Consider the following 143,205-nt stretch of genomic DNA (forward strand, 5'->3'; position numbering starts at 1 on the left):
TGGATAAATGGATGGGTAAATGGATGGATAAATGAATGGATGGATGGGTGGATGGATGGATGGATAGGTAGATGGATGGATGGGTAGATAGATGGATGAGTGGATGGATGGGTAGGTGGATGGATGGGTGGCTGGCTGGGTGGATGGTGGATGAATGGAAGGGTAGATGGATGGCTGGGTGAATGGGTGGATGGGTGGTTTGATAGATGGATGGGTGGATGGATGGGTAGATGGATGGATGGGTGGATAGATGTATGGGTGGATTGATGGTTAGGTGGATGCATGGGTGGATGGATGGATGGATGGATGGATGGATGGATGGATGGATGGATGGATGGATGGATGGATGGATAGATGGGTGGATGGGTGGTTGGATAGATTGATGAGTGGATGGATGTGTGGATGGGTAGATGGGTAGGTGGATGGATGGATGGATGGGTGGATGGGTAGATGTATGGATGGGTGGATGGATGGGTGTGTGGGTGGATGGGTGGATGGGTGGATGACGCGCATGGATGAGTGGACGATGTGCAGATGGATGGATGGATGGATGGATGGATGAATGGATGGATGGGTGGATGGGTAGATGTATGGATGGGTGGATGGATGGGTGGGTGGGTGGGTGGATGGGTGGATGGGTGCACAATGGGCATGGATGAGTGGATGATGTGCAGATGGGTGAATAGATGGATGGATGATGAGTGTATGCTGGAGAGAAGAGTGGTAGATGGGTGGAGGGTGGATGGCAGGTGGTAGTTGGGTGGACAAACAGCTGAGTGGCTAGGTAGGAAAAGTCGAGACCATCTACTTGCTTTGACCTCACAGTGTCTGAGAGGGAATTGCATTGTTACCATCCCGTCTACTCCTGACCCCTGTCTACTCCTGACCCCTGTCTACTCCTGACCCCTGTCTACTCCTGACCCCTGCTCAGTGTCCACTTCTGCTTCAGCGGCCTCCAGGCTCCCAGCCTGTTGTCCTCCGGTAGGTGGCCTGGAATCAAGTTGGCCTCTATCCCTGGAGCTCCCACGCCCAGGAGGGAGCCAGCCAGCCCGCCCACCACGACCCTCCCCTGCCCTGCACGCAGGACTCTCTCCTTCCCCAGGGGCCAAGCTGAGTGGGGTGGGTGCGCGTCTCCCCTGGCCGCTCGGAGCTGGCCTGGATGCTGGCAGCTCTCCCAGACGCGGGAAGTCACCCCGCACCCGCATGGAGGAGCGAGGAACACGCAGTGGATGGGGCAGGGGTGGAATTAAGTGCCGCTGAACCCGAGGTGACCGTTGGAGGGCGGGAGGCAGGGTCTGTCCGGCAGCCATTAATTATCTTCCTCCTCATTAAGCCACTGGCCTCACACTTCGTCAAAGACATCAAGAAACCCATTTTCCATTTTCTAATTTGATTCCAGGAGCCCGGATCTCTGTGCATTTAAACTTCTCCTGGGAGGAAGTTAAGCGCCATTATCATCAACACGGCCCCCATTAGCATCAAAGGGCGCTTATTAAGCACTTAATTGTGCGTCTCTGGGCTGGCGGAGAATAGAGAATTAGGTAAACTGGATTCCCTCCTTCCCGCACGTCCTGGGTAAGCGCAAGGGTGGCAGCCATGCAGATGGGGTAAGAGTGTGATGGGGACGGACGGGGATAGTGCTGGGTGTGACAGGGACAGGAGAGAGACAGTGACGAGGGTGTGGTGGGGACGGGACGGGGTGTGATGCGGAGGGGACAGGGCAGGAAGTGTGGAGGGAGGGAGGGGACAGCCGAGGTGACCGAGTCCTCTGTCCCAGGCAGGGGATCATAGACTCCCTTCTGGAGACTTCTGGGGCAGAACACTGGGGTGCTGAAGGGTGGGTAGGAGGGCGGGGGGCGGGCGGGGGTCTCTCACTTCCCAAACTGGGCTCCCAGGAGGAGCCTGGCGGTGTGTGCTGGGAGGGGGCCTGCCCAGGGCCTTTGGCAAGGACATCTGAAGGACGTGTCGAGGAGAGCGGCCACTCTGGGGTGGCCTGCGTTCTGTCCGAGAGCAGAAGGGATCAGCCCGACCTGGCGGGGAGCCCAGAGCCCCACCCCTCGTCTGGGCACTGTGGTCTGCAATGCAGGCACTGAAAGGTCATCACATGCCCCCTCTGCCCGCCTCCAGCACAGCTCCTGCCCAGGGTGCCCATTCCCAACTCCCCAGCTCCCACTGGAGCCAGCGACGCCCCTTCTGGGAACCCACACTGGGGCCCGGCGGCCCCCACAGAAACACCGGGGCCCCAGGGGGCTTCTGCGGACCCTCCTACCGGCCCCCTCTCCTCCCGGGCCTCCTCTCAGCTCCTGTAGGGGAGAGGGCCCCAGGGCCCTGGGGTCACCCCGAGCCTCCTGAGCTGAGCCTGGCTCCCTGCCCTGCCCGTGCGGTGTTGTGCTGACGTGTGAGGGGCTCCGGGCTCCTGCTCGGGGGCGAGTTGGCCGGGAGCTGCCGCAGGGCTTCCGCCAAGTGTGAGCACAGCAGACGCGGCAGAGAGTCATTATGCTCCTGAGCCCTCACGCCCAAAGCCGCCTCCCGCTCCTGCGAGGACCCAGGGACGAGGCCGGGAGCCTGTGTCCGGCTCCTCACACAGCCTGTCTGCGTGGCCACGCGAGGCCAGCAGCTGGGCCTGGACGTCTCCTGACCACGGGTGCGGGGCAGGCAGAGGGGCCCGGCTGAGAGCCGCTCACGGAGCCTGCAGTGATCCCACGCCCAAGGTCCCCGAGGAGGCCTTGCAGGGCATCGGGAGGCCTTTGGAGGGGCTGCACCCCGGGCACTCGGGGGTTCCTACCACTGGGCCCCTGTCCTGCCACCCTGGAGGGTGGCCTCGTGCCCCTCCTACCCCCTTGCCCTCTCTCGGAACCCGGGGGACCCTGGCCAGGGAGGCCCTGCCCTAGAGTTGGGGAAAATCCCAGACGGGCACACCCAGGTCTGAACCAAAGGACGGGGGTCTCTGGGACCCCACAGTCCCTCCTGCGTCCGACTGCATCCCACCCACCGCTTCCCATGAGCCACGCTGGGCACACAGCACACCCCAGCCCCGGAGACAGATGGGGGGCAGGGCCACGTCCTCACGGGCGTCCTGACCCACCTTGGGGCACCTCAGAACCATCAAACCTGTGGGTGCATCAGCTCCCGAGGAGCACATGGGACACCCCAGGCACTGTGCCCCCGTCCCAGGGCAGGGCCCAGGCTCTCGGGACAGCTGTCCCCCACTCTGGTCTAGTGGGGAAGTGTAGATGCCTCACACCAGGTGGCGACTGTTACTGGGAAGGGTCACGGCAAGCAGATGACAGAAAACTGGCAGCAGGTGGGAGTGTGCATGGACGGGTGACCACAGAGACAGAAGGGGGTGGACGCACTCATGGAAGGAAGCTAGAGGATGGACAGACACATGGGGAGAGGGTGAGTAGGTGGGAGGAATGAGAGCTAGTTGGGTGGATGGAAGGAAGGATGGGTAACTGGACTGGCAAGTGGGCAGGTGATGGATCCAAGAATGGACAGATGAGGCGAAAGAGGAACAGAGGCTGGCTGTTCTGATGGCGACTGAGGGGGGGATGGATGGACATGTGGGTAGGAGAATGGGCAGACAGATGGGTGGGCAGACGGGTGGATGGATGGATGGACAGATGGGTGGTGGATAGATGGATGGATGGAGACAGACGGATGGTGGATAGATGGATGGATGGATGGATAGACAGACGGATGGTGGACAGATGGATAGATGAATGGATAGACAGACGGATGGTGGACAGATGGATGGATGGATGGACAGAGGGATGGTGGTGGACAGATGGATGGATGGATAGACAGACGGGTGGTGGATAGATGGATGGATGATAGACAGACGGATGGTGGATAGATGGATGGATGGATGGATAGACAGACAGATGGTGGATAGATGGATGGATGGATGGATAGACAGACGGATGGTGGATAGATGGATGGATAGACAGATGGATGGTGGATAGATGGATGGTGGATAGATGGATGGATGGATAGACAGACGGGTGGTGGATAGATGGATGGATGGATAGACAGACGGATGGTGGACAGATGGATAGATGAATGGATAGACAGACGGATGGTGGACAGATGGATGGATGGATAGACAGAGGGATGGTGGTGGACAGATGGATGGATGGATAGACAGACGGATGGTGGACAGATGGATGGATGGATAGACAGACGGGTGGTGGATAGATGGATGGATGGATAGACAGATGGATGGTGGATAGATGGATGGATGGATGGATGGATAGACAGATGGATGGTGGACAGATGGATGGATGGATAGACAGACGGGTGGTGGATAGATGGATGGATGGATAGACAGATGGATGGTGGATAGATGGATGGATGGATGGATGGATGGATGGATAGACAGACGGATGGTGGATAGATGGATGGATGGATAGACAGACGGGTGGTGGATAGATGGATGGATGGATGGATAGACAGACGGATGGTGGATAGATGGATGGATAGACAGACGGGTGGTGGATAGATGGATGGATGGATGGATGGATAGACAGATGGATGGTGGATAGATGGATGGATGGATAGACAGATGGGTGGTGGATAGATGGATGGATGGATAGACAGACGGATGGTGGGTAGATGGATGGATGGATGGATAGACAGACGGATGGTGGGTAGATGGATGGATAGACAGACGGGTGGTGGATAGATGGATGGATGGATAGACAGAGGGATGGTGGTGGATAGATGGATGGATGGATAGACAGATGGATGGTGGATAGATGGATGGATGGACAGACGGATGGTGGATAGATGGATGGATGGACAGACAGATGGATGGTGGATAGATGGATGGATGGCTGATAGATACATGGATGGGTGGATGAACGAATATGCTGGAACAGATTACAGGTGAATGGGGGAGTAGGTGGGTGAGGGAAGAGTGGGTCATTGGCTAGGTGGGCGGAGGGCAGCGAGACAGGATGACCGGACAGGTGGGTGGACACGGGTGTGGCTGTAGAGAGACAACAGCGAGATGGACGGGGGTGATGGGCAGCTGAAGAGCAGGGGAGCAGGACACTGGACATGTCAGAGAGTGCGTGGCTGCTGGGCATGTGGCATGAGGTCAGGCTGGTGACACGTGTGAGTGGGCAGAACCAACACAGGCCCTGAGTGAGACCTGGGGTGGGCAGGGGTGCAGGTGGGCGGGCGTGGAGGGGGGGTGGGTTGCACGGGGGCGGGCTGAGCTTTCCTCCATCCCTTCTTTGCCTCCTCTTCGTTCCCGTGTCAGCCTTCGTGGCCGTTACCTGTTTGGCTCTTCTCTCCTGCTGCCCTGCGCCCGCTGGATCTCACCTCTCCTCCAGACTCTTTGATGCCGGCTCTCCTCTGAGAGAAACCCTGGTGGCCTTCCTGTAGGCGGCGGACAGGGTCACCTGTCAGTGGTCCCTGGGTTGGAGGGAGGCGCAGACAGAGTGCTCTGTGCTGGACTGTGCCCCCTGTCTGCCATGCTGCAGTGGGGCCGTGGCCATCAGGGGCCCCAGAACTTCTGCAGCTGGCTTTGGGGGAGGTTTCTGCAGGTGTGGGGGCCAACGAGGCAGCTGGGTCCCTGCCGCCTCTCTGCAGGGAGCACAGTCTCCCGAGCACCTCATCCAAGGGCGCCCAGCACAGGCCCCTGCCCGCGGCTGTCCCCTGAGTGGCCCCAGGCGGCCCTGCGCGTGTGCAGAGGGGTACGCACGGCTCAGGGCTGAAGTGCGTCCTGAGCAGGACGGGGGCAGGGGACACTCCAGGGGGCGGCGGGGACGGGCCAGGAGCTCTGTGACGGGACGCGCTGCCATATGCTGCAGGAAATGGGCCCTGGCAGGAGAGGCTCCTGAATTATTGATCAATGATTAGCAAATGCAATCGAAATCGAAGACTGGGTGCTGTGCGGGGTTCCATAATTGATGAGTGGACAAAATAGGAGGCGTTCGCAGGAGCACGGGGTGACTCCAGTGCTATTGATTCCTCGGGACCGAGGGCGTGCCGGTGGCAGATGGCGCGGGCAGCACTGTGGGGCAGGGTGGGGCGGGCGCGGGGGCTGCAGCGGGGCCGGGGCTGCTTTTGTTTATAATTGATGGATCCTCCCCATCAAAGATTGATGGGCTCTCAGACACTGTGTACCTGCAGCAGCCGCTGGCACCCTGGGGATGCCAGGGGGGCCCCAGGGGGGCCCCAGGCCCTGCAGCGGCCTCGCCGGCCCCCCAGCCAGGAGCCCTAAGCCCCTCGCAGTGCCAAGGCCCCTGCCTCGGGAGAGGACGTCAGGGGCGCCGTGGAGACTCCGCAAGGCAGCAGAGGGGCAGGACGTCTGTCCCCGGGGAGGAGGGTCCGGCAGCCACAGGCAGGGCCAGCCGCCCAGCAGCTCGGGCCACTGGCACACCGGCATCTCCGTCTCCGCCCCCGCCCCCTGCCCTGCGCCTGGGCTGCTGACCCGCCAGACACACCCAGGCCGCCCTCAGCTGGGCCGCAGCCTGCCCGTCTCCACGGAGCTCCCCTGCGCCCGGCCCACCCACCGGGCATGGCCCTCTCCCCCTCCCCGTCCCCCCTGCTGCCCCCAGCGGCCCTCCAAGCTCTGCCCCTGCCCGCCCCACTCTGTCGCATCTCCACGTCTTCTCTCTGCCTGCGGCCGGGCGCCCACAGTGCCCCTTCACCTCTGCACCCTCTCCCCGCCAACCCGCTGCTGTTCCCTGGCTCTGGGCTGGAGAGGAGGCGTGGGGACGACGGCAGGACGGCGCTGGGTGCTGGCTGGGTGCTGGCTGGGTGCTGGTGGGAGTCTTTCCGGACCGGGGCGCGCGGAGGCTCTGCGATCTGCTTGGAACTCCTGCCCTCTATTGTTTCAAAGCTGTAAGGCAGAGCGAGGCGGCGTTTGCTGGGGCCTCATGCGTCCACGGGGGCAGACTGTGCTCGCGTCCAGGGGGGCAGGCCGCGGGGGCAGGCTGAGGGCTGGGTCTGGGAGCCAGGCAGCTGAGGGACCCCCTTCCCCACCGCCACGGCCCAGGCGACCCCGCGGCTTTGAAAAGGCAAACAAGCCCACTCGGGGGCACTGAGCTGCAGCCCCTCGTGGCCGGGCAGGGCCGGGGACCCCAGGGTGCCGGCTGGGCTGGCCCCAGGACACAGCGCTGCTCCAGGCCGCACTGACAGACTCGCTGCCCCCGGCTGCGGTGCCCGGGGACAGGCTCCGAGAGGCCGCCCAGTGCTGGACAGGGCGGGCTGCAGGGCCCACGGGAGCCCGGGAGTGAGGCTCCGCCTGCAGTGCCCGTCCACAGAGCTGAGGCCCAGCAGGGCCCGGCTGGAGGCCCAGCCCCACCCTGAGCTGTTCCGGGACCACCTGCCCGCCTGCCGGGGCCACCTGCCCGCCTGCCGGGACCACCACAAGCGCAGAGCCGGGGGCCGCCCACCAGAGAACTGCCGTGTGGCTGTGTCCCCTGCTGCTCCCTGCACACATGTCCACGAGTCTGTGGGGGCCAGTCTGGGCATCTGGGCATCAGGGTGCATATGTGTGTGTGTACACATACGTGTCTGGGTAAGTGCACATGTCTGTGTTTCCGTCTAGGAAGTAACCCGTGTGCACCTGAGTGTGCGCATATGCATATCTGTGTGCGTGTGACCAGGAGTCTGTGTGTGTATGTGTGACCAAGAGTCCATGTGTGTGTGTGAGACCAGGAGTCCATGTGTATATGTGTGTGTGACCAGGAGTTCATGTGTATGTGTGTGTGTATGTGTGTGTGAGTGAGAGAGAGAAAGACCAGGAGTCCGTGTGTATATGTGTGTGTGTGTGAGACCAGGAGTCCATGTGTATATGTGTGTGTGTGTGTGTGTGTGTGTGTGAGAGAGAGAGAGAGAGAGAGAGAGAGAGAGAGAGAGAAAGACCAGGAGTCCGTGTGTATATGTGTGTGTGTGTGAGACCAGGAGTCCGTGTGTATATGTGTGTGTGTGTGAGACCAGGAGTCCATGTGTATATGTGTGTGTGACCAGGAGTTTGTGTGTATGTGTGTGTGTGTGAGACCAGGAGTCCATGTGTATATGTGTGTGTGTGTGAGACCAGGAGTCCATGTGTATATGTGTGTGTGACCAGGAGTTTGTGTGTATGTGTGTGTGTGTGAGACCAGGAGTCCATGTGTATATGTGTGTGTGTGTGAGTGAGAGAGAGAAAGACCAGGAGTCCGTGTATATGTGTGTGTGTGTGTGTGTGAGACCAGGAGTCCATGTGTGTGTGTGATCAGGAGTCCGTGTGTGTGTGACCAGGAGTCTGTGTGTGTGTGTGTGATCAGGAGTCCGTGTGTATGTGAGAGACCAGGAGTCCGTGCATGTGTGTGTGTGTGTGTGTGTGTGTGTGTGCTGTGCATGGTGCTCGGATCACACATTTCCACCAGCATCTGAGGCAAGTTCAGGCTCAGGTTCCCACCTGCCCGTCTGAAGTACGGGGGCTGTGTCCAAGGTGTGGGGGCAGGGAGGGCTCAGCCCTGCTTCACGCAGGACCCAGAGGGGCCCCAGCTCAGGGCCTCCCGTGCTCCCCGCCTTCTCTGCACCCAAGGGTCTGCTGGCACCTGCGGAGGGTGCTGGTGCGGGCGGGGCGGTATCCTCAGAGGGGCCCGGAACCCACGGGGTCCTGCAGGAGCTGCCAGGCGTCACCCACCTACGGGGGCCAAGGAGGGTCCCCCGGGCTTAGGGTGCCCTGGGTCCCAGCACTCACACGAGAAGGCTCACAGACACACACAGAACTCACTGTAGCCAATCACAGACACACGCACACACACACAAGAGTGCACACTCTTCCCACACACAGTCAAGCACAAGTATCCAGCTCACACACTCACAAGTAGTGACACACAAGTAAGTAAGCACAACACTCACACATTTACTCAAACACAAGTACGGACACTCACACATAGTCAACACACACAGTCACACACAGCTATGCACATTCTCACACACACTCACATGTCATGCACAAGTACGGACTCACCACCACACACTAACACATACTCACACAAATACACTCTCCCATGCTCATTTGAACAAGTACACATACTCAGACACACATAGTCACACATACATACACACACCCACAAACACACAAACACACATACACACAGTACACACATTCTCCCACACACATGTAGTCACACACAAATGCATACTCTCCCACACACACATACATGTTTGCACACTCTTCCCACACACATGTAGTCATGCACAAGTACACATACTCTCACACACATAATCATTCACAAGTACAGACACTCTCACATGCACATACGCATAAATATGCACTCTCACACTCTCTCCCACACACTCACACATGTACAAGAACATACACTCTTCCAAATACACACATATTTAGGCACAAATATGCACACCTCACACACAGTGATACTCAGTGCACACACGCATAGTCATGTACAAATATGCACACACTTCCACATATACTCACACCAAGTACAAACATTCTACTTCACATGCTCACACATAGTCAAGCACAAGTGATGCACGAGTTTCACTCTCTCCCACACACACATGTACTCTAGCAAGCACACGCTCTCATACATGGTCATGAGCAAGTATGCACACTTCACACACTCACATGTAGGCATGCACAAGTATGCAATTCTCCCCACACACAAATATACACATAATCACACATGCACACGCACAAGTACACACACACTCTCACGTAGTCATGCACAAGTACACACAATCTCCAAACACACCCTCATGCCCCCACAACCAAACCCACCCACGCACACCCAGACCATGCGTTCACACAGCAGCATGCTATCACATGCATGTGGGTCTCCTGCGTGCACTCGCACATGCGTACACACGCGAGCACACAGTGATGGAGACAGGCTCCTCTCCTGCTGAGCACGTGCTTCCCGCACTGGATGGGAGCCCCCCCGCCCCCCGGCATCTGTGTGGCTGGACGCGGCACCACACGCCACCACGTGGCACCGTCTCCTGTGAAGCCTGTGGCCCCGCCCCAGAGCCCTGATGTCCGTCCTCGCCTCTCTGCAGTGAACACGTGTGCTCTCACCCCTCCTCTGTGGCGCCAGCCGGCACGTGGGCACGTGGAGGCCCCAGGATGTGGCCGCTTGCACGGGCGCCTGGGCTCGGTCAAGGCAGCCCAAGGAAGTGCCGGGCTTTTCTCGCACCCCGCGCCCCTGCTCGCCTCGTGCTCCTTCCCCTCTCCAGGGCCACCACGGGGGCGGAGTGCCCTCCACGTGCCGGGTCCCAGGCTGGGGCTCGCCGCCTGACGAGGGGTCTGGAGCTGATGACCGGTGCCCGGGGTCTGCCTGACCGGGTCCCTGAGGACGGACGGACAGGGAGCAGGAGGGGAGGCGCCAGGCGCCGGCCCTCACAGAGCACAGGTGTTCCTCGCCAGCTCTGCGGACAGGAGCCGCTGCGCCCACACGCGCTGTCTCTGATGGCTTCGAGAAACCCATGGGACCCACGGCCCCTAGGGGCCAGCACTCAAGGCCTCGGTGGGCGCCCAGGGGGTGTAGGTGTGTGAGTCTGACGGACACCCAGGGACCAGAGAGCAGGCAGGGGGCCCCGGGGCCGAGGGCACCCGGTACCACAGGTGGGCAGGTCAGACACACCCCAAGGACCAACGGCCGCTAGTTAGCGCGGCTGTGTGGGCGTGCGAGATAGGGCAGGTGCCCAGACAAGCAGGCACCCGGGGTCACACACGGAGGGTCCCAGCCCCCCAGCTGCCGAGGGTGCACAGCCACGGTGTTGAAGGCCCCACAGACAAGCACGTGCTACAGACACACGGCCCCTGCACCTGGACACTGCAGGGGACACGCACACAGGGCCACGCACCCTGCAGGCATGACCACGAGCACAGGAGACACAGGAGTCCGGGGGCCCAGGCCGTGCCCGCCCCGTCCCGGGGGCCCAGCCCTGCCCGTAGGACCCTGTCTTCCATAGACAGCTCCTCTGCGCTGGTCTGTTCCGCCTCTTTGGGGCCCCCTGCAGCCCCGAGCACTGCATGGAGATGAGCCTGTCGGTGCCCGGTGCACAGCCTGCTCAGCGGCTGGGTGCCCTCCCCGGTGCCATCTCACCGGCCTGGCATCTGTCTCTCTGTCTGTCTTCACCATCTGCACTTTGAAAGCGTCTCCCCGGCCCTCCGCTGCCTCTGGGCCAGCAGCCGGCCCCAGGCTGGGGACGTGCCCACGTGCTGTGGAACCAGCTGGGGGCAGGGACCTCCCTGCAGGGGGCTAGGCCCGCCTCCGCCCTGTCAGACCCGCGTGGAAGGGGCAGCCACGCCACCCTCTGGGCAGGCCGCGCTGCCACCACGACCCGGCGCCCACTCTGGGCTGGGACAGAGGAGCCCGCCTGGGCACGCGTGTGGGGACGGGGGCTGGAACGGCAGCAGGAACGTGTTTGCCCAGAGGCGCCTTCCGCCTGCCCTTGGCGCTACGGGGATCCGACTAAACCACACGGGTGCTGGGGGCAGCGCTCGGCCCCCGCCCTCCGCCCGGCTGGAGGGAGAGGCCCCGTCTCCTCCTCCGTCTCCCAATTCTGGAGGGACGAGTCACGTGCGGGGCCTTTTGGAAGATCTATTGGACTTTAATAAAATTTGATCAATGCATTTAAGTCAAATTGAATTATATGTAAGTGGATAGGGCTGACATATGTTTCAATATCTGTGCGTGATACATTATTCTCCAGTGAGCATAAAATTTAATGAAATATAAATACCCATTAATCCTCGTGTTTCAGCCCATCCGTCACTGTTGCTCCAGCCTGCTGTGACCAGGAGCGGGCCCAGAAAGTCATCTGTCTCCTCCACGCAGGGCTCCAGCCCGGAACAGCATCAGAAGGCGGCCGGGCGGGGGGCGGGCAGGCAGCCAGCCCAGCGCCGGGCTCGCGGCCGGCCCACGGGCCTCAGTGGACGCTGGGCCCGTCTCTGCTCATTCTCCCCCTCACGCGGCCCCGCGGCCTCCTGCGAGTGTGCGGGGTGGACGCTGGACGCTTGTGTGTGAGTCGCAGCTCTGTTCCGTCCGGTGCAGTGACTCCCGGCTGGACTAGGGCCACGCCGGTGGGTCCTCCTGCTTCTGGCTCCGGGAGGAGGCCCAGGAGCACGGAGGGCGTGCACGGCCCGAGCACTCTCAGGTGCTCAGCAGGCCAGGGGAGAGCAGCGGCCCCCAGGAGCAAACATGGTTGTCGGGGTCTCGCCTGGCCTGGTGAGTCAGGACCACAGGCTCGGCACTGGCGTGTGGTACGGGTCACGGTGCCACGTGCACGGGCCGCTGTGGGGATGGTCCCAGCTGACCCTCTGGCCTCGGGGCAGGTCCAGTGGTGTCGCCCTGGACACCCAAGGGGGGCCGGACCTCCTCATCCTTCAGGCTCTCGCTCCCTCGGCTGGTTGGAGCAGGGCTGGGGGCGGCTTCCGGGGGCAGGAGCTGTGCCCGCTGTGCTCGTGACCCCAGGCCCAGAGAGGGCATTCTGGAATTCAGGGTTCCCCCCGCCCCCTGGCAGGCCCACCTGCTCCTGTGGCCGGAAGCTGAGGGGAGCTTGGGGCGGGGTCACTGCATCTCCCTCAACGCAGCTGTGGACGATGCTCAGAACAGCCTGCACAGGACCTGGGCGCACCTGTGGCCGACCCGGCCCAGCACCGGGAAGCTGTGGGGACTCTCAGCCACCACACCTTGACCCAATGCTCCACAGAGGCTCCAGGCCGGAGCCTGTGGGGACTCTCACCCACTCCCAGCTTGACCCAGTGCTCCACAGAGGCTCCAGGAGGACAAACACAGGAGGTGACCGCTGGCCGGCAAGGCCAACACTGTGTTCTGGACAGCGATTCCCATTGCACCTGCCTCGCGGGGCTGCGCCCAGCCCTCCCCGCCCAAGGGACTCCAGACCCCAACATACTAGCAACGGCTCTCCTGTCTCAAGCACCCAGTCCTACTCTATCCACCGAACCCTAACTCTCCATACCCCACCGTCCTGTCTCCATCCCCATCCTACTCTCTGCATTCCCAATCCTGCTCTCTCCAACCCCATCCTACTATATCCATCCCCCAACCTGCCCTCTCCATTTCCAATCCTCCCTCCATCCCCATCCTACTCCCTCCATCCCCATCCTATTCTCCCCATCCCCATCTACTCTCCCCATCCCCATTCTACTCTACATCCCCATCCTACTCTCCATCCCCATCCTACTCACTCTCTCCATCCTACTCTCCCCATACCCATCCTACTCTCTCCATCCCATCCTACTCCCTCCATCCCCATCCTACTCCCTCCATCCCCATCCGACTCCCTCAATCCCCATCCTACACCCTCCATCCCCATCCTACTCTCCATCCCCATCCTACTCCCTCCATCCCTATCCTACTCTCTCCATCCCCGTGCTACTATCTCCATCCCCATCCTACTCTCTCCATCCCCATCCTACTCTCTCCATCCCCATCCTACTCTCTCCATCCCCTTCCTAATCTCCATCCCCATCCTACTCCCTCCATCCCCATCCTACTCTCCATTCCCATCCTACTCCCTCCATCCCCATCCTACTCTCCATCCCCATATTACTCTCTCCATCCCCATCCTACTCCCTCCATCCCCATCCTACTCTCCCCATCCCCATCCTACTATCTCCATCCCCATCCTACTCTCTCCATCCCCATCCTACTCTCCATCCCCATCCTACTCCCTCCATCCCTATCCTACTCTCCATCCCCATCCTACTCACTCTCTCCATCCCATCCTACTCCCTCCATCCCCATCCTACTCCCTCCATTCCCATCCGACTCCCTCAATCCCCATCCTACACCCTCCATCCCCATCCTACTCTCCATCCCCATCCTACTCCCTCCATCCCTATCCTACTCTCTCCATCCCCGTCCTACTATCTCCATCCCCATCCTACTCTCTCCATCCCCATCCTACTCTCTCCATCCCCATCCTACTCCCTCCATCCCCATCCTACTCTCCATTCCCATCCTACTCCCTCCATCCCCATCCTACTCTCCATCCCCATATTACTCTCTCCATCCCCATCCTACTCCCTCCATCCCCATCCTACTCTCCCCATCCCCATCCTACTATCTCCATCCCCATCCTACTCTCCATCCCCATATTACTCTCTCCATCCCCATCCTACTCCCTCCATCCCCATCCTACTCTCTCCATCCCCATCCTACTCTCCATCCCCATCCTACTCTCTCCATCCCCATCCTACTCTCCATCCCCATATTACTCTCTCCATCCCCATCCTACTCCCTCCATCCCCATTCTACTCCCTCCATCCCCATCCTTCTCCCTCCATCCCCATCCTACTCTCCCCATCCCCATCCTACTCCCTCCATCCCCATCCTACTCTCCATCCCCATCCTACTCCATCCATCCCCATCCTACTCCATCCATCCCCATCCTACTCCCTCCATCCCCATCCTACTCTCCATCCCCATCCTACTCCCTCCATCCCCATCCTACTCTCCCCATCCCCATCCTACTCTCCCCATCCCCATCCTACTCTCCCCATCCCCATCCTACTCCCTCCATCCCCATCCTACTCCCTCCATCCCCATCCTACTCTCCATCCCCATCCTACTCCCTCCATCCCCATCCTACTCTCCATCCCCATCCTACTCTCTCCATCCCCATCCTACTCTCCCCATCCCCATCCTACTCCCTCCATCCCCATCCTACTCTCTCCATCCCCATCCTACTCTCCATCCCCATCCTACTCCCTCCATCCCCATCCTACTCTCCATTCCCATCCTACTCCCTCCATCCCCATCCTACTCTCCATCCCCATATTACTCTCTCCATCCCCATCCTACTCCCTCCATCCCCATATTACTCCCTCCATCCCCATCCTACTCCCTCCATCCCCATCCTACTCTCCCCATCCCCATCCTACTCTCTCCATCCCCATCCTACTCTCTCCATCCCCATCCTACTTTCCCCATCCCCATCCTACTCCCTCCATCCCCATCCTACTCTCCATCCCCATCCTACTCCCTCCATCCCCATCCTACTCCCTCCATCCCCATCCTACTCCCTCCATCCCCATCCTACTCTCCATTCCCATCCTACTCCCTCCATCCCCATCCTACTCTCCATCCCCATCCTACTCCCTCCATCCCCATCCTTCTCCCTCCATCCCCATCCTACTCTCCCCATCCCCATCCTACTCCCTCCATCCCCATCCTACTCTCCATCCCCATCCTACTCCCTCCATCCCCATCCTACTCTCCATTCCCATCCTACTCCCTCCATCCCCATCCTACTCCCTCCATCCCCATCCTACTCTCCATCCCCATCCTACTCCCTCCATCCCCATCCTACTCTCCATTCCTATCCTACTCCCTCCATCCCCATCCTACTCTCCATCCCCATATTACTCTCTCCATCCCCATCCTACTCCCTCCATCCCCATCCTTCTCCCTCCATCCCCATCCTACTCTCCCCATCCCCATCCTACTCCCTCCATCCCCATCCTACTCTCCATCCCCATCCTACTCCATCCATCCCCATCCTACTCCCTCCATCCCCATCCTACTCTCCATCCCCATCCTACTCCCTCCATCCCCATCCTTCTCCCTCCATCCCCATCCTACTCTCCCCATCCCCATCCTACTCCCTCCATCCCCATCCTACTCTCCATCCCCATCCTACTCCCTCCATCCCCATCCTACTCTCCATTCCCATCCTACTCCCTCCATCCCCATCCTACTCCCTCCATCCCCATCCTACTCTCCATCCCCATCCTACTCCCTCCATCCCCATCCTACTCTCCATCCCCATATTACTCTCTCCATCCCCATCCTACTCCCTCCATCCCCATCCTTCTCCCTCCATCCCCATCCTACTCTCCCCATCCCCATCCTACTCCCTCCATCCCCATCCTACTCTCCATCCCCATCCTACTCCATCCATCCCCATCCTACTCCCTCCATCCCCATCCTACTCTCCATCCCCATCCTACTCCCTCCATCCCCATCCTACTCTCCCCATCCCCATCCTACTCTCCCCATCCCCATCCTACTCCCTCCATCCCCATCCTACTCCCTCCATCCCCATCCTACTCTCCATCCCCATCCTACTCCCTCCATCCCCATCCTACTCTCCATCCCCATCCTACTCTCTCCATCCCCATCCTACTCTCCCCATCCCCATCCTACTCCCTCCATCCCCATCCTACTCCCTCCATCCCCATCCTACTCTCCATCCCCATCCTACTCCCTCCATCCCCATCCTACTCTCCATTCCCATCCTACTCCCTCCATCCCCATCCTACTCTCCATCCCCATATTACTCTCTCCATCCCCATCCTACTCCCTCCATCCCCATCCTACTCCCTCCATCCCCATCCTACTCCCTCCATCCCCATCCTACTCCCTCCATCCCCATCCTTCTCCCTCCATCCCCATCCTACTCTCCCCATCCCCATCCTACTCCCTCCATCCCCATCCTACTCTCCATCCCCATCCTACTCCATCCATCCCCATCCTACTCCCTCCATCCCCATCCTACTCTCCATCCCCATCCTACTCCCTCCATCCCCATCCTACTCTCTCCATCCCCATCCTATGTCTCCATCCCTATATCCCCATTCCGCTAGATGTCTTGGTCCTCTCACCTCATCTACTCAGCTTCTTCTCAGCTCTAGGTTGAGCTCGGGGTGGAATTTGTCACGAGTGTCATCATGAGTCCATTTCCCGTGATGGTGACACCTCTTGGCACTCCCAGTTGCTTCTTGCCCTCCAGACTGTGGTGGTCGGGGGATCTTTCTCTCCTCCAGGACAGCGAGGGTCATGGTGTCCCACTGAATTCTTCCCATTCTCTGACCAGTCACAGGATCTGGACTCTCCATGGGGTGGGAGTGGCCCTGCCCCCCATGCCCACATGCCATCTCACTGACGAGAAGGGAAGGGGCAGCCTGCAAGTCCCCCGAGTGATCGTCCTGGGCTCAGCAGAATCCATCTGACTCTTGATGCCTGCCACGGCCCGCACCGCTGACCAGCCCTGAGGACTGGGCTATGCACCGGGGCTCAGCACTGGCAGGTGTCCTCCCCCTGGGGGCCGGGTGCAGGGGCTGAAGACAGAGTGCACGTGGGTGTGAGCTCAATCAGCTGGCCGCTGGGCCAGATGACCCTGTCCCCAGTCTGTGCTACGGGCCCCTGGGAGCTGGTCTGAGGGTTCCTGGGGGGTGTGGGCTGTCTGAGGGTCCCTGGGGGGTGTGGGCTGTCTGAGGGTCCCTGGGAGCTGGTCTGAGGGTCCCTGGAGGTTGTGGGCTGTCTGAGGGTCCCTGGGAGCTGGTCTGAGGGTCCCTGGGGGTGTGGGCTGTCTCAGGGTCCCTGGGAGCTGGTCTGAGGGTACCTGGAGGGTGTGGGCTGTCTGAGGGTCCCTGGGAGCTGGTCTGAGGGTCCCTGGGGGGTGTGGGCTATCTCAGGGTCCCTGGGGGGGTGTGGGCTGTCTGAGGGTCCCTGGGAGCTGGTCTGAGGGTCCCTGGAGGGTGTGGGCTGTCTGAGGGTCCCTGGGAGCTGGTCTGAGGGTCCCTGGGGGGTGTGGGCTGTCTGAGGGTCCCTGGGAGCTGGTCTGAGGGTCCCTGGGGGGTGTGGGCTGTCTGAGGGTCCCTGGGAGCTGGTCTGAGGGTCCCTGGGGGTGTGGGCTATCTGAGGGTCCCTGGGAGCTGATCTGAGTGAGGGTCCCTGGAGGGTGTGGGCTGTCTGAGGGTCCCTGGGGGAGGCTGTCTGAGGGTCCCTGGGGGAGGCTGTCTGAGGGTCCCTGGGGGGTGTGGGCTGTCTGAGGGTCCCTGGGGGGTTTGGGCTGTCTGAGGGTCCCTGGGGGTGTGGGTTAGTCTGAGGGTCCCTGGGGGTGTGGACTGTCTGAGGGCCCCTGGGGTTATGGGTTAGTCTGAGGGTCCCTGGGGGGTGTGGGTTAGTCTGAGGGTCCCTGGGGGGGTGGGTTAGTCTGAGGGTCCCTGGGAGCTGGTCTGAGGGTCCCTGGGGTTGTGGGCTGTCTGAGGGTCCCTGGGGGAGGCTGTCTGAGGGTCCCTGGGGGATGTGGGCTGTCTGAGGGTCCCTGGGGGTGTGGGTTAGTCTGAGGGTCCCTGGGGGTGTGGACTGTCTGAGGGCCCCTGGGGTTGTGGGTTAGTCTGAGGGTCCCTGGGGGGGTGGGTTAGTCTGAGGGTCCCTGGGGGGTGTGGGCTGGTCTGAGGGTCCCTGGGAGGGCTGTCTGAGGGTCCCTGGGGGCTGTGGGTTAGTCTGAGGGTCCCTGGGGGGGTGGGTTAGTCTGAGGGTCCCTGGGAGCTGGTCTGAGGGTCCCTGGGGTTGTGGGCTGTCTGAGGGTCCCTGGGGGAGGCTGTCTGAGGGTCCCTGGGGGGTGTGGGCTGTCTGAGGGTCCCTGGGGGTGTGGGTTAGTCTGAGGGCCCCTGGGGTTGTGGGTTAGTCTGAGGGTCCCTGGGGGGGTGGGTTAGTCTGAGGGTCCCTGGGAGGGCTGTCTGAGGGTCCCTGGGGGGTGTGGGTTAGTCTGAGGGTCCCTGGGCGGTGTGGGTTAGTCTGAGGGTCCCTGGGGGGGTGGGTTAGTCTGAGGGTCCCTGGGAGCTGGTCTGAGGGTCCCTGGGGTTGTGGGCTGTCTGAGGGTCCCTGGGGGGTGTGGGCTGTCTGAGGGTCCCTGGGGGTGTGGGTTAGTCTGAGGGTCCCTGGGGGTGTGGACTGTCTGAGGGCCCCTGGGGTTGTGGGTTAGTCTGAGGGTCCCTGGGGGTGTGGGTTAGTCTGAGGGTCCCTTGGGGGTGTGGGCTGGTCTGAGGGTACCTGGGGGGTGTGGGCTGTCTGAGGGTCCCTGGGGGGTGTGGGTTAGTCTGAGGGTCCCTGGGCGGTGTGGGTTAGTCTGAGGATCCCTGGGGGAGGCTCTCTGAGGGTCCCTGGGGGGTGTGGGCTGTCTGAGGGTCCCTGGGGGTGTGGGTGTTTGAAGGTCCCTGGGGGTGTGGGCTGTCTGAGGGTCCCTGGGGGGGCTGTCTGAGGGTCCCTGGGGGGTGTGGGCTGTCTGAGGGTCCCTGGGGGTGTGGGTGTCTGAGGGTCCCTGGGGGTGTGGGCTCTCTGAGGGTCCCTGGGGGGACTGTCTGAGGGTCCCTGGGGGGTGTGGGCTGTCTGAGGGTCCCTGGGGGGGGGTGTCTGGGGTCCCTGTGGGGGGGCTGTCTGAGGGCCCCAGCAAAGGTTCCCCGGGGCCAGGCCTGAAGTCTCTGTGCCCAGACCACAACTGGACGCCAAGAACGGTTTCCCTCGTGGAGCCTGTGTACCGGAGGACTGTGCACTGGTCAGTTTTGAAAGGAAAATAGTTTTCGAGGATTTTTTTTTTTTTTGCCTTTTTGGGTCACACCCGGCAATGCTCCGGGGTCACTTCTGGCTCTGCACTCAGGAATTACTCCTGGCAGTGCTTGGGCTACCTTATGGGATGCTGGGAATCGAACCCGGGTGCAAGGCGAATGCCCTCCCTGCTGTGCTATCGCCCAGCCCCGAAAGGAAAACAGGCTTGTGTCCGACTTTCCCTTGTAGGCCCGTTTTACAGGGTGGTGCCCATTTAACAGACCAGATTCAAATGGAAAATGCTTTGTGAGTTGTGCTGAGGCGCTGTGGTCTACAAAGGTTTCCTCCTGAGTCTTAGACGCACAACACTAGCGCTGACCCCACCCCTGCGGCCACGGTGTCCCCCTGCCCACTCCAGCCGCCTCTCCCCGGGCTCCCTTCTGAGTTGGGTGGGAAGCGTCCATGTTGCTGAGGGTGGTTTCTCGCCACCTTCGTGCCTGCCCCCGGCCCCTGCTGCCTCTCACCCGTCTCCTCTCTCCCTCCCTCCGCTCTCTCTCCTCCGTCCCTCGGGGGTCAAGGTTGAGCTGTGCCCCCCCCCTTTAAAACGTTGCATTTCCTCATCCAGTTACCCGAAACACCACACGCAGACGGTGTCAGCCTGTGTTTATCCTTCTCCGGCTGACTTCCTTTAAGGAGACGTCCAGCCCCACCGTCTCGCTGCAACCCCATTCTTCCTCGTCCCTTGCAGCCGTGCAGTGCTCCTCTGTGTCTACACCGCCTCCTCAGGACCCACAGATGTGTTGTCGGACCTCGACCTTGGCTCCAAATCTCAGCCCCTGTAGAGAGAGCTGCAACGGGTCGCAGTATGCATACGTCCTTCTGAGTGAAGGCTTTCCGAGGGGCCGGTGCCCGAAAGTGGGTTGTTGGGGACCAAGAAGCCCCCTCCACTGCTGGCGGGAACCGCCCTGGTCCACCCCCACAGAAAACAGGTCGGAAGGTTCTCAGTGAACTCAGAATCGTGCTCCTATGGGCCCAGAAATTTAAAATAAATTCAGGAAAGGCCCCTCGAGCCTGCCTGCCTGCCCCTGGACGTGGGCACGCCCGGCCCTCCCCCGGGGCAGAACCGGGCCCGCGCTGATCGCCTGCGGGACGGAAAAGCAGGTTTCCCGTGGGGACAAACCCGTCTCCCGCCCGGAGCACTAGGTGACAGATGAGCACTCGGCGGCCGCAGAGGCGCCCTGAGCCGGATCACTTGTCCACGGCGACTCCCGCGGCGTATTAGGGGGAATTCAACCAACGTGTGGGGACCCCCGGGAGGGGCTCTGCCCGCCCATTTCCATCCATCACTGTCTCTGCTCCGCGTCCTGTGGGGCCGGGTGCGAGAGGCGCAAGCTGGGCACAGCCGCCCCCGGCCTCCACTCTGCCCACCGGGCTGTTCCCACGTGTAAGGGGGCTGGGCTCAGGGCTGGCACGAACGGGGGGAGGGGGGGTGAGCCCCCGGGGAGCAGGGACGCACGTGGTGCCGTCCCGTCACCGCACAGCAGAGGCGCCGCGCAGACCTTCAGAGCTGGGCAGGGTCAGCGTCCTCCTGGGCCGGCAGAGCTGCTGGGAAGCAGGACCGCGCATGCATCCCGCGGCGGGAGTGGGGCAGGGGCCGTGGGAAGGCCGCGAGCCCCGAGACTCGGCCCCTGGGGCCTGGCGAGCAGCCCGGCCCCGACCCCCGGCGGGCACAGCTGAGCCTTCCCGAGCCGGTCACCCGGGAAGGGACAGCTGTGCGAGGCCCACGTGCGTGGGTCGGGAGTGTCCTGGCTGCGCCCCCGAGGGAGGGCCACTGAGGCAGACATTCACAGGCACGACCAGCCGGGGCCACCTCAGCCCCCGGGACATCCCCCACGGCCGCTGCCCGGGTCAAGGTGGACCTGACGACACGCCAGGATTCAGCACACGTAGACTCACCTTCCCTTCGCACCCTGAGTTCTTAAGGAAGAAACGGTGTTAAGAAACGGTTGCACTATGCCCTCGCGGGGCCCAACCTGGGGGCATTGGCGGTGGGAAGTGAGCACTGGTGGAGGGACGGGTGTTGGAGCACGTCTGACTGAAACCCAGTCCTGCGCAGCTTTGAAACTGTATCTCATGGTGATCCAAGTTTTAAAGGGGACACGTATTAATTCAAGGGGATGTTCATGTGGGCCGGAGCAGAGTGGCCGTGCCCAGCAGGACCTGCCCCGAGGGGACCCCGCGCACATCCCCAAGGACCCACCAGCACCTGCCCGTCCTCCTGCCCCCTGCAGCCGGCCAGCCTGAGGGTCTTCCCGTGCCAGCAGCTGCCTCTGCCCCTCGGTGCCCCTCGTCCTGGCCAGGACCTGCAGGCTCAGGCTGGCCACCCCGGGAGGGGTGCGGGGCGTGCTGGCCAGGGCCCGGACACAGGTTTCTCTGTGCTGAGGCCAGGTGCAGGCCTGGGGGGTCCCCGTCAGCGACCTTCCTTGTGCTCTGCTGGAGGAGAGGTCGGGGCCTCTCCTGAGGGACCCCCAGTTCCATTGCCTTGGGAGACGCAGCCTCAGGGCTTGGGACGCACACAGTCAGGGGCTCCCGAGATAAACCATGCAGACGACGAGAGTAACAGCAACTGTGGCATCAAGTAGGGCCTGGGCCAGGGAAGGGACAGCAGCTCTGGGGGTCCCCCCCGGGCAGAACACAGTGACCCCAGGGCAGGACACAGTGACCCCAGACAGAATACAGTGACCCCTGGGCAGGACACAGTGACCCCTGGGCAGGACACAGTGACTCCCCAGCAGGACACAGTGACCCCCAGGAATGACACAGTGACCTCCAGGAATGACACAGTGACCCCCAGGCAGGACACAGTGACCCCAGGCAGGATATGTGACCCCCCCACATGCAGCACGACCCTCAGACCCCCAGGCTCCAGGCCAGGCTGACCCTGGGATTCCCGGAGTCAGGGTGGCAGCAGGGGCATCTTGGGGGCACTCAGCTCCCCTCTCTGTGCCTCTCAGCACCTCCACGTGGCATGGAGGGTGTCTCAGGGCATGCAGCCGTCTCCGCAGTGGCCAGCAGGAAGGAAGCAACACTAAATCAAGAAGGAATCTGCCAGAGGCGGCCGGCCAGCGCCTCTCAGGCCCTGGCCGGGGTCAATGCCCACCTGCAGCCCCGGGAGTCCGGCCGCTGGTGCTCCTGTGCCGCCTGGGGTGGGCCTGCCCCCAGCAGGAGAAGGAGGCCGGACGGCCCGTCCTCCAGCACTTGGACCTCGTTTCCAAACATAAGCGTCAGCGGGAGCCGTGCGCTCCCGCAGTACCTGGCGGGGGGGCCCAGCGCACACCTGTCAGGTGCGGCCGCCCCGCCCCGCCTCATCCTTCATGTCTGTGTCAGGGCTCCCTGCGCCTCGAGCTGGAGCCCAACGGCTCCCGGGGGCCGGGACAAGCGCAGTAATTCCTGCGTGTCTGCGGAGCGCAGCTGTGGGGCAGCTTGTCTACAGTGTCTACGGCGGCGGGGACACGCCTGCAGCTCCCCCGCGACTCCGGGAACCCACCCGAGGGGCCGCGCAGGGGCGGGGACAGTGTGCGCAGGGGGGCGGGGACAGTGCGCGCAGGGGGCGGGGACGCTGCGGGCAGGGGGCGGGGACAGTTCGGGCAGGGGCGGGGACAGTTCGGGCAGGGGCGGGGACAGTGCGGGCAGGGGGCGGGGACAGTGCGGGCAGGGGCGGGGACGCCGAGCAGCCCCACCTGCCTGGTGCGAGAGGCCCCCGGACAGGCTTGTCCCCCCTGACTTCCCCTCCCCCCGGCCGCCCGGCCCTGCTGTGTGTGGTGCCTCCTTCCCGGGTGGACGCTGGGGGGGGGGGAACACAGCCGCGCTCCCCCCACGCTGCCCGGGCCCGCGGGCAGAGCTGTGGGCTGCGCCCTCGGGGCTGTCCAGGCGGGTCCGGCCTGGCCACTGCAGGGTCCGGCAGGGCAGCGGCCAGCACGTCCCCCGGCAGGAGGGCACAGCCGTGGCTGCGGCAGAGCTGGGGGCAGGCCGTGCGGCCCTGGACTCGTGCCCTGCTGGTCGCCGTGGACGGGCCAGACCCCCTCACTGTGACGGGGGCCCAGGGCGGGCTCTGGCCTCAGCCCCCAGGGCGGCTCCTCTCTGCAGGCGTCGGGGGTGGGGCCCGGGCTCGGGGCATGCGGGTCCGGCCCTGAGCCCACCGGGCAGCCGGGGCAGAGACCCCACACCTCTGGCTGCGCGTGGGGGGCTGAGCGGGCAGTAGCGTCTGGGCAGGCTCGGGGGGACCCTCCCTCCCTGAGGGCCGACAAGCACGGAACTGCCCGGCGTGGGGGGGCCCAGGGTGGCTGTGGCTTTCCCGGACAGCCCCCCCAGACTCATTCCCGGCCCTGGGTGCTGGTCCTGCAGGCCCGGACAGGCTCACGCAGGCGAGGCGGGCCCCGTCCGGGGTGGCAGCTGCCTGGTTGATTGGCCCCGGCTGCCAGGGCCCTGCATGGGCATCTGAGAGAGTGGGCGGCACGCCCGTGGCACACAGCATATACACAACACAGGTGCACAGCCAACAGATATACACACACAGCACAGAACCAAACAACGCAGATGCACATACAACAGACACACACAACACAGACGCACACAACAGAGACACACAACAGATACACAGGACAGATGCACACAACTCAGATACACACAACTCAGATATACATGCAATAGATACGAAACACAGATGCACAAACAACACAGATACATACAATATGGATGCACATACAACAGCTACACAACAGAGATGCACACAATAAATACACACAGCACAGATGCATATACACATGCACACAGCACAGACGTGCATGTGCACAGACACACACCCATGCACACACAACACAGTCATATACATGCTCCTGCACACACAACACAGTGCAACACATACAGACACACATGTTGCTCATGCATGCACACAAAACACACATGCATACACACATCCATGGACACACAATACAGAACACCAAACATAGAGAGACATACACACAAATATGCACATGCACACACCGGTGTACACACAAGACTGGCAGGCCTGCGTGCACACACACGCACATACAACACCACACGGAAAGGCATGTGCCCGCAGCCTGACCTGACAGTGAAGAGGCTTCTGGAAAGTGCAGGTGCGGGGGCGCGGGAGTGGCGGGGCCCAGCCTCCGGGGGGCCTCCCTGACACCTCCGACCCCAGGGAAGGCCCCAGCAGGTGCTTATTCCAGGAAGGGGCAGGGCTGGGAGGGTCCCCGCGCCTTGGGCTCAGGCAAGGACGGCCCGGGCTCTGTCCTGCTCCCCTGGGACTCACCGGACTGGCCTGGCGCCTGGTGGCTGCACTCAGGGACTGGGCGGGAAGCTGCGGTGGGGCCGGCCAACCCCGCCCCCGCCTGTCCCGCCCCCAGCAGGCCCCGCCAGGCCCTGGACACAGCTCTGCTCCCTCCTGGCCCCGCAGGGTCCAGCCCCTGCTCCCTGCCTTGTCCGCTGCCAACTGGCCTCATGGCGTCACCCACCAGTCTAAGTCAGGTTGTGGTGAGGTTGTGGTGAAGTTGAGATCCCCCCACGCAGAGCAACAGTGCTCCCTCAGAGATAGTGCTCCCTCAGAGAGATGGTGCTCCCTCAGAGACATTGCTTCCTCAGAGAGACAGTGCTCCCTCAGAGTTACGGTGCTCCCTCAGAGATGGTGCTCCCTCAGAGCAACGGTGCTCCCTCAGAGACAATGCTCCCTCAGAGAAGTGCTCCCTCAGAGACAGTGCTCCTTCAGAATGATGGTGCTCCCTCAGAGAGACGATGCTCCCTCAGAGAGACAGTGCTCCCTCAGAGACAATGCTCCCTCAGAGAGATGGTGCTCGCTCACAGACAGGTTGCTCCCTCAGAGAGACGTTGCTCCCTCAGAGCGGGCAGTGTCCACACTGAGTGCCAGGGCGGGTAGTGTCTGTCCACACTGAGAGTCAGAGCGGGCAGTGTCCACACTGAGTCAGAGCGGGCAGTGTCCACACTAGGGGAAAGCCATTCGTGTGAGGCTAACAGTGACCTCGTGGGCCGGCACACTAAACTCAGCCGTGTTGAAACCGTCTAACCTAAACTATAATGTAAAGAACCGCAGTGCTCGAGGAGGCGTAAACACTTGTTACCATTTTAAAACAATATTATTTAGCATCACCTTAAGATACACTAATAATCCTAAACCAAGGACCCACAGCATTCCAAAGCATAAAGTAACACTACAAACTAATAAAGTTTAAAAATAATCAAAGGAAAAGGACGAGGAGGCAGCATGGGGGGCCGTGGGGGCTGGCGGGGCCCGGGGGTCTCCCTGCAGGGCACAGAGGCCCTGGGGGCGTCCTGCCCCCTGCCCAGGACAGCCGGCCCAGGCCAGCTCTGTGTGACTGTTGGGGCTCAGGCCCGCCTCCCGAGGCCTCTCCCAGCAGGGACCCCCTCAGGCTCCCTCCGAGCCCCCAGCCCCACCCCCGGGCCAGACCTGCAGAGGTGGGCACCCCGTCAGGGCTGGGCCCTCAGGGCAGCGGGGCGGTAGGGCCCGGGGTCACCGGGAGGGTGTGGGACCCGGCTGGGGAGAGGCCTCAGGCGCACCCAGTGTCCACAGAGACCCCCGTGACCCCTGCCGGCCCGACTAGCTGTGGGGTGGGGGCGTCCAAGGCAGGGCCCCTTCCTCCCCGCCCCCACCCTGCCCGATCCTGGCCAGCCCCAGAGCCAGGCAGGACCGTCCACGCCCTGACAAGCCACGCCCAGGGCGTGTCCTGGCTGACCCCAGCGGATACACACTCAACGTGCCCACAACTGTGCTCACACATCCCCACGCGTGCACAAGCTCACAGACACACGCTAACTCCCCCATCTGTTCCCACACACACTCACATGCTCACACAGTCCTGACCTCCAGGGCACACACACACACACACACACACACACACACACTCGCCTCTCCTACCTCATGTTTCCACACACTCCCACGCACACACATGCAATCCCACGGCACGCTTAGCACATGTGCACAGATCCTCCCCTCACAGTTACACAGGGCACACGCGTCTGTACACACCAACACAGGCAGGCACGTCGCACGAGCACACGTCTGCACCATCACACGTCTTCATGTACACACGCTTGCACACACTCGCACCCCCACCTCGCGGTCTCTGGGCACGCACACCCCACACCCCTCCGCTCCCGCGGCCCCGGGGCCCGACCCGGCCTTCCTGCCCTGCACCGAGGACACACCTGACTGAACAGCCGGGCCCCGGGAGCCCAGGTGAGGGCGGCCCCACTGACGCCCCAGCACCTCTGGGAGGCGCCGTCCGTGCCTCTGGGACGCTCCGTGGGTGTGTTTCAAGGCAGCAGAGCAGACGCGGGGCCGGCTCTGCCTCTGAGTGTGGCGGGGCCGGGCCCGGCCCCTCCCGAGCTGGTGCTGTAGCGGAGCAGAAGCTGCTCCCGGGCACCCGGGAGGCTCGGCTGCCGCTGCTTTATCCCCTCCAGGGGCAGGGCCGCTCCGTCCCGAGGAGGGAGGGACGGTCCACGCCCAGGGAGGGCAGGGAGAGGGAGCCTGGCTCCTGCAGCCCGGGCCAGACACACACCGGAACCTTCCGGAAATGCTCTTGCTGTAAATGGGCCCGGAGGGGGACCTGGCCAGCAGGCCACACCGCCCGAGGCTCGTCCCTCCTCCCCCCACGCCAAGCAAGTCCGGGGCTGCCTCAGGGGGGCGGGGAGCCCTGCCGTCCCTCCAGGGGCCCACCTCTAGGCTCGTCAGGTCGCCGTGGGCGAGCCCCCCCTGCAGCCGGTCCTGCAGGTCCAGCCCAGTGCGCGGGGTGGGCTGCAAGGGCGGGGACACGGGGCAGGCCTGGGGGGTCAGCTAACCCCACGGCAGGCCTTGTCCTCACAATCCCTGGCCCCACTGTCCCCGTCCTGGCTGTCCCCGTCCCGACTGTCCCCATCCCCAACCGTCCCCGTCCCTGACTGTCTCCACCCCGACTCTCCGTGTGGGCTGTGTGGCTTCACGTGTGGCCCTCTCTGTGGCCCTCGTGACCGTCTCTGGGCTTCCTCTGGGCGGGGCCCACAGCAGGCTCCCACCAGCTGTGTTGAGTGGAGGTGACGGGACGCCCCGCCCACAGCCCCTGCTGCGTGTGACACTCCCCATCCCGGGTCACGGCCTGATGCAGCACGTGGCTCCAGAGAGCCTCGGGGGCAATTACCCCTGGGGTGTGGCAGAGGGAGGAGGACCGAGGAGGGCACGTGCCCTCTCGGCCACACTTGCACTGCCCGCTCCGGGCCGGGCACAGCCACCGGGGCCGCGGCCCTGCCCCACCCCCGGCAGAGGTGGCCCCGTCAGCCGCGACGCCCATGCTGGCCTGGGGCTCTGGCCACGCTCAGTGTCCGCAGCTGCTCGGGGCGCTGCAGTGACAGGTGGACACACACACACACACACATACACACACACACACACACTCACGGCCCAGGACTCTGCATCTGCGTCTTTTCCCAAGGCCGAAGTTTCTGAGGCTGCGGCGGAGAAAACACTCGCGAGGCTGTGCTGAGGGGACAGCGGCCAGGCGTGCGGGGGCCGGAGCCGTGAGCCTCGCCACAGCCGGACTGCGAGAGGAGCACTGCGGCAGGGGCACTGGCCGGCCCCCCTGCTGGGTGCAGGTGCCGGCAGGGATGGGGGCTCAGCCGCCCACGGGCGTAGAGGTGGGGGGAGGGGAGCCCACGGGGCTGAGGTCTGTCGGCTGACCACTGGCCGCGCGGCTTGGCCTGGGGCCCCACGACCCTCTGCTGGGCCCTGCCTGCCGGGCGGGGACCTCGTGGCCGCCCCTGCAGGGTCACCGCACCCCAGCCGGGAGCCGGGGGCCCGGGGCCAGCAGAGCCGAGCGGGCCCGGCACTCTGCTCCCTCCTGGACCGTTTATTAGGGCTTGATTTCGCTTTATTGCGTGTCGTTGGGAGCCGTGGCGGGAAGTAATCTTGGTTATTAGAGCAGCTGGGTGCAGTTCATTTCTTCCTTCCTTCAGGGGCCCCACAATTCAATCGGAATCGGATTGTGCGGCCAGGCGGGCGGGCTCTGCAGCTCCCGCTCAGCACGTGTGTCCACGGGGAGGTGGGCTGGAGAGCCCGGCCCCCCGACCCCGCAGTGCCCGCCCGGAGCTCTGCTCCTGGGAGGCCGTGGGGCCGGCAGGGCCCGCTCTGAGCAGGCAGCTGGACTGTGGAGCTCAGACACACGCCGGCTGCACCGTGCCCGCCCCCCCGCTGTGCAGCGCCAGCTCCTGTGAGCGCCCGCGTCCACGGCGGCACCTTCCGGCACCTTCCACAAGCACAGGGGTCTTGGCGTCAGCAGCCAGGCTGCAGGCCCCAACGCAGCCCCTGGGAGCCAACGAGGCAAGTGGCTCAGAGGCGGAAGCATGTTCCGGAAGGCCGAGGGCCCGTTCTCAGCCCCTCGGGGAGGCCCGGAGCCCTGAGCAGCACCGTGGATGAGGCCCCAAGAGACGGCCCCTGGGTCCCCCCCCTGAGCACGGTGCTGTCCCCCGCCCACGGCCCCGAGCGTCAGCCAGGCACGCTGCTCACAGCTGGCGGAGAGTGGGGGCTGGGGGCACACACACTGAGCTCGCCCAGCCACATGCTGGGCTGTGCCCACGGCCCCACCCGCAGGGCTGCACGCGGAGACCAGAGCAGAGCCGCCCCCCTCCCGAGAGCCGGAAGGCTGGAGAAACCGGGAAAACGGGAATCTAAAGAGAATGCCTTGCTTTCATGCTTACGTAGAAGTCTGTCTGCCTGCCTGATTGCCTGCCTGATTGCCTGCCTGCCTGCCTTCCTCCCTCCTTCCTTCCTTCCTTCCTTCCTTCCTTCCTTCCTTCCTTCCTTCCTTCCTTCCTTCCTTCCTTCCTTCCTTCCTTCCTTCCTCCCTTCCTTCCTTCCTCCCTTCCTTCCTTCCTTCCCTCCTTCCTTCTTCCCTCCCTCCCTCCCTCCTTCCCTCCCTCCCTCCTTCCCTCCTTCCCTCCTTCCTTCTTCCTTCCTTCCTGCCTTCCTTCCTCCCTCCTTCCTTCCTTCCTTCCCTCCTTCCTTCCTTCCTGCCTTCCTTCCTTCCTCCTTCCTTCCTTCCTTCCTTCCATCCTTCCATCCTTCCTTCCTTCCTTTATTTCTTTTTCTTCTTTCTTTTTTCCTTCTTTCTTTTCTTTCTTTTCCTCTCTCTTTCTCTCTTCCTTGATTTTTTTTTCTTTCTTTTTTCCTTCTTTCTTTTCTTTCTTTTTTTCCTTCTTTCTTTTCTTTCACTCTTTCTTTCTTTCTTTCCTTCTTTCCTTCCTTTCTTCTTTCTTTCCTTCCTTCTTTCTTTCTTTCCTTCTTTCTTTCCTTTCTTCTTTTACTGAGTCACCGTGAGATAGATCTTTACAAAGCTGTCATGCTTGTGTCTCAGTCCCTCAGGGTTCCACACCCGCCCCCCCCCCCACATTCCCCAGGACCTTGTTCCCAGTTTCTCTCCCGCCACCCCCAGGTCCCCCCGCCCAGCCTGCCTCGATGGCAGGCACTTCTCCTCCCCTGCCCCCCTCATTTTGGGCCTTCTGGTTTGGACACAGATACTGAAGAGCTATCAGGCATAACCCTTGCCTACTTCCAACACCCAGCTCTTGTCCAGCTGGGTCATCCCGGCCATTGCTGTCACACTGAGCCCGCTCTGTCTCCACGGCCCTCCTCGGACCCTGTTTCCCGGGACCTGGGTATTAGACTCCTGCTACTTTTAACATCCCTCAAGCGAGTGCAGTCACTCTGCATCTGTCTGTTCCTCTCCTCTGGCTCATTTCACCAGCACGATACTCTGCCCGTCCACTCACTACAGGCAAATTTTATGACTTCATTTTTCCTGACAGCTTCATAGTATTCCACTATGTAGATAGATGCATCGCAGTTTCCTTACTCAGTCCCCTGTTCTCAGGCTCTCGGGTTGTTTCCAGATTCTGGCTATTTGACTAGTTCAGCCCTTTTGAAAAACAATATGGACGATTCTCAAAAAACTAGAGGTTGAGCTCCCATTTGACCCAGCAATACCACTGCTGGGAATATATCCCAGAAAAGCCAAAAAGTATAGTGGAAATGACATCTGCACTTATATGTTCATCACAGCACTGTTTAAAATAGCCAGAATCTGGAAAAAACCCGAGTGCCCTAGAACAGATGACTGGTTGAAGAAACACTGGTACATCTATACAATGGAATACTATGCAGCTGTTAGGAAAAAATGAGGTCATGACGTTTGCATATAAGTGGATCAGCATGGAAAGTATCATGCTAAGTGAAATGAGTCAGAAAGAGAGAGACAGACATAGAAAGATTGCGCTCATCTGTGGAATATAGACTAATAGAATATTAGTCTAACACCCAAGAATAGTAGAAATAAGTACCAGGAGGCTGTCTCCATGGCTTGGAGGCTGGTCTCTCATTCTGGGTAACTCAGAGAAGGGAACACCAAGTAAAATGTGGTCGGAGGTCATGCGGGGGAAGGGTGACATGTGCCAAATGTAGACTAGAGACTGAACACAATGGCCGCTCAACACCTTTATTGCAAACCACAACTCCTAATCAGAGAGAGAGAACAAAAGGGAATACCCTGCCATAGTGGCAGTGTGGGGTGGGGGCTGATGGGACTGGGGAGGGTGGGAGGGATACTGGGTTTACTGGTGGTGGAGAATGGGCACTGGTGAAGGGATGGGTTCTCGAACTTTGTATGGGGGAAACATGAGCACAAAAATGTATAAATCTGTAACTGTACCCCCAAGGTGATTCACTAATAAAAAAAAAAAAACAGATTCTGGCTATTGTGAATAGTCCTTCAATGAACGTAGGAGTGCAGGTGGTGTTTTTGCTGTGTGCTTTTGGGCCCACAGGGTATATTCCCAGAAGTGGTATTGCTAGGTCAAATGGGAGCTCAATTTCTATTTTTTCGAGGAATGCCTATATTGTTTCCCAGAAGAGCTAGACCTGTCGGCTTTCCTACTAGCAATGTATGAGAGTCCCTTTCTCCCCACTTCTGTGCCAGCACTGGTCATTCTTGTTCATTTGGGTGTGTAGATTTGTATAGTAGAATGGCAGGCCACAAAACCAATACCCCAAAGTCCATGGCTTTACTATATGCAAATAATAAAAGAGAAGAAAGTGATATTTAGAAAACAATTTTTTTCACCATTGTGCTGCAGAAAATCAAGTACCTCGGAATCAGTTTAACTAAGGAGGTTACTGGACCTGTACAAAGAAAACTACAAAATGCCACTTCAAGAAATAACAAAGGACATGAAGAAACAGAAACACATCCCTCGCTTGTAGATTGGGAGGATTAGCATTGCCAATGGCAGTGCTCCCTAAAGTAATGTTATATAGATTCAATACAGTCCCTACAAGGAGACCCATGACATTTTTCAAAGAAATAGATCAAACATTCCTCAAATTCGTATGGAACAATAAATCCCCACAAAGAGCTAAAACAGTCCTGGGGTAAAAGAAGATGGGAGGCATCACCTTCCCCAACTTCAAACTGTACTACAAAGCGGTAGTAATTAAAACAGCATGGTATTAGAACAAAGATAGACCCACAGATCGGTGGAATAGAGTTGAATATCTTGACACAGACCCTCCAGTATAATATCTCTCAATCTTTGATAAAGGAGCAAGAAATGTGAAGTGGAGCAGGGGAAGCCTCTTTAACCAGCGGTGCTGGCGAAACTAGACAGCTGCACGTGAAAAAATGAACTCCAACCTGTATCTAACGCCATGCACAAAAGTCAGATCGAGATGGATAAAATAGGGGGCTGGAGCGATAGCACAGCAGGTAGGGTGTTTGCCTTGCACGCAGGCGACTCGGGTTTGATTCCCAGCATCCCATAGGGTCCCCCGAGCACCGCCAGGAGTAATTCCTGAGTGCAGAGCCAGGAGGAACCCCTGTGCATTGCTGGGTGTGACCCAAAAACAAACAAACAAAAAAGAAATGGATTAAATACCTCAAAATCATACCTGAAGACCGCCGAGATGTGATCCCGGGGGCCGCACGTATGTGCGGCCTCTCCGCAGCTGTACAAGCGTGAATCCAGACCCAGCAAAACCTCTTTCGGCGTGAGCAACTCCTCGCAGAATGTCTCCAGCCTGAGAACTAAGCCTCGGCCCCGTGCCCGCCCGGGAGGGGAAAGGTATTTCTCTCTCTCGCCTCTTTCTCTCCGGGGATGAAGGGCGCGGTGGCCGCCATATTAAGACGACCACAGATGAGATTTACGACAAAAACTGCAGCAAAAGGACACGAGGGTGCTCTTGGGAAGGTGGGAGGCACCGGCCCCTCCCACCGCCGATGTGATCCCGGGGGCCGCACACATGTGCGGCCTCCCCGCAGCTGTACAAGCGTGAATCCAGACCCAGCAAAACCTCTTTCGGCGTGAGCAACTCCTCGCAGAATGTCTCCAGCCTGAGAACTAAGCCTCGGCCCCGTGCCCGCCCGGGAGGGGAAAGGTATTTCTCTCTCTCGCCTCTTTCTCTCTGGGGATGAAGGGCGCGGTGGCCGCCATATTAAGACGACCACAGATTGGGTTTTCAAGCCTGCAATTATCTAATATCTGGAAGAAATCTCCCTGGACTTCTTGTTAAAGTACAGAAATTCAAAACCGCGCGGCCGGTTTTGAAGACCTTATTTGTCTTCACAGTAGGTCTGAATCTAGTGGGGTACTCCTAACAACAATAGTGAGGTTTGTGTTGAAATATTGAATGTAACCAAAGTAAACAGAATGTAAAATGAAACTTATCAGTTACAAGGTAGGGGGTGGGGGGGCGGGATGGGAGGTGTACTGTGTGGGGTTTTTTTTTTTTTTTTGGTGGTGGTATATGGGCACTGGTGAAGGGATGGTTGTTTCAGCATTGTATAACTGAGACCTAAGCCCGAAAGCATTGTAATCTTCCACACGGTGATTTGATAAAATAAAATAAAATTAAATTTAAAAAAATCATACCTGAATCCATGAGGTACATGAAAGAGAACATGGGCAAAACCCTCCACGATATTGAAGCTAAAGGTATCTTTAAAGATGAATGTCACTGACCAAGCAAGTGGAAGCAGAGATAAACAAATGGAACTACATTAAACTAAGAAGCTTCTGCACCTCAAAAGAAATAGTGACCAAGATACAAAGATACAGAGACAATCCACGGAATGGGAAAAATTATTCACCCAATGCCCATCTGATAAGGGGTTAATATCAAAACTGTACACGGTTACTGGTTGAACTTTACAAGGAAAACATCCATCCTCATCCCAAACATGGGCAGGAAAAAATCAACAGAAACTTCCTTTGTCGTTTGCGAGTCACCATCGCAGTGACCTGGGGGTCCCCTGGTGTGTCCAGGGTTGATCACCATCCCCCCCGCCCCCCAGCAATGATGGACGAAGGAACAGGGCACAGCTGTTTGGTGATCCGTGGCCCTTGACTCAAGTCTCACAGCGTTAATTATGGGGAAATCTCGAAGGCTGGGGTTGCAGTTACACAGAGATGTGGTTGAACGTTGCCATGAACGACGAGCAGGCGGACAGCCTTCACCCCAGAGGCGCTTCCAGGAGACCCACCCAAGGGCAGACTCTCCCCAGGGGCTCAGCCCTCTAGATTCCTACCAGGAGACCCACCCCAGGGGGATTCCAGCTGTGGCGTGTTGCTTCCTCCTTTCCTTTGCTAGTAATCCATTTAAACAGTCGCATTGTTTACTTCTTCTCAGTTATTTCTAGCCATTGTGCATGAACACGGTGAGAGACATGCTAGGCTTGAGGGCGGCTCTCCCGGGAGCATCTCCCGTCTGTCCCAGACACAGTCCTCGGGCTAGGCTTGAGGGCGGCTCTCCCGGGAGCATCTCCCGTCTGTCCCAGACACAGTCCTCGGGCTAGGCTTGAGGGCGGCTCTCCCCGGAGCATCTCCCTCTGTCCCAGACACAGTCCTCGGGCTAGGCTTGAGGGCACCTCTCCCGGGAGCATCTCCCCTCGGGCCCCCCCCCCCCTCTACCCCAGACCACAGTCCTCGGGCAAGGGTGATTTTCCCTAACCACAACAGGGTCCTTATTCGGTCATTGCTTTTTGGGTCATGCCAGATTGTTCCATGACCGTGCTCTAAACTTCTTATGGCTCTTAACCTGTCCCTTTCTCAGAGCCAGGGCTGCCAGGGCTCGCCCTGGGTGCATCCGAATCCCTCAGTGTGACCCATGGTGGGGGATCAGGAATTAAGGGCAACTGAGGCTTAAGTCAAGTAATATGACAGATGCCGGGAGTAAATATTGTTCAGATTCAATTAACTCCCATGTTACAAAAGCATGGGATTAACTCTCTTCCTCTCTTCTAAGTGCTCCCTGAACCCCTCCTCTCCTCTGAGTGCTCCCCACACACCTCCTCTCCTCTGAGTGCTCTCTGTACCCCTTCACTCCTGAGTGCTCCCATACCCCTCCTCTCCTCTGAGTGCTCCCCACACCCCTCCTCTCCTCTGAGTGCTCCCACACCCCTCCTCTCCTCTGAGTGCTCCCCACACCCCTCCTCTCCTCTGTGTGCTCCCTGTACCCCTTCACTCCTGAGTACTCCCACACCCCTCCTCTCCTCTGAGTGCTCCCACACCCCTCCTCTCCTCTGAGTACTCCCGCACCCTTCCTCTCCTCTGAGTGCTCCCACACCCCTCCTCTCCTCTAAGTGCTCCCTGTATCCTTTCTCTCCTCTGAGTGCTCCCTGTACCCCTTCACTCCTGAGTGCTCCTGCACCCCTCCTCTCCACTGAGTGCTCCCTGCACCCTCCTCCCTTTGAGGGTGGCCCCGCTCACGCTGTGCTGTTAGACTGTGAGAATTGAGATGCAGAAGCCCAGTTTCAACAACATCCAGCCTGGGTCTCCTCCAGAGCACTGGGCGTGAGAGGTGACGATCTCCTTGCTGTACCACGCTGAAGGCCACATGCCACGATAATGACAGAGTAAACTGGCGCTCCACAACCACGTGACACTGGCAGAGTGGGGAAGCCAGGTGCTTGGTATGAGTCACAGGAGCCGGACGGGGTCTCAGGCCAAGGAGGGGCGTGGGGAGGAGGCAGGGGAGGGCAGCAGGGAGGGGAGTGGGGAGGGGAGAGGAGAGACATGAGAGGGTGTAGTGGAAGAACCTGGGGAGGGGTGTGAGGGAGAGCGGGCAGGGCGGGGGGCGGCCCCAGGGGGCTGTGGCGGGTCTTTAGTCTGTCCATCCCAGCCCCCACTGGGGAAGCTGAGTGGTCCGACCGTGAGGGCCTTCACAGCACTCCGAGGGGCTGCACCGACTTGGCCCTTTTAGTGCCCTAAGACCCTCTCTGTGCTCACAGCCAAAGAGTACTCATAACTGCTGCCTTGCGGGAGCACTGTGGGGAGGAGCCAAGGCAGGGAGCACTGCCTCGGGAGCACAGTCTCCGGGTGCTCTACCTTGGTAGGATCACTAGCTAGGGAGCACTGCCCTGTGTGGGGCGTGGCATCTTGAAAGCACTGCCAGTGTGGGGAGCACTGTCTGGGGAGCACTGCCTGGCCCCTCTGCCCGAGGCTGCCCTGTGTCTTCGGGCCCTGGAACCCGGCTCTCCTGCCCGGCTCCTGCCCCTTCTCTGCAGGAAGCAGATGGAGGGGAGGACGCCTGCAGCCATGGCCTGCCCCGCTGGACAGACAGAGGTGGACAGAGGCCCCGCCCGGGCTTTCTCCCAGCGTCCAGACACCCGCCCCCGAGTCTTCGCTCAGTGAGCTGTAGACTCGAGACTTCCAGGACACGCGTGTGTGCTCACTCCCCTGTGTGTGTGCGTGTTCGCTCCTGTGTGTGTGCACTTGTGTGCGTGCTCACTCACGTGTGTATGTGTATGTGTGTGTGTGCGTGCGGGTCCGAGCTCTCGCTCCCGTCTGTGTGCTGGGGGCCTGGCTCCTGCACGCGTGCCGGGTCCACACTGCCTGGCCAGATGTGTGGGTGCACGCAGGGAACGGGGAGCAGGGAGACCCCAGCGGCTCTCACCCACTCCTGTGCCCGGGCGCTGTCTGAGGGGCTCCGGGGGCTCAGGGCCGGGTGGCCGCGGTCCTGGGCGTCCGTCCCGGAGGGGCAGGCAGCTGTGGGTCCCCGCTGCGGGTCGGGGCAGCACAACCCCCACACAGGGGGCAGGGCTGCTTTCACGGTGAGCTGGCCCTGGGCTGTGTGCATGGGAACGACACAGAGAAACACGGACGTGCACGTGTGAGCTTACATGTACACATGCTCACGGGCGTGCACGCCACACGGTCAGCACAGGCGCGCCCTTCCTGCATGAGAAGTGCTCCAGAAATGCCCTGACACAGACGCAGGGCGGGCTGGGGGAGGGACACTGGGGCCATCGGCGGTGGAGAATGGGCCCTGGTGGAGGGATGGGAACTCGATGTGTGCATGTGTATGTGTGTATGTGTATGTGTGGATGGACGGTGGCTGTGACATATGAGCTGTGTCTTTATACGTGTTTGCAGGTATGCAAATATCATTTATGAATGCGTTTGTGTATATGTATGAGTGGGTATCTGAGGCGTGCATGTATACAGACACGCGTACACATACATCCATACGCATGTGTATGCATGTGGACGCTCATGCCTATGCATGTGTGTGTGCATGCACATACTTGTGACTCTTGTCCTGCTGTCTACACCACAGCAGGGGCTGGCCCTCGGCCCGTCAGAGTTATCTGGATTCCGAGAGCCTGTGAGCTCGCTTAGGGTGTGGCAGGGGTGCAGAGGAGCTGAAGGAGGGGCTGGAGGCCCCGGCTGCCCTCGGGGTCGCTCCTCCCCCTCCGCCCCCCTGTCTGTCACGGGGACTGTGAGGCCCTTTGCTCCCCCTCCTCCAGGACGCCAGACACACGGCGGCCGGCCGAAGCCAGCCAGCGCCCGCACGCGCCCGTCTCCTGGCAGAGGTGTGTGGGGAGGAGGTGGAGAAAATCCCCGCCAGCACTCAGAGAAAATTGGGTTTAATGATGGAGAATTAGAAGCAAGTCGGCGTGGACGGGAGAAAAAGTGTCAGGCTAAAAATTGCCTCGTGTTGGGAAGAAATTTGTTACCGGCCTGACGAGATGGAGGCGGTAATTGGCAGAGGCTTTCCCGGCACAGAGTGTGCGGCCCGAGCGGGGCAGCACCATAAATAACGCTCACTTAGCCGCGCCGGCCATCGGCCCGGCCCATCACGCCGCCTCCCCCGGCCGGGAAGATAAATGTGATCTAAATTAATAGCCAGTCCTAAATAACTCCTCGGCTGGTAAACGGCGCATTTATCAGCCAGACAGGCAGCGTCCTTTGATTCATGGGCCCCCGACGCCGGGAAGGGTGCGGACAAAAATTGTTATTACTTTTTAATAAAGTGTACGAGTCCATCTTCAGCCATTCATCAGCAGCGGGGGCGTCCTGACAAACAGAAATATCTCCACCGACGATGAATGAGAGGGAGAAAGGACACATTTCTCAACAAAAATAATCACCGCCTAAATAATCTCATAAAAGTCAGTTTTTAAGTACCTCGGAATAGATGTATCCAGAAGGAAGCAGCCGTGAGCGCTGAACCCGGAAGGCGTGGCGCTCCCCGCAGTCACCTTGACGGGGGAGACTCAGGCTCGTGCCCCCGTCCCGGGCCCAGCCAGACAAAGGGGCGTCTCCTGCGCCGTCCCCAGAGCAGGGCCCGGAGTCCCGAGCGCTGTCCCAGCCTGCCAGGACGCCCTGCTCGTCTCATCAGCGAGGGACCGGGGGCCACCAGTGAGTGAGAGAAGCAGCAGGCGGGGGCCGGGGGGAGTGACTGTTCCGGGGAGGCGCGTGTGAGCGTCCACCCCCCCCCCCCCCGTGGGTGCTGCGGGGGCCGAGGACTCGCGCCCGAGCTGCTCAGGGACCAGAGTGCTCCAGAAAGACGGACTCCCGGGGCCAGGGTCACATGTGCTCACATGCAGGCCGGTGCCAGGCAGGCTGGGCGCCCCCGCCCGCCCCACCTAGCCCCCGATGCCCGCGGCGGGGCCAGCGCACCCTCTAGGGAGCCCCTGGCTCTGCGGAGAGGAGGAGCCGGTCTCCGGGGTGCGACCGGCAGCTGTGTAAACAGGGCTGGCATGTTGGCTCCGGGGCTGGGGGCTAGGCTGGGCCCCCACAGCTTCAGTCCAGCCTGCGGACCCGGGCGAGGCTGCTCAGATGGGCCGTCCGTGGCCCCTGCGTACTGCAGGCAGGGGCCCGGGGCCCGCAGCCCCCGTCCGAGGGCTCCTGGTCGGGGCTGGAGAGGCACAGCAGGGAGGGCCTGACTCACAGAAAACGGGGCTCGATCCCCGACAGCCCAGGTGGCCCCTGAGCACCACCAGGAGTGATGGCCGGGTGCAGGGCCAGGGGCAAGCCCCGAGCCCCCCCACCAGGGTGCTCCCCCCAGACAGAGTTCTCCCCGGGGGGCTCCGGCTGGTTGACCCAGGACTCTCTTCGGGAAGGGGGTGTGCCAGCCCCGGCAGGACAGGGCTCACTCCGGGCTCTGTGCCCGGGCCCGCAGGTGGTGGGCAAAGGGCTTGTGGGTGGGGGCAGCAGCTCCCACTCGGGCCAGGCCCAGGGCTCAGCACACTCCCCCGCTGCGGCCACAGGTGGGCGGGGGCCCAGCTGGCCCAGGGGCGCGCGCCTGCGTGTGCCTGCTCGGCGGACGCTATTTCTCTGTGCACTTTCCGAACATTGCGCGGCCGCTGGCCTCTCCGCTCTGCGCGTGACCCCTCCCGGAGCTCCCCAGGAAGGAGAGTGCGGGCGGCACGGGTCACCCACAATCCATTAACCCGCGCCCCCGGCGTGCCCACGCGCCCTCGCCTTAATAGCTGCGCAGGAGAGCGGGCGGGGGGGGGCCGGGGCTCCCTCGGGCCCCTGCCTGGGGGGGGCTCCCCGCTCTCTCCTTCCCTCCTCGGCAGCTAATCTAGAATGAGCCGCGGAGCCAGAGGTCCCGAGAAACAGAAGCAGGCGCCCTCCTCGATTACCTGTCGGGGAAACGTCAAGGACACGGCGGTGGGGGAGGGGCGCACCAGGACGGGGAGGGGCCGCCTCGGCCAGCGCCTCCCCCCAGCACTGCCCTCAGCCCACACCACACACCAGGGCTCCTCTGAAGGCCACTGTCCACCAAAGGGACGTCCCTGAACAGCCAAGGTGGCACATAGCCCACACGTGCACACACATGTACATGCATGCTCCTGGGAGCTGCACACACCAGCCCACTCGTGAGCACACACAGGGACACGCATGTTACTGGCCTCACATGCACGGGGTACTGACAGATGTCCACAGCACTGGCAGACACGTGTCCACAGGTGCTGGATAACACTGGGGTGTCCCTGATCTCCTGCAGGGAGCTTACGGCTTATTGAGCCACTCCCTCAACAGTGCTCCTGGGCCCTACGTTGCTTTTCTCTTTCCTTTATGTCATTTGTATGGTTTATTATCAACGTCCTATTTGTATAGACACAGGAAGACAGTTGATGCTATGCTGTGTAACATGGGGGTAAATTGACTCCAAAATGATATTTATTCCTGGGCACTGTAGCACTGGAGCACTGTCGTCCTGTTGTTCATCGATTTGCTCGAGCGAGCACCAGTAACGTCTCCATTGTGAGACTTGTTGCTACTGTTTTTGGCATATTGAATACACCACGGGGAGCTTGCCAGGCTCTGCCATGCCGGTGGGATACTCTCGGTAGCTTGCTGGGCTCTTCAAGAGGGGTGGAGGAATTGAACCCGGGTTGGCAGCATGCAAGGCAAACGCCCTGCCCACTGTGCTATCACTCCAGTCCTGGGCATTTATAGTTACTTAAGCCTCAGCTGCCCTTAGTTCCTAGCACCCCGAGAGCATGTCCCAACAAGGGACTGATGGACCCAGGGCAAGCTGTGAGCTACCCTGGCATCAGAATGGACTATCCCAAGCACCATAATAATTAACTATAAGTTAAGAGCATGGTCATGGACACACTCTGTCATGGCGCAAAAGAAGTAGCTGGATAAGGACCCTGCTGGGTTTGAAGACTGACCTGGCCCCAGGACGGTGGTCTGGGATATATGGTGAGATGTCCCCAGAAAGGGCCAACCTTGACGCCTTATGTATCCCTTACTGTGCTCGTACGAGATGGCTAGGGACATTCTAGGTGAATTTACTGTGACTGTTTAAAGGGATGACTGGGTGAGGGAAGGAGGGAGCGGCACACCCCGGGGGACCCACCCTGGGGATCCCCTAGTCCGGAGCAGTCCCTTAGCTGGATGCTGTCCTTGGCCAATCTCCCGAGGGGGGCCTCTCCCGCTCATCGTCGTGATGACGTTCAGCCCACCTGTGCCCCCGCCACGAGACTCCCACAGAGCTGTGCTGGGAGGGGCTGGCGGAGGCGTGGGGAGGCGTGGGGAGGCAGGCAGGGCTCTGGGGGGAGGGAGAGGCGAGGGCCGGACGCCGAAGGCCAGGCGGTGAGGGGGAGTCGACGGCGAGACGAGAACTGAGACCTCGGGGCCTTCGAGGTCTGCAGGGCTCCGAGGGCCGGGACCACGGCCAGAACGACGGCGACTGCGGCGTAGGGGGAGAGGTCAGACAGGGAGGAGAGGGTAGTGAACCGACTGCCCACCAGCCTGGGCCTGGCTCCTGTCCCTCTGCCCCCCTTTTCTGTCCTCCGTCCATCGTCCGGCCCGGGGAGGCGGCTCTCGGCCACCGCACACGTGAGTCCTGCGTGTCGGGCCTGTTCAGGCCCACCGTTCGCTCACTTTTCTTATATCTTTGAAACTTACACGTGTACACTAACAAGCACACGTGTTCATATGCCCAACCATGTACCATCAAACAGATGTCACAGGAGTTTGTGTGCTGACAAATATGCATCTGTGTGCACACAAGTACCAACATTGCACATATTTGTGCGTGTGCTGGAAACACACAGTCTGCATGCATGTCCGTGGGCTGACAAACATACCTCCCGCAGACACCCCACATATGCCCATGGGAAGACACACGCTGGTACCAATGTGCTTGCGTAAATAAGCCAGAACATGCATGCATTCAGGCACTCACACCACCACATCTGCATGCACACGGACACAGGCAAATAGGAACATGCCAGCACATGTGTGTACCTGGGCAGACATATCCCAATACATAGATGAGAACATGTTTCACACACTCAGGGTCTCATGAGAATCATGCTTGTCATGACCCCAAAACCCACATGCATCCATGTGCACACAGTGCACAGACAAATACACATGTGCAGGATTGAATGAGTGCACACACATGCATACACATGTGCACACATGTGCACGCATGGGAGACTTTCCCCACTGTGGTTTGATCCTCAGACTGTCCCTCCATCCAGTGAGATCACAGAGCAGAGGGGGAGTCGCTGTCCTCAGTCCTGAGCTGGACAGCGGTGACAGCAGGACGACGTGGAACCCTCCCGGGAGCAGAAAGTGTGGCTGAGGGGCTCGAGCCTGAGACCGTTGAACTACAACTACACACCCCGTAGATCCATCCCAGAGCCCCCACAGTCCCCCACAGACACCCCACAGACCCCCAAAGACCCACACAGACCATCCACAGACACCCCCACAGATCCCCACAGACCATCCACAGACACCCCCACAGACCCCCACAGACCATCCACAGACACCCCAGAAGACCCCCAAAGACCCACACAGACCATCCACAGACACCCCCACAGATCCCCACAGACCATCCACAGACACCCCCACAGACCCCCAGAGACCCCCACAGACCATCCACAGACCCCCCACAGACCCCCACAGACCCCCCACAGACCCCACAGACCCCCACAGACCATCCACAGACACCCCCACAGACCCCCACAGACCATCCACAGACACCCCCACAGACCATCCACAGACACCCCCACAGACCCCCACAGACCTCCACAGACCGTCCACAGACACCCCCACAGACTGTCTACACACACCCCTACAGACCCCACAGACCATCCACAGACACCCCCACAGATACCCACAGACCCCCACAGACCATCCACAGACACCCCCACAGATACCCACAGACCCCCACAGACCATCCACAGACCCCCAAAGAGCCCCACAGACACCCCAACAGACCCCCAAAGACTGTCCAGAGACCCCACAAACTCCCTCCCACTTCTCTGCGCACCCCAGAGCCCCCTCCGAGACCCCCGTGGGAGTCACGGTGCCTCTGGGTCAGCTGATGCTCCCGAATGTGGTCCAGGCCCTTTGGCACCCTGAGCCCCCACAGCTCCCCTCCTGTGTCCCTCCCTGACGTCCCCCATCAGGGTGGCAGGGGACACCCGAGGTGGCAGGGGTGCTGAGGGCCACAAAGGGCACCCGAATGGGCGACCGGGGACGCCAGGGGATGGCAGGGGGTTCCCGGGGTAACGGGCGCCCGGCCTGGCAGAGGGTGCCCCTCGTCACTAGCTGGTCAGGTCGGGGCCGTCTCACCACTTGAAGTCAGCCAGGGCCATTGCTCTGTCCGAGGGACAGGCTGGGCCAGTGGCCAGGGCTCCGCTCGCTGGCCAGTGTGAGGCCCCTGGACAGGCTGGGCTCTCGGTTGCACCCAGGGAATGTGGCCCAGCCCCTGCCTGGTCCCCAGGTGGCCCAGCTTACGTCCTGCTCCGGGGAGGACTGGAAGAACGGCGTCCCGGAGGGTCCTTCCGAGGGGCTCCGAGAAGGGATTGGAGCTGGACCCCAGGGTCCCCCGATGCATGGGGTCCACTCACGACCTGGCAGGGCCCACGAGACAGCGGGGAGGGGTCAGAGGTCATGCCTGGCTCCAAGTGTCCCCATGGCCGCTGTCCCGGGGGCAGGGCCCGGGACACGAGAGACACGCCCCATCACACAGAGCCGGGGGGACGGAGCATGGTCCGGGCTGGGGGCTGCCGTGGCCGAGTCCCCCTGTGGGCAGACAGACCCCGGGGGCAGCAGGATCACGGTGGGCTGACACATGGGGGCAGCCCCTGGAGGCCGGACCCCACGGATGGCTCGCCCCCAAAGAAGACACATGCCCTCCCTGATGGAGCCTGTCTCCAAGGGTCCCCAGCAGTGTGTCCTCGGGGAGCCACGGGACCCAAGGATACGTCCTTCGCAGGGAAGCTGGCTCTTTCTGCCTACTCCGAGCTGACCACAGGCCGACGGTCTTCCTGACGGTTTTCTCCTTCTCGTGAGCGAGGTTGGGCTCATGGCTCCGTCACAGCGAGGGGACGTGCCCAGGACACGTAGTTCTCTCCTCTGTCTTTGAAAACGAGGCGTGTGAGACTCCGCTCCAGAAGACGGCTTCTAAATCTCCTCCTAGTGCTTTCAGGACTTTAATGGCGTTTAATTTGGAAGTGATGGATTAGCGCGTCCACGGCGTGGGTACGGCCCTGCTCCTCCGGGGCCCCGCGGGGAGAACGCCAGGCCTGCACCCCTGCCCGGGGCCCCACGCCAGGTGCCCGCTGGACAGGCCTGGGCACTGCCCTCCTCCCGCCAGCCCTGGACCCTGCGGTGTTTACAAGCCCAGCTGTGCCCCTGTTTATCGCTCCGCTCCCCAGCCCGGCCGGCCTAATTGAAATACAATCGTTATAAATGGGCCCGTCCCGCCGAGGCCCGCGTGCAGGGCCATCCATTTTCCTGGCTCTGTTAACAAGCTTTAATTAAAAGATTTAACAACGCTCGGGAAACCCCGCAGCACTGGGCACCCGCACCCCGGTCCCTGCCGGGCAACCTTGAGCCAGGCCCGAACCAGGCTGGTGGGAAAGGCAGAGAGGGGAGGCGGGGTGTGCGTGTGTGCGTGTGTGTGTGTGTGTTTGTGCGCACGTGTGTATGTGTGCATGTGTGTTTGTGCGAACGTGTGTGTATGTGTGCGCGCACACGTGTGTGTGTGTTTGTGCGCACTTGTGTGTGTGTATGTGTGTGTGCGCGCGCGCGTGTGTGTGTGTGTGTGTGTGTACGTATGCACACGTGTGTGTGGGGGGAGTTCTGAGCAGGAGAGAGCCGAGGGCCGGGCAGCCAGGGCCCCTCGGAGCCTGCAGCTACTGCCCACATCAGCAGGGAAGTGCCGGCCTGGCATTCACGGCCACCTCGAGAGCCACGCCCGGGCGGGCACCCAGACTGGCGCACACCACAGCCAGGTGTCCGTGCTGGGAGTGAGTTTGGGGCTGGGCGTCTACACTAGCGCAGGCCGGAGTGTCTAGACTGAGGGCGAGCACGGGAACAGGCGTCTACACAATGTCAGCCCAGCCCGGACCCAGCGTTTTCCGAGGGGAGGCTGAAGTGTGGCCGCCAATGGACAGGCCTGCTGACCTGAGCGTGGGCTGAGGGCCGGGGGCCCGGGGCAGAGCCGGGGCTGCTGCCGGGCCCTTCTGTGCTCCTGAGGAGCTGAGTGGTGTGAGCCGTCCCCAGCACCTCTGGGCCGGCCCTAGGAGGCACGGCACGGCTCTGAGTGCTCTGAGACTCAGTGCTCCAGCCCTAGGTGCTGCGGCACCAACCCTGAGTGCTAGAGGAACAACAAACAAATTCAAATTATAAAGGTAGATGGGAGATGTCGTCACTGTCTCGACGTGAATATGCAACTAAGAACTCACGCCCCCTCGGACCCCTGTCGTGGGCATCTCTCTCAACAACCCGGGAGAAGCACCGAGTATGGCAGGAGGTATTAAAGGAGCAATTAAACAAGAATGCAGCCGTTTTCATCGTCCATTACAGGTAATGGCTCACAGGAAGGCCCCGTCAATAATATTAATAAATGAGCCTGCCGTCTGTCTGGGCGCGTGTGGCCACACCACTTCACCCAGACCTACACTTGAGGTCACTCCTGGCAGGGCTCGGGGAACCCCATGAGGTGTCAGGGGTTGAACCCGTGTCTGTTTTGTACAAGGCAAGTGCTTTACTCGTGTGCTATCAGTCCAGCTGCCAAATATGTATTTAGATATAATATATAAACACACATATGACATACCATTTCATATAGTGTATTTATAGCATATATTTTAATAATATATTATTATTATAGCCACAGCCATGCTCAAGGCCACTCTCCACATGTTCAGACGAGCCTCACGCATTAAGGGACCAGCAGAGGAACCCAGGTGTGCGGGACCCGGGGCTGAGATCTCCAAGCCTGCTCGAATTGGGACTGGGCCTTCTCCATCCAGAACCCCCATTTTCCAGTAGCTTGGCAGCCACACTCAAACACTGCCCCTGGCACCATGTAATCCCACCAACAGCCAATATCCAGAGACTGTAAGACCAAGCTCCCGGAAGCCTTGTTCTAACAGCCTTATTCTTCTTGGAGAACCTGACAAGCTACCGAGAGTCTATTGCCCACACGGGAGAGCCTGGCAAGCTCCCCATGGCGTATTCATATCCCAAATACAGTGACAGATATATACATACCTCTCGGAGAGCCCGGCAAGCTACCCAGAGTATCCCACCCACACGGCAGAGCCTGGCAAGCTCCCCGTGGCGTATTCATATCCCAAATACAGTGACAGATATATACATACCTCTCGGAGAGCCCGGCAAGCTACCCAGAGTATCTCGCCCGCACGGCAGAGCCTGGCCAGCTACCCATGGCATATTCTATATGCCAAAAACAGTAACGATGGGTCTCATTCCCCTGTCCCTGAAAGAGCCTTCAATCGTTGGGAAAGATGAGTAAGGGGAGGCTGCTAAAATCTCAGGGCTGAGTGTAATTGAGACATTACTGGTGCCCGCTGGAGTAAGTCGACAAACAATGGGATGACAGTGATACAGGGGTTTTAATAATAAAAACTCATATAAGCTTATAGCAGCATTTTTTAAAACTGTAGGTCTGGAACACAGGATCTGAGCCAAGGCAACGGGAACTGCACGTGGTGATCGAGGTGGTTCCGTGGGTTCTGGCGTGTGCTCCTACAGTGCACTTGGAACACGTCATGGGAGAACAGGAGCACTGCTGGGGGGAGAGACAGCCCTGGAGTGAGGAGCTGATGGAAACGGGGACGGAACTAAGCATGCCCGTGACCAGCAGCTCCACCCGAGTCCGTGCACCCTCAGACAGGAACAGAACCCAGGACGGACCCGGGCTTCGGGGTAATGGGCAGAGGCCCTGCTGAGCTGCAGCGCGGGGACGCACCGGGACAGAATCTCCAGAGTGGGCGTGGTCTGGGCCACACAGCACGTTGCAACTCAGACACATTCTTAAATGTAAAGCAATCCGTGTGTGAAAGGGTATCTCACATCGTACCAGAGTCACGTTAGAATAAACAAGGGAGTCGTGGACGTCCCCTTAATGTTCGGCTGATAAAAACAACTAAATGCAGCTCGAGATCCAAACCCACAGATAAGGCCAGACCATCGTCCAGCTGGGCGGGCATCACCGTGCACCAGGAGTGACCGCTGAGTGCAGAGCCAGGAGTCCACCCTGGACACCGCCAGGGTAACCCCCAAAGTAATAAATAAAATTATAAGAGGGATCGCACAAAACACATTGCAATGAAGTGATCTGGCATGTGTGTGTATCTGTGTATGTATGAGTACATGTGTGTATGTGTATAAGTCCGTGTATGTATATGTGTATGTGTATGTATATGTGTGTATGTGTATTGTGTATGTGTGTGCATGTTTGTATGTGTGTACATGTTTGTATGTGTGTATGTGAATGTGTATGTGTATGTATGTGCATGTGCGTGTGTGTGCATGTGTGTATGTGTGTGCATGTGTATGTGTGTATGCGTGGATGTGTGTGCATGTGCGTATGTGTGTGTGCATGTGTGTATGTGTGTATGTGGATGTATGTGGATGTGTGGATGTGTATGGATGTGCGAATGTGTGTGTGCGTGTGTGTGCATGTGTGTATGTGTGTATGTGTGTGCGTGTGTGGATGTGTGTGGATGTGTGGATGTGTGGATGTGTGGATGTGTGGATGTGTGTGTATGCGTGGATGTGTGTGGATGTGTGGATGTGTGGATGTGTGTGGATGTGTGAATGTGTGTGCGTGTGTGTGTGTTGGGGCCGAGCCGTAGTACAGTGGGTGGGCCACTTGCCTTGCACACAGGTGACCGTGTTCTATCGCAGCACCAGGAGGCCCCAAAGCCACCAGGATAAGCCTTGGGCATCGCCCGGTGTGGCCCCTGGACTGACAAGCAGGACGCGGCCTTCCGCTGCCCGCACAGCCCCGTGTGCAGGACAAGGGCCGCAGAGGGCAGGACGGGGATCTCCGGGCAGCCCTGGCCGAGAGAGGGGCCGGCCTGCGGGGGAAGTGCTCGGGGCCCGGAGGGAGTGGCTCTGCTCAGACGGGGGGGCTCGAGGGCCGGCAGGCTGGACGCGAGACCAGCCCGGAGGCTGCGGGCGACCACAGGCCCTGCGGGCTGAGTCGGCACAAAGACACGTGGAGACTCGGGGAACGTCGAGCAGACGTGACGCTTCCAGAGGACACGCTGTGGACGCCCCCGGGCGAATGCTCGGCCCAGCTACGCGGCCCTCAGAGAATGTGCTGGCCTTCCGCCCTCAGAGGGGCACGTGCTGAGCCTCGGGCTGGGGGCTGCGGCCCGGGGCTCACAGCCTGCCCCGCTCAGGCCCTGCCCGTGGCCAGTGGGACGAGCGGGTGCCCGGGCGGGTCTCCCCTGCAGGGGACGGCTCCTGGCCACAGTCCAGGGCGGGGCAGGGCCCACGGCCAGGGCTGAGGGTCCGGGCGCAGGGAGGCAGCGGGACGGGGGCGTCTACGCCCTGGCCTCAGGCTCGAGGGAGCTCAGCCCGGCCCGCCCCGCCCCCAGTCTGGGCCCTCGGGACCCCCCGCCCAACTGTCTCGCTCCCCACGGTGCCCGCGTCCAGCCCCGCTCGATCCAGGCCCGGCCCAAGCTCGGGGTCACTGCGCTGGACCCTGCGCTTTGCGGGCACCGCCGGGCACCCGGCTGTGGAGCTGAGCGGGCAGTCACTCTGCCCTGTGCGAGGAGGGGCTGAGGGGCACGCTTAACCGGGACCAACGGGCGTCCCCTGGGTCTGCGCTTCCTCTCTGGACTCGGGCGGCCACCCTGGGGCTCTGAGGAGACTCCGGCCCCCGGGGAGTGCTCCTCCGGCTCCCGGGCAGTGCTCCTCCAGCTCTGAGGAGACTCCGGCCCCCAGGCAGTGCTCCTCCGGCTCTGAGGAGAGTCCAGCCCCTGGGGTCCCTCAGGGTCATGGTCCCAGCCCACATGTGACCCTGAGCACAGCCGGTGTCAACTTGCTGGGTCTCTGCTTGGCTCCAGGAGACTCGGAGCTGCTGAGGCCAAACATTATGCCACAGGGGAGGGAGCTGGGACAGGCTCAGGGAGCAGTGCTCGGGGGCCACTACACCCAGCGGAGGGATCTGGGACAGGCTCCGGGTACAGTGCTCAGGGGCCAGTATGCCACAGGGGAGGGAGCTGGGACAGGCTCAGGGAGCAGTGCTCAGGGGCCAGTACACCCAGGGGAGGGAGCTGGGACAGGCTCCGGGTGCAGTGCTCGGGGGCTGGATCTGATCCCCACACCACAGCCCGCAGCCCTACTGAGTGTGTGCCAGCAGGCCCAGAAGCCTCACTCCTGGGCTCTGAACCCCGCGGGCCCAGCCAGGAAGCACCAGGAGAGCGGCCACAGTGAAGGCGCGGGGGCTCCTCTCAGAGACCCTCAGGAGAGGACTGCCTGGGGCAGGGGAGAACTGCAGACAGACAGACAGACAGAAGGGCGTGGGGGTGCAGACAGACAGGGGCGGAGGGGAGGAAGGACAGACGGACAGAGGGCGGGAGGGGAGGAAGGACAGACGGACAGAGGGCGGGAGGGGAGGAAGGACAGACGGACAGAGGGCGGGAGGGGAGGAAGGACACAGGGACAGAGGGCGGGAGGGGAGGAAGGACACAGGGACAGAGGGCGGGAGGGGAGGAAGGACACAGGGACAGAGGGCGGGAGGGGAGGAAGGACACAGGGACAGAGGGCGGGAGGGGAGGAAGGACACAGGGACAGAGGGCGGGAGGGGAGGAAGGACACAGGGACAGAGGGCGGGAGGGGAGGAAGGACACAGGGACAGAGGGCGGGAGGGGAGGAAGGACACAGGGACAGAGGGCGGGAAGGGAGGAAGGACACAGGGACAGAGGGCGGGAGGGGAGGAAGGACACAGGGACAGAGGGCGGGAGGGGAGGAAGGACACAGGGACAGAGGGCGGGAGGGGAGGAAGGACACAGGGACAGAGGGCGGGAGGGGAGGAAGGACACAGGGACAGAGGGCGGGAGGGGAGGAAGGACAGACGGACAGAGGGCGGGAGGGGAGGAAGGACACAGGGACAGAGGGCAGGAGGGGAGGAAGGACACAGGGACAGAGGGCGGGAGGGGAGGAAGGACACAGGGACAGAGGGCGGGAAGGGAGGAAGGACACAGGGACAGAGGGCGGGAGGGGAGGAAGGACACAGGGACAGAGGGCGGGAGGGGAGGAAGGACACAGGGACAGAGGGCGGGAGGGGAGGAAGGACACAGGGACAGAGGGCGGGAGGGGAGGAAGGACAGACGGACAGAGGGCGGGAGGGGAGGAAGGACAGACGGACAGAGGGCAGAGGGGAGGAAGGACAGACGGACAGAGGGCGGAGGGGAGGAAGGACAGACGGACAGAGGGCGGAGGGGAGGAAGGACAGACGGACAGAGGGCGGAGGGGAGGAAGGACAGATGGACAGAAGCCGTAACGGAGCCTCCTCTGGTGCAGCCGGTGACGCGCGTCGGCCCCCCATGTTTGCGGGGGCAGCACCGGGACCCCCGGTCTCCTCACCCCCGGCCGCGTTCACCCACCAGCCCCACGTGCCCACAGGCCGAAGTGCCAGCGGCCAGTGACAGGCGGGCTGGGCCCTCAGCCCCCAGTGGGCAGCAGGGACGGGGGCGGGGGGGCAGGAAGACAGCAGTGGCCCAGGGAGCCTCAGTCCTGGCACGGGCAGGGAGCGAGGCCGGGGCAAAGAAAGTTCAGTGTGTGTGTGTGTGTGTGTGAGTATGTGTGTGAGAGTGAGCATGTGTGTGCAAGTGTGTGAATGTGTGACTATGTGTGACTATGCGTGTGTATGCATGTGTGTGATTGTATGTCCAATTGTGTGTGATATATGTATGTGGGTGTGTGTGCAAGTGTGTGCCACTCTGTGTGACTATGTATGCGAGTGTGTGTATGTGCAACTGTGTGTGCATGTGTGTGTATAAGTCTGTGTGGGTGTGCATGCAAGCGTGAAGGTGTGTATATGTGAATGTGCATCAGTGTGTGAGTGAAGGTGTGTATATGTGAATGTGCATCAGTGTGTGAGTGTGTGTCTGAGTGTGTGTCTGAGTGTGTCTGAGTGTGTGAGTGTGAGTATGTGATTGTGTATGAGTGTGAGTGTGTGAGTGTGTGTATGAGTGTATCTGTGAGTGTGAGTGTGTGAGTGTGACTATAAGTGTGAGTGTGTGAGTGTGCATGTGCGTGTGTCTGTGTGTGAGTGTATATTAGTGTGTGAGTGTGAGTGTGCGTGTGTCTGTGAGTGTGTGGGTATATCTGTGAGTGTGTGTGTGAGTGTGTGTCTGTGAGAGTATGTGGGGGTGGGTGTGAGTGTGTTTGAGTGTGTGAGTGTATGTGAGTGTGAGTGTGTGAGTATGAAAGTGTGTAAGTGTGAGTGTGTGTGAGTGTATGTGAGTGTGAGTGTGAGTATGAGTGTCAGTGTCAGTGTGTGTGAGTGTGAGAGTGTGAGGTCCCCCACCTGCCCAGGCCTTGAGCATCTCTGTTCTCCCAGTGTTTGTTCCCAGAACTGCCCCTTGTGCACCTGCAGGTCCTGACAGCCTGAAGCCAGCCTTGGCCCCGCTCCCGCCTGGGCTGAGGCCCCCCACTTCCTGCTCCCCGTGCTCCCGCCCTCCTGCTCCTCCTCCTGCTCCTCCTCCTCCTCCTGCTCCTCCTCCTCCTGCTCCTCCTCCTCCTGCTCCTCCTCCTCCTGCTCCTCCTCCTGCTTCTCCTCCTGCTCCTCCTCCTGCTCCTCCTCCTCCTGCTCCTCCTCCTCCTCCTGCTCCTCCTCCTCCTCCTGCTCCTGCTCCTGCTCCTGCTCCTCCTCCTCCTGCTCCTCCTCCTGCTCCTCCTCCTGCTCCTCCTCCTCCTCCTGCTCCTCCTCCTCCTGCTCCTCCTCCTGCTCCTGCTCCTCCTCCTCCTGCTCCTCCTCCTGCTCCTCCTCCTCCTCCTGCTCCTCCTCCTCCTCCTGCTCCTCCTCCTCCTCCTGCTCCTCCTCCTGCTCCTGCTCCTCCTCCTCCTGCTCCTCCTCCTGCTCCTCCTCCTCCTCCTGCTCCTCCTCCTCCTCCTGCTCCTCCTCCTCCTCCTGCTCCTCCTCCTGCTCCTCCTCCTCCTCCTGCTCCTCCTCCTCTTCCTGCTCCTCCTCTTCCTGCTCCTCCTCTTCCTGCTCCTCCTCCTCCTCTTCCTGCTCCTCCTCTTCCTGCTCCTCCTCTTCCTGCTCCTCCTCTTCCTGCTCCTCCTCTTCCTGCTCCTCCTCCTCCTCTTCCTGCTCCTCCTCTTCCTGCTCCTCCTCCTCCTGCTCCTCCTCCTCTTCCTGCTCCTCCTCTTCCTGCTCCTCCTCCTCCTGCTCCTCCTCCTCCTCCTCTTCCTGCTCCTCCTCCTCCTGCTCCTCCTCCTGCTCCTCCTGCTCCTCCTCCTCCTCCTCCTGCCCCTCCTCCCTCTTCTCATTCTCCCTCTGCTCCTCCTCCCACTCCCCCTCCTCTGCTCTGACCCAGCTTCGCTGGCTGTTGCCCTCAGGGCTACACTGGCCCCAGGGGAGACCCCAGGCCCCTGCCTTGTGCTGCCTCAGCTCGTGCCTCAGCTTCTCAGCCTGCATCCCGCGTGGCCCCTGGAACCGGGCCGTCTCCGGCCCTGTGGAGAAGGGGCCCTCACCCACCCGTGCCCCCGGCTGCCCCTGCTGATCTAGGGCACAGGATGCCTGGTGCCCTGGGATCTCAGGACTCCGGCTCGTCCTGCTGTCAAGTGCCCAGGGGGCTGCTCTGCTGCTGGTGCTCATTGCGAGTGGTGCTCTGCTGAGGTGCCCACGTGCGGTGGTCTGGCAGTGGTGCTATGCTGGCAGGGTCAACGGTGCTGGTGGGCCGACGGCCCTGGTGGTGCTGACGGCTGTTTCTGCTGCTGCTGAGTTTGCTGTTGATTGTGTTGCCGGCGCCGTTGGTGGGGTGTATCTAACGCTGCTGGTGTTCCAGTGGCTTGGGAGTTGTGGTGCTGAGGTGCCTCTGTCCCCGGTGCTCGGGCAGTGTGCCGTCGACGTCACAGGCCCTGTGAGGTCGACACTGATGACACTGGTGCATGGTCAGTTCCGGCCCTGCGTCGGCGATGTCGTCAGTGGCGTGGAGGGTGACGACAGTGTCGTTAACGCTGTGATGTCGTTAGCGCTGTGATGTCTCAACGCTGTGATGTCTCAATGCTGTGATATCGTCAACGCTGTGATGTCATTAACGCTGTGATGTCATTAACGCTGTGATGTCTCAATGCTGTGATGTCTCAATGCTGTGATGTCATTAACGCTGTGATGTCTCAATGCTGTGATGTCTCAATGCTGTGATGTCTCAACGCTGTGATGTCATTAACGCTGTGATGTCATTAACGCTGTGATGTCTCACTGCTGTGATGTCTCAATGCTGTGATGTCATTAACGCTGTGATGTCTCAATGCTGTGATGTCTCAACGCTGTGATGTCGTCAATGCTGTGATGTCGTTAACACTGTGATGTCGTCAATGCTGTGATGTCGTTAACACTGTGATGTCTCAACGCTGTGATGTCGTCAACGCTGTTGGTGCTGCAGACTTTGCTGTTCTCATGAGGATGCTGCTGACGTTCCTGGTGCCCCAGGAGCAGGTGAGGGAGCACCAGGGCGCTGCCGTCTGCGGCCGGGAGGAACCGACAGCCCCCTGTGCCGCAAGACCTTGGTCGTCCTCGTCTCTCCGCCCAGGGTGTCCATGCTGACTTCGGCGTCCGTCCTCCCAGCGGCCCCCCGAGCCCCGGAGAGGGAAGTCGTGAGCCTCTGCACCAGCGCAGGGCCCATCCGTCGGCGACGTGCTTCTACGGGGCAGGGGCTTGGCTGGCGGCTGCAAAAGCAAGCCAAGAGCACAGGACACGGAGCACTCAGACATTCTCAGCTCCTCGAGCCGCCTGCCGCGTGAGAGGCAGTGCGGTTACCCCGCCGCGCCCGGCCCCGTGCACAGACACGCAGTGGCAGGATCCGACCCACGCAGCCCCCGAGGGCAGGCTCCCCGAAGGAGGGCCCCGAGGCGGGGGGACAGGGCGTGACGCCCTCTGGGTCGCAGGACTAGGTGCTGTGGTTGTGTCTCATCCTGCGTCTCGGCTCACAGCAGAGCTGACGGGGACCCAGGAGCACGCGGGAACTCACCCAGATGCCAGCGACAGGGCGGGCAGCGTGTGCGGGAGTGACCAGGCGCAGGGGCACCTAGGGGCATTCCCAGGGGCAGTGCCAGAGGACAAAGCATGCCAGCTGTGCCAGCCAAAGTGCCACTCAAGGCCCATGTCCCGGTTTTCTTCCGAACGTCCAGACAAGTTTCCAGTAGCGCCTAGTCTGTCCCCAGGGGTCAGAGCCCAGAGGGTGGACAGAGAGACGGAGGGAGGATGATGGACAGACGGATGGACGGATGCTACGTGGGTGGGTGGACGTTTGGATGAGTAGAGGAAGCAGCCAGGGCTGTTTCTCAGGGCTTCCTGGAGGACTGCCTGGAGGAGGAAGCGGCCGAGAGAGTGTGTCTCCTGCTTCTCCACCCCTGCTGGCTGGCTCCAGCTTCCTGCGCTTGGGAGCACTGTTCTGAGGAGAGACCTACCTCTGGGCCGAGCACAGGCTTTGCGGCGTCTGACTCGGAGCCCTGCTGAGTGCCCCAGACGCTGCTTCCCTCCGAAAAGAGGCAAAATCAGACCCTCCGTGGCCTCCCCGCACCCGGCGTGGTCAGGAGAGCACTGTCTGAGGCGGGGCACCCACTCCCAGAGCCGCACAGGGAGGGGTGGGAGCTCTTCCCACGGGCTTGTGTGGCCGGAGGTCGGCGGGGTCCCTCCAGGGAGGAGACCGGCCTGGGCCTCGGGTGGCCTCCCAGGGGCACGTTGGGGGTGGGAAGGGCAGTGAGTGCTCCTGCCTGAGTGCCCCTGCCTGAGTGTTCCTACCTGAGTGCTCCTGTCTGCGTACTCCTGTCTGCGTGCTCCTGTCTGAGTGCTCCTGTCTGTGCATGAGTACTCCTGTCTGGTGCTCCTGTCTGGGTTCTCCTATCTGAGTGCTCCTGTCTGGTGCTCCTGTCTGGGTTCTCCTATCTGAGTGCTCCTGTCTGGTGCTCCTGTGTCTGAGCAGTGCTCTCGCCTGCATCTGTCCGTGTGGCTCTTCCCCGGGCCCCCCTTTCTCTTGCTCACCGCACTCTGGGGCCGGCCTTAGAGCCCGCAGAGGGAGAGGAGGTGACGCGCCCTTCTCAGGGGCTTCGCCTGGTCGAGACTGGCAGCACTGGGGCACAGGCTTCACCCCCCGTCCTCGGGACCCCCGTGCCCCCGCCCAGGCGCCCCAGGGGCTCCTTCCTTCCCTCCCTCCTTCCGTCTTTCTCTCCCTCCCTCCTTCCCTCCTTCTCTCCTTCCATCTTTCCCCCCTTCCCTCCTTTCCTCCTTTCTCTCCTTCTCTCCTTTCCCTCCTTTCTCTCCTTCCCTCCTTCCCTCCTTCCCTCCTCCCTCTCTCCCTCCCTCCTTTCCTTCCTCCCTCCTTCCCCCCTTCCCTCCTTTCTCTCCTTCCCTCCTTCCCTCCTTTCGTCTTTCTCTCCTTTCGTCTTTCTCTCCTTCCGTCTTTCTCTCCTTCCCTCCTTCCCTCCTCCCTCCTTCCTTCCCTCCTTCCTTCCCTCCTTCTCTCCTTCCCTCCTTCCCTCCTTCCCTCCCTCCTTCCTTCCCTCCTTCTCTCCTTCCCTCCTTCCCTCCTTCCCTCCCTCCTTCCTTCCCTCCTTCTCTCCTTCCCTCCTTCCCTCCTTCCCTCCCCCTCCCCTTCCCCCTTCCCCGAGACGTTGGCACACAGGCCGGGTGTCAGGGCCCGTGGGGTGAGGGGGCAGCTGCAGGCTGGGCCTCGCCTCAGTTGGTGTGGGCTGGACACCCCCAGGCGAGCAGACGAGTCCGAGGGAGCAGCGGGCAGTGCGCGGCCTGGCGCTGGGTGACCTTTCGGCAACTGCGCACGGCCGGGCAGACGCGGGGCGCCCCCCCCCCACTCTCCCACAGCCGCCCCCGCCCCCGCCCGAGTTAGGCGGGGGCGTCACCTTCCCGGCCGCTGCAGCACGAATGACGAGCTTGCGTCCACACACACGCGCACACACGCACACACACATGCACACACGCACACACGCATGCACACACACGCGCGCACACACGCACGCACACACGCACACACACACGCGCATACACGCACACACATGCACACACACACGCGCACACACACGCACACACGCACACACGGAGGCCCGGGCGGTCAGTCGCCACAGCTGAGCCAATCAGACGGGCTCGAGGCAGACGCCGCGCCCTGGGGCTCACAGAGCCACTGCAGGGTGACCCGGGGCCTCGGGCCCGGCCCTCGCTGGGGCGCGTGGGGCTGTGGCTGGCAGAGGCGGCCGTGCAGTGACGCGCGGCATGGGCCGGCCCGGCTGCTGCACCCCTGCCTTCCACCAGGAGGCAGGCGGGGAGCCCCGCCCCACGCACTCCTGCTCCTGAGCCGGCCGGACGGAAGCCGTGGGGAGCACACGCCTGTGCACACGTGGGCGCGTATGTGCAGTGCACACGTGTGCCGCGTCCGCGCTGTGGGCTAGTGAGTGCTCGCCTGAGTCGGGCCGGGGAACCCGCACACGGCACGAGGCGCGTCCAGGCCGTGCCCAGGTTCCCGGGGTCAGAGGGCGGCTCAGAGCTTCCTGCAGAGGCTCCGGGCAGCTGGGGTCAGCTGGGGGGGAGGGGTGGGGACAGGATGGGCCTCGTCCCCAGTATGGCAGGCGTGGGCGGCCCTGCAGCACCTCGGACAGACAGATGGACAGACTGACAGACCGCCCGGGGCCGGCCGGTGGACAGCGTGTCACTGGGCCTGCGTGTGGCCCCTGCGTGTCCTTGATGAGACGTGACAGAGGGCCCCAGGGCAGCAGTCAGCTGGTGGGCACAGGAGCCCGCGACAGGCTGACCCCTGGGTTCCGGGGACTCCCTCGGGGCAAATTGCTGCCCGGAAGCCCGGCCCGGACCAGGTGCGGGCTGGACCCCGGCGTGGACAGGCACGGGCGCCCTCGGGTGCTGCTGAGAGAGGCGGGGCCTGCGCTGGGGCCCGTGAGCTCCGGGAGGGCAGCGGGACGAGGTGGGCCTGGCCGGGGCCCGGCAGGGAGGACAGCGGGACGAGGCGGGCCTGGCCGGGGCCCGGCGGGGGGGACTCACTAGCGCAGTGCCCGACTGCCCAGGGGTCCGGGCGGCTGACTCAGGGCCCCTCCCCGGCGCTGGGCTCAGACAGCTGAGCCCCGGCTCTGTCCCCGCGGCTCCAGGCCGGGGGGCGCCTGGGGAGCGCTAGGGAGACCCCCGCCCACCCGGCACTGCAGCGCAGGGACCGCCGTGGCGGGTCTCAGGGGCCTCCGGGCACAGACTGTCAGTGGCATGAGGTGGGGGCGCAGCAGCCCCGGGCCAGCGGGCGAGAGCCCCAGGGCGGCCGGGACAGCGCAGGGGCGAGAGAGGGGGGACGGCCGAGAAGCCTCCTGGCGGGAGGGCGCCTGAGGGGGTCCTGCTGTCAGCCCCGAGGGGGTCCCAGTGGTTGGGGGGTTCAGCCCTGACCTCGTCGGTCCGAGCTGGTGTCCTGCAACGGCACCTCGGCCCCAGGGGCGGGGCTCCTGCCCGTGGCCCCAGGAGCCCCCTGCTCTGGAAAAGGAGGGGGACTCGGGCCGTACTGCTGGCCCCTCCCAGGTGGGCTGGCCGAGCACATGCGGAGGGAGGCCCCGAGGCCGAGAGTCCCTGCCCTTCCCCGCAGGGAGACACACCCGGCCTGAAATCCGTCTCTCCTCACCCCTGTCCTGGAACCCGGCCGGTCACTGACCTCATTGTCTGGGGCCTGACCCTACAGCTGACCCTACACCCCCTCACACCCGCCTCCTCACATCCCTCCACCCCCTCACACCCACCTCCACACCGTCCCTCCTCCCCCTCACACCCTCACACCCACCTCCACACTATCCCTCCACCCCCCTCACACCCGCCTCCACACCGTCCCTCCTCCCCCCTCACACCCACCTCCACACTATCCCTCCACCCCCCTCACACCCACCTCCACACCGTCCCTCCACCCTCCTCACACCTGCCTCCACCGTCCCTCCACCATCTCACACCCGCCTCCACACCGTCCCTCCACCCCCCTCACACCCGCCTCCACCCGTCCCTCCACCCGCCCTCACGCCCGCCTCCACACTGTACCTCCACCCGTTTCTACACACGTCCCTACTCCCATTTCTACACCTGTCCCTATACCTGCCTTTACGCCCGTCCCTTCATCCATCCCTACACCTGTTCCTACCCATTTCCACACCTACCCTTGCACCCATCCCAACACCCATCCATACACCCGTCCTACGCCTTTCCCTAACGGGTCCCTACACCCGTCCCTACACCCGTCCCTACCGCTGTCCCTACACCTGTGTGTCCCTGCCCCTGCCCTGTCCATACCCTGTCCTTCCAGGCAGCAGGACGGCAGCAAGGCTCCTGCCCCAGGCCGCCAACCGCCAAGGCCTCAGGGCTGGAAAGGGTGTTTGCTCCCCGGGGAGATAAAGTCGGGCGCCGGCTTGCTGGAGGGCACGCCACGGCCAGGGCACCCTTCCTGCCCCAGTTCCGGGTGCCCTCATGGCTGGGCCGCACCCCGCCGCGGCCACGGGTGTCTCTGAGAATCCTCGACTAAATTAATTACGCTTGGCTGTGGGGACGGTATCAGCTGCTCCAGTTTAACTAAGATGAAACCCCTCTCCCTCCCACGCTAATGGCATTGCCGTCATAATTAAGCTCCTCGCGAGTGCTCGCTGCTCCCCGCAGAGCTGAGTCTCACTCAGCCCATCACCTCCAGGTCCCACGTCGCCGCCCGCCAGGGGACCCCGAGCCCCGCGAGCTGCCTCTGCTCCTGGGGCGGCCCCTGCAGCCAGGCGGGTGTCTGTGCAGGGGGAGGCGAGAGTGTCCTGACGCCCGTCAGTAACGGGGGCACGGCCCTGAGGTCCCTGTGGGCCCCTGGAAGGCGCAGGGGGAGGGTACATGCTCACAGGCTCCACGAGGCCAGTGTGCATTCACACGGCACACGCATGCGGGCACACTCATGCACACGTGTGCACACATGTGCACACATGTTCGCTGACACACACACATGCACACCAGTGCACATGCTTGCACACACATGCTGACACTCCATGTGCACACGGTCACACTTGTGTGTATGTGTCCAGAGCATGTGCTCTTACACGGCTGTGCACGCAGACAGGTCACTCACTCGCCCAGCCCAGATGACCGAGCTCGTCCTGCCCGAGACAAGACGAGTCTGCAGGCGTGAAGAGAGCTCGGGCCGGGCCGGCTGACCGGAGCCCCAGGGAGCCCTCGGCCAGGGGCCCACTGCCCCGGGCAGGGCAGGGAAGGCCCAGGGCACAGCGGAGCAGGCCCAGCCCAGGGGCCCCCTGGGCCCCTCTGCCAGCACTGCCCAGAGGCCCCTACCACCTCCCGCTGTCCCCGTCCTCCCCCGCCCTCCTCCCCGCCCTCCCCCGCCCCTGGAGCACACTAACCTGCTCACCTGCGCCTTCCCAAGCCCCAAGTGCCCCGTGAGCAGCGCCGTGTCCCACCTGCCCCCTGCTCGGTGCCCAGGGCCACTGCCCCCAGGACGCGGGGCCCCGCCCCTCCCCTGGGGTCAGCGGGACCGAGGCAGGGCGGCCCCTGGGTCCTGTCTCAGGAGCAGAGCCCACCTCCCTGCCGCACAGCCCTGCCGTGCGGGCCCACCCCTGACCCAGGGGCCCGACACCCGAGTGGGTCGCAGGGGCCGCGAGGTCGCACCCCCGACCCCGGAGCCCCGTCACACACCACGTGTGCCGCAGCCTCAGGCCGGCTCTGTGCGTTCCCCCGTCGCACTCGGGACGAGGATTCTGCTCCAGCAACCTGGCCCTGGGCCCGAGCTGAGCGGGAGACGCAGGCAGGAGCCTGGGGCTGTGCCCACGGCAGAGGGATGGCCACCCGACCCCAACACACGCCCAGCGGAGGCGGGCATGGCAGGCACGGCAGACCACACTCACCCAGGGAGGGACGCCTCCGCCCGAGACAGCCGCCGCCCACCTCTCGCCCAGCCGCCCTCTCCTCACCCATCCCCCCCATCCCTGGCCACCCACCCACCGTATACACCCATACCCTCTCCCTGCTCACCGTTACCCGTCCGTTCCACCCCTGTGCGTAGCTGCCGTCCTCCTTGCCCCACTGGTCACTGCTCCCAGTGCTCCGTCCGTCTGTCTGTCCATGCGCTGTCCGTCTCTCCCTTCCCTCCCGCCCTCCCTGCCCTCGCCACAGCTCCGCCTAACCCCAGAGTGGCCGGTCCTCTGGCGGGCAGCCCCCTCCTCACCATGGGCCCCCGCAGGGGCAGTCCCGCCGCCTGGGCAGGGTCCGCTCCAGAGCGGGGCCCTCCTGGTGAGGAGCAGCACGCAGAGCACGCACACACGTGTTCCTGCTACCCAAGACAAGGTGTCCTTCCCTGGGGCCACTCCCGGGAGCCCCCAGAGCCCCGAGTCTCGCCCCGCCCACCTGTGTGTGTCAGGAGCCTCCGGGCAGGACGACGGATCCTGGGGCCTCGTGAGGGGCCGCCAGGCGCCCTGTCCTGCCCCCGGGAGGCTCAGAGCAGGGGCCCACAGTCTGGGGACCCGGGGCCGCGGGCACCCAGGCTGCTGCCTGAGACGGTGATGGCCACTGCCTCACCTCTGCGAGGCCACCTGAGCGCCCAGGGTCCCCCCCACGTGTCCTGGCCCCCGGGCGGGCGGGTGCGGGAGGAGGCGGGCGCGAGCGTGATTGCTTCCGCGCCGGGGTCTGCAGACGACTCCATCCCGAGTAATTATGCAGCACAAGGGAAATGTCACGGCTCCGTGTGGGGCAGCCCTCGCGCCCACACGCCTCCACCCGCGTCACACCCCACGGCGCGCAGCACCCAGCGCCCCACATGCCACGCCGAGCCGGCCGCGGCTCCCTGTGGCGCCAGGCTCCCGGGCGGGGGTGCCTTGTTGGCAATGATTGATTACCCAATATCTAATTAAACCTGATCCAATCACTTATTATGCAGAGCGGGACAAACAAACCAAGGTGCTGTCAGCGCGGTGATTGATGATGCGGCCAGCCCGCCTTTGGAGGCTCCCGTGTCCCGACGCTTGTTACAACCAGCAAAGCCGCACCGGACCACCGCCTGTCACTCCCGCCCCGCGCTGGCCCTGGGAGCGAGAGGGGAGCGTGGGCAGGGCTGCTCCTCCGGGGCCGCTGGTGGGCCGCTGTGTGTCCCCGGTGGCCCTGGGTGTGTCTAGGACCCACGTGTGGCTTGTGTGTCCGTGTGTGTCAGGTGCAAGTCCAAGCACACAGCTCTCCTGTGCAGACGTGTGCATATCTGGAGGGTGTCCCGCATGCCAAGTGCAGGGATGGTGCGTGTCTGGCCACTGTGCTGTGTGCCTGTCAGCCTGTCTCTGGGTGGGGACCGGGCACCCCTGGCAAGCTGCTCACATACATTGGACATCGTGCCCAGGGCCGGGTGTCATGAGCGTGTCTGGGTGTTGTGAGCATCTCCGGGTGTTGTAAGTGTGCCAGGGTGTTGTCTGTCTGGGTGTTATAAGTATGTCTGGGTGTTGTGTGTCTGGCTGTTGTGTGCATGTCTAGGAGTTGTGTGCATAACTGGGGTATGTTCTCTATCATGCATGTTTGTGGTGTGCTGCATGTCTGGGTGTTGTGAGTCTGTCTGGGTGTTGTGAGTGTGTCTGGGTGTTGTGTGCATGTCTGGGTGTTGTGAGCATGTCTGGGTGTTGTGAGCGTGTCTGAGTATTGTATGTCTTGGTGTTGTGAGCATGTCTGGTGTTGTGTGCGTGTCTGAGTATTGTGAGTATGTCTTGGTGTTATGTGCGTGTCTGGGTGTTGCGTGCGTGTCTGATATTGTGAGTGTGTCTGGGTGTTGTGAGCGTGTCTGGGTGTTGTGAGCATGTCTAGGAGTTGTGTGCATAACTGGGGTGTGTTGTCTATGATGCATGTCTCATGGTGTGTTGCGTGTCTGTGCATGTGCATTGTGTGCTCCCCTCAGCATATGCCTGCATGGCCTGTGTGTCTGGGCCTGCTGCATGTGTCTGCATGCGTGTTGCGTGTGAGCAGGCATGTGCCCGTGTGTCTGGGAGGGGCTGTGCGAGCAGGGCAAAGCCCTCAGGTAACCAGTGTCTGTCAGACTGATTCTCTTAGCAGCTTTCATGGATAAATTTTTCAGGTTTAATGTTTTAATTATTTAAGACGCAAATAGGTTCACGATGGGAGCAGCGAAGAGTCCGAATTCCTGAAGCAGACAGCACGGGCAGTGGGCAGGGCTCTGGACACGGGTCCCGGGCACTGGTCACACAGGGCAGGGAGGAGGGGTTGGCAGCGTGGGAAGAGGAGGCTCAGGGCGGGGGGCGAGGAACCCACCTGCCTCCCCAGGGAGCCCACCCCAGTCACCCTGCCGTGGGCGGGGCCCGGGCGAGGCCGAGGGAGGCAGCCCCTCGCTCACGCTGTTCTGGTGGGGGGTCCCCAGCGTCCTCGGCGGCACGAGGCTGCCCCTTGGGTTCAGCCCGGCTGTGGACCCTGGGCACAGAACGGGCCCCACGGGAGGAACAAGAAACCGCATGAGCCCGGTGCCCCCTGGGTCCCGGCCCCCGTCAGCACCAGGTGAGTCCAGAACCTGGGAGACCTGGGGTGAGCGTCCCCTGGGGCTCAGCCCACACCACATAGGGGCCAGGTGCTCCGGGACGCAGGTGCCCCAGGGGTCTCAGCTGTGCAGAATTGTACAGAAGATGCCTGTACAGCGTAACAGAGGTTCGAGGATGCCCACATGCCCCACCGTGCACACAGCCCAGGGTGCACTCAGCCTACAGTGCTCACAGCTCAAGATGCACACGGCCCACCATGCACACAGCCCAGGGTGCACTCAGCCCACCCTGCACATAGCCCCCATGTACACAGCTCGAGATGCACACGGCCCACCATGCACATCGCCTACCATGCGCACAGCCCACCATGCACACAGCCCATGGTGCACACAGCCCACCATGTACACAGCTCAAGTTGCACACGGCCCACCATGCACACGGCCCACCATGCACACAGCCCAGGGTGCACACAGCCCAGGGTGCACTCAGCCTACAGTGCACACAGCTCGAGATGCACACGGCCCACCATGCACATCGCCTACCATGCGCACAGCCCACCATGCACACAGCTCAGGGTGCACACAGCCCAGGGTGCACTCAGCCCACCCTGCACATAGCCCCCACGTACACAGCTCGAGATGCACACAGCCCACCATGCACATTGCCCACCATGCACACAGCCCGTGGTGCACACAGCCCACCATGTACACAGCTCAAGTTGCACACGGCCCACCATGCACACAGCCCGTGGTGCACACAGCCCATGGTGCACACAACCCATGGTGCACACAGCCCATTGCTGACACAAGCATCGTGTCACGTCCCCTGAGAGTGCTCCCAGCCCCTCACTCCCACGGAGGCGGCTGTGGGGCTGCTGCAGGCCGAGTCACTGCAGGCCGCAGTGCAGGGCTGCTCCCCCTCCCCTGCGGCACATTCTGGCCACGGTCCATGGGGAGTGAAACATGCCAGCAGTGGTTCACCGGGTCCCCAGGTGCCTCCTGGGAGAGTGAGGAGAGCACAGCACCCTCGGGGTCTCCTGGCTATGGGTGTGTCACACCGCCTCGCTGGGCAGGGGGGACAGGCGCCTAGGAGACACGCATGAGGCTGCAGGGGGCCGGGGAAGACACAGCTGGAGACTGCAGCTCCCGGCCCCACGCACACACGTGTGCTCACAGTCACACATGCTCACACAGCACACACATGTGCTCACACAGAATCACGCATGCTCACACAGCACACACGTGCTCATACAAAGTCACACATGTTCACACAGCACACACGTGCTCACACAGAGCACACAGAGAATATACGTGTGCACACATGCTCACACACATGCGCCCTGCCCAGGCCAGGCTCACCACGGGGCTCACCGTGTGTTCTGGGTCTCTGGGGCGGCTCCTCAGCATCTCGGGGAGTGGCTGTTGGGGTCTCGGTGTGGGGAGCAGACAGTGACCCCTCTGCACAAGGTCCCTGTGGGCGGGGCCTCCCTGGCAGGTGACCTTGCTCAGGCCCAGAGTGGCCCCTGCCCCTGGAGGGCTCACACCCAGGAACACGCGCAGAGAGGCAGAGGGGCCGGCAGGAGCAGGCTGGGGCGGCTGGTCGGGCCCTTCCGCCTCCTGAAGCTTCCAGGAGGGGCCCCAGGGCAGCTCCTGGGCTTCAGAGCTGCCGGGGGCCAGTCCCTCGGTCAGCACGAGCCCACTGTGCTCTCAGCTCCCAGGTGACAGGATGAGTGGCCAGGCCCTGGGACACTAGGGGTGGGTCCAGAGCCGGGGGGTCTCTGCAGTGGGCCCAGAGCCCAGGGGTCACTGCAGTGGGCCCGGAGCCCGGGGGTCACTGCAGTGGGCCCGGAGCCTGGGGGTCTCTGCAATGGGCCCGGAGCCCGGGGGTCTCTGCAATGGGTCTGGAGTGCGGGGGGTCTCTGCAGTGGGTCCGGAGCCCGGGGGTCTCTGCAGTGGGTCCGGAGCCCGGGGGTCACCGCAGTGGGTCCGGAGCCCGGGGGTCACCGCAGTGGGCCCGGAGCCCGGGGGTCTCTGCAGTGGGCCCGGAGCCCGGGGGTCACTGCAGTGGGTCCGGAGCCCGGGGGTCACTGCAGTGGGTCCGGAGCCCGGGGGTCTCTGCAGTGGGTCCGGAGCCCGGGGGTCTCTGCAGTGGGTCTGGAGCCCGGGGGTCACTGCAGTGGGCCCGGAGCCTGGGGGTCTCTGCAGTGGGCCCGGAGCCCGGGGGTCTCTGCAATGGGTCTGGAGTGCGGGGGGTCTCTGCAGTGGGTCCGGAGCCCGGGGGTCACCGCAGTGGGTCCGGAGCCTGGGGGTCTCTGCAGTGGGTCCGGAGCCCGGGGGTCACCGCAGTGGGTCCGGAGCCCGGGGGTCTCTGCAGTGGGTCCGGAGCCCGGGGGTCTCTGCAGTGGGCCCGGAGCCCGGGGGTCACTGCAGTGGGCCCGGAGCCCGGGGGTCACTGCAGTGGGTCCGGAGCCCGGGGGTCTCTGCAGTGGGTCCGGAGCCCGGGGGTCTCTGCAGTGGGTCCGGAGCCCGGGGGTCACTGCAGTGGGCCCGGAGCCCGGGGGTCTCTGCAGTGGACCCGGAGCCCGGGGGTCTCTGCAGTGGACCCAGAGCCCGGGGGTCTACGCAGTGGGCCCGGAGCCCGGGGGTCTACGCAGTGGGCCCGGAGCCCGGGGGTCTCTGCAGTGGGCCCGGAGCCCGGGGGTCACTGCAGTGGGTCCGGAGCCCGGGGGTCACTCTACTCAGCATCCCACAACCCGTTTGCCAGGGTTGTTTGCCTCCATGCATCCTGGGGGAAGCCGCCGTCCAACCTGAGCAGTGGGTCCGCAGTGCCCAGAAGCCCGGCCGTGTGCTGCCCTGCGAGCACCCTGACCCCAGGAAGGCCACCAGCACTTGGGCCTTTCTCGAGGTTTCCACATCAATTAATCGCCAGTGATCGGCGTCTGATCCGGTGACAGCCGCCTCTGGCCTCCGCAGAGTGACTGCGAGGAAAAATTATCTGACACATATCAAACAAGCAAGCCACGGCACTGGACAGCATTAATCACAACTTTCTCATTTCCCCAAGAATTAAGCATTAAATAATTAATCCCCGCACGACAGGCAGCTGTAGGAGAGGCCCCTGCTCCCTGCTGGTAGGAATTTGTCCTTGTCTAAAAGACTAGATTGATATATTTATTATTTATCAGATTAATCACGGCCGGGAACATTAGAGATTGGCAGCAGCGGGCCGGGAGGGCGCGTGGACGCGGCTGTGCAGGGCACACAGGGCCACTCCACTGCCCAGCTCCTCAGGGAGAGGAGAAGGGGGCGGGCGGGGGACCCCAGGGAAGGGTGGGCAGAACGGGCCCCTCGGTGCTGGCCTGGGCTGATGGCACCCCAAGCCCCGAGACCCCCAAATCTTCCGGTCAGCCATGGGCTGGGGGCCGCACAGACTCAAGCCAGGCCCAGCGTGCCCAGGAGCTGCCCTGCCCTGCCCCACCCTCAGCCACCTTCACCCCGCGCTCGGCACAGCTCAGAGCCCGCAGTCACCAGCCCCAGACCGAGCCCCGACCAGGAACAGCCCCGGGAGGTGTTCAAGGCAACTTCCCTTGCTGTGACTCAGAAATAGCGGGTGGGCAACGGGCGATACCCTTCAATACCCTCCAGTACCTCCCAATGCCCTCCGATACCCTCCAATACCCCCTGATGCCATCTGATACTCTGATACCCTCTGATACCCTTTGATACTCTCCAACACCCTCCAATACCCTCTGATACCCTCTAATACCCTCTGATACCCTCTGATACCCTCTAATACCCTCTGATACCCTCTGATACTCTCCAACACCCTCTGAAACCCTCTGATACCTTCCAATACCCTCTGATACCCTCTGATACTCTCCAACACCCTCTGAAACCCTCTGGTACCCTCCACTACCCTCTGATACTCTCCAATACCCTCTGATACTCTTTGATACCCTCCAATACCCTCTGATACCCTCCAATACCCTCTGATACTCTCCAACACCCTCTGAAACCCTCTGGTACCCTCCAATACCCTCCGATACTCTCCAATACCCTCCGATACTCTCCAATGCCCTCTGATACTCTTTGATACCCTCCAATACCCTTTGATACTCTCCAATACCCTCCGAAACTCTCTGGTACCCTCCGATACTCTCCAATACCCTCTGTTACTCTTTGATACCCTCCAATACCCTCTGATACCCTCCAATACCCTCTGATACCCTCTGATACTCTCCAACACCCTCTGAAACCCTCTGGTACCCTCCAATACCCTCCGATGCTCTCCAATGCCCTCCAATACTCTCCAATGCCCTCCAATACTCTCCAATGACCTCTGATACTCTTTGATACCCTCCAATACCATCCAGTATCATCAGATGCTCTCTGCCTAGCCCTGACCCGGGGCCCGGGCCTCGACGTGCCTATCTGTAGAAGAATTGAGGTGCTTGTCACAGTCCATACGGCCACATCTCAGGACACCCGCGAGCTGAGGGGGCACAGGCAGAGGAGCTGCAGGGGCCGCCTGCACAGGCCATGGCCCCCAGAAGGCACCGAGTCTCGGGGACAGCTCTGAACTCTGACCCACTCCAGGATGTGCCCAGACACGGGGATCCTGGCCCCTGGGGCGGTGGCGAGGGGGCCCAGCACGCGCCTCTGGTCAGTCCAGCTCCCGGGCAGGAGTGGACGGGCTGCAGGGGGCTCTGAAGAGCTGAACCCCGACGTCCTCGGCAGGGCAGTGGCCCCGGGACCCCTGGCCCTGCCTCAGGCACACCTGCAGCCCCCGGGCGCTTGGACACCCAGGGGTCCCTCCCGCCACACCGTCACGGCGGGAAGAAGGTGAGGGGCCGGGGGACGGCGCGGCGGCAGCTCTGAGGCTGCCAGGCTTGCGGGCAGGGGCCGCCAGGCCCAGGAAGACGTGGGGCTCAGCCACACTCGCGCTCCCGCCACTGCCCAGCTCCGTGCAAAGGTCCAGCGTCATTTTGTCCTGGCACAGACACTTTCTAAGAAAACGGGGGCAACAGCGTAGATGGTCAGTTCCCGTCCTGGAACCCGAGACCCGGCACGGTGGCTGCTGGAGGGGCGGGACCAGTGGCTCCTGCTGGGTCCCCGGCTAAGCCCAGCGAGCTCGCAAGGCGCTACTCAGAGCAGCGTCTGAAGTCGGCTCTGCACCGGAGCAAAGGCGAGGGCCCTGGGGCTGCACCCCCACAGCCGGGCCCCGCCCCCTGCCCGGCCCGGGCACCTTCTGGGCCTGCCAGCTGCCAACTGGCACCGCGAGGACTCAGCCTCACCCATTCTCTTTCTGGGCTTCAAAGGGAGGAGCACGGGACAGAGAGCACTTCGAGGTGAGCCTTGCCCGTGGCTGACCCAGATTCTATCTCGGCATCACATCTGGTCCCCTGAGCCCCGCCAAGGGGGTCCCTGGGCCTCTGGAAAGGCTGAGCACTGCCGGCTGCTCCCCAAACCCTCCCCGCTACGGAGGAGCCAGACGAAGCTGCAGGCCCCGGGGCCCTGAGGGCCAGCTGCTCCGACCAGGCCTCCTGGCCAAGCCAAATGAAGCCCACCAGCCAGGCCATGCAGTCAGGCTGGCAGATCTCGGACGGGCGGAGGCAGCTTGACATACAGCGTGCCAGCACATGAGCACGTTTGACCGTGCCAGTCACACACGTGTGTGCAGAGGGCAACGCCACCCGCCAACACCGAGCATGCTGTGACAAGGCTGCGTGATGTTCCTGGGGATAGTGGTGAGTGCAGTGTCCAGCCCGCCCCTGCCGCTCGCTTGGGGACTCGGAGGAGGACACTCCCGGGCCACCTGCACTTCTGCGGCTCAGAGCCCCGCCTACCGGGCTCCCGGGGGAGCGTCCAGCCGCCTGCACCTTTGGGGGTCCTGCCAGTCCCACCCTGGGTGTCGTCAGTGCCTGCCCCCACCGCCTCAGGACTGCCCATCACTGTGGGCTTCGGGGCTGTGGGCCCACTAAGCCCCGGAATCCCCAGGCCATTGTGGGGGCTGGGGGCTCGGTGGCACTGTTCCTGCCTTGCAGACGAGGGTCGCGGGTCCGGCCACAGCAATGATGGGGAGATGGCACCGTGCCACAGCACCATGCCACAGACCTTCCTCGGTGATGCGGGCCCAGGAGGAATATCTTACGCTACACCAGGGGGCGGGGACAGTTGGGTCCACGGTCATCCCAAGGCAATGGATTTATCAGGGAACTTTCTAGAAAGGGCAGGAGCACGGTGTTCTGGAAAGAGCACAGTTCCCCTTCCCTCCCGCCCTCTCTCCCCTTCCTCCCGACCGCTCCCGCCTCTTCCCTGCAAAGAGGCTGTTTAATCTAGAGCTTGTCAAAAGTGCTTCCAAGTTACAGTCACTGTCAAAGTTTGAGGCTAAAATCTACAAATGAGGAGGCAGATATGCCCCAGAGCAAGAATCCAGCGTTGATACCTAGTAATCAGGTATTAGTACCCAGTAAGAGTGGGGTAGGCTGCAGATGGGTGACAGGGAAGAGTGGAGGCCCTCGTGTCTGGATCCCTTTTCTACAGCCTTGGACAAAGACCCGCCCACTGGACAGCAGAGACGCTGGGCCACACAAACATGCCAGTCCACATGTTGGGAAAGGCACCAAAGGCTCTGGGGGAACGGCAGCAGCTCCGCCGGGGAGAGTCGGGAACCCGGCTACCTGCACACACGCTGAGCCGGGCAAGGGTCGGGAACCCGGCTGCCTGCACACACGCTGAGCCAAGCCAGAGTCAGGAACCCGGCTGCCTGCACACACCCTGAGCCGGGGAGAGTCGGGAACCCGGCTGCCTGCGCACACCCTGAGCCGGGCAAGGGTCGGGAACCTGGCTGCCTGCACACACCCTGAGCTGGGCGAGAGTCAGGAACCCGGCTGCCTGCACACACCCTGAGCTGGGGAGAGTCGGGAACCCGGCTACCTGCACACACCCTGAGCCGGGCAAGGGTCGGGAACCCGGCTGCCTGCACACACCCTGAGTGGGCGAGAGTCAGGAACCCGGCTACCTGCACACACCCTGAGCCGGGGAGAGTCGGGAACCCGGCTACCTGCACACACCCTGAGCTGGGCAGAGTCTGGAACCCGGCTACCTGCACACACCCTGAGCCGGGCAGGAGTCAGGAACCGGCCACCAGGAGCACACACAGAATGCGGGAAGGCTGTGGCAGCTCAGCAAGGCCGAGCTGTGAAAGGACCTGGGAACAGCATCTCATCCTAACAGACGTGTGAATGCAAGCAGGGAAGGCTGGTGGGCTGAGAGGCTGGCACGTGTGTGCACACGCAAGCGGTCTCCTAACTTGAGAGAAGAGAGAAGCTTCTTGGTTATAGGCCAAACCCAAACTCACTGAGGCAGTTTCACTGGGAAAGGGAAAGGAAAGCCAAGCACGGTCCCAGGTGAGCTGATGTGACCGTCAGAGTGCACACGCGTGAATGCAAGTGTGTGCACTGTGTGGGCATAGATGAATATGTACATGTGTGAGTATGCACACACATGTCTACAGCTAGGTGATCACATGTGACCACTCACTGTACTACATGTGCATTGTATGCATGTATGCGTAAGCATAAGTACATGTGTGAGTATACATATATGTGAAAATGCACATGTGCTAGTATTACATGCATATGTATGTGCACATATGAGAATATAGTCACATGTGATTCTGTAGGTGTGTATGTGTGCACATGTGAGTATGCATGTGAATATGTGAGTGTGCATGGATGTCACATGTGAGCATGCATTGTGTATGTGCGTGTATGTGTATGTGTACAGTGAACAGTGAGCACGCACTGAAGCGAGCATGAGTATGCATTCACATGTGTACCCTTTGCATGTACACATGCCTGAGTATGCGTGTGGGCATGTGCTCATGTCGATGACACAGCCTCCTGCCCGTGTATGTCAATGTGCACATGTGTGTGCATGAGTATGTACAACATGTTCTATGAACACACCCCAGTGTCTTTGATCCACAGTGCCTCTTTCTCGTGGCACCGAGCTGCTCTCTGACCATCCGTGTGGACACATGGCTGTGGGGAGGCTCCTGGCCTGGGCATTCAGGACGCCCCTCGCAGAGCCGCTCACTAGGCACGGACAGGGCAGCCGTTGCCCGCCTGAGCCCATCGAGGCACGGAGCAGCCGCAGCCCCTGAACCGCCGTCCAACGCAAGAAGCGCGGCTCTGCAAATTAAGATGATAAAATTAGCTTCTCCCCGTGGACGGGCGCCTCCGTCTCCGCCAGACCTCTGTAATAAGTTAAGAGTCTAATCTTATTTTGGTCTTAAGAAATAGGACATTCGTCTTATTAAAAATAAATATTTTATACGTGTTTTCATAATTTCCTTCATAAGCGGTTGCTGTCGGATGCTCGTCCGCGTCTGCGTGGCCGGGGCTGCCGAGAGTGGACGCCACCCCCGAGAGCCCACACCGGATTTGTGTCATTAATTTCCTGCCTGACCCTGAGCTATATTTTGATTACAGGGAGGAGTTCTGGAGAGCGTCCGTTAGGCGCGGGACCAGAAGGAAGAGCAGTCAGAGGCCAGCCGACGCCTGGCCCAAGAGCTTCCCTGCCTGGCGGACCCCCTGCTGGGGCCCGTGCCAGGAGAGAGCTCCCCGCCACGCGGGCTCGGTGAGGGGGCGCAGGGGGGGCCAGAGCTGTCACCGTGTTTCCACCTGCGCACCCGACCCGGCCAGACCCAGGCACCCAGGCAGCGTCAGGGCCGTCTCTGCCACGGGCCCGGCACTTCAGGACCCCCAGAATTCAGCACGGGACCCCGGGGGCTGGGCAAAGTGAGAGGGCAGCCAGCTGTGGGCCGGGACAGCGGGACCCTCAGGCCTACCCCAAACCCTGACCAAGCGTCTTGCCAGAGCCAGCCCAGGGCCAGGAGAGAGCAAAGAAGGTCCAAAGCACACACTGTGCACACTCACACACACTGGGCTGCACCCCAAGACACACACACACCCTCACTGGGTTCACACACACACACCCTCACTGGGTTCACACACACCCGCACTGGGGTTCACACACACACTAGGGTTCACACACACACACCCTCACTGGGTTCACACACACCCGCACTAGGGTTCACACACACACTAGGGTTCACACAGACTCACTGAGGTTCACACACACACCTGCACTGGAGTTCATGCACAGACACCGGGTTTATACACACACTGGGGTTTACACACACACACACACACACACACACACACACACACTGGGGTTCACACACACATCCCTGCACTGGGGTTCACATATACACTAGGGTTCATGCACACACACTGGGGTTCACACACACTAGGGTTTACACACACACTGGGGTTCACACACACATACACACCCGCACTGGGGCTCACACACATTCTGGGGTTTATACACACACTGGGGTTTACACACACACACACTGGAGTTCACACACATACACACCCGCACTGGGGTTCACACACACACATACACACCCACACTGGGGTTCACACACATACTGGGGTTTATACACACACTGGGGTTTACACACACACACACTGGAGTTCACACACATACACACCCGCACTGGGGTTCACACACACACATACACACCCACACTGGGGTTCACACACATACTGGGGTTTATACACACACTGGGGTTTACACACACACACACACACACTGGGGTTCACACATACATCCCCGCACTGGGGTCACACACAGATTTACATGGGGCTCACATACACGGACGCACCCAGGGTTCATACAATAGACTCAGCAGGATAGATACACACACAGACTCTCACACACTCTCCTGTGTTCACACAAACGCGCAAACACAACCACAGCTGCCGCTGTGAACACTTGCATGCACACACTTGCTCCGTGTGCATGGTCACGCCCACGTGGTCTCACACACGGACACTTCGCACGCTCACACCACTGTCGGACACGGCTAGCACACACATGTGCCTACCCACATGTGCACACGGGCTTGCCCCCAGCACTGGACGCTCTGGCTCCCTCCCCGGAGATCCCCCGCTCGCCCTCACACGCTCCTGCACGTGGGGCCCTCGCAGCAGGGGCCAGCCGTGGCCCGGCAGCCAGCAGGCCAGAGGGTGGGAGCCCAGGTCTGCCCGAGCTGCAGCCACCCTGCCCGGGCCCGACTCACCACGGACAGGCCACTGCAGTTCCTCCCAGCCTCCTCGGGAGCACCCACCCGGCCCAAGGGAGGGGCGGGACGGCACACGACACCCGAGGGACACCTGTGCAGGCCCACCCAGGCCGCCCGTGTTTCCCGGCACTCACAGCCGCAGCGGGGATAAGAGCAGCGAGAGGCAGGCAGCGAGGGCACTCCCCGTGCCAGGGACCAGCTGCTCCGCCCCCGCACCAGAGAGGGTGCCAGCGGGCCCTGCCAGGCGCCACCCTGAGCACAGGGCCAGCAGGGAGCCCTGAGCAGCTCTGCGCATGGCCCCCAAGCAAAGAAACAGATACAAGCCCCCAAACCACAGACAAGTCTGAAGAAAGTGCCCCTGGCGCGATGCCAGGCCTGAGGGAGGCCAGGGAGCAGGACGGGCGGGCGGGCAGCACTAGGGCTGCGGCCGAGCCTCGCCCGAGCGTGTGGCCCCCGCCTCAGGCGGCCCCCGCCCCTCCCGGCCTGCCTCGGCTCCGCAGCCCCCGCTGAGGTGGGCAGCGCCCAAGAGCGTCTCCTCCAGCTGGGCCGTGGCTCCCGCGGGCACTTCCCGCGGAGGTCCGGGCTGGGAAGCGGAGGCACTTCCACGCCCGGCGCAGCCGCAAGCAGCCGAGCGTCAGGGCACGGGCTCGAGAGGGGCCGGCCCGGCCCTGCGCCCGCCTGGCCGGGTCCTTCTGGGACAACAATGGAACATTTCCAATCTAGCGGGCGACGCGGGCTCACGGTCACCCGCGGAGAGGCCTCGCCCCGGCAGGGCTGTGGCCAAACCCCGGTTTCCATTAAAGCCCTCTCAGAAAGCTTTTCTTCCCCCGCTGAAAGAACCCATTTTGCAAGATGATTTAGCTCTAAACCTGCTGGGACTCACCCTTGACATAAAGTCATATTGTGTTGGAGTTTAGTCCTAAATTCATACATCAATTATTTACTGTCGACGCCGATTGTATAAGTGTAGAAAATTACTGGCGATATTTCCTCTCGGGCGGAAAGGCTGCGATAGGGCCGGGCCTGTCCGGAGCCGGATTAGTTATGCATTAGAAAGCAGTGGCCGGCCGCTGTGGCCGCGGCCAGACACATTATTTTAAACCTTTCATAACACCCATCAATATTTCATAACAAATAAATAAAGGATGTCGGGCGTGCGTGGAGACAGCTGTAGACGCACGGCTCAGCGCCCCCGGGCCCCGGGGACCCCCGCGCCCGCAGTTAAGCTCCCATTTCTTTTTAATCATCCACTTAGTGCATTGTGGGAAGGCGGTGCTCCAGGTGAGGCCCGGACACGCCGCCCCCTCCCCTCGCCCAGAGCAGCAGCCGAGGCCCCTCAGAAGGGCTGCGTCCAGGTGCCGCTGATTCGCGTACCCGCAGTCTCTCCCCGTCAAGGAACCGGATAGCTGTAGGCCCCTGCAGCCAGGCTGCCCAGGGCTGCCCCAACACCACGGGGCCTCTCACTCCACCCAAATTAGGGGCTCACTGATGCCCATACCGTGGAAGAGGGAGGGAGGGAGGGAGGGGGGGTGGAGGGAGAGAGGGAGGGAGGGAGGGGGAGAGCAAGAGAGGAGTGGAGGGATGAGGGAGGGAGGAGCAATGCCTCCTCCTCAGTGCCCGGCTGAGGGTCCTGGGCACAGGTCACGCTAACCACGGGCAGGCAGGGCCCCTGCCTGCCCCGCCAGGAGCCGCTTCTAGAGAGGGTCTCACAGAGGGCGGTTCTGGGGGCAGAGTCCTGAGGAGCTGGGCGTGCAGGTCTGGCCCCAGAGAGCCGCTTCCCCCACACCCGCCACCTGTGGAGACTCCGTCCTCCACCTGATGCTCGGTCCCCAGCACCCGTCCTGTCCCCTGAGCCCCGCCAGGTGTGCCCCCAGCAAACAAAAGGAATGTTCATCTCGTTACCATGCCAGCATCTTCTCTAATTCCACACATGGCCGAGTCCATCAGCCGCCAGCTCAGGTTTAGACGAGGGTGAGGCGGAAGTCTGGCCAGGGGACCCCTACGGAGGCTGGCACCCCTCACGGGTGCCCTGGGACAGCCTCACCGGGTTCTCAGGCCCTGCGCCATTGCCCTGCTGCGTTGGAGTGAGTCTCTCTCTCCCGTCTCTCCCGCGTCACCCTGTGTCGGAGTCTCTCTCTCCCGTCTCTGCCCGCGTCACCCTGTGTTGAGTTTCTCTCTCCCATCTCTCCCGCGTCACCCTGCGTCAGAGACTCTCTCTCCTGTCTCTCCCGCGTTACCCTGTGTCAGAGTCTCTCTCCCGTCTCTGCCCGCGTCACCCTGTGTCGGAGTCTCTCTCTCCCGTCTCTGTGTCGGAGTCTCTCCCGTCTCTGTGTCGGAGTCTCTCTCCCGTCTCTGCCTGCGTCACCCTGTGTCAGAGTCTCTCTCCCGTCTCTGTGTCGGAATCTCTCTCCTGTCTCTGTGTCGGAGTCTCTCTCCTGTCTCTGTATCGGAGTCTCTCTCCCGTCTCTGTGTCGGAGTGTCTCCCCTCTGCAGGTTCCTGACCTCCAGCAGGTGTGGGACTGGACACTGCACGTCTGGCTTTGCCTCAGTCCTTCCTCCCAGCGGACTGTGGCTCAGAGGCTGTGGTGATGGGACAGGCTGGCCCTTGGCTGGACACTGTGCTCCATCACTGAGGGAGCTGGTCCCCCCCAGCCGAGATGCCTCTCAGGGTCGCCACAGGTTGGCCCGTGGCCCACATCCACGTTAACACCCCCCTTGCCCTGGACAGTGCAGGAAGGCCCCAGGGTCCTCACAGACACACAGGAGCCACTGTCCAGACCGCCAGGACCCTGAGCACAGCCCGGAGGGGGTCCCTGCCACTGCGAGGGGCACACAGGCCCTCCTGGAGGCAGAGGCAGGGCCAGTGTCTCCGGGTCCCCCTGCAGTGGTGAGTGGGTGGGCTCCCGCTCTGCGTGGGAGACACCCCTGGCATGTGCCACAGCCCCGCGGCCGCCACTGCTAGTGCACCAGGGCCCTTGTCTCCCGGGGAGCCTCTCACACCACCGGGTGAGGCGGGGAGGCGAGGCCCCCGAGTGGGGGCTGTGGGGGCTCCTCTCTGCTCCCGGGACCTGGCACAGCAGGCGGTGGCCCTGCCCCCCAGGCCCCTGCTGCAGTCCCGAGTCCACACTGCGAGGCGAGGCCTCGGGTTTGCAAAGTGCCCCAGGCCAGGGCGAGCTGCCGTGCCGCCACCCCTGCTGCCCGGCGGGGGTGTCCCCTCTCCTCTCTGGGCACTGAGGGAGGGCTGGGCAGGCAACAGGCCAGCTGCCTCCCAGCACCCGCAGGGCCTGGGGAGGAGGGGCAGGGGGCCGCTCGGCCTGGGCAGGAGGCCGGGGCGTAGGGCTGGCAGGAGCCATCGGGGGCAGCGCTGCCGCCCCTGACTCTTGAGGCCTGAGGGACGCCCCGGCTGGGCTCCGGCAGGGGGAGGGGAGGGACCAGCGGGCAGAGAGCACAGAGGACGATCACCCTGGGGTCTGCTGGGCAAACGGACACACCACACAGAGGGGAGGGGTGGAGGGGCACGGCCCTGGACACGCTGCAGGACGGGCACGGCGGGCACTGGACAGCCCCAGACACGCTGCAGGATGGGCACAGTGGGCACTGGGCAGCCCGGACACTCCAGGACGGGCACGGCGGGCACTGGACAGCCCGGACACACTGCAGGACGGGCACGGCGGGCACTGGACAGCCCCGGACACGCTGCAGGATGGGCACGGTGGGCACTGGACAGCCCGGGACACACTGCAGGACGGGCACGGCAGGCACTGGACAGCCTCAGACACGCTGCAGGATGGGCACGGCGGGCACTGGACAGCCCAGGACACACTCCAGGACGGGCACGGCGGGCACTGGACAGCCCGGGACACGCTGCAGGATGGGCACGGCAGGCACTGGACAGCCCCGGACACGCTGCAGGATGGGCACGGTGGGCACTGGACAGCCTCAGACACGCTGCAGGACGGGCACGGTGGGCACTGGACAGCCCGGGACACACTGCAGGACGGGCACGGTGGGCACTGCACCGGCTCTCCCAGGAGCCCCTCACGCCTGGAGCAGGATGGGGCGAGATGACCCGGAGCTCCAGCAAGCTCCAAGGCTTCTCGGACCCGCCCGCCATGCAGGCCTGTCCCTGCCCACCCCCGTGTCTCCCGTGAGCAGCACCTCGAGGCGTTTCCGGCATGCAGGAAGTCGGGACTCAGAGCCCAGGGTGCAGGGGCTGGTGAGCCTGGACACCGAGGGTGAGCCTGGCACAGACGGCAGCACATGGGAAACGGTGCTGGGACAGAACCCCCAGGGAAGCCCACGGCCACAGAAATGGCGTGTACGTAGGCACCACTCGGACACGACACTGGGCAGGGCAGGGACAAAGCTCAGCAGAGAAGGCAAGAGCCATGATGATCAGGAAGTGGGGGCGTGTCCAGATGCATGACAGACACGCACACATGCATACACATGCGTGCACATGGGTGCACCTGCAAATATGCTTCCAGCAGGGGCATGTCAGGGTGAGGTCAAGACACACATACACACGCACACACATGTGTGCACATGGGTGTGCATGCACATATGCTTCCAGCAGGGGCGTGTCAGAGTGAGGTACACGCAAACACATGCACACACATGCGTGCACATAGGTGCTCCTGCACATATGCTTCCAGCAGGGGCGTGTCCGGGTGAGGTACAGACACATACACATGTGTGCATATGGGTGATCCTGCACACACGCTGCCAGCAGGCGTGTGCCGTGTCGAGGGCAGTGCAGAGGGAGCTGAGGCGTGTCCCAGGAGCAGGGGTCCCCACAGCAGGCGCCGTCAGAGCACACTGCAGTCACGGCGAGCACGAGACGAAGGTTAGGAAGGCCAGAGGGGAGAGCCTGATCTTCAAGAACAGCACCCAGGTCCGGGAGAGCACAGTGGTTAGGGCCTCGCACACTCGCCACCGGTTCCCTCCCTGACACGCGTGGTGCAGACCAGGAAGAGCCCGTCACTGCCAGGTGTGGCCCCAAGGTCCTGAGCATTGCCTGGCGGGGTCCTGGTGCCAGGAAGTGCTGCCTGTCCTCAGACGCTTCCCTGGCACTGCCCAGCTGACCGAGTGACCAGCAGGAGAGTCCCCCCGGCGCCCAGGGCTCTGCTGCCTGGGGAGCAGAAGCGAAGCTGACCTCGGAGGTCGCTAAGGAGAGCAGCGCATGGGTGGAGCTGTCACGGGGAAAGCACACGGCCGGAATCCCACGGCCACTGAAACTGACCTCCGGGGGTCAGTTTCTAAGGGACCCCCGAAGGTGTTTCTAAGGGAAAATGAGGAAATTCATCAAGAAATGCCCAAAGAAACGTTCAGGGTGGAGGAGCACGGTGGAGGTTGGAAACGCAAGCCCGGGTCAAGGGAGGAACGACCCAGCCCTCGGCACTGGTGCACTCGAGCACGACCAACGTGGACGTGAGGGGGAGGGGCGCCAGGGTTCTGGGGGCCTCTGTCTCCACGCAGGGGCCCCTCGGAGCAGGGACCTGGCAGCACAGAGATGGAGCAGCACATCTGAGGGCCTCGGGGACGCCGGACAGGTGCGGCCACAGGACAGTGGGCTTGTCCGGTCGACTCACGGTACCAACGGTCACCGCACCAGCAGGAAGCCAGACTGCAGAAAGCAGAAGAACTGGGAGAGGAAACTCCAGCTGCAGGCTCTGATGCCGTCGGAGGGCGGGATCGGGAGGTAAGAAGCCAACGCGGAGAGAGCTGACGCCAGCACCAGCCCGCACGCCCCGCCCGCTGGCGGTTCCAGAACAGTCTCTTCCACAATAGCAGAGCGTGCATCCTTGTCGAGGCAGGAGTCCTTGGCGTGAACCGCACCAGGTGACCTGGGCTGAGCCAGGGCTGAAGACAGGCAGGGGGCAAAGAGCAAACTCTGAAAAGTGAGCCCAGGAAGTCTCCGATACATTGTAAGACATTTTACTTTGAAGCAGTGGGCAAAGGAGCTCATGAGATACATTTTAAATTATCTGGAGCCGGGAAGATACTACAGCTGGTCAGGCACTTGCCTTGCACGCAGTGGCCAGAGTTCTATCCCCACATCCCACATGGTCCCCTGGGCATTGCCAGGAAGCAACTGCTGAGTCCAGAGCCAGGAGGAAGGCCTGAGCATCACCAGGTGTGGCCCCAAAAACAAAATAAGTAATAAATAAATAAATTGTTTTGAACTAAATGCAAAGAAGAATACAAATAAGCAAAATTCCGAGGCTACAGAGAAGCAATGCTAAGGAAGAAATGGATAGCATTGAATGAGTGTCTAGACAGAAGAACGAAGATCAATAAGTGTTCACTTCAAGGGCAGCAGAGAGACGAGACTCTTAAGGAGAAAACCAAGAGAAAAGGAAATTAGAAATAAATAGAACAGAATACAATGAAATTGAAAACAATGGGGAACTTAAAATAAAAACAAGAAAAACAAAAGCTGGTTCTTAAAAAGACCCATAAATCCAATAGCCGTCTACAGCCCTCACAAAAGCGGGGAGGGGGGGCACGACTTCTAGGGCCGAGAGGAGCAGAGCCGAGAGGGGCTTTTGCGGGGTCCCTCCTCCACTCCCCGAGTCCAGCGAAGCGGCCCTCCCGCTGAACGCCCAGAGCTCCCGGCATCCCTCAGAGAGACGAATGGCTGAGCTTCCCGGATGCACTGAATCAAGCGACTGATACCCAGTAAAATGCCCGTTATTTGTTCCAGCTGGTCTCACTGATTCATTCTACCACAAACCTCAGCAATTACCCACGATCTTTCCCAGAACACAGGAGCGGGACGGACCTTTTTGTTTCCTCAAACGGCGAGGGCGGTTCAAGGAAGCAAAGCTGCAAGCCCGTCTCTCATGAACCTAGATGCAAAACTCCTGAATAAATAATTATCTAATCAAACGCAGCCGTGCATGCAGGAATTATTCACCAAGGCCCAGTAGATGCTGTCCCAGGCGTGCACGGCTGACTCGACATTTGAAAATCAATCACTGCGCCCCGTCCTGCCTCGTGACAGAAGAAGACGCGGGGCCCCGCCTGGCACTGCAGAGCGGCACGAGGAAGCGGTGCGAGGGGCGCCCGGGGAGGGGAGGGGCGTCGCGTCGCTGTGATCTGGAGCGTGCCAGGCCCTGCGCCGCAGCCGGGACCGAGCTGCCGCCTCCGCAGAGACCCCGCTCGGGCTCTCGCCCACAAAGGAAGGGCGGGCCAGGAGACCCCCGCAGGCCCGGGCACCGGGAGGGCACGAGGGAGGGTGCGGCCGTAACCGGTTAGAACCTGGACCAAACCCCCACCTGGGGCTGCAGAAGGGGGAGACGCTGATGGGGGACAGTGCAGAGGCCGCGGGGGGCCCAGGGAGGCCAGAACAGCACGGTACAACCCAGGTATTCCACTCCGTGGACCAGAGTCCCTGGGTTGCTGGGCTGCACTGACCCCTCGACCCTGCAGGCCCCCCGACCCCAGCAGGCTCCAGACCCTGCAGACCCCCTGACCCTGCAGACCCCCAACCCCGTAGACCCCCCACCCTGCAGACCCCCAACCCTGCAGACCCCCCGACCCTGTAGACCCCCGACCCTGCAGACCCCCGACCCTGCAGATCCCCCAACCCTGCAGGCCCCCCAACCCTGCAGGCCCCCCAACCCTGCAGACCCCCCACCTGCAGACCCCCGACCCTGTAGACCCCCTAACCCTGTAGACCCCCTGACCCTGCAGACCCCCGACCCTGCAGACCCCCAACCCTGTAGACCCCCCGACCCTGCAGACCCCTGACCCTGCAGACCCCCAACCCTGTAGACCCCCGACCCTTCAGACCCCCGACCCCAGCAGGCCCCCCGACCCTGCAGATCCTTTGACCCTACAGACCCCCCGACCCCAGCAGGGCCCCGACCCTGCAGACCCCCGACCCTGCAGACCCCCGACCCTACAGACCTCCTGACCCCAGTAGGCCTCGTGACCCCTGCAGACCCCCGACCCTGCAGACCCCCTGACCCTGCAGACCCCCTGACCCTACAGACCTCCTGACCCCAGTAGGCCTCCTGACCCCAGCAGACCCCCGGCCCTGGAAGACCCTGACCATGCAGACCCCCTGACCCCATCAGGCCCCCCGGCCCTGCAGACCCCCCAGGCCACTTGCTCTCTATGTGGACATGGAGGCCAGGGCCAAGCAGGCTGGGGGACTCGGGTCTGTTTCAGGCTTGGCCTTGGCGGGGCCAGAGCAGCCTCTGGACACGGGTGCTGTCAGAGCCAGGGGCGACAGGATGGACCCCAGCACACACACGCGGCGGCTGACCTCTGACCCAAGGGCCGGGTCATCACGGAGCTGTGAGCAGGACACGCAGGGAGCAAAGACCCACAGGCAGGACCTGGGAATGCGACGACTTGGGCAGCCCCGACCAGGAAAGTTTCTGGGGAGATGAGGGACACCAGGACCCGAGCTCTGGGGCCACATGACTCGTGCCACCGGCCACAGGAGCCCTGTACCCGGGAGGACGCGCGGGGCCCGGCCCGGCCTTGGCGGGGACACAGCCAGCCCCAGCCCCGAAGCCCACCACGCAGAAGCCCCGAACTGGGCAGGGAGCCGTCTGCTGTCCTGCACAGGGGTGAGTCCCAGCGAACAGCCCTCAGCGTCCACTGAGCTGAGTGGACAAGAAGGGGAATGATGACGGGCCAGTGCCTCGCCACCAGCATGCCCACGGGGCCACACGACGCCCTGGCCCCGGGTGTCTGACCACGAGGGTTCTGAGGGCCGGAGTCTCACCGGAGGGTGGGACAGTGACCACAGAGCCACCGTCCCGGGTGGGGAGGAAGCAGCCCCGCGCACAGAGCTCGGGAGTGCTGCCCAAAGCCTGCGGGCAGTTGGAAACAGTGCCAGAACATTCTGGAAAAGACGATGGCAGGAGACAGGGAAGGCCAGGCCGGCAGCCCGGCCCGGAGGTGATAAATACAGGAGAGAGTTGGTGGGCCCTGAGGCTGCAGTGGAAACACCAACCCCCTCATCAGGACCGGGACCGACCCACCCAGATCAGGACCGGGACCGACCCCCCCACCAGGACCGGGACCGACCCCCCATCAGGACCGGGACCGACCCCCCCACCAGGACCGGGACTGATCCCCAACCAGGACCAGGTCTTCCCACCCCTACTGTCCACTCCGTGCCACCTGGCCATGCGGCCGAGAAGGTGCAGGAGCAAAGGTGAGGCCTCGCGGCCCTCGGGCGGGGGGCGAGGGCAGCACCAAAACTTCCACCCGGCTCTGGCCTCTGGTCACACATAATTTCTGCCCTCCCTGGCGGGGCCTGACCCCCACCCGCCCCCCGCCCCAGGCTGGCCGCAGGACCAGTGGCCCTGCACGCGTCAGTCAGCCTCCGGCCCGGGGGCTAGAGACAGGCTGGGAGGACTGGGGGAGGGGCTGGCAGCTTGGAGCCCGTCTCCGGCAGCGGCGGGCGAGCACAGAGCAGGGGGGCTCTCGCTGCTCTCCTGTACCCTGCCAGCGGCCCCATCCCCGCCTGCCGAGAGGCTGAGCCTGGCGGGCCCCAGGTGTGCCAACGACCACCCCAAGGGCAGGAGCTGAGGGGGTGAGGAGCCCACCCCGAGTCCTGCTGGAGCTGGTCCTCATCACACACAGATGAGCACTCTGCCCTGAGCCTCCGGGAACCAAGGGCCACAGGCTGCCAGCAGTGGCCCCAGCCAGGTCCAGCTGCCGGGGACATGCTCCTGTTCCAGGTGCCCGAATCACAGCACCCCTGGCCCATCTCTCACTGGGAGCTTCTGCTAGGGGCGCAGTCAGGCTGAGAGGCGCAGAGTCGGCCTAAGGGACAGAGAGTCGGCCTGAGGGACGCAGAGTTGGCCTGAGGGACACGGAGTCGGCCTGTGGGACACAGAGTCAGCCTGAGGGACACAGAGTCGACCTGAGGGGCGCAGAGTCAGCCTGAGGGACGCAGAGTCGGCCTGAGGGACGCAGAGTCAACCTGAGGGACACAGAGTCGGCCTGAGGGACACAGAGTCGGCCTGAGGGACGCAGAGTCAGCCTGAGGGGTACAGAGTCAGCCTGAGGGACACAGAGTTGGCCTGAGGGACGCAGAGTCAGACTGAGGGGCGCAGAATCGGCCTGAGGGGCACAGCATCCGCCTGAGGGACGCAGAGTCGACCTGAGGGACATGGAGTCAGCCTGTGGGACACAGAGTCGGCCTGAGGGGCGCAGAGTCAGCCTGAGGGACACAGAGTCGGCCTGAGGGGAGCAGCGTTGGCCTGAGGAGCGCAGAGTCAGCCAGAGGGACACAGTGTTGGCCTGAGGGGCAGAGTGAGCCGAGGGGCGCAGAGTCTGCCCAGATCCGCTGCCGCTCAGCCGTGAACGCCTCCAGAACAAAGGCGCAGAGCGGGCCGCGGCTATCCCCGGGGAAGGAGGCCAGCACTGTTCCAGGTCACTGCCTGCTCCGTTCCATAAATTGATTCCAAACGACAATTCATTACGGCCGCCCTGTGCCCGCCCGCCCCACGAGGGGAGCGTCAATCTCTGCCGTCGGGGCCTCCTCCCCCGAGAGGACGGGTCCCCTGCAGCCCAGCTGATGGGGACTGGGTGGTCCCTGGCTGGCTCAGTCACATGGGCTCTGCCGGGCCAGCCCTTCCCAGCCCCACATGCAGGGGCCAGCAGGTGTGGCCCCAGCCTGCCCAGCTGGAGGCGTCTCCTCAGAGTCTGGCCCTGGTCAGCACGGCCCCCAGAGGACGGGGGACCCTCGCTGAGGTGGGGTTCACAAGTGCAGCGTCCCTACTTACACCAGCCACTGCCACAGAGTGACCCCCAGTGGGGCTCTAAGTACTGGGCAAGTCCCCTGAGCCCTGCTCTGTGGGGCACCCCAGGAGGGGCCTGGTGCCCCCCCGTGCCCTGGTGCCTCCAGGAGGTAGGATGCCTGAGACCGGGCGCCCCAGGCACCTCGGGGGTCTGCAGCGGGACCCCAAGGGCTCAGCACAGCGCGGGCCTGAGGCGGGAGAGCACAGCCCTCCCAGGGTCCCCACGGCAGGAAGGGGGCTTCCCCAACCCAGGCCACACAGAGCAAGGGGGTGCAGCCGCACACAACTCACCTGCCAGCAGCCCACCCGGCACCCTGCTCACCCACCCCTGCGAGCAGCAGCTCCCGCCCGACTCCTGCTTCCCGCCACGGTCTGGCCCCAGCCAGCCAGGGCGTCCCGGGGCAGGACACAGCTAGGGATGGGACGTCATGACAGATGACACGTGTGGGATGGGGTATAACAGATGGCACTGTGCCTAAGGTGCCACAAGACAGATGACGCATGCGGAACAGGTGTCACAGGACAGATGACGCGTGTGGGGGACAGAGCATCACACAATAGATAACACGTATGGGACAGAGCGTCACAGGACAGATGACATGTGTGAGAAAGTGTCATAGGACAGGTGACGCGTGTGGGATGGGGCATCACAGGACAGATGACACATGTAGGATGGACCGTCACAGGATAGATGACATGTGTGGGACAGAGTGTCACAAGACATGACACATGTGGGACAGGGTGTCACAGGACAGATGACATGTGTGAGACAGGGTGTCACAGGACAGATGACACGTGTGAGACAGGGTGTCACAGGACAGGTACCGTGTGTGGGACAGAGTATCACGGGGCAGATAACACATGTGGGACAGAGTGTCACAGGACAGATGACTTGTATGGGATGGGGCATCACAAGACAGATGACGTGTGGATGTGGCATCACAGGACAGATGACATGTGTGGGATGGGGCATCACAGGACATATGACACATGTGAGATGGGGTGCCACAGGATAGATGATACATGTGGGACTACGTGTCACAGAATAGATGACACGTGTGGGATGGGTGTCACAGGACAGATGACACATGTGGGACAAGGCATCACAGGACAGATGCCGTGTGTAGAACGGGGCAATCACAGGACAGATGACACATGTGGGAGAGAGCGTCACAGGACAGATGACACATGTGAGATGCGGGATCACAGGACAGATGACACATGTGGGAGAGGGCATCACAGGACAGATGACACATGTGGGAGAGGGCATCACAGGACAGACGCCGCGTGTGGGAGAGAGCGTCACAGGACAGATGACACATGTGAGATGCGGGATCACAGGACAGATGACACATGTGGGAGAGGGCATCACAGGACAGATGACACATGTGGGAGAGGGCATCACAGGACAGACGCCGCGCGTGGGACGGGGCGTCACAGGACAGACGTGTGCAGTGCTCCCTCTGGCTTCTGGTGGAACAGTCATCACCTGCTGCCCAGCTGCCAGACGAGTGTCACAGAATTTGGGGACCCCAGCTCACTGGGGGGCTGGTCCTTGGGCCCAGCAACCTGCCCCAGTCAGGGGCCGTGGGGTCTGGCAGCCTGGTGCAGGGGGAGCACAGGTGCTGGACTGGAGCAGGGTTGCCCCCACCCAGGTAGAGAGTGTTGGGGTCTCAGGTGCCCCACAGCTCCTGCTCCACCTCCTGCAGAGTGGGGACGAAGGGCTCCCGGGCCCTCTCGGTGGGGGTCAGAGGGGCCCCGGGGCGCAGGGGCTGCACGGACCCCCAGCAGCCCTGTGGGGACACGGAGCCAGGGGCCTCGATGCACGCCCTGCCAGCTGTGTTCCTAGAGGGGCACACGCAGGGCACACTGCCGTGTTTGCAGCACACGGTCAGACGGACAGACGGTCAGACGGACAGACGGACAGATGGACAGACGGTCAGATGGACAGATGGTCAGATGGACAGACGAACAGACGGTCAGACGGACAGATGGACAGACAGACAGACAGTCAGACAGACAGTCAGACGGACAGACAGACAGACAGTCAGATGGCCAGACAGTCAGATGGACAGATGGTCAGATGGACAGACGGACAGACAGTCAGACAGACAGATGGTCAGACAGACAGATGGACAGACAGACAGACAGTCAGACGGTCAGACGGACAGATAGACGGACAGACAGATGTACAGACGGTCAGACGGACAGACAGATGAATAGACGGTCAGACCGACAGATGGTCAGATGGACAGACGGACAGACGGACAGAGGGAAGGGCCTCCCTGGCCACGCGGCCCAGACCCCGCCGGCAGGCTCTCCCTGCTGGGGTCCGGGGGACACGCCCACCCAGGCGTGTGGAGAGACGCCTGCCTCCCAAATTAATCTTTAATACTGTGCAATAAGCGGCGAGCCGGCCGGCTGCGGGACCAGAACTCCTCCGGTGGGGGAGGAACCTCCGCGCGGACGTTTATGAGCAAAGCTGACCCGAGGCTTCGCGCTGATTGAGGCGCCGCGCACGCCACTTGGCCCCCGCCCGCGCCCGCCCCCTGCCAGCAGCGCCCGGCTTATTACAGGGCTTTGTTCCCGGCCGCGGCACCCTGGCACAGGGCGGCCGCCCCCCACAGCCCAGTGCGCTGGCCCTGCACCACCCGCAGCAGACCCCCTGCGCCCCTCAGCGCCACCCTGGCCAGGGCCCCGGGGCCACGCCGCACCCCTGCCCTGCCAACATGGGGCCTGGCACTGCCGCCTCTGTGGTCCCCCTGCTCTCGTCCTGCCCCTGCCCCTCTCTGCTCACCCCCCTGCTCACCTCCTCTCTCTGCCATCTCCTCCCCTACTCACACCCTCTGCTCGCCTCCCCCATCACCTCCCCCCTGCTCACCTCCCCCTGCTCACTTCCCCCCTGCTCACCTCCTCCTTGCTCAGCTCCCCCTTGCTCACCTCCCCCTGCTCACCTCCCCCCTGCTTACCTCCCCCTGCTCACCTCTCCCTGCTCACCTCCCCTCTGCTCACCTCCCCCCTGCTCACCTCCCCCTTGCTCACCTCCCCCCTCACCTCCCTCCTGCTCACCTCCCCCCCACCTCTCCCCTGCTCACCTCCTCCCTCTGCTCATCTCCTCCCCTACTCACATCCTCTGCTCGCCTCCCCCATCACCTCCCCCCCACCTCTCCCCTGCTCACCTCCCCCCTGCTCACCTCCCTGCCCTCACTTGCCCATTCCACCTCCCCGTGCTCCTCTCCTGGCACTGAGGACTCGTGTGTCTCAGCCCGGAGCCTGAGCTGCTCCCGCGTGACCTCCAGAGTGAGGTGTGGAGAGGCATCGGCACAGCTGGGGCCTGGGGGTGGGGCGCACAGGGGTCTCTCCCGTGCTGTCTCCGTCTGGCCTAGAAGCTCCAAGTCAGCTGCTTTCTGGGGTGCCGCTACCCCAAGTCACTCTCCAAATGGCGGCCAGGTGGTCCCAGCGCCCCGGGCACCCCAGAAGGGGGCGAAGGGTTCCTGGGAGAGAGCACTGGCCTCTCGGTCCTCAGGGTGGCCCTTGGGAGAGCCTCGAGGGCCCACTCCCGGGAGCCAGGACGGCCGTCCAGGGTCGAGAGGGGAGGGAGGGCCGGAGACGCAGCAGGAAGCACAGGGACACGAGTGGGTCAGCTGAAGGCCCCGGGGCCCAGCCCACACCCACAGCAGGAGGCACGAGACTGGACAGCCAGGGGTGAGGGCCTGCTGTCAGGAGGAGACTGAAGAGATGGGGGTGGGGGTGGGGAGCCCCTCCTCTCCCCACACAGTCACACACTCACAGTCACACACAGTCACACACTCACACAGTCACACACTCACACACACAATCACACAGTCACACACACACTCACAGTCACACACACTCAGCATCACACACAGTCACACAGTTACACACTCACACACAGTCACACTCACAGTCACACACAGTGTCACACAGTCACACAGTTACACACTCACAGTTACACACTCACACAGTCACACACAGTCACACACAGTCACACACTCACACAGATAGTCACACTCACAGTCACACACTGTCACACACAGCCACACAGTTACACACTCATACATACAATCACACTCATAGTCACACACACTCACACTCAGTGTCTCACACACTCACAGTCACATGTGCACACCCAGTAAGGCCCACACAACCCTCACACACGCACACAGCCCCCCGTGGCTCTGGGGAGAGCAGGGGCGTCCCAGGCCGGCTGTGCCAGGATACACAGCTGTGGTGCAGCCAGGTTCTCCAGCTCGGGGCTCCAGGGATCCGGGTTCTGCAGAACAGGCCGGTCGACCCAGGTGCCCGGGACGGGACGGCGAGTGACCTGGAGGGCGGGGGCGGGGCCCCATGGCCTGTGGGACAGGGACACCTGCTGGCCGGCGCCGTCCTCACTCCTCCCCCAGACCAGCTCAGGGCTCAGACTGTGCTGCACACGCAGGGTTGAGGGACCAGGGCTGGTCGGGCAACTGTGCCCACTCAGGTCACACTCACCCTCACCCTCATCCCAGCCACACACACACACACACACACACACACACACATATCACACCATGCCCATATCCACACCCAACACATCCTGCACCCACGCCTGCTCCCATATCACACCCGCACCCCTGCCCACAGCCTCCCCTCCCCCACACTCACCCACACATGCACACTCACCCTCACCCTCACGATCACCTCACCCTCACGCTTACCTCACCCTCACCCCTACCTCACCCTCAACCCCACACCCACAACCACCATCACCTCACCCTCACCCTCACCCTCACCATCACCCTCACCCACACCCACACCCTCACCCTCACCCTCACCTCACCCTCACCCCCACCCTCACCTCACCCTCACCCTCACCCTCACCCTCACCCTCACCATCACCCACACCCACACCCCCACCCTCACCTCACCCTCACCCTCACCCTCACACTCACACTCACCCCCACCCACACCCTCACCCTCACCCCCACCCCAACCCTCACCTCACCCTCACCCTCACCCTCACCCACACCCTCACCTCACCCTCACCCTCACACTCACACTCACCCTCACCAACACCCACACTTTCACCCCCACCCCCACCCTCACCGACATCCCTAACCCTCACCCACACCTTTCACCCTCACCTCACCCTCACCCTCACCCACACCCTCACCCACACCCTCACCCTCACCCTCACCCACACCCTCACCCACACCCTCACCCTCAACCCCACCCCCAACCTCACCTCACCCTCACCCTCACCCACACCCTCACCCTCACCCTCACACTCACCCTCACCCACACCCTCACCCTCACCCCCACCCCCACTCTCACCTCACCCTCACCCTCACCCTCATCCACACCCACACCCTCACCCTCACACTCACCCTCACACTCACACTCACCCTCACCCACACCCTCACCCTCACCACCACCCCCACCCTCACCCTCACCCTCACCCTCACCCACACCATCACCCTCACCCTCACCCTCACCCACACCCTCACCCACACCCTCACCCTCACCCTCACCCACACCCTCACCTCACCCTCACCCCCACCCTCACCAACACCCTCACCCTCACCTTCACCCTCACCCCCACCCCCACCGCCACCCACACCCACACCCTCACCCTCACCCTCACCCTCACCCACACCCTCACCCTCACCCTCACCTCACCCTCACCTCACCCTCACCCACACCCTCACCCTCACCCTCACCTTCATCCTCACCCTCACCCTCACCTCACCCTCACCTCACACTTACCCTCACCCTCACCCTAACCCACACCCTCACCCTCACCCCCACCCACACCCCCACCCACACCCACACCCACACCCTCACCCTCACCCTCACCCTCACCCACACCCTCACCCTCACCCTCACCCTCACCCTCACGCTCACCTCACCCTCACCTCACCCTCACCCAAGCCCTCACCCACACCCTCAACTCACCCTCACCCTCACCCACACCCTCACCCTCACCCTCACCTCACACTCACACTCACACTCACCCTCACCCACACCCTCACCTCACCCTCACCCCCACCCTCACCCACACCCTCACCCTCACCTTCACCCTCACCCCCACCCACACCCACACTCTCACCCTCACCTCACCCTCACCCACACCCTCACCCTCACCCTCACCTTCACCCTCACCCTCACCCTCACCTCACCCTCATCTCACACTTACCCTCAACCTCACCCTCACCCTCACCCTCACCCACACCCTCACCCACACCCTCAACCTCACACTCACACTCACCCTCACCCACACCCTCACCCTCACCCCCACCCCCACCCTCACCTCACCCTCACCCTCACCCACACCCTCACCCTCACACTCACACTCACACTCACACTCACCCACACCCTCACCCTCACCCCCATCCCCACCCTCACCTCACCCTCACCGCCACCCTCACCCACACCCACACCCTCACCCTCACCCTCACCTCACCCTCATCTCACACTTACCCTCAACCTCTTCCTCACCCTCACCTTTACCCTCACCCCCACCCACACCCACACCCACACCCTCACCCTCACCCTCACCTCACACTCACCCTCACCCTCACCCTCACCCTCACCTCACCCTCAACCTCACCCTCACCCACACCCTCACCCTCACCTCACCCTCACCCACACCCTCACCCTCACCCTCACCCTCACCTTCACCCTCACCCTCACCCTCACCTCACCCTCATCTCACACTTACCCTCAACCTCACCCTCACCCTCACCTTCACCCTCACCCCCACCCACACCCACACCCACACCCTCACCCTCACCCTCACCCACACCCTCACCCACACCCTATTCCCTCACCTCACCCTCACCTCACCCTCACCCACACCCTCACCCTCACCTTCACCCTCACCCTCACCCTCACCTCACCCTCACCTCACACTTACCCTCACCCTCACCCTCACCCTGACCCACACCTCACCCTCACCCTCACCCTCCCCTCACCCTCACCTCACCCTCACCCTCACCCTCACCTCACACTCACCCTCACCCTCACCCTCACCCTCACCTCACCCTCACCCTCACCCTCACCCACACCCTCACCCTCACCTCACCCTCACCCACACCCTCACCCTCACCCTCACCCTCACCTCACCCTCATCTCACACTTACCCTCAACCTCACCCTCACCCTCACCCACACCCTCTTCCACACCCTCAACCTCACACTCACACTCACCCTCACCCACACCCTCACCCTCACCCCCACCCCCACCCTCACCTCACCCTCACCCTCACACTCACACTCACCCTCACCCACACCCTCACCCTCACCCCCACCCCCACCCTCACCTCACCCTCACCCTCACCCACACCTTCACCCTCACCCTCACCCACACCCTCACCCACACCCTCACCCACACCCTCACCTCACCCTCACCCTCACCCTCACCCACACCCTCACCTCACCCTCACCCCCACCCTCACCCACACCCTCACCCTCACCTTCACCCTCACCCCCACCCACACCCACACCCACACCCTCACCCTCACCCTCACCCACACCCTCACCCACACCCTCACCCTCACCTCACCCTCACCTCACCCTCACCCACACCCTCACCCTCACCCTCACCCTCACCTTCACCCTCACCCTCACCCTCACCTCACCCTCACCTCACACTTACCCTCACCCTCACCCTCACCCTCACCCACACCTCACCCTCACCCTCACCCTCCCCTCACCCTCACCTCACCCTCACCCTCACCCTCACCCTCACCTCACACTCACCCTCACCCTCACACTCACCCTCACCTCACCCTCACCCTCACCCTCACCCACACCTCACCCTCACCCTCACCCTCCCCTCACCCTCACCTCACCCTCACCCGCACTCTCACCTCACACTCACCTTCACCCTCACCCTCACCCTCACCTCACCCTCACCCTCACCCTCACCCACACCCTCACCCTCACCTCACCCTCACCCTCACCCTCACACTCACACTCACCCTCACACTCACCCTCACCCACACCCTCACCCTCACCCACACCCTCACCCTCACCTCACCCTCACCTCACCCTCACCTCACCCTCACCCTCATCCTCACCCTGACATTCACCTTCACTCTCACCCTCACCCACACCCTCACCCTCACCTCACCCTCACCCTCACACTCACCCTCACCCTCACACTCACCCTCACCCACACCCTCACCCTCACCCTCACCCTCACCTCACCCTCACCTACACCCTCACCCTCACCCTCACCCTCACCCTCACCCACACCCTCACCCTCACCCTCACCCTCACCCTCACCCTCACAATGCCCACATGCTCTTTCTGCCCACACCCACACCCTCGCCCACACCCTGGCCCACTATCTGCCTCTGCTGCAGTGTTGGAGTGAAGAACAATCTCTGGTGACCCCTGGGAACTCAGCAGGTCAAGCCCCCCAGGGACCAGCCCTCCTCCTCTCAGCTCTGCTCCCCGATGGACAGGACTGGGGACACGGTGTGGGGGAACCGCCAAGGGCCAGCTCCTTGATGGTGTTCTGATCCGGGGCTGATGCCAGCTTGGGGCTCCCGGGGCTCAGGCTGACCGGCACCCAGCTCAGCGTCCACTGCGACACCGGGGGCAGGGGCTGCGCCTCCCTGCCCGCCCGCAGCAGGCCGTGGCAGCTCCGGGCAGTGGGCAGAACGGCCACGCGGGCCCCTGGCAGAGGCCCCATCCCAGAGGCCCTGGCCGGGCCCGCGGCGCTGTGCAGCCTGAATGGGCGTGTTCAGAGCATGGCTGGGGACGCGGGCAGGCCCGCGGCCAGGGCGCCTTTGGAGGTAGCCAGAGCCCGCTCACGCCCCACTCCTTCCCCCTCTGCCATGCAAAGATAATCAGGTTTATGTAAAGTCTGTGTGCTCTTTTGACAGTGCGGGGATCTCATTAATTCTCACACAGCAGACCCCTTTGTTCCCAAAGTGTTTGAAATGCGGAGGGGGGCCCGCCTTTCTTCTCCTGTCACTCACGGCTAACATTTTTCTCGCAGTTGCCATGGCGGGGGCCAGAGTTCATGAAAACACAGAATAAGACCCAACAAAACAAGAGAAAGACTCATTTGAGAGCCTCTTTTAAAGGACATCTACCATGCACGCAACACGGGCCGCGAATGTAGACAAGTTTGGGCACAGCACACCGCCAGGAAGGGCAGGGGCACCCGAGAACAAGGGGGTCCGGGAAGCCTGACCCGGAGTCTCTGGGAAAGCCCCCGAGAGCGTCCTCGGACAATGTCTGCGGCCCTGTGTCCCCGGGAACAAAGCTCCCGGCCCAGCCTGGGAACGCTGGCGGACGAGAGAGGGGAGCTGCAGGGGACCCCGCACCAGGCCACGGCCAGCCAGGGACAGCGTCGGACACAGGACTCGGGAGGCTGGGCACACGGGACAGGCCACACTGGACCGTGTCCATGGAACAGGACAGGGGACACTGGATAGTGTCCATGGTACAGGACAGGTGACACTGGAAACTGTCCATGGTACAGGACAGGTGACACTGGACACTGTCCATCATACAGGACATGTGACACTGGACACTGTCCATCACATTGGACAGGCGATACTGGACACTGTCCATGGTACATGATAAGCAACACTGGACACTGTCCATGGTACAGGACAGGTGACACTGGACGCTGTCCATGGTATAGGTGACATTGGGCACTGTCCATCACACAGGACAGGCGACACTGGACACTGTCCGTGGTACAGGACAGGTGACCCTGGGACAGTGTCCACATGCCCTGGCTGTGCTGCTCTGACACCTTCGACCCGCGCTCAGCCTGGCCCGTCCCTGAGCTGCTGGCAGGACACTCCCTGGGCCCCTGACCTCGATTAGGGCGCAGAGGGCTCTGCCTCCCCCCGTGCCCCTGCCTGCCCGGGCCTGCGGGTCACTCTCTGGCCTGATCCTGGGCCCCTGCTGGCCACCTGCCCTCTGGGTGCCCTGTCCCCTGCACTGCCCCCTGCGCCTCAGGAGCCCGGGCACACCCAGGAGTCCAGTCCTGGACCTTCCCAGCCTGGGTCCGACCAAGCAGCTCCCTGCGGGAGGGGAGGCCGGGTCTCGCCCGGCACCTCGGGCCACCCTGGGGTGGGCGCGCGGGGGAGGGGAGGGCCTGCAGGACTCCCCTCTGCACCCAGCTGTGCCGGCCAGGGGCAGGCCTGCGCCCCTGCCCAGGCCGGCAGGGCTGCGTGTGGGACGGGAACTTGTGTGGAGCCCCACAGCCCACGGCCCTGCACCCTGCACCCCTCACCCCTGCCCCACACCCCGTGTCTGCCCCACGTCCCTCACCATCCTGCCCGCCCCCTGCCCTGTGCCACCTGCCCCACACCCCCCACACCCGCCCCATGCTCCCTGCACCCGCACCCCTGCCCCACAGCCCCACACCCGCCCCATGCTCCCTGCACCCGCACTCCTGCCCCACACCCCTGCCTTGGCCACACTCAGCCCAGCTGCTTTGTTCTCTGGGACCTTTCGACTGTCCCCAAGCACAGGCTGGAGAGGGGCCGGGTGGGGCAGGGGTGTGGGGTCTCTGCAGGGGAGCCCCTGAGCCCGGCCCAGACAGAGACTCCCGGGACGCCCACCAGCTACCGGGACAGACCCTGAGTCTCCAGGCAGCCTGGGGGTCAGGGAACTGGGGAGTCTAGGGGTCAGGGTAACGGGCGGCTGCGGGTCAGGGAACCCGGGGCTGGTCCCCAGAGGCACCCGGCACCCCACCTGGAGCCCGCCTTGTGGAAGGGCAGCTGTCTCCTGGCCCAAATGAGACCCCGCAGGGGCCAGCACCCCTGACCCAGCCCAGATAGTAAACAGGGCCCCAGGGTCCCTCATGAGACTCTCACCCATCACACCCACAACCTTCATCACACCCACAACCCCGTCAAACCCACAACCTTCATCACACCCACAACCCCCAGCAGGACCCACAACCCCGTCACATCCATATCCCATCACACCACAACCCCCAGCCGACTCACATTCCTCAGCCAGACCCACAACCCTAGCAGGACCCACAACCCCGTCAGACTCACAGCCTTCATCACACCCACAATCCGGTCAGACCCACAACCTTCATCACACCCACAACCCCCTCAGACCCACAACCCCCAGCAGGACCCACACCCTGTCAGACCCACAACCCCTGTCAGACCCACAACCCCCAGCAGAACCCACACCCCATCAGACCCACAACCCCCAGCAGGACCCACACCCCGTCAGACCTATCCCCTAGCCCGCGCCCCACCGAACACGAGGCACGTCAGTGAGACGGAGTTTCCCTCCTTGGTGCACCAGGGCCCGCGGCCGTGGCCTGGTGCCCCGAGTGCGGAGCCTTCCCACCGCAGGGATCCCAGACCCTCCCACTGTCCCTGTCCCCCGGGGCCGCCCCTACCATGGGCCCACGGCAGGGTCCCTTCCCTGTCCCACGGCCGGGTGTGGCCGGCTGGTCCCTGTCCAGCTCCCTGACCTGACGTCCTCACTGCTCTCCTGCCTGGGCACAGATGCAAACACGGCCGCCGGCTGCTCTGCCGGGCTAGCCGAGGCGTCTGAGGCGTCTTAGGCTCTCGGCGGGCTCCCGCGAGCACTGTCAGGCCGTCTGCAAGGAGCCAGCGCAAGACTTCCTCCCTCCTCCTGGTTTTCCTTTCCTTTTCCTTTTTTTTTCTTTCTGGGTCCCACCCAGTGATGCTCAGGGGTTCCTCCTGGCTCTGCACTCAGGAATTGCTCCTGGCCCTGCTCGGGGGACCCTATGGGATGCTGGGAATCGAACCCGGGTCGGCTGCGTGCAAGGCAAACGCCCTCCCTGCTGTGCCCCAGCCCCTTGTTTTCCTGTCCTTGTCGGATTGCCACGGCGAGGGCGTCTTCCCCAAGCCGAGAGGGTGAGTGGGCTTGCGCCAGCCTCTCCGTGCCGCGGTCCCGGCTGGGGGTTTGCTGTCGACGGCTGGTGGTTCCGTTCCTGCTCCTTGTGCCCGGTTGGGGGTGTTTTTAACCATAAACGGATCTTACGCCTTTTCCAAATCCTTCCCTGCGCGTATTGGCGGGACCCTGCGAGTTTTATCTTTCCTCTCGTGGGTGTGCTGGCCGCAGTGGTTGATTTGTGTGTGCTGAATCCTCGCTGCTCGGCGGAGTGAATCTCCCGCGTTGCTGAGTCGCATATTTTTGCTACATTGTAGCATTCACCCAGTTTCCTCGGGTTTTGCTGAGGAGTTGCGGCCTGTGGTTCCCTTTCTCCGCAGGGATTGCGCCTGTAGTTTCCGTTACTTCGGTGATGTCCGCGTCTTCTCCTTGGGGTCTGAGTCCAGCTGGCTTCACTAACTCCCCTCGGGAGAGCGGCCGTCTCTGGGACCCTCGGAGAGCAGGGGAACGGGTGAAGGTAGAAGTAGCTTCCGCCAAATTCCGAGAACGGGGCTTCTGTCCTTGGGGAGACTTCGATTTATTTTATGGGGATCATACGGAGCAGTGCTCCTGCCTGTGCTCCGGAGTCACCTCTGGGGGAGGGGCCACCCGCAGTGCTGGGGGCCTGGGGGTCCCCGCGTACGGGCAGGCCTCGCCCCGCCTCTCTCTCTGCTTCCCAGCCATGTTTCGCTGCTGTTCTAATTCCCTTGCCCGTGACTGTTCATATCCTCCGCTTCCTCCTGACTCGGTGCCTGGACACGACCAGCCTATCCCGGGACCTGCCCCGCTGAGCCGCCCTCGGCCACGCCGCCCCTCTGTGCTGCTCCTCTGGGTCTGTCGTGTGTCTCCCTTTCTCCCTTGACCCCGTTGGTTTGGGTTTGCTCTCTCGTTCTCCTCATGTGTTCACTAACCTTACTAATTTTTCAGAAAAGCAAGCTCCTGGCTTCAAGCAGCTTTTTCTTTCTTTTTTTTTTTTAAATTTTACTAGAGCACCGTGATTTACCCAGTCCTTCCTCGTGGAGTTTTGGACGTACAGTATTCCAGCACCCACCACCACCAGGGCCAACTTCCTCCCGGCTCCCCCCGACCGTCCCTTACCCATCCCCCACCCGCCTCCCCACAGGCACCTCCTGTGTCCTTGTCAAGTTCAGGCTCCTGCCTCCAGTCTTGTTGTTTGGACACTTCCCTCCGTCACTCCCTGCTGCCACCTTCGTGCCCGAATCCCCAACCTCCCCCACGTGCTCTGAATCATTTCCTGGGTTTCTACACCATCGACTTCTGCTCTGGTCTGCGGTATCTGCCTGCTTCTCCCTACCCTGGGACTCGCTGTCCTCCTCCCGGTGCCTCGAGTGTGCGGGACACCACTCCTTTGGGCTTCCTCTTTCCTCCTGCCCAGACCTGCCCCGCCCCCTGCCCCCACATGCTCGTTCGCGTTCAGGAGTATTTTCATTTCTTCCTCGATTTCCTCTTTGGCCCAGTAGTCCCCACGCAGTCTGCTGTTCGGTTCCCCAATGCTGGGGCTTCTCCCAATTTCCCTTTTATGCCTAATTTCTACTTTCGTGGCATCGCAGTCTAAAAGCTACTTGGAGTGATTTTGTGCCCGGGTGCGGTGTGTCCTGGAGCGTGTCCCCTGAAGACTGTCCCCAAGAGTCCCCCTCCCGGCCTCCCCACCCCGTCTGGCCGGACTGTCCCGAGCGAGGCCCCAGCTGACGGCAGCCACCCTCCGCCCGGGCTGGCCTGGCTGCTCGCCCCCGGGCCGGGCTGGGCTGTGTGGGGAGAGGCCTCGCGGGTGAGGGGCTGGTGCCACTGTGACCCTCTGAAGCCCCTTGGCGAGCCCTGAACCCCCCGACGTTCCCCAGAGCCGTGTTCCCGGCAGCTGTCCGGTGCACGCAGGCCTCTGGGCCTCCCCAGTCCCCCCAGGAGTGTCCCTCAGGCACACAGAGCCCTGGCCCCATCCGGGGAGCAAACGGGAAGGCAAACAGCTGGGCCCTCCCCACACTCGCCCGGCCCCTCCTCCCCCCGCACACGCCACAGCCACAGAGTCTGAGACCTCTGGGCACAGTTTCATGACCAGACTTGGTTCCTGTGACCCAGGGAACTCGGGGCCCTGTCACAGGCTCCTGGGAACTCGGGACCCCACAGGCTCCCAACACCTACCCTCAGCATGGTCCTGTGCTGCCCAGGGGACCTCAGACCGGCTCCTCTCCGCCTGGGACAACATGTGCCCCGCCTGCGCCATGCAAGGCTCTCCCTCCCTCTCCCTCCCTCTCCCTCCCTCTCCCTCCCTCCCTCCCTCTCCCTCTCCCTCCCTCTACCTCTCCCTCCCTCTCCTTCTCCCTCCATCTCTTTCTCCCTCCCTCTCACTCTCCCTCTCCCTCCCTCTCCCTCTCCCTCCCTCTCCCTCTCCCTCCCTCTCCCTCTCCCTCCCTTTCCCTCTCCCTCCCTCTCCCTCCCTCTCCCTCCCTCTCCCTCCCTCTCCTTCCCTCTCCCTCTCCCTCCCTCTCCTTCTCCCTCCCTCCCCTCCCTCCCTCTCACTCTCCCTCTCCCTCTCCCTCCCTCCCTCTCACTCTCCCTCTCCCTCTCCCTCCCTCTCCCTCTTCCTCCCTCTCCCTCTCCCTCCCTTTCCCTCTCCCTCCCTCTCCCTCTTCCTCTCCTCTCCCTCCCTCTCCCTCCCTCTCCCTCCCTCTCCCTCTCCCTCCCTCTCTCTCTCCCTTCCTCTCCCTTTCCCTCCCTCTCCCTCTCCCTCCCTCTCCTTCTCCCTCCCTCCCTCTCCCTCTCCCTCCCTCTCCCTTCCTCTCCCTCTCCCTCCCTCTCCCTCTCCCTCCCTCTCCTTCTCCCTCCCTCCCTCTCCCTCCCTCTCTCTCTCCCTCCCTCTCCCTCTCCCTCCCTCTCCCTCTCCCTCCCTCTCCCTCTCCCTCCCTTTCCCTCTCCCTCCCTCTCCCTCTTCCTCTCCTCTCCCTCCCTCTCCCTCCCTCTCCCTCCCTCTCCCTCTCCCTCCCTCTCCCTCCCTCTCCTTCTCCCTCCCTCTCCCTCTTCCTCTCCTCTCACTCCCTCTCCCTCCCTCTCCCTCCCTCTCCCTTCCTCTCCCTTTCCCTCCCTCTCCCTCTCCCTCCCTCTCCTTCTCCCTCCCTCCCTCTCCCTCCCTCTCCCTCTCCCTTCCTCTCCCTCTCCCTCCCTCTCCCTCTCACTCTCCCTCTCCCTCCCTCTCCCTCTCCCTCACTCTCCCTCTCCCTCCCTCTCCCTCTCCCTCCCTCTCCCTCCCTCTCCCTCCCTCTCCCTCCCTCTCCTTCTCCCTCCCTCCCTCTCCCTCCCTCCCTCTCCTTCCCTCTCCCTCTCCCTCCCCCTCTGCCTCTCCCTCTCCCTCCCTCTCCTTCTCCCTCCCTCTCCCTCTCCCTTCCTCTCCTCTCCTCTCCCTCTCCCTCTCTCTCCCTCTCCCTCCCTCTCCTTCTCCCTCTCTCTCCCTCTCCCTCCCTCTCCCTCTCCCTCTCAATCCCTCTCCCTCTCCCTCTCCCTCTCCCTCTCCCTCCCTCTCCCTCTCCCTCCCTCTCCCTTCCTCTCCTCTCCTCTCCCTCTCCATCCCTCTCCCTCCCTCTCCCTCTTCATCTCTCTCTCATTCTCTTTCCCTCTCTCTCCCCTCCTTCTCCTTCCCTCTCTCTCTCACTCCCTCTCCCTTTCTCTCTCACTCTCTCTCCCCCCTCTCCCCCCTCTCCCCCCTCTCCCCCTCTCCCCCTCTCCCGCTCCCTCCCTCATCAGGAGGCCCCTGCGGGCTGTGGCTGCATGCCCAGGGCAGCCTGTCCTGCCTCAGTAGGTCAGTAGGTCAGTAGGGGGTCCCTTGGGGCAGCGCCCCGTCCTGCATGTGGGGAGGGGCTTGTTGCTCTGCCATTGGCCGTGCCAGGGACCGAGCCAAGGCCTGGCACTTCCCAGAAGCCGCTGAGCCCTACGCCTTCCCCAGGACCCCCAGGCAAAAGTTTAAAGAAGGGGCCAGAGAGAGCGGCCAGTGGGTGGGCAGCAGCCGACAGCTGACCCGGGTTCGCTCCCAAGCCGCACAGGGGGTCCCTGAGCCAGGCAGAGTGACCCCGAGAAGAGCAGGAGGGAGTCCTGGCCACTCGAGCGCCCTTCAGTTCCCTCCAGAAGGTTCTAAGGAAACTCAGCGGCCGCTCCAGACAGACCATCCGCCCCCTGCCTCCTGTGCCTCAGACTCCACACCATGCCTCTGCCCGAGTCCCTGAGGGAGACGAGGAGAACAAGGCTGACCTCTGGGCGCCGGGCTAGGAAGGGCAGGAGGAGGGATGGGGCGTCCATCCTGCAACGGCCAAATGGACAGGGCAGCAGGAGAGGCACTTCCTGGGTTTTCTGTTCTCAAAAACACAGAGACCGGAGAGCTACAAGCAGTGATTGTAATTCTCACATGCACACTCACACACATGTTCACAGTCACACGCGCACTCACACAATGCACTCTCACACACATATACACACTCTCTCACATAATCACACTTGTGCACACTCACATTCACACAATCACACACAATTTCACACTCAGTCACACTCACACATACACAATCACACACACTCATGCACACTCACATTCACACACAATCACACATTCACACAATCTCAGTCACACACTCACATATACACTCACACACCATCACACACTCATGCACACTCACATACTTTCACACACAATCACACATCCACACTCACACACATGTCCACAGTCATACGTGCACTCACACAATGCACTTTCACACACATATACACTCTCACATAATCACACACTCGTGCACACTCACATTCACACACTCATATTCACACACTCAGTCACATACTCACACATACACAATCACACACTCATGCACACTCACATTCACACACAGTCACACATTCACACAATCTCAGTCACACACACACTCATGTACACTCACATACTTTCACACACCATCACACATGCACACTCACACACACTTACACGATCTCACACTGAGTCACACACTCACACTCTGCCTCAGACTTGTCTCAGCTGGCCCGAGCATGGGCGTGTTCAGACAGGGTCTAAGAGCCCTGCCAGGAGCCACTGCAGCACAGGTGGGCAGACCCCAGGGCCTGGGCGGGCCGTCACCGTCCCGGCAGTATCGGTCATTCTCCAGACCCTCGGCGCCTACAGGGGCCCCACCTGGTCTGGTGCTGTGCTGGCTCCCTCGCGGTCCTGTGTCAGCTGTCTGTCACCAGCCTGTCCATAACCAGCCCCACGTCCGGGCCACCATTTCTCTCCCTGGCCCCGGGGAAGAGCGACAGGAGCCGGGGTGAGTGGTCCCAGGCCGGGCCACGCCGTGGACACCGCGGGAAGATGAATAGCCCTGTCGTGGCCGGCCCACACCCCCTCCAGCCTGCAGAGGCTCGCGGACGCCCAGCACGCTTCACTGAAATGAAAACATCATTTTTCCTTCCGTCCATCCCAGGGAAGTCCGGAGCTGCCCTGATAATTAATCCGCCGAGAGAAATCAATACTACAACTGGTTGGAGATGAAACCACCCATGGCAAAATCAACTTTCCAGGGGTGCCCGCTCTCCGCGAGCCAGACAACACTGCACAGGCGGGCGCAGATAAATGTCCAGCCCCGCCCCGAAAGTCAATCACCCGAACCGTCTTATGGCGTCCGAGACTTTGGTTCTGAATGCGGCCTTTGTCCGACCCGGCAGGGCAGCGAGTCTGTCTGCCACGGGCCTGCCGCCAGCTGAGGGTTCTGCGTCCTGGCTCGTGAGTGATGGGGAAGACGCGGCCGTGGGGGCCTTGGGAGCCCAGTGCGGGTTTCGTTTGCTCACGTTTCCTCCTCTTGACCTTTGGCCCCGGCTGCAGGGCCTGGCATAGGCGGGGCCCAGCTCACCTTGACAAAGGCCACGCTCGCCCCGCGACCAACTGCCCTCGAGAGCTCCCTGCAGGGGGGTGAGACACCAGCAGGGCCTGGGCAAGCTCCCCCAGCCAGGTTCGGGGGCTGCAGGAGGCATCGGGACCCCCGAGAGTTAGCACAGCCTGGCCACAGACGCATCCCTCCCCTTGGCCCAGGACAAAAAGGAGGATTCGTCCAGCGTGCATACGAGCCACCTCAAACACGGTGCATGAGGGGGTGATGCCACAGGTCAGGTCAGAGTGGAGACAGTGGCCTCTGCACAGCTGCCCAGTGCAGGACAGAGGGCGGTCTGCCACATTATGCAGCTAACAAGGGCTCTGCCTCTGTGTTTCAGTGTGTGCGTGTGTGTACATGTGTGTGCACATGTGTGGGTGTGTGCATATGTGTGCATACGTGTATGCATGTACAGGTGTGCATGTGTGTGCATGCATGTACATGTGTGTGCGTGTGCATGTGTGCACATGCATGCATGTGTGCGTGTGTATATATGCATGTGTGTATATATGTGTGTACGTGTGCATGTGTGTGCATGTGTAAATGTGCATGTGTACACATGTACATGTGCATGTGTGAGCATTGTATGTGTGTGCATGTGTGCATGTCTGTGTACATGTGCATGTGTGTGTGCATGTGTGCATGTGTCTGTGTGTGTGTGTGCAGGGCTTACTCCCAGCTCTGTGCTCAGGATCCCTCTCATGTGGCCCCTGGGAAGCCACAGAAGCCTTTCTCTCCGCAGAAGCTGCATTGCTGCCCGCCCCTTCCCTGACGGTCTCAGCCCGGCTGGCCCCGGCTCTCTCCAGCCTGAGCCCTTCCAGCAGCAGTGCCCTACAGGCCTTCTGCAGGCAGGCGGGGGCCCGGTCCCCACAGGGGACTCTCCTGGTCCCTGAGCCAGGGGCAGCCGCCCTCACCCCAGGGGTCACCCTCACATGTACCCTGGGGTGCAGGCCCCGCTCATCACGTGCCTCTGGCTCAGCAGAAAGGAGGTGACAGGTGCCTCAGGCCAGAATACCTGGAAGGCAGGTGGGGGTCCCAGCGCTGCCCAGCTACCCACAGGGGGAGCGTCCAGGCTAGGGGTTGGACCATCCAGCGCCCCTCACACACGTCTGGTCCTGCCCCCCCCTCTGCCTGAGCCAGCTTGGCCAGGGCCCAGGGCACGAGTGAGGGGGGGGGTTGCAGGGCAGAGCTCGGCACCACCAACACCAGGGCCCTCCTGCCACAAGTGGCCGTGCACGCTTGGCCCCTCCATGTCCACTTACAGGGTCATTCATCACCGGCCCAGTTTATAAATCAAGCTGGCCGTGCCGCGCACACGGCAGGCCGGTGCCCAGAAGTACTTAGCCAACTCCCAGGGCTGCCCGCGCGCCTGCTCGGAGACCACGGCGGCCCGACCATCCATCACGGAGCTGGCGGCCGCACGCGGGACCCGGTGCCCGGGCAGACAATGCCCGCCCGGTCTCCACGCCCACTCCTGAGTGTGGCGGCCTCAGCCTTTGTGCTAACAAACCCTATTCATTTCAGGGCTTGGCAGCTCAGATCATTTGAGACAGGCCCTCAAGACAAATGGGTATTTGATAGAGTCACCCAGGCCGGATGGTGCAGTGAGGCGGGGAGAGGAAGGGGCGGCGAGAGCTGGGACGGCCCTGCAGGGAAAGTCAGAGTCAGCACCAGGGTCTCAGATAGGGGGCACAGGGCTGGACGGGGCAGCCCCTCTGGGTCAGGGTGGGGGTGTGGGGCTGGGCGGGGCAGCCCCTCGGGGTCTGGGGTGGGGGTGCAGGGTTGGGTGGGACAGCCCCTCAGGGTCTGGGGTGGGAGCGCAGGGCTGGGCAGGGCAGCCCCTCTGGGTCTGGGGTGGGGTGCGGGGCTGGGTGGGGTAGCCCCTCGGGATCTGGGGTGGGGTGCGGGGCTAGGCGGGGCAGCCCCTCGCAGGGCTGGGATGGGGCACAGGGCTGTGCGGGGGCAGCCCCTCGAAGGGCTGGGGTGGGGGCACAGGGCTGGGCGGGGCAGCCCCTCGGGGTCTGGGGTGGGGATCCAGGACCCCTGGGGTGCCCACCTCCTCCGTACAGAAGCAGAGCTGTAGCACTACCCGCAAAGGCCCTGGGGCCCAGGGCCAGGGCTGGTGCTGTGAGCCCTGCAGCTCGGGGCGTCTGCACAGCCGTGGGGGCCACACAGCCAAGTTTCTGCTCCTGGACATATGGGCATGCACAGGCTCTTCGGCTCGGCTGCGGGAGTCGGTTGGGGTTCGAGACCCACCCCCAAGGTGCCTGGAGCAGCGCCACCTCCCTCCCTTAATCCATCGTGAAACTCCCACCCCAGACCCACACCGGGCATGGATGGGGGAGGGACGCAGGAGGCCGGGCACTGCCCAGGGCTCACAGGGCCCAAAGCGCCTCTCCCTGTCAGCGACCCCAGCAGGGAGGGGGCGAGAGGAAAGGAGGTGTAGGAGAGGGATGGAAGGAAGGAGGAGCGTGATGGGGGGACAGATGGGTGGGTCCGTCCATCTCGGATCGATGGGTGGGAGGGTGGATGGATGGACTGAACTATGGGTGAATGAACAGGACACATAATGGACTTACTGAGGAATGGATGGATCAATCAATCAATGGAGGGAGACTGGACGGATGGATGATGGATGGATGGATGATGGGTGGATGATAAATAGATGGATGGATGGATGATGGATGGATGAATAATGGATGGATGGGTATGTGATGAAAGGATGATGGATTTTTGGATGAATGTTTGATGGATGTGTAGATGAATAAATGAGTAATGGGTAGATAATGAAAGACTGATGGTCAAATGGATTAATGAATGATGGATGGATGGATGGATGGATGGATGGATGGATGGATGGATGGATGGATGATGGATGGATGGGGATGAATGAATGAATGGATGGATGGATGGGTGGATGGATGAATGGATAAATGGATGGATGGATGGATGGATGGATGGATGGATGGATGGATGGATGGATGGATGGATGATGGATGGATGGATGGGGATGAATTAATGAATGGATGGATGGGTGGATGGATGGATGGATGGATGGATGGATGGATGGATGATGGATGGATGGATGGATGGGTGGGTGGTCGGATTGGTGGGTTAATGGATAGCTGGGTAGGTGGGTGGATGGATGGATGGATGGATGGATGGATGGATGGATGGATGGATGGATGGATGATGATGAAGGACGGATGGTGGGTGGATTATTGATGGATGATGGGTGACAGATGATGGATGGGTGGAGGATGGAGGCTGGATGGATGGGTGGTGATTAGCGAATGATGCTTGGTGGGTGGACAATGGAAAATAAGGACTGATGAGTCAGGGCTGGGCGTCCAGGCAGACAGGCAACGGGAAGATGGTGCTGGTACAGGGGTGACAGACAGAGGGGCAGGGGTCAAGCTCAGGTGTGTCAGGAACCTCTGTTAGAAACTCCTGCTGCATGAGGAACAGTGAGAAAGGGCCCCGGGGTGAGGGTCAGGGGCCAGCAGTGCCCTCTGACCCCCAAAGCCTGCCCTCTCCCCTCCTGGCCAACGTGTGCAGCCAACTGAGGGCACTGCCCATCCCCTGCCCACTCACCCTTCCATCCTCCCCCAGTGACCCTGACCCGCTTGGGCCCCTGCCCCGTCTTTCCCAAGGGCCCAGGGGCCTTGCAGACCCTCTGGTGGCCTGAGGGGGCCCTTGCACCTGGCGCGAGTCATGGTGACCCCGCAGTGTCCGCCCTTTGCCGCTGGCCCCTGCAGGCGACGGCCGCCCAGAGGACACGCCCGCCCTGCTGGGCCTGGCTCTGGCCGAGCACAGCGCTGCCCCCTTCACCGTTTGGGTGGCGGCACTTGGGCCACGTAACAAGTGGAAATGACTCTGAAGTGCAGAAAAATTATTGGAGCTCAATTATTCATGTGGCTGCTGACCCTCCCCCGTACCCTGTCGTGGCGCCCGCGCAGGCGGCCCCGGGGCTGATGAATAATGAAAGGCCATTGGTGATAATTCCCTGATAACTTTATTGACCGGTCACGGGAGGAGCGGCCGTGCTGAGGAGCGCATGGGGTCCCGGGCCAGGCCCTACCCAGTCCTCCCCTCACCAAGGGCCTCTAGAGAGCCTCCATCATCACATGTACACACACGCACACATACTCATAATCACACATGCACACACTGGAACACATGCATGTACATCACATGCCCGTGTGCATACATGTGCAAGCACACATGCATATATGTCTGTGAACATATGATGACATATTTACACATAGACCTATACAGTGCACATGTACATGTGTATGTGTGCACTCGCAGGCAGGTACGTGCAGGCCATGTGTGGGCACAGGACAGACCCCAACCCCCAGGGTGATTGAGGGTGACTCACCTTAAGCTGGATGAGCTGAGGGGAAACTGAGGAAAGAGATGAGGGAAGGGATGAGGGATGGATGAGAGGACAGTGAGGCAAGGGATGGCTGTGGGGCGAGAGAGGGATGAGGGGAGGGATTGGAGAAGGATGAGGGGAGGGAATAAGAGATATATAAAAAGAGGGGAAGTGAGGGAGGGATGAGGGAAGGATGAGGGAGGGATGAGGGGGTGAGGGGATGAGGGAGAGATGAGGAAGGGGTGAGGGAGAGATGAGGGAGGGATGAGGGGAGAGATGAGAGAGAGATGAGGGAGAGATGAGGAGGGATGAGGGAGGGAAGAGGGGAGGGATGAGCGAGGTATGGAGTGAGGGGATGAGGGAGAGATGAGGGGATTGATGAGAGATATTATGAGGAATGAATAAGGGAGAGATTAGGCAGGGATGAGGGAGGGATTAGGGGAGGGATGAGGGAGAGATGAGGCAAAGATGAGGGAGGGATGAGGGGGTAAGGGGATGAGGGAGTGATGAGGGAATTGATGAGAGAGATTATGAGGGAGGGATGAGGGAGAGATGAGGCAGGAATGAGGAGGGATGAGGAGAGGTATGAGGGAGGGATGAGGGAGAGATGAGGCAGGAATGAGGAGGGATGAGGAGAGGTATGAGGGAGGGATGAGGGAGGAATGAGTGAGAGATGAGAGAGAGATGAGGGAGAGATAAGGAAGGAATGAGGTGAGGGATGAGGGAGGGATGAGGGAGAGATGAGGGAGGGATAAGGAAGAAATGAGGGAGGGAGGAGGGAGAGATGCGGGAGGGATGAGGAAGGGATGAGGGAGGGATGAGGGAGAGATGAGGGAGAAATGAGGGAGGGATGAGGGAGAAATGAGGGAGAGATGAGGGAGAAATGAGGGAGGGATGAGGGGGGTAAGGGGATGAGAGAGAGATGAGGGAGACATGAGGGAGGGATGAGGGAGAGATGAGGCAGGAATTAGGAGGGATGAGGGGAGGGATGAGAGAGATGAGGGAGGGATGAGGAAGGAATGAGGTGAAGGATGAGGGAGGGATGAGGGAGAGATGAGGGAGAGATAAGGGAGAGATGAGGGAGAAATGAGGGAGGGATGAGGGGTGAGGAGATGAGGGAGGGATGAGGGAGGGATGAGGGAGGAATGAGGGAGGGATGAGGAAGGGTGGAATGAGGGAGGGATGAGAGAGATGAAGAAGGGATGAGGAAGGAATGAGTGAGGGATGAGGTGAGGGATGAGGGAGGAATGAGGGAGAGATGAGGGAGGGATGAGGGAGGGATGAGGAGAGGTGTGAGGGAGGGATAAGGGGGTGAAGGGATGAGGGAGAGATGAGGGAGGGATGAGGGGAGGGATGAGGGAGGAATGAGTGAGGGATGAGAGAGATGAGGAAGGGATGAGGGAGGGATGAGGGAGGGATGAGGGGGTGAGGGGATGAGGGAGGGATGGGGTGAGGAGGGATGGGGCAAGGGGATGAGGGAGGGATGAGGGAGAGATGAGAGAGGGATGAGGGAGAAATAAGGGAGGGATGAGGGGTGAAGGGATGAGGTAGGGATGAGGGAGGGGTGAGGGAGGGATGAGGAGAGGTGTGAGGGAGGAATGAGGGGGTGAGGAGATGAGGGAGGGATGAGGGAGGGATGAGGGGAGGGGGATGGAGGGATGAGGGGGTGAGGGGATGAGGGAGGGATGAGTGAGGAATGAGGGAGGGATGAGAGAGGGATGATGGAGGGATGAGGGAGAGATGAGAGAGAGATGAGGAAGGGACGAGGGAGAAATAAAGGAGGGATGAGGGGGTGAAGGGATGAGGGAGGGATGAGGGAAGGATGAAGAGCAGAGAATCTCGACTCTGCCCGCCTTTGCCCCCAACCTCAGCAGGCCCTGGACTGGCCCCTCGGGCTGCCCTGCACTGGGCAGAGGTGGAGCCGAGCACGGCCAGATGCCCACGGCCACGTGAGGGTGGACACAGCCTGTGGGACTGGAGGACCGGCCCTTCCCGAGCTGGGAGCAGCGTCCAGGCCCTTGCCTGCCTTCCCACGGGACCCCGGGGCCCGAGCTGGACTCGGGCTCTGACGCGGGCGTGCAGAGCACCCTCGGGACCCAGGGTGATGCGTCAGTGCTCAGGCTCCGTGAAGCTGACCCGGCACCCAGGGCCCCACACCCCTTCCGGGCTGCCCCCGGAGGTCACGGCACCACTCACCGCCGTCCCTCAGGCCACACGGACCCAGAGCACAGAGATGACTCTCGGGAGGGGAAGGTGGGGGCATCCCTCGCCACGCCCACCAGGGCGGCCCAGGGAAAGGAGAGCCAGAGTCCCCAGGTCCGCACCTGCCTCCAGCCTCACAGTGGGGTCAGGACAGAGGCCCTCCGGCCCCCGGAACAGAGGGCAGGCGAGGAGTCCAAGGGTTAGGGGGCTGCGGGCATCTGTCGGCCCCCGGGGTGGACGGAGGCCGTGGTCCAGCTGCAGGGGGACAGCGGGGAGGCTGCGGGAAACAGGCAGGAACCTGAGTCTGGCTCAGAGACGGGCTCGAGGCACCTTTCAGGAAGCCTGGGAGGGGGGTCTCTGATCTGGTGGCCCAGTGACACTGAAGCTAGGGTCACCGCTCCAGACTCAAGCCCACACTAGCCCCTGTGTCGATGCGTGGGTCAGTCAGTGAGCTCATCGCCAGGGAGTAAGTGAAGCAGCGATGGGTGAAGGACTGAGGTGGGGAGAGAGAGGCTGTGAATGAATGAATGAATGAATGAATGAATGAATGAATGAATGAATGAATGAGGAGAGAGCGAATGAGTGAGTGAGAAGGGGGTGTGTGAGTAAACCGATACAGGAGTTAATGAGGGAGGGAGGGAGGGAGGGAAGGAGGGACAGAGGGAGGGAAGAGGGAGGGAGAGAGTCAAGGAGGAGGGAGGGAGGGAGGGAGAAAGGAGGGAGGGTGAGTTGTTCTGAGGCCCAGGACACACGTGTCTGCAGTTCAGCAGTTCTGCCACTAGATGTCGCCGCCCTCGTTTCCGCCCAGCCGGGACTTTCGGGGTTCAGTGCCGCAAGAGTAGAGTGGACAGGGCGGGGCCCAGGGTGCTGCCTGGGTTGGCTCTGGGCCTGGCCCGGGAGCACCGCGACTCCTCCCTGCTCACCGCGAGTCCGGCCTGTGCTGGGCCGGGGAAGGCGAGAGCCCAGCGAAGCCGCGGGGGCTGGGTCTGATCACTGCGAGGACGGGGTGCGGACGCTCCCAACTGAGGCCCAGAGAGCAGGCCCCACACGGCACCGGGCCAGGCAAGCCCCTCCGCCCCTCTGCCTGCTTCTCCCCTCCCTCGGGGCCTCTGCCGGGGCTCTGGGCTGACGCCCGGCGTCCTCTGCTCCTTGAGCCTCGCAAAGGCCGTAGGCCCTGACGCAAGGGACCCGCCAAGCCCCAACGCGGGGCAGCTAAGGCAGTTCCGCCCCCTGCCCGCCGGCAGGCATGGGCTCCGGGAAAGGCCGCACAGGGCCCGAGGGGCAGAGCCCGGGCCCCCTTGCTGGGGCCTGCTCTGCACCCACCGCGGACCGTAGGGCACGAGAGGCGCTGGAGAGGGCCGGCAGGGTGGGAAGGACCGATGATACCCACAGTCTCCCCGCGAGTCCGGCCCGGCCACCCACCCACGGACGGTCCCGGAGGGACCCTTGATGGGGACCCTGACCCATGACCTTGGGAGTGCCCAGGAGGACCGTGGAATTCTGTCCTGCCAACCAAGTTCAGAGACTGCATCCGTATCTCCAGGTCAAGGTCACTCCTTGTCATGGAATGTGACCTTCACGGCCCCGTGATCCTGTGTTACACATGCACACACATGCGAGGGCCTATACACACATGCACACACACACATACGTGCAAGTATGTCATCGTATGTTCACACAGGCACAAGCTCATGCACATATGCATGCACAAACACACTCACACATGCACACGCATGAACATGTACACGTGCACAAATAAGCACAAACACACACTTTGCCATGGAGGCTGGCAGCTGAGGGAGGGTGGATAAGTGGATGGATGGACAGGTGAGTGAATGAATGATGGGTGGATGGTGGACAAATGGATAGATAGGCGGCACGGAAGGTGAATGAGTGAGAGATGATGGGTGGATAATGGATGGACAGATGGATGGATGGATGATGGACAATGGGTAGATGATGAATGTATGGATGGAGGAGCTCGGAGAATTAATGGATGGATGGGTGGATGGGTGGATGGGTGGGTAGATGGATGGATGGATGGATGGATAAATGGATGGATGGATAAATGGTTGGATGGATGGATGGATGGATGGATGGATGGATGGATGGATGGGTGGATGGGTAGATGGATGGGTGGATGGATGGATGGATGGATAAATGGTTGGATGGATGGATGGATGGGTGGATGGATGGATGGATGGATGGATGGATGGATGGATGGATGGATGGGTGGATGGATGGGTGGATAGATGGGTGGAAGACGAATGGAAGGTGGATGATGGGTAGATGATGGCTGGCTGGATGAAGGATGGATGAATGATGGCTATATTCTGAATATATAAATGGACGATGAATGATGAATGAATGAAAAAATATGGATGGAAGATGGGTGGATACATGAATGTGTGTGTGGATGGACAAATGGATGGCTGATGGGTGCATGGACGGGTGGTGGGTGTATGGATGGACGGGTGGACGGTGAATGGATGTCAGAGAGCTACAGTTGGTGGATAGGTCAAAGCATTGACGGTCCAAGAGAACACGGTTCGTCTACTCGGGCCTTGCAGGGGGCCCGGCCCCGGACACTCTCTCTTAGGCGGTCCCTGGACACACGGAGGAGCATCCTCCCAGGCCCGGGGCTCCACTCGCTGGGGCAGGGCTCAGGACACCGCCTCGCACGGGCCTCTTTGTGGCCAGGGCCACATGGCCGTGGCAGGTCCTGTCCGTCTGTCCGGCCTCTCTGTGGCCAGGGCCACGTGGCAGGTCCCGTCCGTCTGTCTGGCCTCTCTGTGGCCAGGGCCACGTGGCAGGTCCCGTCCGTCTGTCTGGCCTCTCTGTGGCCAGGGCCACATGGCAGGTCCCATCCATCTGTCCGGCCGGCCCCAGTGGGACGCAGCCTCAGCTGTGGGCCAGATGCTCGTGACCTGCGGACAGGGGCCACGAGGCATCACCTGCGCCTCCTCCGCTGCCGCCCGCACACGCGGCTGCCCCACGGAGGCACCCCCTGCAGGCCAGCCCTGCCCTGCCACCACTCGTGCAGCCACAGCTGCCCCGGCTCTCACATGGGCTGGCTGGAGGGCGACCGCCCTTTCACGCGCATCCCCCCGCCTGCACAATCCGGCTACTAGATCATACGTTGTCAGCCGCACCTTCCTCGGCCGGCCCAGATGAGCGCGGCCTGGGCATACCATTAGCATATATATGAGATCTGCGCGTCTGTCAGCCAGGTGATGAATTATAAAAACTCCTCACTGGTTTGGGGAGAGTGGAGGGGGCGGGGGCGGGAAGCGCCTCCTCCCGCCTGAAGGGCCGTAAGGGGCGGGGGTCCGCCTGCGGGGCCGGGAGCTGGGGGCGGTGTCCTGGCGCCGGGGAGGGGCGAGCTGGCCGCCCACCCACCGCAGGCCCCGGGCCCTGCTGTCCGAGACCCGGCCCCTCCGGGCAGCGTCCAAGGACCCAGCGGCGGCCAGACCCCGGCCTCCCGGTGGCGGCAGCCGGAACGTTCCGGGCACCCGGGCCTTGTGTGCACAGCTGCGCCAGGCGGCCGACACATCGACCCGGAGCACAGGGGTGGCCGGGCTCTCACACGGTCCCCAGGGCCCTCACCCAGGCAGCCCGAGAGGGGAGCCCTGCCCGGGCGGCCACCAGCAGGTCGGTGCAGACCAGGACTCCCAGCGCTGCTGGACAGTGCTCACACTGGGGCCGCCGAGGAGACCCATGGGCACCTGCCCTGGCACCACCCAGCGCTGCCCAGGGGCCCGAAGGCACAGTCTCTGCCAGGCTGAGGCATGGGTGGAGGGAGGGTCACGGTGCCTGGCCACACCCACAGCCCAACACACTCACACACACACTCCACACTCAGCCACTCACCCATACACACACTCACTCATACACGCACACTCACACATTCACACTCAGCCACTCACACTCACCCATACACGCTCACACTCACTCATACACGCACACTCACACATTCACACTCAGCCACTCACACTCACCCATACACGCTCACACTCACTCATACACGCACACTCACACATTCACACTCAGCCACTCACACTCACCCATACACACTCACACTCACTCATACACGCACACTCACACATTCACACTCAGCCACTCACACCCATACACACTCACATTCATACATTCCTATTCACCCATAACACACTCACAACACTCATACACTCTCACACCCTTACTCTCACTCATACACGCACACACTCACATACTCACACTCAGCCATCCACACTCACTCATACACACTCATACACTCTCACACACTCATACTCACACTCATACACACACTCACCCACACACGCTCTTATACACTCATACACACACTCCTATACTCACACTCACCCATACACACTCACACTCATGCACCCATATTCACCCATACACACTCATACTCACACTCTCTGACACACTCATGCTCACACTCACTCATACATGCACACACTCACACTCAGCCACTCACACTCATCCTTACACACTCACACTCACTCATACACTGTCACACACTCACTCATACGCACTCACACACTCACACACAGTCACTCACACTCACCCACACACACTCACTCATACACTCTCATATACCCATACACTCACTCATACGCACTCACGCTCATATTCAGCCACTCACCCTCATGCACACAGGCATATCTTCACACTCTCCTCTCACATACTCACACTTAGACACACTCATGCACTCCCATTCAGCCACTCACACTCACTCAGTCATGTACACACACTCATACATTCACATTCATACAGACTCATACACATGCACACACTCTCATACACGCATACTCATGCACACATTCACACACTCACAGACTCACATTCACCCATACACACTCACACTCACGTGCACACACTCATACTCACACTCATACGCTCATTCATATGCTGCTCATACACACTCACACTCTCTCACACTCACAGATTCACATATACCCACTCATACCCACTCAAACATTCATACACTCACACATCATACTCACTCAGACACACTAATGTATACTCACATCCACACGCTCATACTCTCACACATACTCATGTTCACTCGTATACAATCACACTCAGACTCACACACTCAAGCACTCTCACATTCACACACAGTAACACATACACAATCTCATTCATTTACACTCACATCCATACACTCAGACATGTTCACTCACACACTCACACACACACACTCATATCCCACACTAACACACACCCATACACACCTCATACCCCAAGTCACATTCACACATCCATTCACATTCACAACCTAACACACATTCAACACGTACACATAAACCCACACTCACAGTCACACCTCACACATCCGTTCACACAGTCCACACAGGAGGTGTGACCCAGCCCTGGCACTGCCCACTGACATCCTAGGCCAGCACAGGCTCCACAAGGGAGGATGCTGGGAGGGGCGCCAGCTCCCAGGGTCTCTGCTAAGAGACCGAGTAGCCCTGAGGCCCTGGGTCAGGGGAAGGGCGGACAGGAAGGCCGGCAGCTGTCCCAGAGCCAGGCAGGGGCCCCGAGCACCCAGATCACCTGCTCCACTCCGGGGTCCTGCGGGGACTTGCCCCCCTATGGAGAGCCTGGGTGGGTGGTGTCCTTGCCATAGAGGACGTGATTCTGGGACACGGGAGCAGTGCAGCCTTCCTGCTCACGCCTCTACATGAGGACAGACCTGCCCACAGAGGATTGACAGTTCCACCCCACAGCTCAGCACTGGGTCGTGGCTACAGGTGAGGTGAGGCACAGGTGCAGGTGAGGATGTGGGTGTGATGAGGGTGAGGGTGTGGGTGAGGGTGTAAGTGAGGGTGAGTGTGTAAGTGAGGGTGAAGGTGAGGGTGAGGGTGAGGGTAGGGGTGAGGGTGAGGGTGAGGGTGAGGGCGTGGGTGACGGAAGGGTGAGGTGAGGGAGAGGGGGAGGGGAGAGGGGGAGGGAGAGGGGGAGGGAGAGGGGGAGGGAGAGGGGGAGGGTGAGAGTGAGGTGAGGGTGAGGGTGAGGGTGAGGGGAGGGTGAGGGTGAGGGTGAGGGTGTGGGTGAGGGTGAGGATGAGGGTGAGGGTGAGGGTTAGGGTGAGTGTGAGGGTGAGTGTGAGGGTGAGGGTGAGGTGAGGGTGTGGGTGAGGGTGAGGGTGTGGGTGAGGGTAAGGGTGAGGTGAGGGTGTGGGTGGGGGTGAGGGTGTGGGTGAGGGTGAGGATGAGGGTGAGGGTGAGGGTGAGGGTGAGGGTGAGGTGAGGGTGAGGGTGAGGGTGAGGTGAGGGCAAGGGAGAGGGAGGGGGAGGGGGAGGGGGAGGAGGAGGGGGAGGGGGAGGTGAGGGTGAGGGTGAGGGGAAGGTGAGAGGAGGGTGAAGGTGAGGGTGAGGGTGAGGGTGTGGGTGAGGGTGAGGGTGTGGGTGAGGGTGAGGATGAGGGTGAGGGTGAGGGTGAGGGTTAGGGTGAGGGTGAGAGTGAGTGTGAGGGTGAGTGTGAGGGTGAGGTGAGGGTGAGGGTGAGGTGAGGGTGAGGGTGAGGGTGAGGGTGAGGTGAGGGCAAGGGAGGGGGAGGGGGAGTGTGAGGGTGAGGGTGTGGGTGAGGGGAGGGTGAGTGTGAGGTTGAGGGTGTGGGTGAGGCGAGGGTGAGGGTGAGGGTGAGGGTGTGGGTGAGGGTGAGGGTGAGGGTGAGGTGAGGGTGAGGGTGAGGGTGAGGGTGTGGGTGAGGGTGAGGGTGAGGGTGAGGTGAGGGTGAGTGTGAAGGTGAGGGTGAGGGTGAGCGTGTGGGTGAGGGTGAGGGTGTGGGTGAGGGTGAGGGTGAGGGTGAGGGTGAGGGTGTGGGTGAGGGTGTGGGTGAGGGTGAGGGTGAGGGTGAGGGTGAGGGTGTGGGTGAGGGTGAGGGTGAGGGTGTAGGTGAGAGTGAGGGTGAGTGTGAGGGTGAGGGTGAGGTGAGGGTGAGGGTGAGGGTGAGGTGAGGGTGAGGGTGAGGGTGAGGGTGTGGTGAGGGTGAGGGTGAGGGTGAGGGTGTGGGTGAGGGGAGGGTGAGTGTAAGGGTGAGGGTGTTGGTGATGGGAGGGTGAGGGAGAGGGTGAGGGTGAGGGTGTGGGTGAGGGTGAGTGTGAGGGTGAGGGTGTGGGTGAGGGGAGGGTGAGTGTGAGGTTGAGGGTGTGGGTGAGGCGAGGGTGAGGGTGAGGGTGAGGGTGTGGGTGAGGGTGAGGGTGAGGGTGAGGTGAGGGTGAGGGTGAGGGTGAGGGTGAGGGTGAGTGTGAGGTGAGTGTGAGGGTGAGGTGAGGGTGAGGGTGAGGGTGAGGGTGTGGGTGAGGGTGAGGGTGAGGGTGAGGTGAGGGTGAGTGTGAAGGTGAGGGTGAGGGTGAGCGTGTGGGTGAGGGTGAGGGTGTGGGTGAGGGTGAGGGTGAGGGTGAGGGTGAGGGTGTGGGTGAGGGTGTGGGTGAGGGTGAGGGTGAGGGTGAGGGTGAGGGTGTGAGTGAGGGTGAGGGTGAGGGTGAGGTGAGGGTGAGGGTGAGGGTGAGGGTGAGTGTGAGGTGAGTGTGAGGGTGAGGTGAGGGTGTGGGTGAGGGTGAGGGTGTGGGTGAGGGTGAGGGTGAGGGTGAGGTGAGGGTGAGGGTGAGGGTGAGGGTGAGTGTGAGGTGAGTGTGAGGGTGAGGTGAGGGTGTGGGTGAGGCGAGGGTGAGGGTGAGGGTGAGGGTGTGGGTGAGGGTGAGGGTGAGGTGAGGGTGAGGGTGAGGGTGAGGGTGAGGGTGAGTGTGAGGTGAGTGTGAGGGTGAGGTGAGGGTGAGGGTGAGGGTGAGGGTGTGGGTGAGGGTGAGGGTGAGGGTGAGGTGAGGGTGAGTGTGAAGGTGAGGGTGAGGGTGAGCGTGTGGGTGAGGGTGAGGGTGTGGGTGAGGGTGAGGGTGAGGGTGAGGGTGAGGGTGTGGGTGAGGGTGTGGGTGAGGGTGTGGGTGAGGGTGAGGGTGAGGGTGAGGGTGAGGGTGAGGGTGTGAGTGAGGGTGTGGGTGAGGGTGAGGGTGTGGGTGAGGGTGTGGGTGAGGGTGAGGGTGATGGTGTGAGTGAGGGTGTGGGTGAGGATGAGGGTATGGGTGAGGGTGAGGGTGTGGGTGAGGGTGAGGGTATGGGTGAGGGTGAGGGTGAGGGTGAGGGTGTGGGTGAGGGTGAGGCTGAGGGTGTGGGTGAGGGTGAGGGTGAGGGTGAGGGTGTGGGTGAGGGTGAGGGTGAGGGTGAGGTGAGTGTGAGGTGAGGTGAGGGTGAGGTGTGGGTGAGGGTGAGGGTGAGAGTGATGGTGTGGGTGAAGGTGAGGGTGTGGGTGAGGATGAGGGTGAGGGTGAGGATTAGGGTGAGGTGAGGGTGAGGGCGAGGGAGAGGGAGGTGAGGGTGAGTGTGAGGTGAGGGTGAGGGTGAGGGTGTGTGTGAGGGTGAGGGTGAAGGTGAGGGTGAGGGTGTGGGTGAGGGGAGGGGGAGTGTGAGGGTGAGTGTGAGGGTGAAGTGAGGGTGAGGGTGAGGGTGAGGGTGTGGGTGAGGGTGAGGGTGTGGGTGAGGTGAGGGTGAGGGTGAGGTGAGGGTGAGTGTGAATGTGAGTGTGAGGGTGAGGGTGCGGGTGAGGGTGTAGGTGAGGGTGAGGGTGAGTGTGAGGGTGAGGGTGAGGGTGAGGTGAGGGTGAGGGTGAGGGTGAGGTGAGGGTGAGGGTGAGGGTGAGGGTGTGGTGAGGGTGAGGGTGAGGGTGAGTGTGTGGGTGAGGGGAGGGTGAGTGTGAGGGTGAGGGTGTTGGTGATGGGAGGGTGAGGGAGAGGGTGAGGGTGAGGGTGTGGGTGAGGGGAGGGTGAGGGTGAGGTGAGGGTGAGTGTGAAGGTGAGTGTGAGGGTGAGGGTGTGGGTGAGGGGAGGGTGAGTGTGAGGGTTAGGGTGTGGGTGAGGCGAGGGTGAGGGTGAGGGTGATGGTGTGGGTGAGGGTGAGGGTGAGGGTGAGGTGAGGGTGAGGGTGTGGGTGAGGGTGAGGGTGAGGGTGAGGTGAGTGTGAGGGTGAGGTGAGGGTGAGGGTGAGGGTGAGGGTGTGGGTGAGGGTGAGGGTGTGGGTGAGGTGAGGGTGAGGGTGAGGTGAGGGTGAGTGTGAAGGTGAGTGTGAGGGTGAGGGTGTGGGTGAGGGTGAGAGTGTAGGTGAGGGTGAGGGTGAGGGTGAGGGTGAGGATGAGGGTGAGGGTGAGGTGAGGGTGAAGGTGAGGGTGAGGTGAGGGTGAGGGTGAGGGTGAGGGTGTGGTGAGGGTGAGGGTGAGGGTGAGGGTGTGGGTGAGGGGAGGGTGAGTGTGAGGGTAAGGGTATTGGTGAGGGGAGGGTGAGGGAGAGGGTGAGGGTTTGGGTGAGGGTGAGGGTGAGGTGAGGGTGAGGGTGAGGGTGAGGGTGAGGGTGAAGGTGAGGGTGAGGGTGAGGTTGTGGGTGAGGGTGAGGGTGTAGGTGAGGGTGAGGGTGAGTGTGAGGGTGAGGGTGAGGTGAGGGTGAGGGTGAGGGTGAGGTGAGTGTGAGGGTGAGGGTGTGGGTGAGGGTGAGGGTGTAGGTGAGGTTGAGGGTGAGTGTGAGGGTGAGGGTGAGGTGAGGGTGAGGGTGAGGGTGAGGTGAGGGTGAGGGTGAGGGTTAGGGTGTGGTGAGGGTGAGGGTGAGGGTGAGGGTGAAGTGTGGGTGAGGGTGAGGTGAGGGTGAGGGTGAGGGTGAGGGTGTGGGTGAGGGTGAGGGTATGGTTGAGGGTGAGGGTGTGGGTGAGGGTGATGTGAGGGTGAGGGTGAGGTGAGGGTGAGGTGGGTGAGGGAGAGGGTGAGGGTGAGGGTGTGGGTGAGGGTGAGGTGAGGGTGAGGTGGGTGAGGGAGAGGGTGAGGGTGAGGGTGTGGATGAGGGTGTGGATGAGCGTGAGGGTGTGGGTGAGGGTGAAGGTGAGGGTGAGGGTTAGGTGAGTGTGAAGGTGAGGGTGAAGGTGAGGGTGAGGGGGAGGGGGAGGTGAGGGGAGGGGGAGGGGGAGGGGGAGGTCGAGGGAGGGGGAGGGGGAGGTCGAGGGAGGGGGAGGGGGAGGGGGAGTGTGTCTGCATGTGCCGTGCGCATGCTCCGGGCCGACACGGAGGGAAAAGTCTCAGTGCAGTAAACCCACGGCCGTCAGGCCCGAGTCTCTCCAGACAGCTGTGTTTGGGGGTGACACTGTGTCGGGTCTTGCCGAGTCCCGTGAGCCCAGGCCTGTGTCTGGTGCCAGACCCCCTGGCCTGTGGCCTAGACTGTTCCGGGGCTCCAGGGCCGCTGCCCCTCGTGAGGAGTCACCCCAACCCCCTTCGATGTCGGAGTCTGACCCAGGTCCTGCCCGGCCCCTGCCAGGGGAGTTTCCTGCAAGTCTGGAATATTCTCCGGGGTCACAGGTCACCGTCTCATCGGTCACTGCAGGATCCTGGCAGGGGCCTCAGAGAGGGCCCTGCCTCCGCCCGGGACCCCGACCTCAGCACCAGCCCCGCGACTGTTCCCTGGGAGCGTCCCTGGAAGAGCCGCAGGTGTCAGCCTGGCAGCCGGAACTCTGCCTCAGTTTCCAGGGTTGCATCCCCAAGAGGACAGAGGCTGAGGGGGCAATGCCACGCGGAGCTGCTCCTGGGGCTCGCCCCACGTCTGCCCGCGCCCCGGGTCCCAGCCCCGCACACCGAGCCCAGGCCACGGCACGGGTGCACTCAGCCCGGGCCGGGAGGACCGCCCACACTCGGCAGGACCTCACCTGCCCCCTCGGGCGCCGTCTGGGGTGGCAGTGCCCAGTGACCCTCCTCCCCGGAGGGTCCCAGCTGCTGCCAGCACCGGTGGGTTCCACGGGTGGGGAGGGTGGCCCCGAGCCCGGCAGGGTCAGCAGAGCCTCAGTGAAGCCCAGCCCCAGCCAGCGGCCAGCGTGCGTGCCGGGAAGGTGCCTCGGGAAGGGCCGCCCGTGGCCTCTGTCCATCTGTCCGTCCTGCCCACCCTGCTCCGCCTCTCGTCAGCACGGTTGCTCCCTGGTGCCCCTCCGGATCCCTGTGTGCACACAGCGGGCAGGCAAGCACCCCCGTCCGGCCACCCACCTGCCCATTCGCCCACCGTCTGCCCATCCACCCACCTGCCCATTTGCCCACCGTCTGTCCACCCACACACCTGCCCTGAGGGTCCGAGGAAGACCGTGTGGCGCTCCGGCCAGACCCCCACTCAGCGCCTCAGCAGGGGCCCTGTTTGGGGTCGGGGGGTGGTGACTGAGCACCGTGGCCTCACCAGTGGACAGCAGGCCAGTGGCCAGTGTCTGAGGTGGCCGGAGACGCGTGGCAGGGCCCGAGCCAGCATCTCGGCGCAGGCCTGTGGCGTGCGGGGACCACACAGAGGTCTGTGTGGCAGTCCAGGGTCTCCCCTTCCTGGCACAGAGCCGGACCCACTAGGGGAGGGGGCGGGCCCCCTGGGAGGGGGCTGTCCACGACTGAGGGGCCCCAGCAAGGCACAGCAACGCCGCAGTCCCGGCCTCCCAGCCACTCTGAAGGCTTCCAGAAGGTTCTCCCCCCGCCTCAGGGAGCACGAGGCTGTCGTTCTCCTGCTCACCTGCGGGGGGCGCCTTCTCCAGCCCGGGGCCAGCACGGCAGGTGCAGGAGGTGCCGGGAGGGACGCGCGGGCTCAGCTGAGGTTTCGGGGGCAGGGAGTGCCCGGGAGCCCACGAGGCGTCCCCTGGGGCTGCCCCCAGGCCCTGGCTGGCTGAGGCAGGGACGGGAGGGCCCGGGCCCGCCTGCTGCGCGCGGGAAATCGTTCTCTCCGCCCGGCGAGACGAGCACCTCCGCGGGAGATCAAAGTATCGAAGGCCGACAGAACGTTTCCTTTTAAAGATGATTGATTGCCGGGAATTTAAAGCAGTTCAAGGAGAAGCAATGAGCCCATTGATTAGGTGACGTGGCTTCTATCCCAGGGCCTCGGTCAATACCCCAGTGAGCCGGCACCCGCCCGCCCGCCACCTCTGGGCCCTGCGTCTCCCTCCGCCCCGGGGACGGGGGACCGAGTCGCTTGTCGTTTTATCTGCCTGACAGGAAGCAGGTGGCACCCCGAGGCCCTGGGGGACCCGCGGCACGAGTTGGTGGGGACTCCTCGTGGCACTGCGAGGGCCAGTGTTTGCCGGGATCGGCCCCCTCGGAGGGCGGGCCGGGCCGGGAGCACCAGCAGCAGCAGGGAAACTCGGGGGAGACTAAGCCAAGAGGAAAAGCCGGGCCCAGAGCGAGCCAGGAAGGAGGCAGGGGCAAGACCCGGGCGGGGGGGGGATCACGCTTTTGGTTAATTAAACGAACAAAGGAAAACGGGCCGCGGCTGGAGCCCTGTAACTCCCTCGCGAGTAAGGCAATAGGCCATTCCCGCACGAGCTGCTCTCACGCGATCCCGGCAGGTAACGGGGCTGGGGGAGCCCCCCAGCCGCGGCCCCCGCCCCCCTTCTTATTAGGCGGCTGCGGGGAGCAGCGGGCTGTGTCCTCGCCGCAACTCTCGCTTTGTATTATTTTACATTTTGATTGAAATGATGTCACCGCCAGATAAAAGCCGGGCCACGCTGTAATTGAATCGGGCCGAGCTGTTTATTCTCGCACTCCGCGGCGGGCGGGATTGTAGGAACAGCGCCGGCACAAAAGGGCCCCCGTGTCCAACACGCGCCCAGCACACCCACTCGCCAGCACGGGACCGAGCCGGGCAGGGCCCAGGTCCAGGGGAACCGGGAAAGGCCAGAGCTGCCGAACTTCCACACGTGACCGGAAGGTCCCCTCACGGCCCTGCAGGTGCCGGGGGCACCACACCTCAGTGACCACTAACTGCAGGGGAGGGGGCTCGCAGTCCGGCCAGGGTCCCGGCCAGGGAAGCTGACGGCTGAGCCCTCCGCTGAGGGGCGCTTGGCTGCGGGGCTTCCCGGTGACCCCACGCCGGGCCAGAGAGGGTGCAGAGTGGGCTGGACGCGGGAGCCAGAGGCACGACCGAGACAGAGCCGCGGGCGGTGGGGCCGGCAAGGCGCTCTCAGGAAGAGGAGCACCCTGCACTCTGCTCTGCGCCCGTCCCCCAGGCCCGGGCCCACTGCTGCCCCACGGCCGGCCCTGGCAGGCAGGGCCCAGAGTCCCTGCCGGAGACAAACACCACGCACCAGAAGTGACCCCAGCCACCAAGGCCAAGTCAGGAGCAGCCCCTGGGAACTGCCAGGAAGAAGACAGAAAAGAGGGGGGAGGGAAGAAGGGGAGGAGGGGAGGAGGAAGAGAGGGAGGAAAGAATGGAAGGAGGGACAGAAGGAGGGAGGGAGGTAGGAAGGGAGGGAGGGAGGGAGGAGGAAGGGAGGGAAAGGGGGAGGAGGAAGGGAGGGAGGGGGAGAGTGGAGGAAGGATGAGGAGAGAAATGGGAGGGAGGGGAGGAGGGACAAGGGGAGGAGGGCGGGCAAGAGGGAGGGGAGGAGGGACAAGGGGAGGAGGGCGGGCAGAGGGAGGGGGCAGAGTTCTGGCGCTTGCTCCTGCTTTCCTGCAAACCCAGCATGACGCTGAGGCACGCAGGTAGCGTCCACCGAGCCCTGAGCCCCATGTGAGATGCTCATCCCCCACACTGGGCGGCCCCGGGTTGGGCAGCTTCTCCCCATCACTGAGGGGGGGGCAGTGCTGACTCTCCTTCCCGGCTCCCAGATCCTGCACAGCCGGGCCCTCTGCAGGCCCCCCACTCCCGTTTGCCGTGGGAGCCGTCTCCATCCCCGTCCTTCCTGGACCCAGCGTCCACAGCTGGGCCTCCCGCTCACAGGCCCGAGGCAGCGGGTGTGGGCACCCGACAGGGCCTGGGGAGTTGGGCCTGCACACCTGGGGGAGTCAGCACCTCCTGCAGGACAGATGGAATGTAGGCTGCCGGACGGAGGCCCTGGGGCCCGGCACACGTGTACCTGTGTGCACTGGGTACAGGTGCGTGTGTACCTGCATGCAGATGTGAGTGAGTGTGCCTGAGTGCAAGTCTGAGTGCAACTGGATGCAGGTGTGAGTGTGTGTACCTGCATGCAGGTGTGAGTGAGTGTGCCTGAGTCCAGGTGTGAGTGAGTGTACAGGTGTGAGTGTATATACCTGAGTTCAGGTGTGAGTGAGTATACCTGCTTGCATGTGTGAGTATTGTGTACCTGTGCACTGGTGTGAGCATGTGTGTGCCTATGTGCAGGTGTGAGTGTGTGTGCCTATGTGCAGGTGTGAGCATGTGTGTACCTGTATGCAGGTATGAATGTGTGCCTGTGTGCTGCTGTGAGTGTTATATATGTGTGTACAGATGTGAACACTATGTACTGTGTTCTGGTGTGTGTACCTGTTAGAGGTGTGTGTACCTGCATGAAGGTGTAAGCATTGTGTTCTGTGTGCAGGTTTGAGTGTGTGTGGCTGTGTGCAGGTGTGAGCATGTGCATACCTGTTAGAGGTGTGTATACCTGAGTTTAGGTGTGAGCGTGTGTGTGCCTATGTGGAGTGTGAGCATGTGTACCCGTGTTCAGATGTGAGTATGTGTAGCTGTGTGCAGGTGTGAGCATGTGTGAACCTGAGTACAGGTGTGAGAAGTGTGTACCTGTTCAGGTACATGCAACTATGTGCAAGTGTGCAAGTGTGAGTGTACATGTACCTGTGTGAAGGTATGAGAATGGGGAGGAGGGGAAGGAGGGGGAGGAGGAAGGAGATGAGGAGGAAGAAGCAAAGGAGAAGGAGGAGGAGGAGGAAGAGGAGGAAGGAGGAGGAGGAGAAAAGGATTGCAGGAGGGTCTGAAGAAGGGGACTCTGGTGCCACGCCATGGTGACAGCGGCCACTGTATGTCTGGGAGAGGCCCTGCGTGGGGCCCAGCGTCCGCTCCTCATCTCTGAGCTGGCCCCGGCCCAAAGAGACGGCCCTTGGCTGCCCGCCACCCTGGCCAGGTGGGCAGGCGTCCTCTGGCACATGGGGGCCAGCAGGAAGCTGGAACTACTTAGCAGGAACCCCACGAGACAGCAGCTGGGTGCTTTCAAGTCCACACCAGCGTCCACTCAGCAGGGCCCTGGGTCCTGAGTCCACTCACTCAGGTCATTATACCTAAGTCCACTCCCCAGGGTCCAGACGCCAGTGTCCACTCCCCAGGGTCCAGACACCAGTGTCCACTCACCAGGGTCCAGACGCCACTGTCCACTCACCAGGGTCCAGACACCACTGTCCACTCACCAGGGTCCAGACACCACTGTCCACTCCGCAGGGTCCAGACGCCAGTGTCCACTCACCAGGGTCCAGACGCCTACGTCCACTCCCCAGGGTCCAGACGCCAGTGTCCACTCACCAGGGTCCAGACACCACTGTCCACTCCCCAGGGTCCAGACCCCAGTGTCCACTCACCAGGGTCCAGACGCCAGTGTCCACTCAGAGTCCTGGTGCTTGAGTCCACTCCCCAGGGTCCAGACGCCAGTGTCCACTCACCAGGGTCCAGACGCCAGTGTCTACTCAGAGTCCTGGTGCTTGAGTCCACTCCCTGGGGTCCAGACACCAGCGTCCACTCTCCAGGGTCCAGACGCCTGCATCCACTCAGAGTCCTGATGCTGGAGTCCACTCCCCGGGGTCCTGCTGTTGCTCTTCTCTTTCCTTACTGTGGCTGGATGGAAATAGGCTTGTGTGTGAGGACACGGCCGTGGCGGTGTGTGTGCGCATGTGCATGCGTGTAGCAGCATTATAACGCATGAACACAAGTTTGGATGTGCAGTACACATGAATGTGCATGAGTGTGATGGCATGTGCAGTGTGTGCATGAGTGTGATGGTGTGCACAGTGTGTGCATGAGTGTGATGGTGTGTGCAGTATGTGTGCATGAGTGTGATGGTATGTGCAGTATGTGTGCATGAGTGTGATGGTGTGTGCAGTGTGTGCACATGAGTGTAGTGATGTGTGCAATAAGAGTGTGCATGAGTGTGGTGCTGCATTCCCTGTGTGCAGTGAGTGTGCATGAGTGGGGTGTTGCATGCAGTACATGTGTGCATGAGTGTCACAGTGTGTGCATTACACGTGAGTGTGCCTGAGTGTGGTGGTCTGTGCAGCACGTGTGTGCATGATTGCTGTGGCAGCTGGGGTACGTATGCGTGTGGTGTGTGCAGTGTATTGTGGGGTGTGCTGTGTGTGCATGTAAGTGCAACCTGTGTGGTGGGCGTGTGCCTTCTGTTCTGTCAACACAGCGTTGGCAGAAATCGGGAAGCGAAAGTGCTGAGCAGATCACCTGAGCCCAAGGCACGTGGCTCCCCCGCGCCGCGAGCCCAGCCTGGTGCCAGCCCTCCCCGGGACCCCCGGCCATAACTTCCGGGGCCCCCACACAAAGTCACCGGCTGGGATTGCTCTCCCAGGACGATATTTTGTGGGCTTGACATAATCAGAAGCACATGATTCCATTTTTTAAATTAGCCATTTATTAGCGCGTGGGGCAGACACGAACATCCCCATGAATCCTGCTCGCGAGTAATGAAAACTAAAAATGAGGTGAACTCTGCCCATCAGCAGGGTAATGGTTTAATTGTATACAGTTATTCTTACATCCAAGCTGCATGCCTGCAGAGCTTGATCGGGTAACAGGGACTTTTAAAGGTGCCAATGTTTCCACACAAGGAACGTGGGTCAATTGCGAAAGGGATAACCATAATGATTAAATCATTAAAATTTTGTCTATGCTTCACAGAGCATAGAGAAAATTAACTTCCCACCAACCTCATTTTTCTGCTGAACATGAAATAATGATTTTCTGCCAGTATAATTACAAAGCTAACATCTGATAGAGTCAGCATCCAGGGGGGATTACCACAGGCATGAGTATTAGACCTCATTACCAGCTTGACTGCAAAATTATTACATCTTGTAATTGGAGGGTGAGATTTATATACAGATTGGCCAGGTTTCTGTAAGATTGTAATTACAAGCTTCGTTGGTTTGCTACTTATCACACAGTGCAGGAGGAGGCAGGGACAAGCCCAGGAATACCATTTCATTAAGCTGTAACCCTATCAAGGGAGGCGCCAGAACGTCCCTGTATTTATTAGGCCAAACAGAGCTGTTTGCAGAAGGGGAGGCCATTTATTACCGCCTGACAAATGGGATTTCATTTATTTAACCTCGGCGATCTATTTCAGTAAAATGTACAAACGAGCCATCCATTTTATGATTCCGGAGTCAGCGCTCAATTATCTAAAGGCTAACTGAGTGTTAAAGTAGCCATCTGCTAGGACGGACGCATTGATTTAATTTGCTCCGTGTTGTGAATGATTCCGGGCGGGCAGGTGGAGGCTGCGGGCCCCCGCCCGCCCGGGAGCGCGCCCGCGCACTCGGCTGTGCACACGCTTAATCCCTCACACAATGGAGGGAGGCGATCAATAGCGGCTTAAATTTTATGAGACAAGGAGTTAAGTCGCCCTGCCCCAGCCAGAACACCTTTGTTCCCCCGTAACAAGTCTCCCCGCGCTGGAATTAATATTGACAGGCCGGCTTCTCGGTGGCTAATTTGGAGGGCGCCGGGCCGAGGGGCGGGTGGGCGGTAATAGAGCCGTTATTAGGGTTCATTACGAGGCCATGGATCGATGCCCGGCCCGGCCTCCCGGGGACCTCTCCACTCTTGGACTTGGCGGCCTGCGCGGAGAGGGGCACGGCCCGGGGCAGGCCGGCCCCCACCCTGCTCCCAGGGACCCCGGGACACCCCGTCACGCAGCCCCCGGGAGAAGGGACCAGCGCCCAAGGCAGCATCTGCTCGGGAAGGGGCTACCAGTGACACACAGTTCCAGAACTTTCCTCCCCGCAGGACCCTGGGGGGGTGTCAGGGGTCCAGCAGAGGGGCCAGGGCTGCTGAGGTGTCCCAGCTGCCCCGCAGTCTCTCCCACTCTGCTCCCGACACACCCCAGCTGACCCTCGGTCCCACCTTCCTGAGACCCCTCAAGGACTCCCGGGGCCGCTCAAACCACCCACCATGGGGCGAGGCGGTGCCTGCAGGGAGCCCAGCCGGGGAGAACACGCAGTGCCCTCTGGAGGTGTGGCCCCCAGACAGGCCCCTGGAGCAGAGAGGCCAGCCGTGCCCGCCCAGACGCCAACAACCCCCCCATGGCCCTTCTTGACGTCTCACGTTGGAGGCCCAGCCGTGGGGGTCCCCGCGGCCAGCACCCCATGCATAGACGGGAGATGCATAAGCACCACCCAGCCTGCACCCTGGGCCCCTCAACGCCTCATGTCCTGCACCCTGGGCCCCTCAACGCCTCGTGTCCTGCACCCTGGGCCCCTCAACGCCTCGAGTCCTGCACCCTAGACCCCTTGGTGTTCCAGTCTTACGCCACTGCTAATTCACCAGTGAGAATTTCTTTTCTAAATTTAAGAACTCTTGGGGCTGGAGCGATAGCACAGCGGGTAGGGCGTTTGCCTTGCATGCGGCAGATCCGGGTTCGATTCCCAGCATCCCATATGGTCCCCTGAGCACCGCCAGGAGTGATTCCTGAGTGCAAAGCCAGGAGTAACTCCTGTGCATTGCCAGGTGTGACCCAAAACAGAAAAACAAAAACTAAATTTAAGAACTCTTGGGGCCAGAGGGAGAGCACAGTGAGTAGGAGCCCTGCCGCCTGGCCCAGATTCGATCCCCATCACCCCGTATGGTCCCCCAAGCCCTGCCAGGATTGACTCCTGAGCACAGAGCCGGTGAGCGCCCAAAACACAAAATTCTTGGTTTCTGCTAGAAACTGGCAGTGCAGACAACAAGCCACGCCCCCGTTCCCCATGTCTGGACACGGCGAGCAAAGCTGGCTGGCAGGTGGCGCTCTGTCCACCTGCTGGCCTGGTGCCCACTCCTGGACCCAGAGGGACGGCCCTCCACTGGGCTGGCGGAAGGGGCCACAGCCAGGTCCCCGGGAGCCAGCGGGAAGGTGGGTCCGTTCTCCTGCGACTCTGCTCTGGGAGCACTGTCTCCTCGAGGGACAGACGTGTGCCGGCCAACACGCTCCACCCGAGCCCACGCCTCCCGCCTCATCCACCCCTGCTTTTCCTGTGAGTGGCGTCGGACCCAGGGGGGTCGGATCCTCCATCCCCGGAGCCGTCCGCCTCACCACGAAACTCCGCGCCCCCAGGTTCATGCCTCACCTCGCACTCTCGGACGTCACAGCGACTGGTCATCTCCGTGCCGGCCCCCGCAGGCCGAGGCCACACCCTGGAGCCACCAAGGGGGCCCCGGCCCCACCATGTCCTTCCGCAAGATGGCCCAGAGGCGGCTGCAGCCCAGGCTGGCCCGGCCCCACAGACGCCGGCACACTCCCTGGGGGTCTGGCCTGTGGGGTCACTGACAGGACGAGAGCGACACCGACTCTGGGGATTGGGGCCCAGGAAGGACGCTGGGCTCTCTGCCGGCGGAGAGCGAAGTGTGGGGTCCGACGGCATCGGGGCCCGGGAAGGGAGCAGGCTGCGGCCCTCCTCGGTAAACTCCGGCTGCCGCTAGAGCCAAAGTCGCCAGCACCTGCCCGAGACCCTCTGTACCCACACTCTCCCCGTGGAGAGAGGACGGCGTGGGGGGACGGGCACGCCAAGCCCAGCCACGCCAGCTCCCAGCTCTCGGCTGGACGGTGCCCAGCTCTCCGCCCTCGGCTGGACGGTGCCCAGCTCTCCGCCCTCGGCTGGACAGTGCCCAGCTCTCTGCCCTCGGCTGGACGGTGCCCAGCTCCCAGCTCTCGGCTGGACGGTCCCCAGCTCCCAGCTCTCGGCTGGGCAGTGCCCAGCTCTCTGCCCTCGGCTGGACGGTGCCCAGTCCTGCCGTGGATTGGACAGTGCCCGTCCCCGTCCTCTGTGTGGTGCCCCAGCACCCCTCGGGGTCTCTGCATCTGCTCCAGCTACTCTCTGAGCTGATGTTCCTGTTTTCATTCCGTTTTCACGCCCAACGTTGGGCTGGGGTGAGCCGCCCGGGTCTGAAGTGGGGCTGCAAGCCCTGAGGAGACTGGGAAGGTTCCAGAACTCCTTTGGACTGATGTCAGTGTCCAGACACGCTGGCTCTCACCTCCCCCCTCGCTGCTAGAGCTCCGAGCGCGGCCGTCCTGTGAAGCCACCCGTGCTCCTTTGCAACGAGAGTGCACTTTGCTGTTGGACCTGACGCCGGGAGCAGGGCCGTGCGGGCTGGGCCGCTCGAGCCTTTTACGCGCCTGGTTCCCCCCCAGCGGCAGTGCTGGCTGCACTCTGGGCCCCTCCGTTTCTTCTCCCGTTTCTGGCAGTACTTGCTGTGAGTCTCGGAGCAGCCCTGTGGCTGGCCCCGCCCCTGAGGCTGCAGGCCCCGCCCCAGCCCCTGCAGGCCCGCCCTGGGAGCCCTGTGGCCCCGCCCCTGAGGCTGCAGGCCCCGCCCCAGCCCCGGCAGTCCGGCCCCAGTGTGGGCTGAGCTGGCTTCGCACACGGGGGCTTGGGGAGGCAGAGTGGGGGCCCTTGCCGACGCAAGGGGCTCCCCTGTCTGCTGCTGTGTTCAGAGAGGAGGAGCTGCCTCATCGGGCGCCTCTCCATGGCTGGCCGGTCCCCGGGGCCGGCCACCACAGTCCACGTCGGTGTCAGGAAGCTCCGCAGTGCCGAACACCACGGCCCACAGCCGAACGGGGGAGGCGCTCAGTCTCAGCTCCACCACACCCCCTCCTCCTTTCCCCCCTCCTCCTCCCCCTCCTCCCCCCTCCCCCCTCCTCCTCTCCCTCCCCCTCCCCCTCCTCCCCTCCCCCTCCCCCCTCTGGAAAATCCCCAGCCTCCTCCCCTCTCCTCCCTCTCCTCCTTCCTCCCCTCTCCTCTTCCTCTCCCCCTCTCTCTCCTCCTCTCCCTCCTCTCTCCCCTTCCCTCTCTCCCCTCCCCCCAGTAACCTGGGCTCACATCATGAGTACCTGTCCCTAGGTGGCTTCTGTGATTTGATTGGCTTCGCCCATGAGGCCACCTGATTGGGAGGACCAATGGGATCACGCAGATGGAGAGGAGGCTGCCGACCAGGTCACGGCTGCCCGGGTAAGCTCTGTGGGACGCCTGAGCAGAGGCCTGGAGTGTTGGCCCCTCCCCCCAACCCCCGTCCTGGCGCTGGGCCCATCTCTAGTGTCGTTCTGAACCGTGTCCTGCCCCAGCCAGCCTGCCTGCAGGGACACCTGACCCGTGTCCCTGCCCCGTGAACCGTTTTGCAAATCTCTCTTCCCGCCCGAGCCAGTTCTCTTCTCTATCAAGCCCCGGGCACGGGCCCCCACATCCGAGCCCCGCGCCTCTGGCACCTGGGCTGTGCCGGCCCTTCACCCTGCAGCCCGGCTTGTCCTCGGTGCTGGCTGGGGCCCTTCTCCTGGGTGGCTCATGGGAGGCCGGTGATGGTGGGCAGCGGCCCCGGAGGCTGTGTGAGGGCACAGCAGCGCCGGCCGGGACCCTGGGCCAAATCAGGTGGCAGCCGGAGGCTCTCCCGTGTCTCTGCAGCGCCTCCCCCGCCACCCCACCTCTCGCCACCCGGCTCCTGGCCCACCATGCACAGGGGCTGTGCAGCTCCCAGGACAGGAGTGTCCCAGGCAGGTGACCTGCCTGTAGCATCAGGAGCTCATGTGACAAAGAGGTTCTCCGTCGCCTCAGAGGTTCCCCTGTCACCTCAGAGGCTTCTGCGATGATATCAGAGGTCCTCCTATGACTCCAGAGGGCCGTCCTATGACTTCAGAGCTTCCCCTCGTGACCTTAAAGGCTCCTCCTATGACCACAGAGGTTCCTTCCGTCCCCTCAGAGATTCCTCCTCTCACCCCAGACGTTCCTCTCCTATCACCTCAGAGGTTCCTCCTAATTCAGAGCTTCCCACTGTCACCCCAGAGGTTTTTCCATGTGATTTTATACGTTTCCCCTGTGACTTCAAAGACTCCTCCTATGACCAAGGGGTTTCTCCTGTCCCCTCAGAGGTTCTTCCTTTCAGCTCAGAGGTTCCTCCTGTCACCTCATTGGTTACTCCTGTGACCTCAGAAGTTCCTCCTGTGATTTCATAGTCCTCCCTATGACCTCAAAGTCTCCTTCTGTGAACCCAGATATTCCTCCTGTCACCTCGGAGGTTTCTCTTGTCACCTCAGATATTCCTTTTGTGACCTCAGATATTTCTCTTTTGACTTCTGAGGCTCCTCTTATGACCTTAAAGATTCCTCCTTTGACCTCAGAAGTTCCCCCTATGACCCCAGAGGATCCTCCTGTGATTTCATAGGTTCTCCCTGTGACCTTAAAAGCTCCTCCTGTGATACCAAAGATTTCTCCTGTCACCTTAGAGTTTCCTCTAGTGGCCTCAGAGTTTCTCCTGTCACCTCAGAGGTTCCTCCTCCTTACTTAGAGGTTCCTCCTGTCACCCCAGTAGTTCCTTCTGTCACCCCAGAGATTTCTCCTGCCACCTCAGATGTTCTTTCTGTAACCTCAGAGGTTGCTTCTGTGATATCAAAGTTTGCTCCTGTGACATCAGAGGTTCCTCCCATGAGGTCAGAAGCTCCTGTGATGTCAGAAGTTCCTACTATGACTAGCAGTTCCTCCCATGATGTCAGTGTCTCTCCTTTGATGTCAAGCTTCTGTGACCTCAGGGGTTCCTCGTGTGAAGTCTGGACCATGGCCCACAATGCCTGGCCTACAGATCTATGTTCACCTCTGCCTGAAGCTGCAATAACAGACTTGTTCTCCCAAGAAAGGGGTGAGGAGGGGGCCCACTGCCTGTCACAGCTCTGCCCCGGCTCTGAGCCTCCCTGGCCAGTGGGCCACAGGGTCCTCCATCCCACACCACTCTGGATGTGTGAGCTGTACTGACACAGCCTTAAGGCTGCACAGACGAGGCTCGAGAACAGACAACAGCCCCCACCCCCGTCAGCACCCCTCCCCACCCTGCACAGCCCTGGGCCAGCCTTGGGGGCCTGGTGTGGGCTTCACCGAGCAGAAATATGTGTGTGAGCACTGATTGAGGAGTCTGGTCGGGTGCCATCCCCCACCGAACCACGTCCACACCTGTTCCCCGGGATCTTCTATGTGACTTTCCCCACAATTCTGCTCCTAAATTCCAGAGACCTGAGTCCACATTCCCCTGTCACAGGTCACACCTGGCTCATGTTTGCTATGCACTTCTGTGCCCTCTAGAAATTTCTAAAGCATTCTGCCGCAACACCGTCCCACCCCCCAGAGCCATGCAGGCAGCCCCCATGGCCTCTGAGACACAGAAGCCCTTTGTGCTCCTCCAGCCATGAGGCCCAGGAAGGCGTTGAGCCAGTCCTCCCGTGGCACTGGGCAGAGGGCCCAACCCCTGTGGGGGGTGCCCTGTCAGCAGGTATACCCAGGTCACACAGACATGAGTCTGGAGGCGCCGTCACTAGGTGACCTGTGAGACAGCTGGGGCCAAACTCTGCAGATGACGCTGTTTCTCCAAAATGCTCCTAGAGGTCACCTGCAAGTGCTCCCTTGGGACTGTGAACGGGCTGTGCGTGGTTTGTGAGCAGACTGCATTTGATGCTTTTAAGGTTTACACTGCGCCTGACTAACACCGGCCACCAACTCCGTGGAGATGCTGAACGCATCATCGTCCCAAACCCCCTTTGCCATCTCTCCTTGGCCTCCAAGCTCCATTCGGCTGCTTCCGAGTTTTTCTGAAATGGGCAAGACATGGTGTGGCTGTCCTTGTCTGGCTTTAGCTGCTAAAGAGGAGGATTTGAGACTCTCAGGCTGTTCTGACCTTCATAGTCTTCCTTTTTACCCTTTGTACCACTGATTTGTGGTCCACTTAATGGGTGTGCCAGTATGCATCTACCCACCTTGTGATGGTGTACCAATGGGATCCACCCACATTGTGATGGACAGAACAGGTGTACCAATGGGACCCGCCCACATCGTGATGGACAGAACGAGTGTACCAATGGAACCCGCCCACATCGTGATGGACAGAACGGGTATACCAATGGAACCCGCCCACATCGTGATGGACAGAACGGGTATACCAATGGAACCCGCCCACATCGTGATGGACAGAACGGGTGTACCAATGGAACCCGCCCACATCGTGATGGACAGAATTGATGTACCTTCTACCCACCTCATGATGACAGAATGGGTGTGCCAGTGAGTGTTCACCCACATACTGATGGACATTCTGCTTGCTAGCCCCAGTAAATGGTGCTGAGACTGAGCTGTCCCCTTAAGTCCAGGAATGGAATGCATATGTGAGGGGTTGGCCACCTGGCTGATGTCTGGGAATAAGCACGCCTGACTGATTTAACACCACTGAACTGGGCTCTTGCTAGTAGTTTTCATGTCAAATTTTACATAATATTTCACCACAACTAAAATATACCAATAATCTGTATTAACTCAGTGGGCAAAAGTTACAGCAATAATTTCCCTTTTCTTAGAATAATTATTCTCTGCACTGGCATCAGTCACCGATTTGCCTGGCATCTGAGACCTAAAACTCACGGATGAATCAGTGTCACTCTTCCTGGTGTTTTATTTTGGTTCTAGCATGACCAAACTTTAAATAAACAGGGACCGGTTTGCTCCATTGGTATGTCAGTAACCAATGAATCGTCAGAAGTGGAAAAGGACCTGGATGGTAGCATACACTGCAGGAAAGCTCACCAGCCGATAGGGAACCACAGATAATCAGAATTAAATGGCAGCAGAGGGACAAGAGTAACCTGGTGACCAAGAGCTTGAATGTGGTAGGAGGAGGTGTCCGGGGGTGGGCTGGGCAGGAAGGCTGGGTGCCCGGATTGGGGGGGGAGGACACGGGCTGGGCGGGACCAGGAACAGAAGAGCACAGTGTGGGCAGGGCAGTGTGGGCAGTGCGTGGACGGTGGGGCAGAACAGAGAGGCAGCATCTCTGGAGGAGAGCGGACCAGCCCCCAACGCCCAAGCTCTGCCAGTCGGGGCAACGGGGTCTGGCAGCTCTGAGCAAATGGCGCCGTGCTGGGCAGTGTCCCCGAGTGAGTCTGTCAGTCCCCACACCTGTGAGCTTGCCCGAGGGGCGGTGCACGGTGGTGGTCACTGTCTCAACACTCTCGAGTCCTTGCATCCTCACACATGCACGCGTGCCTCCAACCAGGCAAACCGTTCTGTCCGCTGACCCGTGACCCTTCGCTCCACTGACATGACGCCCTCCATGCAAGGCCATAACCCACGCCCAGTCCTTCACCCCCAGCCAACCCTTCCCCAGCTTTCTTTGTTTTTAACTTTTGTGTTGAATCACCGTGAGAAAGCCCCTTACAAAGTTGTTGTGACTGGATTGCACCATCTAATATTCAGCCCCGGCCCTCCACCAGGGCACATTTCCCAGCACCAGTGTCCCCAGGTCCCTCCCACCACCCCCACCCCCCACCCCCTGCGGGCCTCTATGGCAGGCGCTTTTCTTCTCTCTCTCTCTTTCTCTCCCCTCTCTGTCTGTCCATCTATCTCTCCTTCGGGGCACTGTGGTTTGCAGTACTGATGCTGAAAGTTATCAAGTATACCCTTTGCCCGCTTCTAGCATCAGGTCTTGCCCAGCGTGACCATTCCCAGCCACTATCGCCGTACTGGTCTCTTCTCTGTCTTACCTACCCCTACCCCACGCATACCTGTGGTTGATTCCAACCACTGACCAGTCCTCCTGGCCCCTGTCTCCCCTGGCCGTGGATATTAGTCTTCTACTATATATATTTTTATATACCACAAATGAATGGTCGCTCTATCTGTCCCCCTCCCTCTGACTCATTTCACTCAGCATGAAATTCACTCATTTCACTCACCACGTCCACCCATCTATAGGCAAATTTCAGACTTCAGCTTTCCTGACAGCCGTGTGGCATTCCATTGTGTAGATGTGCCACAGTTTCTTGTCCATCTGCCTGTTCTTGGGCACTCGGGTTGTTCGCAGGTGCTGGCTGTGGTGGATGGTGCTGCGGTGGGCGCGGGAGAGCAGATGGCCCCCACCAGCCTCCACCCCCCACCCACACCTGACCCTCCATTGCACCAGTGTCCAGCCCGTCACCTCCTGCAGCCCTCGCGGTGCAGTGTCCAGCCCTGGGGCAGCCTTGCTGCCGGCTGCACCTCGTGGGGGCGCAGGTGGAGCTCAGCAGATGGGGTCGTGGGCTGCAGCCACGGCACTGCTCCCTGGGCCACGGGTCTGCACAGACCCTGCCGCAACGACCTGTCCTCCAGCAGCCCGTGAGGGCCTCCACCCAAAAGCTGCCTGTGGTGGGATGCCGTCTAAGCCCTGACTAGGGCCCCTGGCGATGCGGAGAGAACACACAGAAGCTGGCTGAGAGCCGCCCTCTTCCTCTCCGGAGCACAGCTCAGGGCTGCTCTCGCCTCTTCTCAGGGGCCGGATTCATTTCGAGGAGCCCAGGCGTCATCACCCACCCGGCAGACAGTCAGGACAGACAGCTGGACGCTGGCCTGAGTTTCTGCCTGTCCGTCTGCAGAAACCAGCCATGCATTTGCTGAGCAGACCCGCACTCAGCCCGAACCCGGGGCCACCCCCCCCGGGCTCCCCTCTGCCTCTCTGAGCAACCTTCACCCACCCGAACCCAGGGCCACCCCCAGGCTCCCCTCTGCCTCTCTGAGCAACCTCCACCCACCCGAACCCAGGGCCACCCCCAGGCTCCCCTCTGCCTCTCTGAGCTCCCTTCACCCACCCAACCCGGGGCCACCCCCCAGCCTTCCCTCTGCCTCTCTGAGCTCCCTTCACCCACCTGAACCCGGGGCCACACCCCAGCCTTCCCTCTGCCTCTCTGAGCTCCCTTCACCCGCCCGAACCCGGGGCCACCCCCAGCCTTCCCTCTGCCTCTCTGAGCTCCCTCACACGGACCCACCCTCCTCCCCTCGGTGCAGTCGCTGGCGGGCGAGGTGATAAAAGCGTGCGTGAGGCGTGCCTCAGGCCGCTGTGCTTTCACTCCGTCTACACTCAGCTCCATGTGCTCATCCTGGGGCACGGCCCGATGGGTCTGATGGAGGCCAGTGCCCGAGTCCCGGGAAGATATCGAACTTTCCTGCCACCTGGGGACGCCCCACACACGCTCCAGTGCCCACCTCCCGGCGCCAGGCTGCCGTTTGTCACCGCGAATCAGCTTTACCTGCCCAGAGCTTCGGGCATGACTGCACAGAGCCACGCCAAGGGCCGCATCTGTCCACATGAGCGCCCGCAGCCTGCCGCCCGCGGGCACCGCAGACTCCCCTCCCCAGGGCGCCGCTCCCGGGACAGCTCATCGTGAAGGAGCCCCGGCGACAACCTGGCCGGCTTCCCTCCACCCCGAGAGCCCAGAGGTGCACCCAGCAGGCGGCTGTCCACAGGCGTTCATTAGAAATAGCCCAGTTTCCCCTGGTGTCCCCTGAGCACCACTGGGCTTGCCTGTGCCGGGGGCCGAGTCAGCCCTGAGCACAGAGCTGGGAGTCAGCCCTGAGCACAGAGCCGGGAGTCAGCCCTGAGCACAGAGTCAGGAGTCAGCCTTGAGCACAGAGCCAGGAGTCAGCCCTGAGCACAGAGCCAGGAGTCAGCCCTGAGCACAGAGCTGAAAGAAATGCCTGAGCACATGTGGGTGTGCCTCCCCCCACCAAAAAAATGAAAATTCTGCCAAACAAAGAAATTATTTTTATTTTATTTATTTTTTATTTTTGCTTTTTGGGGTCACACCCGGCAATGCACAGGGGTTACTCCTGGCTCTGCACTCAGGAATTACTCCCGGCGGTGCTCAGGGGACCATGTGGGATGCTGGGAATCGAACCCGGGTCGGCCGCGTGCAAGGCAAACACCCTACCCACTGTGCTATTGCTCCAGCCCCCAGAAACTATCTTTAAAGCCTCGCACCCTCACGAATGGGCAGAGATTCACAGGCGTTTTCCTGAGGGCTAAGTCCCGGGCATAGGAAACACTGACAGGGTCGGCAGCAGGCAAGAGCAACCGCCCACAGTCAGGCGGCGAACAGGCTTCCCCAAAGAAGGCAGAGGCGCCCAGGGCAGTGCTGGGGCGACCGCGGGGAGGGCCCGTCAGTGAGGGTCAGGTGTCCGCTGCCTCGGCCTCTGTGGGAAGGTGCAAACTTCTCGAGACACAGCGAGCTGAAGCTGCTGAGCGGCCACCGTAGGCCTCACCGCAAACCCGGCTGGGAAAGGTCCCTCACAGCCGCAGACACACTGAGCCCCTCGTCCAGACGAGACGCGCCCGCCAGTCCCAGCCCGCCCGGGGCAGCCACGGCGACCACCTGGCGGCGGGGATGAGGTAGCTCTGCCCAAAGGGGGTCGTGCAGGCCAGGACGGAGCCAGTGGGGAGTGCCTGGGAGCAGACCTCAGGCTCCACGGGGGGGGGCGGTGGGGGGCCCGGGCCGGGCAGTGGGGGACACTCTGGCCGTGGGGGGACACTCGGCAGTGGGGGGACACTCTGGCAGTGGGGGAGACTCTCTGGCTTTGGGGGGACTCTCGGGCCGTGGGGGGACACTCGGGCCGTGGGGGGACACTCGGCAGTGGGGGGACACTCTGGCAGTGGGGGGACTCTCTGGCTTTGGGGGGACACTCTGGCCATGGGGGGACACTCTGGCCATGAGGGGACACTCTGGCCGTGTGGGGACACTTGGGCAGTGGGGGGACACTCGGGCAGTGGGGGGACACTCGGGCATTGGAGGGACTCTCTGGTCATGGGGGGACACTCGGGCTGTGCGGGGACACTCGGGCAGTGGGGGGACACTCTGGCCATGGGGGGACACTTGGGCAGTGGGGGGACACTCGGGCAGTGGGGGGACTCTCGGGCAATGGGGGGACACTCAGGCAGTGGAGGGACTCTTTGGCCATGGGGGGACACTCGGGTCGTGGGGGGACACTCTGGCCATGAGGGGACACTCGGGTCGTGGGGGGACACTCGGGCAGTGGGGAGATACTCGGGCCGTGGGGGGACACTCTGGCCATGGGGGGACACTCGGCAGTGGGGGGACACTCTGGCCGTGGGGGGACACTCGGGCCGTGGGGGGACACTCTGGCCGTGGGGGGACACTTGGCAGTGGGGGGACACTCTGGCCGTGGGGGGACACTTGGCAGTGGGGGGACACTCTGGCCGTGGGGGGACACTCGGGCCGTGGGGGGACACTCTGGCCGTGGGGGGACACTTGGCAGTGGGGGGACACTCTGGCCGTGGGGGGACACTCGGGCCGTGGGGGGACACTCTGGCCGTGGGGGGACACTTGGCAGTGGGGGGACACTCTGGCCGTGGGGGGACACTCGGGCAGTGGAGGGACACTCGGGCAGTGGGCAGCTCTGAAACCACGAAATGCCTGAGTCTGGTAAACGTCCGCACGTCAAATACGGCGAATATCTCACAGCCGTGGTTGACGGAGCGTCAGCGTTGCTCAGTGACCGCTCTGCTCTCCCGCTGCCCGTCTGCTGGGCATCGTGGAGACGGCCGCTTGGGCTCGCCGCCCTGTGCTGGGCAGCCCGGCTCCCCCACTGCCCTGGGACCCGCCAACAAGCCACCTCCCGCCCTCCGTGCCCGGCCAGGTCTGCGTGCCGAGCCCCAGCTCTGCCTCTCTGTGGGGCCGGACAGTGGGACCCGTTCCCCAGGCCAGCGCCCTCAGCCGAGGCAGGCGGCGAGTCCAGCGCTGTGTCCGCTGCCCCCTCCTTCCCGCCTCAAACGGGCTTCACCTGCCCTGGGCCACGTGCCATGGCGTGTTCCTGCTGTCAGATCTCGGGAGCGTCCACTTCCTGCTCTGGGACTGCTCACGGGCCCTGGCCCAAACCCCACCACATGGAGGCTTCGTCCTGCTCCCCCCACAGAGTGTCCCGGATGCTTCGTGCAAGGCTCAGAACAAGTGTCCTGTCACCACCCTCAGCCTGTCACCCACATCCTGTCACCCACATCTTGTCACCACTCTCAGCCTGTCACTACCCGTGGCCTGTCACCACCCTCAGCCTATCACCTCCCTTGGCCTGTCACCACCCTCAGCCTGTCACCTGCATCCTGTCACCTCCCTCCGGCTGTCACCTCCCTCAGCATATCACCTCCCCCGGCCTGTCACCTGCATCCTATCACCTCCCTCAGCCTGTCACTATCCTCAGCCTGTCACCACCCTCGGCCTGTCACCCACATCCTGTCACTATCCTCAGCCTGTCACCTCCCTCGGCCTGTCACCACCCTCGGCCTGTCACCCACATCCTGCCACCACCCGCAGCCCCCACAGGACCTCGGTTAAGCTCAGCATCCCCAGCCACGCCATCCACTTGGCCCATCCCCCCACTGTCCACCTGGCTGTCCACCCAACCCGTCACCCATCTCGTCCAGCCTGACAGCCTGTTCACCCGGGCTCTCAGGTGCCATCACTGCTGGCCTGCCCAGAGCCCGCATCTGCCTGGCCCCCAGGCTCCAGGCCCACTACACACTTTCCCACAGCCTGAGCCCTGGCCCGGCCCACAGGGCAGCCCCTCCCACAGAGCCAACGGGGCACAGGTGAGGCCGCAGGGGCGCAAGCACGAGTCCAGGCCACTTCTGCCCCACTCCTGGCCACAGAGAGATTGGAGGACCCGACCAGGCCTCCCCCTCAGTGCCCACCTCAGGCCTCCCCCTCAGTGCCCACCTCAGGCCTCCCTCTTAGTCCCACCTCAGGCCTCCCCCTCAGTGCAGCTGCAGTATGACCCCGCCATACTCGCCGTCCTCACCAGGCTCATGAGGTGGGACAGACATGCAGGAACTCAGCCTCAGGCCACAACACTCCCGGACATCACCTAGGGACGGTCCCCTCCCTATGTGACACCCCCAGGATGGCCACCAGGGGCTGTCCTTCCCCCGGGATGGTCCCCTCCCCATGTGGCACTCCTGGTGGCCCTTGCCCTGTGTGATTCCCGGACACTGCCACAGAGTGCGGCATCGGGCCTCACCTCCTCCCCACTGCCCGTGCTCAGGCCCCGGGCTTGTGGTGGGGACAGTGCAGCGGGGGATGGGCAGATGGGCTGTCCCCTCAGAGAACCAGTCCGGTCTGCCAGAGAGGCTGGAACAAGCAATGCTCAGCCTTTGCCCCACCCGTGGCTGGAGGCCAGCTGGGCCCACTCGCCTGGTCTGGGGCCTGGTCTGGGGCCTGGTCTGAGGCCTGGTGGGGACCTGGTCTTGGGCCTGGTCTGGGGCCTGGTTGGGGCCTGGTTGGGGCCTGGTTGGGGCCTGGTTGGGGCCTGGTCTGGGTGCCCGCTGTGCCGCCCAGGCCTGGTTCCCACCACGCTCCTGTCCTGCCCTGCCGCAGGCAGTGGTCATCGGGCACCTGTGCTGCCGTCCCCCAGCAGCCCTGGCATGCAGGGCCTCTGGCCCAGCTGCTCTCACCACAGAGACGAGCGGAAAGTTCCCGCAGGTTCTGTGGCACCGGGCCCGCAGCAGGTGTGCCATGCGCTGGGCCCAGGCCCTCTGCGAGACCCCCCGTCCCGAATGGGGGCAAAAGGGCCTTTCTTTCTGCTCCTATGTTGGGGCCACGCAGGGCGCTCGGGGGTCACCTGGCCCGATGCTCACGGTTCTCTCCAGACTCCGTCCCGAGTGCTCCCTCCTCTGCATGCCGGGGTTGAGGCAGCAATGCCTTCCTTTCGCATTTCTGCCGCTGAAGGGGGTTCTGCCCGGAGCCACGTGTGGCCCCCGGGGTCTGCTGCAGGCCGGGACCTGGGCTCCAGGGTGACGGGAGCCACGGCTGGAGCCACAGTAACCCTGAGCCCACAGGGTTAACTCTGGGAGTGGCCCGAGGCAGCGCAGGGCGGGGCCTGTCAGCACCGCGCATTAGCCACCGGCGTCCAGATGCCTCCCTGTCATGGAAACGCAGGCGTCAGCAGAGAAATGTCACTTGGACGCGTCTGCGCTGGGGCCGTGCGGGGCGCGGGGCCACTCGCCGTGCTGCAGTTATTTTAAGCTCTTTGTCCCTTCCGCCGTGCGTCCTCAATTATCCGTCACAAGAGAAGGGCCGTGGCAGGGCCCGGGTTGACAGGCAATTAAAAACAATGTTCCCTTCGCTCTCGGAGAGCCGGGAGCCGAGACAGACACCTCGGAGGTTACGGAATCACGGAATGTTAAACAGTGCTCCCGACGGCGGCACAAGCAGCCCGTCTCAGCGCAGCTCTCAAGGCAGACGGTCTGAGCCACGCAGAGGCCGGCCTCCAGATGGGCGTGTGCGGCCGAGCCCGGGCCCCCTCAGTGCTGCCGGCCCCCGCTCTGTGCTCCTGCCCACAGAGGCGCCGTCTCTCCCGCGCTGCCCACAAGGCCCCTGGACACGGGGGCTGAGCCCCAGCTTCCAGCAATGAGGGTGTGCAGGCCGGGTGCTCCAGCCCGGGGCCCTCCCGGGAAGGCTCACGGCCCTCCGTGGCCAAGATACTGACGCCCGGGGGCACAGGGGCTGAGAAAGCCCCCAGCCAGCCCCGACCCAGCTCTGATCCCCAGGCGGACCCTGGCCACCGCCCCTACCACTCCGTCTTCCTGCCCCAACCATGCCCCCGTGCCTTCACTCCGCTCCGGGCCCAGCCCCACTTCAGGGCTCCGTCCCCTCTCCCTCGGCTCTGTCCCCTCTCCCGAGTCCATCCCCTCTCCCGGCTCTGTCCCCTCTCCTGTGACTGGTCCCACTCCGTGGCTCCATGACACCGTGTTTTCTCAGTGATCTACTTTGTCCTGTTTTTGTGCTCCTAAGCTGGCTCCCCTCCTGAGCCACCCTTGGTGAAGGCGCTCGGGGGGTGGGGGGGGCCAATCCGGGACCCCGTGGCTGGATCCCCCGTCAGAGTGAGGCCCCCGTGCCCTCTGGCAGGAGCAGGGCTGGCTGAGGCGGGTGTGTGCCTACTGGGATCAGCGGGCAGCGGGTTCCGAGGGCCTGGCTTTGGGGGGAGGCTGCAGTGGGCCACAGCAGTCAGACGGGAGATTACTTAGGGGTCTGGAGACAGGGCAGGGAGCAGCAGGGAGAGGGGAGAAAGCAGGGGTGGGGCGTGCCGAGAGCCAGTGCAGAGTCAGACACTTGGTGTAGCCATGCCCAGCCCCGGGCTCGGGGCCAGCAGTGCTGCCGTGGCCTCCAGGCCCACCAGCCCCCGAAGGGCCCTGGGCCAGCTGCCTCGGGGGCAAAGGGCACTGCTGCCCCGAAGCCCCTCCCCACCTTGAGGAGGCGAATCCCCGACTCTAGGAAGGTCTCGGGTCATCAGGACCCGGGGACAACTCGAAGTCGGGGCCCCAGGACCAGCCCGGAGCGGCTGCGGCAGGGGCCCGGCCAGAGGCCCCGTCCAGCCCACCTGCTCAGCCTGCTGCCGCGGAGCCCCAGAATCGGGGCTACCTGCCCAGGTGAGCTCACACTGCCCTCGGGCACCAGGCCTGCCCGGATGCTCCGGGGGCTGCTCGTTCCCAGAGGCACGTGCAGACACTGGGTCACCTGCACGACCCCTGCAGAGGAGGCATGTGAGGCACGTGGGGGAGAGGTTGAGGCAGGGAATGGAAACAGCTGCCCAGAAAGAGGGTGAAGCTGGACACAAAAGCATCCAGAGAAACACACACGTGCTGTCCACACACCAGAGAAACACACATGTGCTATCCACACACCAGAGAAACACACATGTGCTGTCCACACACCAGAGAAACACACATGTGCTATCCACACACCAGAGAAACACACACGTGCCACACGCACACCGGAGAAACACACATGTGCTATCCACACACCAGAGAAACACACATGTGCTGTCCACACACCAGAGAAACATACACGCACCATCCACATGCCAGAGAAACACACAAGCTGTCCACACACCAGAGAAGCACACATATGCTGTCCACATGCCCAGATATGGACACCATGTCCCACAGAGGAAGAGCAGGGGTCCAGGCATGAGAGACCCACCCTCAGACGCTGCAAGTAGATATGCTTATACATGCATGGTACATACATCACAGCAGGGACACTGGGTACATCATATGTGTAGAAAGGAGAACACACTTGTAGACACTGGGTGCATCATATATGTAGATTCTGGTTGCATAACATGTGTAGACAATGGGTACATCATACATGTAGACACTGAGTGCATCATACATGTAGACACTGAGTTCATCTTATATGTAGACACTGGATGCATCACACATCCGACACTGGGTGCATCATAAATGTAGATAATGGGTGCGTTATACATGTAGACACCAGCTGAATCATACATGTAGACACTGGATGCATCACACGTGTAGACACTGGCTGCATCACACATGTAGACACTGGGTGAATCACACGTGTAGGCACTGGGTGAATCACACATGTAGACACTGGGTGAATCACACGTGTAGGCACTGGGTGAATCACACGTGAAGACACTGACTGCATCACACATGTAGACACTGGCTGCATCACGCCTGAAGACACTGGGTGAATCACACGTGTAGACACTGGCTGCATCACACGTGTAGGCACTGGCTGCATCACCCGTGTAGACACTGGCTGCATCACACGTGTAGGCACTGGCTGCATCACACATGTAGACACTAGCTGCATCACACATGAAGACACTGGGTGAATCACACATGTAGGCACTGGCTGCATCACACATGTAGACACTAGCTGCATCACACATGAAGACACTGGGTGAATCACACATGTAGGCACTGGCTGCATCATACATGTAGGCACTGGGTGAATCACACATGTAGGCACTGGGTGAATCACACGTGTAGGCACTGGGTGAATCACACGTGAAGACACTGACTGCATCACACATGTAGACACTGGCTGCATCACGCCTGAAGACACTGGGTGAATCACACGTGTAGACACTGGCTGCATCACACGTGTAGGCACTGGCTGCATCACCCGTGTAGACACTGGCTGCATCACACGTGTAGGCACTGGCTGCATCACACATGTAGACACTAGCTGCATCACACATGAAGACACTGGGTGAATCACACATGTAGGCACTGGCTGCATCACACATGTAGACACTAGCTGCATCACACATGAAGACACTGGGTGAATCACACATGTAGGCACTGGCTGCATCATACATGTAGGCACTGGGTGAATCACACATGTAGGCACTGGGTGAATCACACGTGTAGACACTGGCTGCATCACGCATGAAGACACTGGGTGAATCACACATGTAGGCACTGGGTGAATCACACGTGTAGACACTGGCTGCATCACGCATGAAGACACTGGGTGAATCACACATGTAGACACTGGCCGCATCACGCATGTAGACACTGGCTGCATCACGCATGTAGACACTGTCTGCATCACCCTTGGGCACCCACTCTAGGCTGCGTCTCAGCGCAGACTCTGGCACGTGTGCCCTGGTGGTCCTTGCCCGTGGAGGGGCGTCTGCTGTCCCCCCCGTGGGCCGTGCTCTGCCCAGCAGAGGCCGAGACTCTTGTGACCGTGGCCAGTGCTCCCGTCCTGAGACAGCTGGAGGCCGGGTGGGCTCACTCCCGTCCCCGCACCCGGGCTCAGGGGACTGAGCATGGCCCCAGGCAGACGGCTGAGGCTGCCCTCCGGAGCCAGCCAGGGCCGGCGGGACGCTGAGCCCCATAACTGGGGCCTCACGGGGCTGAAACGGGCCTGAACCTGAGTGCGGGGAGGGTCCCGGGCCAGCTGCTGGCTCTGGGCAGTGGGGGGGGGGCTGTCGTCAGCCACACTGAGCCTCCCCGGGGACCCCAGAAGCGGTAACCCCTTCACACCTTATTGCCGGGAAGTGACTTTGTGATTTGACACATTAAAAGCAAGTTCACGTCAGGCTGCCCTCCAGTGAGTCGGAACCGGAGTGACAGATCGCTCGGCCCCTCCGCACACAGGAGCCGCGGCTCCCCGA

The sequence above is a fragment of the Sorex araneus genome, chromosome 1, assembly GCF_027595985.1.
Source record: "Sorex araneus isolate mSorAra2 chromosome 1, mSorAra2.pri, whole genome shotgun sequence".
Classification (NCBI taxonomy): Eukaryota; Metazoa; Chordata; class Mammalia; order Eulipotyphla; family Soricidae; genus Sorex; species Sorex araneus.